Source organism: Melopsittacus undulatus, chromosome 4 (assembly GCF_012275295.1).
Source record: "Melopsittacus undulatus isolate bMelUnd1 chromosome 4, bMelUnd1.mat.Z, whole genome shotgun sequence".
NCBI classification, from domain to species: domain Eukaryota; kingdom Metazoa; phylum Chordata; class Aves; order Psittaciformes; family Psittaculidae; genus Melopsittacus; species Melopsittacus undulatus.
Genome location: NC_047530.1, coordinates 73,387,955 through 73,494,945, shown reverse-complemented (window position 1 = coordinate 73,494,945; position 106,991 = coordinate 73,387,955). Strand labels below are relative to the sequence as shown.

Here is a 106,991-nt window from a genome sequence, read left to right as displayed (position 1 = left end):
GAAATCTGTGCCACCACCAAAAACCAGAGAAACACTAGTTTTATTTGTTTTGCCCCTATAAATCTGTAGCACATCACATACTCTGTATTATACTTCCAGACAAAAAACAGCTTTGGGAAAAATTACTTGGTCTGCAAAAGCTGAGCTGCCTCTCCTTATGGGCTACAAGGAAGAAGGGGGAAAAGAAACCCAGTGGCCAAAACCCAGAGGGACCTTTTGCTTTCAGAAAATCAGAGATAAGGTTTAATTTTAAATCTCAGATTAGCTGAAGCCCAGATATCCTCCAAATGTCTTCCCCTTTTCCTTGCCCCAGCTGCCCTTCATCCTAGACCTTTCACTCCTCTGCTGGGTTCAGCATGAAATAGTGGCTGTTGCTGGCGACTGGCAGCAAAACTCCAGCTAAAAAATGGGATTTGCCCACCTTATCTCATTTAAGAGCTACCTAACTTACCAATACATGCATTTTTTGCATTATCCCAGGATTCTTCTTAAATGCAACAGGACACGTAGGAATTTATGGTCTGAACATGTGATGGAAAAAGTTTCTGCCAGGGCACAGGCTGCTCTTGTCCACAGGATGGCAAAGAAGAGCTTGTTCCTCTCGGCAGAAGTTGGCCTTTATGGAATAGTAGAACGCTGATAAAAACAGTTTAGCTATGGCAGTTTATCAGTGCACAGATCACTAAAGGATTCTTTGTACATGGCATCCAGAGGGTGAGCAACACCAGGATTCGACATCTGCAACTGGACTTGGGCTGCTGCTGCCAGAACCAAAAAAATCCCAAACAGATCTCGTATCAAAATGTCCATATCAGACCACTCAAATGCCACTTTATCACCATGTCTTACCTGCATTATAAAAGGAATACAAAAGGGGTAACTTCAAAAATCAGTTACTCAAAACCTGCACACTGAGAAGTTTCTGTCTGCAGCAGATGACAAGCTTCAGAGCTAGTGGCTAATACATTTTATGTAAAATCAGTTGCTCTAACCACTTTACCTCAGATAAATAAGCACAGTTTTGTATTTTATGTGGGGGGCCAGAGGTGATGAGGGTATGTGCATGCAGGAGGAAGGTGCGTGGACAGTTGAAGTGCTGTCAGAGAGGGTCTCAGTGGTCTTACCAAGTGACGCCACACAGCAGGCAAATGCTTATCAATGAGACACCTCACCCAGCTCAGCAAAGACCCTCCACAACCCATGGGTGGGTGGAGCAACTGTGCTACAGGCTCCTTTGCAGCATCTTGCACACCGCCAGTTCTCAAGTGTAGGCACGATACACGGATCGGTGACAATTTATTAACTTGCAGCAGTTCTAGTTTCTCTTATGCTCCTGGCTGCTACATGCAAGAGCTACTCTGTGAAGAGAGAATATTTACAGTTTAAATGTGTCCTTTGGACAGCAGGTTTCCCTTACTATGTTTCTCGAGATGTGTTTTATGACAGTTTGGATGAAAAATAAGGTATTGGAAGTTCTTATCAAGATTCATGTATCAAGTAAAGTTCAAGACATTCTTTCATTTATCAGCTAGACTGTTCACTGCACTGTAAAAACTACAGCACCTTTGGCAAGAGAAATCTGCACATACTGACAGAAGCATATTGCTTATAGGAACACGCTACCAACAACACCAACCTGTACTCCAGTATGCTGTCAAATATATTTAAAGCCTTTTGAAACAGAATAAACACTTCTCAACCAACAAAGCAACTGGATTATTTGTTGCTCAGTACACTGTATACAACTGAATATTTTCTAGAAGCACAAGAAAATCTGTATTACACCAGTAAGGGAAGACTTAAGGACTTGCAGAACCTCACATGGTGCACGCTGAACTCTCTCGAAGCAACCATTCCCCAAGGATGAGACCAAACACACGCCCAAGTCATCACTACCCATGGGCTTAACACACATGTAGCACTGCAAACAGTGGCAGTTGCACTGGCAGAACCTCTTATGCTAAGCAAATTCGGAATTATTATATATATAACTTTGAAAAACAAGTTGTCAAACTTACTCTGAAAATGGTACAGTGAGTCTGAAACAAAGAAATTATCTGGCCAATTTAATACAAATTGTTAGGTTTATTAGTTGCTTACACAACTCTAATACGCATCCATTAATTCATGTTTCAAAGCTGTACATATTGATAGTAATGGGGTGTCTGATAGGATTCAACAGTACAAGGACCTCAGAAGCAAGTCTTCAACAGTACCACCATTTATACTAAATATTTATGAACAAAAAATTCAGACTATTTTCACTGTTACTATTCCATGATTTGCATCTCTTTGCATGACTCCAGTTGTTTGGCTACAGATATATATACACATATAGATTGTGAGGCGAGGAAAAAAGCCTTCCAATTCTGAAGAATAAGGGGCAAAAAGCAAGACAAAACAAAGTTAGTAACAAGTCAATGAAGACATTGACTATTCTGTAGTTTTGCATCTAATTTGACCATATTCAGAGAAAATGAATCAATGTGCAAGGAAAGAGTCATGACATGACCCGTAATGTTAAAAGCGGCAATAGGATTGAGAAAATATACTGTAATTTTAATTAAACAAAACAAAAAAAAAACAAAGAGAACACAGTAGTCTTTAACTTTCATACAGTCAAGGACAAAAAGACAAAAAGCAACAGCATTTTCTGTCAAAGTCTATTTACAGTTTCATACACCAGATGTAAATGACTGTGCCAAGGCTCATTTCAGCTCTACACAAAATACTCAGATGCTGGATGCAGAAGTGGCTGGAGTTCAGCAGTGGTGAATATTTTTTTTGTGCACAGTTAAAATAAAGGTATTTAATGCTAAAATCATACCAGAATAAGAACCTTCAGAAATACTTTTTTGGCATGTATTTTTAATGGACCAATGTGGTGATACAGACAGCACCAAGGGGATGAGAGGCAGGCAACAGGCACATGGCCCAAGAAACAGAGTTCAGAGGAACCTGGTACTGAAATAGACAAAAATGAGTATGTGATAATGGTGGGGGAATTACAATCACTTTGTATTTAATCAGAATCAAGAAGAAAATAAGATCTTTCAGAAAAGTTGTATCAAACTCAAGGAATAGCTTTGTTAAGAGTAAAAGAAACAGCTCCGTACAGCCCAAGTGGCACAGTGCTGAAGATAGCTCACCCTTCCTTCTCCTCCATACCATTATTGCTGGAGGGTGGAGTACAGCAACATGTGACACGGCCACACCAGCCAGCATCAGGGAGGAGCTGGAGAAAAAGCCCACCCAAAAGGGAAAAGGGAGTCACAAAGGAAGAAGACTTCTGCTAGTCACACAGCTGAAACCAAAGGCCAAAGGACAGAGAAGGCGGAAAAGCTTTTCCATCTCTCGCACCTTCATACCAGAGGGGGGGGGATGTGTTTATTGATTCTTCAGAACTCTGTTAACATCACCTGACTGTGCAATCACGTTACTGCACAAGATTACCACATGGATAACAAATATTGCACAGTTTGAAATCAAGCAAGAAGTTCAAAATTAACACGCGGAACAAGGCTGTGCAGGTTGCAGAGCCGAAGAGCAGCACACCTTTAGTACAGTACTGTAACAATTGTACTTTTTAACCCAGCTTTGGCATCATCTCTTTTGCTTTCTAAGTTACCTGTGATCTCCTATCACTCCCAAGGCTGCAAATACCAGCAGGTCGTATGTGAATATGCAGGAGTGGTACACCACAGGAATTCAGCATTTTTATAGGAAAAGAACATTTCACCATTCATTTTAATTTCCATTCTATGTGAAAACAGCCAATTCGTACTTACTACCCAACTTGTCCCAAATGCTAAACAATCTCCTAATACAAACCCCGCAATGGCAGGTGCGGCAGAGCAGTGCACTTCATCCTCAGAACACCAAGAAAACCCCATATACTATGTCAGAAATTGTCTCTGTTTAAAAAGCTTCACTGCAACACACACAAAAGGTTTAACACAAACAGTAAGATTTTGACAAGTTATTACATCTTAAATTAATAAATACAGGTAGGTTCTCAAGAATTAGCAATTCTGACACTGTCTGTAAATGTGCATATATGCTTGTACACATCTCCCTGCCCCAACAATTCTAGATCAAATTTGCATTTGTTTCACAAAGTATAAGAAGACAAGAACTGAGAAGACATGAAGGAATCAGAAGATGTGAATAAATTCCCTTCAACTAAATTAAAATCATATTTTTAAAGCCAGGAAAGACAGAAAGAAGCAAAGGGGAAACAATTCAAGGCACATTCTGATAAAATTTCAGGAAAAGTCACTTAAGAGAATCATAATTGAACTTTATTATAATAAATAGCTGTATAAAAAGTTTTAGCCAAATTACTTAGATAAACATGTGGAAGTTCCAGACACAGAAGTGCTCAAGCCAGGAAGCGCCAGCCCTCGCAAGTCTTCTATTAATTTGAAGCAATAAATTTGTATGTTCTGGCATGGAATTTTATTGCAGTATCAGTGTTAACCACATACTTTATGCATTTCTTTCAGAAAGAAGACAAACTTTTTAGAAAGAAAAGAACAAAATACAAGTGATCAAAATAAGTATGACTCTGGTGATATGATTCATGAGTGTATATATATGGATGTTATTTTGCATTCATTAAAACCAGACAGATAACATACCATACCATAACTACATCATTAGTATACTAATCTGATAAGTTTATACTCAAAGGATTGTAGGTTTAGTGCTGGAGGTTAGTATTATCATCCAGTTCTTGGCAGAGCATAAAGACAAAGAGGTCAGTTCCCTCTGACGACTCCTGGAGAAAGGCAGACTTGCACTTAGAGCAGCACGTACAGGCCAAGTACAGAACTGGGGCCACAGGATTAAAGGGTTTGGAAAAGCATGTTACAGGAAGGTCAAGGGTATGCTGAAAACATTCCTGAAACCATGATATACACACAGTTTAAACTGGATTGGTTACCATTCCTCTTATCTTATACTACCAATTCTTCAATTTATTACCCATAAAATGCTGAGGCTTTCCAATCTGAGGTGTTTTGGTTTTCAATCTTTGAACGGCTCAGCAGGAGAGTAAGTCTTGGCCACTTCTTCAACCTTCCACAGTGTTTGATGAAGAACATATTTAGACAAGAGTTAACAGCTGATGATTTACAATGATTTATAGCCTTCTATGTAAAGCAGCATGTTCTACCTTAATTCAGTATGAGCTAAGTTCTCTAAATTTACAAATATGAAAAGCTTAAAAAACACCCAGCCTGTGTCCTTATTCACCGAAGGCCTGGCTTAAAAGGCTAAGAGTAGTACATGAGTGTGACCCTGTTATGGATAAAGGCTATCTGATATGAAGAAAGTTTTCAAAAACAATTTCTGTACAATATAAAAATTAACCAGTAAAATCCTAGTAAGGCAAGAATATAATTTCTGCTTATGATTCTAAAGCACATTGTAAAAAAGTTACAGTGGCAACCACTTACAATTTCTCATTTTTGTACATTTAATATATTCACTGCAACAATTATATTCAAGTCACATTTGTATTTATAATACACATCATAACTATATGCAGAGATATTTTGCTTTCTTAGTGCCATTCTTCGTGACATTAAATCATTCCCATCCTGTAATACTCAGTAACGCACCAATTCAAGGCTTAATATTACATTCATTGGAATTAGTGAAAACGGTTTTTCAGACATAGTTAGTCTGACAGTCACAAGAGCCTAATGTTTTCCTCACCAATTAAAAAGGAACTACTTACATTAGGATGCTTACAAGGCCAAGTATTCTTGAAGTAAGTTATTTAAAGAGAGTTCCTTGAAAAAAATTCCAGCTAACAAGTCTGATACAAGGATGCATTTCATATTTCCTTTCATAAAGCAAGCTAACTATGTGAAGCCTGATAAATGGAAAAGTGCTTGGAATGCTCAGGATAGAAAGAACTGTAACAAATTAATTTATCATAAATCATGTTAAAAACAGCATGAAGGGAGGGAAAAAAACCCACTCATTTACAAACATTTAAATGCCTTTATAGAAATATATCTATTTTAGGGGAAATGGAAATTGTAGCATAGGACGAAAAACCCCGACTACTGAATTAGTCTTAGGCACTTGAGCTGCATAGACGGTAGAAGGTGCCTATCAGATACATTTAACATTCACACTGCTACACCTAAGAACATACTATATAATGCATAGGAAAACAGGTATTAAGCCACCTGGAAAAAAAAAGTAAAAAAAATAAATGAAGCCATGGAGATCCCTGTTCACATTTTCCAAGCTCTATATTCTGCATTTCCTCACAATTTAAAACCTACATAATTTGCAGGTCACAGAGGCAGCATATTATAGAGATTATCTACCAAGCTTATTACCTGCTAAACCAAAATAAACATTTTTAGGATTAAGTTGTTGAAATATGACTTAATGGCAAAAAAAAAGAAAAAAAAAGCAGTAAAATGGCATTCTGCAGCGTAAACTTACATAACCTTTTTAAAGACCCTTCCTTTTTTCTTTAGAATACCCTAAGAATGAATTTCATGAAGAACAAAGGCAAACTAAAGTTAAGCTTTAGTTGAAGGCAAAGGCAAAACAACACACAAAAGGGTGAAAATACAAAAGCAATACAAATCAAGGTCATGACTCATGGTAAAACAATCACTTCCAAACAATAATGAGTGAAGCTGAAAGCAGCACTGATGCAAAGTTAACTTGCTTTTCTATGGACACAACTATGAGAAAAATGCAAAAGGTCCTACAGGAAGAAGAAGAGATGTAAACAAAAAGCACATGAAAAAAGGGGTTCTGTGTTCAGAAGTTTGCCAGGTCTTCTCCAGCTCCACTAGGGGATTAAATTTAAAAGCATTGCCAGCTTTACACAAGAGGGGAGGTATGTAGGAGAGGACCATCACAGTACAATGCTACCTGAGGGTACATACTTGTATATTCTTCTAAGGTTCATCTTGTTAGTATCTGAACATACACTTGTTTTCATGAAGAGCCTCCAGGCAGGCAAACTTTCCTACAAAAGCTTCCACTGCAATGCCTGGATAATACCATACCCCTTTCACTCTGCTTTGCTCTCTTTGAAACGCACAATCACACCACCCACACAAGGTGAGGATTTGGAATCCCTCTAGAGACTGCAAATCCAACATTTAAAATGAAGGGGCGTCTTCCTTCAATTCCTAAACCCCTGTCAAGAATGCTGTAAGGCAGGAGATGCGTCAGCAGGCATCAGCCACCACTTAATTCTAACTCCTGAAGAGCACATCTCCACTCTAAGATACTAGGGGATCACAAAACGATAAAGAACTCTTCGTTGTATGTGCTTTTTTGTAGCTGAATTAAGGCTGAATTGTTCACTATCCAACACACAATTTAATTTTTGGATTATAAACTCTTTAGGGCACAAAAGTCATTGTTTTAACAGGTGGTCTTGATGAGTGCAGTTATTCCCAACTCTGCTACGCTCTGTGAAACAAAGATGAAGTGAACCATGCAGTATCTTAGACATTACAGAAAGTGGAAGTGGCCAGGTTACCCAGAGGGAAAAAGAATCACTGTAAGCTTGCCTATGTGTAAACAAAATGTCTGGTTGCAACATAAGCCATACCTGTAAAAGAACACCGTACTTTCACTACATGGACATATTAACACCTACAAATTTAAACGAGGGAGTAAGCAGCAGAATACTGCTTCATGATTTTTCTTCCAGTAACTCATTTTCTTAAAAACAAAAACTCAACACACACAACCTGTGCAGACTGGATGCAGAGGGGATGGGGCTTTGAACGACCTGGTCTAATGGAACATGTCCCTGTCCATGGAAGGGGAGTTGGAACTAGATGGTCTTTAAGGCCCCTTCCAACCCAAACCACTCTGTGATTCTATGATTCAGGCAGAAGTATGCAGTATTTAATACTACTAAAGCAAAGTACTTTAAAGGGATGAAAGGGAAGACATAAGACTCAAAAAACAAACACTCAGGTTTATAAGCAAGTCTGCTTTTTCTTTTTTAAGACTAGAAAAGATACAATTCCATTTCATATGCAAGTGTGCACAGAGCTCATTTCTTGAGGATACTATCAGATAAACTGAGAAAGTCTTTGCATTAAATTGTTACTTCTTCAAACATTTATACATTTTAGCAATACACCAGTTAAATACCAGTATCTATGTGCATGCACTATAAATATATGCATGTACACATTAAAACGTTTACCAAAGACAGCAGATTCCCTAGCCAGTGAGCATCATAAAGAGATAACAAAAATATATTAAAAAGTTAAATTCTTTACCTGCTTTTGTTAAACAGAAACTTTTGAAATGGCCTCCCTTCTTTTCCCCACAAATTCCCCACATAATCTGCAGTGAAGGAGGCAAATGAGAAGGCAGGTGCACTGAGTGTATTATCCCATAACCAAACATAGGCACCTTAAAAAGTTCAAACTAACCTTTTCTTTAAAATGTCTTTTTCATCCTTATCAGATGTGTGAGCAAAGGGAAGGAGATTTTAAACAAAGTTTTATTTCATTTTGCTACATTCCCCAAACATCCATCTCCAACATAAAAAAGCCTATGGTTAAGGCTATGTGCACCTTCACAATAGTGGTAACATTTCAAACCATCCAACTCCCATCCCACTGAAAAGCCTGTATCCTTTAAAAAAGGAATTCTAAACAACTTCATATGGACATCATCCCATCAGGTACTAAAGGAAGAAAAGATAACCACATAGTGCTCTGATGTTTCTTTGTAACTCACCTGGGAACCATGCAAGAGTTTTATTTTCAAGAAGTACTGCCCTGGAAGTTCTGTGGGAACACAATGAATGGGTCACGTACAGCTTTTCAAGTAGTGTCATCTGTTTTGTTCCCCATCCCAGTTCCACCCATTGCATATAGATAGATATATAGATATATAGATATATTTTACACTATAGAAGTGTGCCTTCCTCTGAAAAACACTTGATACAGAATGTGACTTGGTTTATAAGATTCCAGTGGGACTTTTAAACATACTTTTGTGCCTCTTCTTTGGTTAAGAAAAAAAGAGATGACATTTTTCCCTTTACAACAGCTAAAGGTACTCCTACTAGACTTGAAGCATAAATGAACAGTACTGCAAAAAAAAGAGCAGCAGTACCATAGGACAGCAATAGGACAGCCATGACACACACTTTTTGGAATCACCGTATCTAATTATGACTACCACAGGAAAAAAAAAAAACAAACAAAAAAAGAAAAAGACAAACCCCATTTCATTTTAAATTCTTTGGCAAATGTTCACTGTTTGCCGACACTGTAACTCACAGCTCATAGTCTATATGCCCCAATCCATTACAGCAGCCTCCCTAACTGAAAAATTATGTGAAAAACGAGCAACAGTCTTAAGAGAGTTTTCTTTATAAAGTTGTGGTGAGCCAACTGTCTGATGGATGCTACAGCCATACAGGTAACAAAGGAAAAGAACTTGTGACATGTTGGTGATGTCAAATATTAGTATTACTGTCAACATACTGATTCAGCTTTACACACTGGTCTGAACAGATTGCAATTAACCTAAAATTGAGGTATAAATATACACAAATATGTACAGTACACATACAGGAAAATATTTTGCATTTGTAACATCAGTAACCTTAAAAATACTGGAAAGTTGATATCTATGCCATTGATTTGCTTGCTAATTTACTGGAATAATGAAGCCAGCATCTTCAACTCGAGAGGACTACAATGGAATAATAAAACTCAAAATTAAAAGCTCCTTCCTCTCACTTCTTCTTCACCCTACTCAACACTGGACTATTCCAAGTGGCTGTATCTTGAAAAGAAGGTTGATCACAGCTTTTAACTTATCTTCGGAGGAAAACAAACCAGAAATCAAACTGGAGCGATAACAGCATCTCTCTTTTGCCGAATGGTCTTAATTTATATACACATAGGTGTGTGTGCATCTATGTAGAAAATAAAGTTGAAATCAGTTCAGTATAAATACATCTAACCCATTAATTCTGCCACTGTGAAGGTAATCCTGGGTACAGTTCTTTTTAAGCAATGTCTGTGCAAAGAGGTCATTAAAAATCATCTGATCTTAAGTCTTGACATCATCCATTCGAGTCCTTGACACAGTCTGCAAACAAAAGAGAATTTTTAGGGAATACATACATTTCTTGGACTAACTTCAAAGATTAAGTCCACAGCACCAACTTAAATTCTTCCCAAGAACCCTAATTCTCACTGAAGAAATAATTTTCATAAACAATCTACTACGAGTGCAGCATTTCCTAGATTTTACTATGTAATCTATGCTTGTGAGACTTCAGATCCCAGCACTTCAAGACATACATTGAAGTGATCTCTAATTATGATCATTCTTAACACACCAGAACAGATTATAGGTATTTCCCACCCCCACCCTTATTAGGCCCAAATCATAAAAAATGTATCACTGTGAGACGGGACTGTGGACCTGATGTGAAAGTTGGTTTACAGATCATGTTGATCCTAAATCAGTATGTTCTGAGCTCAGAAAAAAATCCAAGATTACTATGTAAGATTATTACTGACAGGGGAGGAATGTGTGTTAAAACCAAACACCACAATAAAATACAAAATGATTCAAGATTCTCCTCCTACAGACAAGAATACCTCTTACCCCTCTCCAGTTAGAGCACAGCATGCCTGAATGTGCCACTGGTGATCCTTAATTGAAGTCAATTTCAGAAACTGAGATATTTCAGCTACTGTCATACACTCTTTGACATCCTGCTTGTTAGCAAAGATCAGCAAACCTGCTTTTTTTAAGTCCTATGGAGAAAGAAGAAAAAAAAATAAATTATTACCAATCCTCTCTCAGGAGGCAAAAGATGTGATCCAAAGTTGAGGACCTTAAGACCTAGCAAAAAAAAACCCTGAACTATAAAATGCTGCAAGCTGAGTGACACGTAACTTCAGAAAATCCATTGATTCAGCAGATCAAACATTCAATTTTGGTCCAGGGTGATCAGAGACATGCTATATTGCTGTATGTGTGCAGCTGCACTAATGCCACACACCAGTCAAGGCCTCCCATTTAACCCTGAGCTTGCAGGTCATTCCTGCCTGTGTATCCATCCCAAGCACCGCATTCTCCTGAGTCAGGCTTTTATGTACATACCACACTTTCATGTATTACCATACTATTATAATTGGGTTTAGTACCAAAATACTAGACTGCAGCAGTTCTTACATGGGGCAAGAGTAGGTTACCACAGCAGAACTTTTTAGGCCCTGGAAAACCCCTGCCCACTGGTTAATCCCACTCATTAAGAAGCAGTAAGACGGCCCCTGACAGCGTAAAGCAAGATGCAGTAATGTTTTATTTAGAGGATAACACAGTATTTGTAGAAAATCATCACTTACACTGCTTTAGAATCAAAGGACAGACATCTACGTGAATGAGTGCACTACAAAAAACTTCTCTATAAGGCAAATGTAATATTTAAAACATCAGTATGAACAATTTAGAGAGTGTGACTGCATGGGCAAGCTTATCTAATCTCAAGGTGCTTGGAATTACACTGGTACAGGCATGTATTATTGAAAATCTGTCCCTCTGAAAGTAGAAAGGTCTTCCCAGAAAGCAAAGTCAAGTCATTCACTTAAATGCCTATGAAGCACACTCATTTTTACAACCAGCAAAATTCCCAAACAATCTACTGGTCCAGAAAATAGTAGGAACTGACCCAGGCAACTCAATTTTGCCTTAACAGAAATTCAGCTGAACTGGTTAGCAGAAATAAAAGCTTTTCAAGGACTGAAAGGAAAAGCTATTCTAAATAAATATTTGACTTTCATCTTATCTTCTATGCATTGTTGTTCTCTTCAAATGACAGAGCATCTGGAGAGTTAGCAGAATATACTTGAAAACATCCTATTGTAAAACAACGGGCACATTTATTGTTTGTTAGATGAGCGCTTTTGGAGCACAGAGACAGACTGCCAGCACAAAGTAAGGGCATTCATGCTGCTTAGAGTTTGACTTCTCATTTCAAATTCAGTTAATTACAAACTTCTGCATCTTCTTATATAGATTACAAAACAGAAGGTGCAGATTTCGTTTAGCAACTGCAGATTGAAGAGTACATCTCAAATTCTGACAGCAGCAGACCCAACGGCAACATTCTCCTCAGGCCACATTTAACACTTCAACACAACCAAGAAAGCCACATCTACTTTATTAGAATTATATTAAACACAACTTTAAACACCAAAAATTAGAAATTCCAGACACTAGGGAAAGCACTTGTTTCTTCTCTTTAGATTATCATAATCACTCAGAAAAAATACATAGACAGTCTTTGCCCTTCCTGAAGTCTACTAAACAGTGGCTGTATTTTAAATATAGATGTACTATTTTGGGATATAATGCCATCAATTTATGCACATCTTTGTATTCTTACACTTGAATTTGGAAACTCCACGTTATCTCATACAAACTGATCCCGTCTGCACTAAACTTGTCGCAGCAATAGTCAAGCTTATATAAACATCTTCAGTAAAACATCAGGGCTCCAGTTCTGCTGCACTGCACAGATTGAAGTTTTCAGGAAACCCAGGTCACACAATGGGTACTCCTTGGCTTACACATTAGTCCAGTATTTATGAATCGGACTTGGACAGCTCAGTTTTAGACATGACACAGGGCTCAATTTTAAAGAGGTTCTTTATCAGAGAGCAAATTATACTCTAAAATTCTGTAATTCCAAATACACATAAAATGATGGCTACAATAGCCATAGGCAGGCTGTTTCTTCAATTTTATAGCTGGTTGCTAAAAGAGGTATTATTAAGGCTGTATCTGCTCCACCGCAAAAACAGAAAACACTTAGCAACCATTAAATTATCAAAAATAGTAAATAAATTGCTGGAGGCAATAATGAGGTTTCTTAAACTACCTCATTCAGATAGTAACGCAGGTTAAAGTATAAAAAACACAAAGGTCATTTATGGGTCCTAACTTCTGTTTCAGAAGCACTCAGGAATTGAAAAGCTACTTTTGTGGGAGCTCTTTTCAGTAATTTGGAATTAATTTATGGCTTTACTGGAAGCTTGACAATAGATGAGCAGGAAGACAACACCTCTGATCCTTCCTCTAGCAGGAAGATGACAGCTATGATCCAGCAGTACATACAGCTGGAAGACCTTACCCACAATAAGTATTAAACCAAAGAAAACACAGGGTCTACTCACCTCATGTGCTAACATTTTATACAGTTCTTCTTTAGTCACAGAAATTCTCTCTCTGTCTGTGCTGTCCACAACAACTATCACAAACTTCAAAAAGTGAAAAGTTATTAGTAAAAGAACAAACTCTATCATTCTGGCCACACACAGCAGAACAGATTAATGTTCCTAACCCATTGTCCAGACAGGCAGATACCATCTGGACCATCACATATCATCCTATATCAGATATGCTTCTTCCAGCACTGGCATAGTTTACAACTTATGCCATGGTTTGTATGCAAATGTAGCTCTGACACATATTTTGACTTTCCATTTTTCATTTCCAAGTGAAAAATTTACACAAAAAGCAAGAGTTTCTCTGTAATCTAAGAGTTCTTTGCTTAGCATAATTGAGGTAGCATCTTAAGATCCCTCAAATAATTTGCTGCAGCCTTTAAAATGTAAGCTGTAACAGTTTTCTCTCTTCTTCAAACACTAACATTCAAATAGACTTTTATTTATAAAACCCCAATAAGCTCCATACTTCAAGAGCATACGTGCACATACACGTCATACATCTTATAGAGAAGCACAGGAAAAATTGATCACTATTAAAAAAGATTAAAACCCCACATTTGATAACACACAGGAAACCCTGACTGAAATCATTACTTGAATCAAGTATGTATGCTGCAACTTCATTGGTAAAGAGTTCTGAAAGTTCTTGGGGGCACTTATGTAAACTGATTATGGAAGTTTTCACAACAGAACTCAGTCTTGGAAGAAAACTTTTGGGCTTTCAGTCTTACTCCTGAGGGGTTAGATGGGCTTTAGAGTACCTGCTACAGAAATAGAGGATTCCCCACACAAGAAGGGACCCATAACCATAGGGATCTGCAATACTGAGCACCTGCCCTAAGGCCACAGATGCCCAGACATAGAATCCCTGCAGACAAATTGTTTTTTATTGCAACTCTGTATTATGAATCTTATGTAAGAAATATAAAAGCAAGTCATGCGACAGCTTGCTAAGGAGGAGACTTAGCAGGACATCAAAACGGGAGGTGCCCTGAGGCAGGTCCGGTAACATTCACTGCACAGTCGTAACAGCCCTCTGGAAGTGTCTCTGGTACCCATTTCAGGTACGGTGTCCTCCCTCCACCAGCAGTGGTGACACTAAGTCTTCTAGTAAGGTGCTCATTCTCACCTCGGTGTTTGTATAGTAGGTGTTCCATGAAGACCGAAGAGACTCCTGCCCTCCGATATCCCACATCAGAAAGCGTGTGTTGTTAACCACTATCTCTTCCACGTTACTCCCTATAGTGGGTGAGGTATGCACCACTTCATTCATGGAGCTGCAGAGGGAAAAGTGCAAGTTGGTGAGAACCTGTGAGAACTGGGAAGTTACCTGCATTATCAAGTAACTCAGGACTCCAAATCAACCTGCTTCTATAAACAATAAACTTGATGGTTATTTCAAGGTAGAAAACTTTGTGGGAAAGCTACACAAAACACTACTTATGCAGCAAACAGGACAAGGTATAAGGGTGAAAGGCAAATAAAAATCAGTAGCAATAAAAAAAGAACTCAGTGAACTATATAATAATCAAATTACGGAGCTGAGAAAGCATTCACAAACAAAATTATAACTAATTAGATCATAAAGCTGAGAAAATATTTGCTTCAGAAGCTGTTTTAAGCAGTCAGCTTTTCTTTTTCCAGGCTGATTTTGGCACACATGGGAGAGAGTGGTTGTTTTGCTTCAAGAGTGCGGTTAAGCCACAAGATTTCCAAGGTTGCAGAAAAACAACCCATCATCCAGCTTCATCAAACACACTACATCTTGCTTTCCTTCCAGTGTAAGCCACTAAGAGCATACTTCTTTCACAATTCAGTTGCTTCATGTCCAAACTTCCTTCTCTTCTTCTTTCAGTGCAGTTCAATAATACTACTTTCTGGAAACAAATGCAGACATTATATATTTCAAATATATTGTTTTATATTGTCATTAAGACCACCAGTTTCATATCACTAGCAATAAACAAATGTGTACTCTGGGCACTCCTAAAGTTCAAATTATTTAAATGTAAAAAACATTAAAATAGCTTCAATGAAAACATCAACTATTTTCAAAGAACTTCATTATTTGTTCCTCTGATAATCCAGATATATTTTTTCATTTTATATGAGCATGTCTTTGAAGTTTTAGCAAAGCTTTTTGCTACAGTGACAGCAATTTGAGACTTGTAATGGTGATGGAATACTTCTTGAAGAGAAAACAGAGAACCAAGGAGAGAAAGGGATGGTTCAGTGTTCTGAAGAGGAATCCCAGTTACCCAGTGCCTTAGGAAGGGTCATAATGCTAAAAATAACAAGAAACTCTCTCACCAAACATATTTGAAGGCAACTATACAAAAGGAAGAGAAGAACAATCTATAGGATAACAGTGGTACAAGATGATAACTATAGATGATTTCATATGTTAAAAAAAGAACAACAAAAAAAAATCCCCAAAACCAAACAAAAAAAATCCCAGGTTTTGGCATAGTTCTTTTAAAGCTTGGAAGAGATGTGTCTTTAATCCCCTTTCCTTGACTGAACCTTCAGCCTTTCTCATTCAACTTGCTGGCATCTTGCAGGGTGCAATATGATAGGCGGATTTTTCCTCCTTTTCCAATTGAAACAAGGTGAACTTGAAGCTTAATGTCATCTGTTGACACCTGATCACAAAATCCTCCTGCTACCTGAGGGAAAGGAGGAGATCCAAGTACAAGAATGGGAAGAAATTAAGCGCCTGTGAAACTGCCATAATCTGTTAGAAGAATCACCACTCCAACATCTGCTGTGACTCTCCACATCATCCAAGGAATGGCCAGTGCACTAACCTACACCAGTTATCCTACTAGTTGTCTTGGTCCATCTCTCACTAAAAGTGTTAAACATATTCATTCATGTTCAGAACACCTATTTACCATGAAGAAAGGGTAAGGAAAAATAATGGGACGTGCAAAGATAGAGGAAGGGTTTCAGGAGGAGTCAAGCAGCAGGAACAGAGGAGTCAAGCAGCAGGAACAGAGGACAGTACTCATACAGAGCTCTGTCAAAGCAGCAAATGGGAAGAGGAATACAAGCAGAGAACGGGAAGTCCTGTGGAGCTAAAACAGACATAAGGGAAAAGAAGACATATAGAAATCCACTGTACAAAAGGGAAAATAAAAACACTGAGACTGCAGAAATAAGTAGATGAGAAAAATCATAAGACATTTGTGGAGGAAGTGGAAAGACACAGGCAGCATTAAAATGCACCAAGGATGGCCCTCAACTGCAGCAGTTACTAGACTTAAAAAATATTCTTCATTCTATTTAAACTTTTTAAAATCTCTCACTCATGGTTTAAATAACTACAACCACCTTCATCTTTTCACTTTCTCTGCAAAGTGTGCTAGGGTATACATGGCTGGAAACGCTGCATAAGCTTCATGTGTCAGCAAACCAAAAGTAGATCATAATTTGTCAAAACATTTTAAGTAAGCATATTTTTAAGCGTAGGATTGGACCAGTATGTCCATAACACTTAAGAGGAATTATTTCCAATACTGACTCAGGAACACTTTTTAATACCACACTACTTCATGCAAGAAATCACAAATCTGTTTCTAATATAAACAGACCTTGAGCTGCCTGTCCCACCTAGAAGCTTCTGAGTCTGTGGACAAATTTGTTCCCTTTTATCAAAATGCAGTCGAGGACCAGAGATAATGAAGCTCATACAAGTTTCACGTAAACCAGTAGCAAGGTTAATGTAAGACAAACACAAGTCAGTGCCACTATTAAAGGCAGAAGCTGCATGACAACATGTGCTGCCACCAGCCACGGAGCTGGGTTGTCTTAGCTTCAGCCAGTGGTCAGACCTCCTCCTTCCCCCTGTAGCACACATGACATCAAAGTACATCTTGGCACAGAGGACGCGGGTCATGGCAGAGAGAAGTCAGGCTTCCCTGGCTTTGCTACTTACAGAAAAATTTGTTGAGTATTTACATGCTACGGCATGGATCAGTTTAGCAGCATTGTCTTGTGGCTAACCCTCAATATAATCATATTTTATGGAGCTGGCAAACAGCTGACATTGTGACAACAAAGGCAGCTGTGATTAAGTGATAATAGCAACGTAATGTGATAAACAAAAGCTCTGAACAAAACCTGATTCATATACCAGACGAACTACAGACCTTTACAAACTCTAAAACACATGCTATGACCCACTGCCTCCTGTAACTGTTCAGTAATCCTCATTGTGATGCTCTCAAAGTAAAACTTAAAAGAAAAGCAGCGACCACAAGCCAGAGTAACATATACAATGCACACCTTGAAATACATGAAAAACCATCAGCAGTTCATACTTACAACTGATAAAGAATGGTCGTTTTTCCTGCATTATCCAGACCAACAATGATTACTTTGTGCTCTGAAATAAAAATATCACCAGTAAGTCACATTGCTATCACAATAACAACTATGCCATGAAACAAAGTGCTGCATTTGAGACTGATTTCCTAAGCAAACACTGCCAAACTTCAGGTGCCACATTTCACAGGCCATATGTAAAAGTTTATTTGTGGAGGTCTACAAACCCATGTATTGCTCCGAGCAGGTAAGTGACTGTCAATTTTTCCCCACCTGCATATCTACAGGAATAATTTCTGAGCAATTACATGTGGATTTTTTTTTCCTCCTCTAATATGCTAAGGCAATCTCACTTTGGAATCCTTTCCCAAGCTTCTACACATCTGTGCAGACTGTTACAGACTGCACTCCCCCAACCACAGCAGCTCTTCAGAACACATCCTTACCAGGACAACATGTTAAATGTTAAATTTCATGTTAAAATTGTAACATGTTAAATGTAAAATGTAACATATTAAATGTTCATTTCCAAATCTAGACCTTTATTATGTCCTGCAGCATCTTAATCTCTTCGCAAAGTGTTGCTTAAGACCACAGCAACACCAATTTGCGCTGTAAGCAGAATGATCCACCTGTCTTCCTTAGTGTCCTCTTCTAGCAGGTTTGGAACCTGGAGAACAGATTTGCCTAGAAATACTTTACAGTATGCATTCACACAGTTTAGTTTTAGATGAACCAACAAGTACAACACAAAACTACTCTGACTTCTGCAGACACAGTTTGGAGCTCAATGCCAGAATCAGTTACTGTTTCTATTTAGCACCTTCTTTCCTATACATCACAAAATTAAATTTGATTTTTACAGCTGGGTGTTGTCAAGCACGAATTTACGGTATCAAGGACAAGTGAGCACTGACAACCCTCAGCTGAATTACACAACCTTTACTTGCACAAATAACTTTGGCTTCAACTGCAGTTCATGCAAGGAAAAGTTTTGTGAGAAGGTGGTTTTTCCCCCAGTGGTCCACAAGGGCAACAAAAAACTCATTACAAATGTGCCCAAGCTTCGGGCAAACAAGAATTCCTTCTGTTAGTGAAGTACACTGACACTGACTCATCACAGAGGGAGAGGACAGGAGTCAGGTAAGTGGGGTTTTCTCAGTTTTTTATTTTATCAATATTGTGTGGTTTTGCAGAGTTGTCTTATATACCATAAGTAAAAATTCCAGTTTTGATAACTTCGCATAACTGCACAATATTGTAAAAATATTTGCTTACCTGACCCCACATAACTAGGAACTTTTGCTTCTGGTGTGATGTTGCCAGCATAGTGGATGTTAGAAAATCAGTTGGAAAAGAAGATCTGAGGTGGGGCAAGACAAAAATACTGTTTTGTATTTGCACTAAGTGTCAATGGGCACATAACTGGGACATTCAATATTCATGTGCAGAGTATTTAATTCACTCATAATCAAATTTAAAAGACCTTATGAACAGGAGTAAGAGTGTCAGCGTGTGTTCTATAGTTAGTTACAACTCTCATTAAAACCTAACTGTAAGGAGACAAACATTACAAATCTGAAGCTATAAATGACGTTAACTCAATAAATGAGCAATTTTGCCAGCTATCGAGGTTTATAATTTAAAAGTGCTAGTAAAGCGTACTCTGCAGACGACAAGATGAAACTACACACTACAATGCAACACAGCTGTATTCTTTTCGGCTCACATTAATAATTTAACGTCCACCTTTCAGGAAATGAGCTTTGCATTGACTTAGAACAGAACGGTTAAACCCCCCGAACTTCTCTGGCTTCACCGCGTCCGCCAGCCACCCCCGACCAGCGCTGGGGAAACGCCGCCAGCTCGCTCTTTACCCTCGGTACCCACAGCTGTGCCAGTTTACAGAGGCGGGCTTCCCCTACCCCCTGCTCCCCACCGCGGCCGCCCCACAGCGAGCCCTGCCCGCCGCCCCACAGCCGGTGCACAGGCAGCCGGGATCCGCCGCGAACGGGCCCGGGCCGGCACCTGCGCGCCCCGACGCGTCCGCAGGCCGCGCCTCGCGCTCACCCTGATGGTTGAACAGCCTCCAGATCCTGGTGAAGAGGATCCCCATCCTCAGCCGGGGCAGCTCCGGGCCTCGCCGGCTCCTCAGCACCTACCGCGGGCTTACCCCGCTCCCGGGCCGCGGGCGGCTCAGGGCCCGGCCCAGAGCACGGTTTGCCGGCGGAAAGGCGGGCTAGGGCCTCGCCGGGCCTGCTCACCCTCGGACATCGCCGCCGCCCCGCTCCTCTCGCCTCACCGCCTATCCGGGCCGGCCGCGGAGCGCTGAGAGAGACGCGACACGACACACTGCCACCGGCCACCCTGCGGCCACCGTAGGCACGGGGGAGGCGGGGGCGGGCGCGTCGCTGCGACGCGACGTACAGGGGCGGAGCAACGGCGCAGGCCGCCATTACGCGACTCCGCCTTAGCGGCGTGTGGTGAGGGTTGGGGTCTGTGTGGAGGGGCCGTTGCTCAGTAGCTGAGGAGCTGAGGGAACGCAGTGTTCGCATCGTTACTTGCGGTCGTTCAAAGCATCCGGCCCACCGAAAAGATAAATCCCTGTGTCCAGACCTGCCGCGGCGTTTAAGCCGCCGGGATGGTGGTGCGCTTGGTTGTGCTGGCGTTTACAGTTGGCCATCTTAAAGGGCTTTTCCAACCCCATCGATTTTATGATTGACTTTTTTTCTAACCCTTTAATGAATAGGTGTTTAGTGCCTGCATGTGATGTGCTAGAGACAAGACATAGAGTGATTGCTGCAATTTCTTTTATCCTTGACCAAAACAGTGCTTTAACGGGAGCACCGTGGTGTTACCCTTATGTGTAAAGGTGCCCCTTAGCCCGTGCGTTTCAGCCCTAAGGCCTTCATGAGCTGTTGTACAAACAATTTTACGTGCGTCAGTTATGTTAGCCTTGTGACACCAGTGATGGGTGTGAATTTGAGCAGCGGGTATTTCTAGCACTAGTATTTGTATACAGTCTAGGGAGCCATGGGTAGGTTGCACAGCTGCTGGGCACATCTTTATTTTAAACACCACTGGTGGGCATGGTAAGGAAAAGCCAGGCCTGCACTTAATGTGAAGGAGCAAATACAACTTTGGGAACAAACAATTGGCGCAAAGCCTGTTTTTATGTTCAAAAGGCATATTCTCTGAAGATCAGGGTTTGGAGACTTCACTTATCACCACAGCAATCAAATGCAGTTCCTTGCTGACAGCCAAGTGGCAACTGGGCTAGCCTTGGAGTTGTGCTCTGTTCCCACCTGGGATGGAGAAGCCTCCGTCTCAACACAGGGAAACTTCTTTTGGGATGGGATGTGTTACCTGGGACAGAGAAGCTTCTTGCCTAAAGTCCTGTGGACATGCTCATGTTCCTCATGAGTTCTGTAACAACTTTCCGTTATTGCTAGTACATGTTAATGACTTTGCTCTTCATTACATACTGACCTTTCACCTGCACCACAGTCTCCCTTTTTCCTGTCCACAGAGGCACTTACCGCTGTCTTTTTCCCCTGCTCCTTTGCAAGCTGGCACACTTCCACCTTCAGTTCCATCTCCACCTTCTTACTGGCTGCCTGGTATGCTGCTTTCATCTTCCCATATGGTTTCTGCCCCACCTCTGATATGATTTACTCCTTTCTCATTTCAGAGTTTTTTGCTTCTTCTACCAGCTTTTATTCTGATTGTGGCTTCTTGCTTTTACTTTCCCTGCTGCAATATTGGCCCATACTCAAAGTAGCAAGGCCAGTAGTAATCTATGAGTTTCTGTCTGTGCCTGCAAGCTTTAATGCTTTCTGTGGCAGTGGAAGAGAATATATGATCCATAACAGTTGAGGAAAAATATCCTGATAATAAACTGGCATGTTGCAACTTTAATAGGACAAAAATAAATAATGCACTGCATTAGTAATGGATCTATAGTCATCCAGGTTTTAAATAACTAGATATAATGTATTATTATCCATGGTGCTCATGCTTTACACCTTCTTCAGCACTGACAACAGTGATGCAGGATCAGCTACCTAATGTGGCAGGGAAAGCACGGTTAGCCCAGACACCCTCTGGCTCCTCTCTGAAGCCACTGTTAGCTAAACAGCCACCAACAGTCTGTGAAGAAAAACAGCATCTTGTTCAATACAAAGGTTCTTTGCCCTGTATGGTTTTGGGCTGCTGTTTTAGAACTACATTGCTAATTTTTAACCTCAAACATGACAATCACCATGATGTTGGAAAAGTAGCAACTTTATCCTGTAAGTGCAATGCATAAATACCCTGCCATACTGTTCAGTTGCTGGAATTATCAAGAGTTGTTTATTCATTCCTCTTCGTAAAAGCAAGGATGTTTGCTGGCTTGATGTGGTGGCTTTGGAGAAGCCGATGGGGGAAGGCAAAATCAGGGTATATAGCAGGAACTGTTCCATACGAGAGCTGCAGTTAGAGGGATGGTGTGTGACTGACAGGTAAATGAAGCAGCTCTTCCAGTGTAATATGCTTTCCACAGGTTCAGCATTCAGCCTGCAACAGAATTAATTATTCATAAGCTGACAATTATCCCCCTTTCTGCCATACCTCAGCTGAGAATTTCAGATGCATTTGATTCATTTCTGTAATCAGTTCTCCTGGTGTAAATACGGATTGAGCCTGAAACCCACGGGTTCATTGCAGGACTAGGCAGGCTGCACAAATACATGAGAAGGTAGCAAAATTCAATTAAATCATTTATGTTGATTCTTCAAATAGAAGAGCTTCTAAGGTTTTTTTTCCTCCATGTAGTTTTGTTAAACCCTGTGTCTTACCAAAGCAACTTCAAAAGTCTGCTGCCAGCACTTATTGGAGTTACATCAGACTGTATTGGACAGGACATTGACTGCAGCCAGCACCCCTTGGTCCTGCCTTTTAACACCCCCTCTAACGACTACCACTGGCTTGCCTGCACACAACAGCTGCAAAACAGTGATGTTTTTACAGAATGAATGAAAGTATGGTGTATTTTAGGGCTAGGAAGCTATTGTTAGGATTTCACCTCTGTTTTCCCTCTGTTAGTTAAATTATTAGTTAGAACATTTGTATGGCAGCCTAGTTTATCCTGTATCGTACTGCTGGTTTTCCACATGCTAACATGGATGTTGGCCTTCCCATTGCTGGTGGCAGCTTTCTAAGAAAACACTTAAATCAGCATGGCTTATCATGAATACAGTCACAGTTTCCTTCTGGAATTCTGAGATCTTTTTCAGGTCATGTACATTTTGTTTCAATGCTCAGTGGGTCATCTGAGCATTTCTACACTGCGGAAGCGCGTTGTCTGCCTACAGCAGACTTTCACCAATGGAGAGGAAAATACTTCTATATGGAAGAAACTAGAACATGTGGGGGAGCCAATGAACTTCTAACTTCCTGGATCACATGAAAACACATAAAAGAATACATTTATGTATACATGCTCAGTTATATTTATTTGGAAGACCTTAAGCTTTTTATTAACAGCTTAGATTACAACTTGTATGTTTATATCTGATTCTGAACACTTTAGACAAGATAATTCAATTAAACAATTTTAAAAGCCGTGCTTCTGCATTAGATATGTAAAAGCCAATGTTAATTCACACATAACATGCAGCTTACCTGGTGAAGTCTTTCTGTTCTTCGAAGGCAGGCTTCTGGCAGAAACACTGAGGTGCAAGCATGCCATGCCACTGGTTACTGTAGGCACCCTGATGGATGACACGTAGCTGGGCCCTGCCAGTGGCCACCACTGCTCTCCTCAGGGCAGTTGTACAGGGGAGCCTAGCAGTACAGTTGGGCACAGAGTCTTTGCTGCTCTGCTGGGGCTCTGCACAGCTCTGGCTTGGTCTCCTGCTGCCATACTGAGTTTATGAGCTTGGTATGTCTACATTTTTTTGGTAATCACAGCACCTCTCTTAGGCTGCTGGCCCCTGTTATTCGCCCTCTGGAAACAGCAGCATTTTTCAGTACTGTTTTTCAAGATACTATAAACAGCATTTGATTTTTTTTTTAATAACCAGTTCTTAATACCTCACATCATTCTGCTTTGTTTCTGTCCAGGAACCCGTTCTACATTAGCATGAGATCATACTGAGGACCATATCCAAAGACCATTAAAGTTCATGAGAATCCTTCAACTGAGCAGTTGGCTGCAAGTATTTTACTTCCTCATGAACAGTGAGATATTATATTTGTGTACTTTGGAGTTGCAGCTATTTAAGAGCAGATGGATTTAAAAATAAACATCATTCATTTCACAGACCAGATGCATCTCTTTCATCAGAATCTCATTAATTTTTACTAAAAATTCTATAACATGGGAAGCTGCTGCCAAAAGCTATCAGCAAACAAAATACCGCAATGCTCTGAACGGTTTCTCAAGTGATGACTCTGAGCTTTTTCCAATCTTGAGTGCAGAATTCAAAGACACCTAAAAGACTTTTAAATGGTTTGTAGTTTTTTTCATTTATTGTAGAAAAGTTATTGTAATGCAGTTCATTTTTGTACATCTAAATTCCATAAAACAAGTCCATAGAAATGAGGATACTATCAGCATGCAGTCTGCATTGTCCTTTTTAAATGATTCTGATCACAAAAATAACACCACTTTTTTTTTTCTTTCTTTGAAAGCCACTAAAAGCAGAGGGATAGCAGAGCATGCAACACTGTACACATTTGCATAGTATATTTTACCCAGCATGCCTTGTAGAATGCTACACATACAGTATCTATAGAAGGAAAACCAGAAAGGGGCAAATCAGCAGAAAACACACATTTGTGGGTATATTTTTAGTTTTGGTTGGGTTTTTTTTTGTAAAGGCAGTAATGTCTTTACCAGCATGACTCTGAACTGGCTCACAGTGAGGCTGGAGGTAATACTGCCAAGCTATCACTGGGAACCAGTTTGGGTGAGAAACTGAGATTTTCTGGGATCTGAAAAGCCCAAGGTCCATAGTTTGCAGTTTGAATGACCGTTTTCATCTTTCTTCACCCCTCTATTTCTCATGTGTACATACAGTTTGCCTTTTGCCTGATTCTCTTTCTGTGCTTTTCCTGTACATTATCACTGACTTTCTGTCTCCACACGAGAAGAGAATCTAGTGTGTTCCCAATGCAAATACACCTTGGCCACACGCACACACATGTTCCTTAAGCTTACTTTCCTCCCATTTTAAATTCCCAGCAGTGTCAGTGGAAGGTTTTGGGTGTACTTATCCACAGCTCTTGCAGTGTAACTTTCTTCTCACTCCATCTCCCTGTCCCTCCCATACATTAAACCAACTAGCTCTACAGCCTCAAGAACTTACTTACTGGGAGTATTTAACTCTTGACCTTGGGTTCTTAGTGTATTCATGGTTTATTCATCAGTCATACATCAAAAATCTATACATTGGCCAAAATCAGAAATTATTAATGCAATTTCAGCATTGAGGAGGAAATTAGCAAGAAATGCAGTGGACTTTCTAATTCAAAAGGTTTGTGGGTTTTTTCCTTAATTAATATGGAAGGATACAGTTATTGAAAAAACAATCACATATGCATAAAATAAACTGCTGAAGTATCAGACAGCAAGTTTAACTGATCAAAAATGCAATAAATCCACTGACGCTGGATCAAAAAGTCTACCCCTTTTTTCAAAAATACACCTCCAAATGCAACAGTGGAATTATTGTAAATTTGTGCTATTACAAATGTGCTTCTTTTTCCTTGTTCTGTTTGTACATCATTGGCAAAATATATTATTCTGTACTGTACAATTGATTTTCTACTGCTTATACAGAGTAGAATGTATATCAAAGGGGACTGTGGCGTTTAATTACATTTTGTTTTTCAGGAGATATTGATAAGGCATCTGATAATCAGTATGTTATATTTGTGGTCAGACCTTGCAAATACTGACTTGCAAAGCAGACAGTTATAAACTGTGTCCAGTTGTAGGTGTCTGCAGGATCTAGTCCAGATAGTAACTCACTGCCAAAGAATCTGAGGGGAAAAGGCAGGTCTAGTAAACCTCACAGAGACCAAGCCAGCGCTACTCCCAGGTTCACCATGTTCAAAGCCATAAAGGAATGGCACACTCTTATTAACATTATAAATCACATCTACCTTCTCCCAAAATTGTCTCTATGGATTCAGTATTTATCTTCTTAAATGCATTCCACAAATTTCAATACTAAGTAGCATTTTCAGCTCTTTCTCCAGGTTAGTTCCTTATATAGATTTCACCTCATTATTAAAATGTCCTTTTATTTTTCTATGTAAAATAAATTGGGTTGAATAACAACCTAACAAAGGTTATTCAAATGCTGACTCTTCAAATAGTACATTTGCTTTTGTCATTATTTTAAAGATAGAGGGAACTTAATTTCCCTGGAGTTAAAATTGGCTGTATTACAGTATCTCACAGTCCTGTTACTCTTTGTAGAGCTATCTGAAGAGAGACAACTGCAACAAAATACATGGTGGCAGAATCCCATTAATCCAAACTTGTATTAATACCAACTGCAGTAATATAACCCAGTTTTAAAATACACAATTTTAGGAACAAAATCAGATTTGTGTAAGTGGTATTTTACAAAACATGCGTCTGATTTTTTAATATGCGGTCTCCAATTACTTGTGCTTAAAAAAAAAAAAGTCAAGGTTAAGCTTCAGAAGCACTGAACCTGTAAAGCAAAATATAGCAGAGGTCACATTAATACGTTCTTAAAGAAAAAAGGAGAAATGATAGCCCTAACTTACTCAAATCAGTATGCTATGAAGTAATAGTACTAGCAGTATTATTTTGAGAATGGCAGTGCCAATAGGGAGATGAGATTCTGGGATGTTTCACAGAAGCCTGTGACACTGAGTCCAAACTGAATGCAGATTTTCAGTCACACTGAACTTGGAATTACAGGCTTATGCACACCCAGAGGAACTACTGTCACCTTATTATTCCTACAGCTCATTTGCTCCTTTTTGCAATTTTCACTCTCTGAAGTGTGTATGAAACATTTTAAAAGCAAAGAGCACAAAAGATTAACCCCCCCAAATATCAACTTCAGAAGCAGCTTTCAAACCTGGAGAAAACACAGTAAACCCTCTATTTGCAGCAAAGCCAGAACTAACTGTGAGTGCTACCACTGGCAAGGCTGTGACTCGTGGAGCCACGTCCCCTCCCAGGCACACAGACTTTATCTGGGCCTATTGGAGTTAAGACAAAACCATATGGACTCAGAAGCAGGCTGAGGGAACAGCAATTGCTTCACAAACTGATCATGCTTATCAAGTCCAAAATCAGGGGTGCCACCTATTTTCATGGCGAGATGGCTTGTCAGGATAAAATCTCGGTCTGGGCCGTACTATGCCATGAAGTCTTGAGCAGAGGGACTGACTTTTGTCAGACTGAACTGTGTACAAAATGATAGTCTGATTTGGCCCACTGTTTATAAACTAAAATTGGATACAGAACAGCTTCAGTTACATTTCTTTAAGCCTAATTTCATAATCTACTCAGAAAACAATCAGTTGCACCTTGCACATCCCATGGAATAAATGTTCATCCGTGGAACAGTAAAAGAACCTGTACGTCTGTTAAATACAATGTGCCAAAGTGCTTTAAATTAAAAGTTTATCAATTAATTGTCTTTATAGTGGCTTCAGGATTTTAAAAACTTTCGTTAATTCATTCACAAACATATGAATGCCCTGACATATAGTGTCTTTAAGATATCAAGATTGTTGTTACCACCTTTATTGGGTAAATTGTCATTAATGCAAAAGCATTCTCATGAAAACTCAGATAACAACAACTTAAAAATGTTTTATCAATATGTATAAAATCCTCTGTATAAGCCAGAGCTTATGAACAGAACTCAGATCTTTAATAATATTATAATAACAAGAAGAAATGGTATGAGGACTGGAAAATTAGTCTTACTCGTGTTCATTCAGGAATACATGAACTTCACAATTGTATATAGCGCCATTGCAGAAGAAATCACAATACAGCTGGCTAGCACTGCTGAAGTTCTAATACAAATACTATGATTTAACATATCCTGATCAACGTTGCAGCTTTTACCAATTACCGCATTTCCTAAAAACGATTAACTTTTTAAAATAGAGTTCCCATAGCTTGTATCTAGAATAAATTAATGATCTATTAGCAAGTTCGGTATATTTGTACTTAAAGATATATCTGTCTTCAAAGAATAAAAACCAGCAAGCAAGGAAACCTGCTGGATCACTGCTAACTGATTTCTTATATTAAAATGGAATGGGCACTGGGAGAAGAGAGGGTAAACTAATTACACACAGTAGTAAACTTAAACTCACGCAGTAAAGGAATATGGTGTGTTCTTTCAAGACAATACGTGACTTCCCTCACAAGCTTGTTTTGATTAGAACAAATGAAGTAGTTTTGGCACTTCAGATGATGCAGGTGATGGAATTTGTGCATATGTGTTTTGTAGACCTTTTCCTTCACTAACATGACATGGAAGACTTAAAAACAAGGCTCCAAAAGGCTCTGGAAGTGAATGATATTTCTGTCTAGGAAATTATAAAGCAGTAACCTTGTTTACTAGAAAATATATGTAGGTGCTTCGCAGCTACCTGCCATTAAAATGCAAATATCTTCAAGCAGTTAAATGATCTGATCCCTAATGCTACTACAGAATAAAGATAAACAGCTAATCTAGGTTTATACATCTCAGTGCATCCTTTGCAATTAATATTTTAATGCACACAAACAAGAAACTTATTAAAGCTTATAGTAAAAATGTTTTGCCTAATGCCTTCTTTCTCATGCAGGTATGTGTGCTGTACATGTAACAGAGATTGGTAGAAATTACTGGAAAATACTCCACTGTGCTAGAGCAGAAAATATTAGAGAAGGCAGCTGAAGCCACCCTTCCCAGGCAAGATCCTGCCATGCTCTCTCAGCCTAACTGCCCTTTTGGAACCTGCAAGCATTTAGGCTGAGAAAACGATACAGGAACAGGCCTGTCACATCAATTCTTAACTCTGCTATTCCAGTGGATGCAGGTATTTTCCTTTTTTGATTTGGTAACTGGCTCGTTCAAATCATCCAGTGGTGCTGAAAACTGCTTTTTAGGCAGTGAAGTTGTTTAAAAAATTAATCATGCATCCGCAATCTTTTAACACTGCTAGAGATGTACATATTTTTTGGTTCTACTGGATATGGGATGAATTACTTTTCTTGTTGCTAACATCAAGAAGATAACCAGACTCAATGGTGGTGGAAGATACCAGTGATCTTTGCTAACTGGTCCAGAAAGTAGAAGAAACAGTAATACAGTAATATTCAGTAAATTAATTTTGTGCTATGTGGTTAAAAGCCTACTTTTAGCAGGCTTTGGAAAGAAAATAAAATATAAAATATATTAGAAAATAAAATATAAAAGTCGATGATCCTCATATTTTGGGGGAAAAAAAGCAAAACAAGTTTTGACAGGAACCTGCATAAAAAATGCATGATCAGTACAGTTCTGTCAATTTTAGAAATGCAGTGGGAAATTCCAGGAGTCTCTGCTTAAAGACATTAGAGGGTTGTACAAAACGGTCTATTATGGTGAATTTTTCAGTCACACTGGATCTAAGGCTTCACCGATCGCGTAAGACATAAGGTCCAATCACATCAACCTATCTATTCAAAGAAACTGAAGACTCAGTAGGTGAAAAGAAGTGATTGTTAGGAAGTAAGGCAGCAACATCTCCAAAGATTTATCATAGTACTTTGAATCAAAAATGTCAGTTCTACCACTTTGCCATGAGCCGATTTTTTTTCCTGATACTTCATTTTTATCGCAATCTCAATCTGACCAATGTGTTATTTTAAATGCTCATAATTTATGAATATTTAACCCCCTCCCTTCCCTCAGATTTCATTACTGATATTTAAACTGATCTTTTGGAGAGTTCTTGTGCGATGCTGGAATTTTCAGACATTTCAGAGATGGATTTTGAAAGATGTAACACATGGGTAGTTACTCAGATGTACCGGAATGTAGTGCTCTACACACTGGGTAAGAGAGTATCATTTTCCATTTAAAAAGGCAGAATACTAAAAAATGGGAAAAAAAGATGTATCTAAACACTAATGTTTGGGACTGCTAGCTAGGGAAAAGAACAGGGAAACAGGAAAAAAAAAAAAGCTATTCTCAACCTCTAACCATACAAACTATTTGTATATTTGTTCATTTTCCCATTTGTATTTCCCCTTCTCCTGACAGTTCATCATTGCTGACTGCAACAAAAATGTCAGCACTGGCTAAACTAAAGAAATTGTTTTGCTGCAACATTCACGCCAGGTCTAAAAAGAATTTCAAACTGGAAAGTATTTTATAACTGCTACAATAATTTGTGATATTTGGCACTCTCAATAGTTTACATTTGGTCTGTCTGAAAAAGCCATTCTGGAAATAAGTAGCTAGAATAAATCCTCTTATTCTAACTTTACATGTAAATTGAGCTTCCAGCAAACAAATAGCTGACTGTCCAGCTTCTAGTGGTTTCTAATTTTCAGATTTTTCATTTGTCTTCTTTTTTTTAACCTGATTGCAACATGCTCAAGTCGACTTTCCAGTCAATTCACCCGAATTCCAACAGGAATTGGTTTATAAATTGGTTCCAACTGGAACTGGTCATTTGGAATTTCCAGCATAGGAAATTATTTTATAAGTGCCTTGATAAGTAACCTAAATTACAAACGGATGTGTTTAATATCTAATGACAAGAAAATATGGCTATAAATGCAAATTCTGTACTAAAAATAAAATAACCCAAAAAACAACCTATATGATCGGGCATAAATGTAAGGGCCTGGTAACTTTTATTTTGCCCCCTACTTAACATCAAGTGACAGCAGAGTGCAACTTCAGTATGACGGTGTTACATCTGCCAAATTAACATGATTGATTTTTAATTTCTTTTCCTAGCTACGTTATGGCAATTATTAACTGATGAATACTATTTTCCCCCAGGTTCTTGAACTCAAAGCCTGTGTCGTGAATCATGGCTGTATCCTCCAGGGGATCCTCGGTTCCTGTGGGGTTTGTATGTGTCCTGGTATGAGTCAGAGTATTCTTCTTCCACTAGAGGATAGTGATCTCGGCTGTGTTGGGAACTGGAAGACAAGCGGTTCCTGCTCTTCCGAGCCCTTTCATTGTGATAATTTTCATCTGAGGTCATTAGACTTCGTCGCTCAATTGGAGAGTTCTCTGCGGAATGGCTGCTGTGCCTCATACGCTGGCTCTACGAGTGCCAAAGAATCCAAGCATTAATACAGACAAAGAGTATTTTACATTTATTAGTTTGTTTTGAGACTTATTCTGAGGTCTTTCAGAATCCATCCACTTTTGTGTTATTCATTTTATATTAAAGCCTGTATGCTACAGGAATGGGTTGCAAAAATAGTCTGGTTCCTAGAGCTGAAAGCAGACCAAAGGCGGTGTTACAGTGCGTACCTCTCATAGGATTCACCTTGGTAAATATTACAGGCCGTTTGGCATGAAAAGTGAGCTGATGTATTCAGCATTTATCACTTTTCTCTGATCATGAACATAACATTTATGCTGCTATTCTGCTTAGGAAATTTGGAGCTCTGATCTAAGTGGTCTTAAAAAACATTTGAAGACATTTGTTGTTGGGTTTTTTAAAAGGTGCAGCTCTGAATCCGAACTAAAAACCTTCACAGGACCAAGCAAACAATGGGCTGCTCAACAGGCAGCTAAGGGGTGCCTATAGATAATAACAGATTCTTTCAACTGAAAGATAATAAATATTTTAAATATGTTGACAGAAAATCCTTTTCTAAGATAATTTATTAATTTAAAGGTTTAGCCTTTGCAATCCTCATCTTCCCCTAATGACAATGTGCTACCTGTTGACCAAAATCAGTCTGAATTTTTGCCAATAAACCAGCACAATGAAGAAGCTGCCTAAAAAAGCATTTGATTTGCTTAAACCTCTGCAGAGAACAGCTGTCTATACTCTCAGAACAAACTTAGCCAATACTTTCCTTTCTCTAGATTACCAGATGTAATTTGCCTGTAACTGCCAAGAGAACATGGACACAATGGTTGTACCTGTTGCAGGGTACAAGGAGGTAACTGTGCATATGGGTATTCATTTACAGCATGGCAGTTACATTTCTTTCTGATGTGACCAAGGTAATACTCACTGAGGTTCCATTTAATGAACAGCACAGAAGAGAGGCCCTTCTGCAAATTCACACACACAGCTACTGACTAGCAGCTTCTACCATGTTATCCCCAAGTTCTCCTTACAGCATCAGGTTTTAGTAGTGATTATATGTCAAAGTCCACATATTTTCTTCACAAATTATGCTTCTTGCATTTATTTGGCATGCAATTTTGATATATAATCACCTGTGCTCGCACCCTCCATCTTCCCTGTAGTAATTTACCTCTGTGGCTGCAACCTGCTCTTTTCTACAAACCTGTCTGTTTCCCTGCCTTGATTGTGTAGTGATTCCAATCCCACTATTTACCTCCCAAGAGGTGTAAGTGTGGCACAAAACTGGTGTGGTTATATGCTGGTCCTATGCCCCCAATAACTTTTGATCCTGCAGCACAACTGGAATGATAAGCTGCATTACCTTTTCTGCAGTAACGGCACCTGAAATGCAAATCCTCTGGAGCCTAAGAAACACTCCCACCCCAAACTCAAAACTATAGGATTTAACTCCATTTCCTGAAATTAGACTGAACTGTGTAGAGCTTTAGAGCTAACCAGGGATTAGATACAAAGGCACATGACGGGTCCATAAAAGTTAGCAATGACAAAATTTACTCTTCCTATTGAGGACTGCCACACACAGAGTTCAACATGGTCATCCTTCCCTTTTAAGTAAGGTCATAACCAAGGAGGACAAAATGACCATCAGCTTTGGTAGGTGTACCAGACAGTGTGATGGGACACAGCTGGAGCACACTGTCACCTACACCTTCTCTTTAAGTCAGACTCTTCTGTACCTATGCCATTTAACTTCACCCTGATAAGTTTAACACCCAGAGAGTTAAGTTAAATCAGAAGTTTTAATTCTTAGTAAACTACATTCCAAGCCATAATGAGTAAAACAGGGATAACTCCCAAGTCCTGATTAGGTGATGTAAGTACAGACTGTCCCAGGAAATCTGGATCGCTCTCAGGTGTGACTGTTACGCAAGGCTCTGGGCTTTTGGTATTCAGTTCCCCCAGCTATCAGACAAGAAGGAGTCACAAGGTCATGAGAGGTATAAATTCTTAATGTATCATAAGCACCCAAGCTAATTTAATTCCTAGGATTCACATGAGTGCTTTTTAATTACCACACCACATTGTTACAGCTAAAACTGATGCAAATCCTTCCAAAGGCTTGAATTAGTATAAAGCATCTTTGTGGATAATCCCTCCAGATGCTGGAAGTCTTTACTATAAGATAACCATGTGAAACATCAGCACTCTTTAAATGGCGTGAGCACCTGAGTGGCACTGAAAGCCAGATCCTGCAGTCTCTAGTTGGGCATCATTCACTCAGGGAGAAATTTACCCCTCTGCAGAGAACTAGCACCATTCAAGTCCCACCTAAGCCTTCACGATTAGGGTGAAGTGGGGATTATGTGATGCATACCTTCAGCCAGCCCACTGCACAGGGGTGATTTTCATCTTCAGTGTGAGTTTTCCCTAAGTAAATGGAGCAACATTTCACAGTTACTGCTGGTGTCCATTGATCAGAGAGAAATAAATGCCTGAAAAAAATTCTGTGGATACACCCAGTTTTCAGAATGAAACTGAAGAAGTGGAAGTTCTGCAGATGGCATTTTATTGTCATGAAGGGATGGAAAAACTGAAATTTTAAGGCAAGTGAAAATGGAAACAACAGTTTACATGTGCACATCATTAGTAACAGAACAGTGCTTGTGCATTCAGCCAGTGAGGAAACAGTGACTTACTGATCCTAATAAAATCAAGCACAGCATTAGAAGTGTGAGTATCAAGTAACATGCACCTCCAGTGAAGTGCAATTCACTCACAGGAAAAACAGCTTTATGTTAATTGAAAACACTGACCAAGGCATCAATTCCTTCAAAATTGTTACCTGCTTCCAGACACACTACAAGCAGAACAAAGGTTAAATTTCTCAGGTGAATTATTCATTACATGTAATTCACTCAGCTCTACTGTTGACATGTTAAAAAACGCACACTCCTAGAAAGTCACACACACACAGAACTCCTGAAATATTCAGAATTAAAAGTTTGCTGCAAGCCTAATGTTCTCAAGCATTCATAACTATTAATCAAAAACATTTTCTGTTTTCAAACTTAGTAAAGCACGTACTTCTCATTAAGGACTATTTACATGCCACGTTTGAAGTTTCAAAGTTCAGCCGTTTTTGAGCTATCCCTGTGGAAAAAAATGGTCAGAATTTTTTTCAACAGGTAAAAAAATGTTATTTTATTCATACTCAAAAAGGTGAAGACATTTTGCTGATACAAGAGACAAGTATGGAAATTTTTCACCCCAAAGTGAATGTTTTGTGAAGTTATGAGAACAGACATAAACAGGATCATCACACACTGTTCTGCAGTCTTACCTACAGCTCAACTGCACTAACATACTACACATGCTTATTATCAACCAGAGAGGGTCACATTTGCAATGACTTTTTTCCAGATTAAAAAACGGGTCAATTTCTAATATGGCTACAGTGCCACTTGATACGAGTGTCATTTAATCTTCCTCAAGAACTCACTCCTTGCCAGAAAATTTATGAACATTTTATTCCCCATTAAAGAGCATTCGCAGTGTTTCAGCACTTGGCTGATTTCACTGCTGCTTCACCAGCTACAGGCGCTAGCTTGACTTCTTACTGCTGGTGGCCAAACAGTGAATAATCATAAAATCACAGAATAGCTTGGGTTGGAAGGGACATTAAAGCTCATCTGGTTCCAACCCCACAGCCATGGGCAGGAACACCTTCCACTAGACCAGGTTGCTCCAAGCACTATCCAAGCCTTGAACACTGCCAAGGATGGGGCAGCCAAAGCTTCTCTGGGCAACCTGTGCCAGTGCCTCACCACCCTCACAGGGAAGAGCTTCTTCCTTAGATCTAATCTAAATCTCCCCTCTTTTTAAAAATTTTTAACTTTTAAAGCTTAAAGCCATTCCCCTTCATCCTATCCCTATGTGCCCTAGATAATAACAATTGATGAAGAAAATATAAGTTATGATATATAAAACACATTATGCTATTTCCCCATTAATTAAAAAAATCCCCATCTAATCTGCACTGGAGTTTGGAGCTGAAATGTATTTACATACCTGTAATCCAGAGATTGCAGCAGGATATGGTGAAAGTGCAGTAGATCCTAAATTTCGCCCAAGGAGAGGAGTCATGGGTGTGCTACTGGTGGTGTGAGTAGCACGCCAATACGCCTCAAGATATTCTGCCAAGTGTTCACAAGCATCTTCAAGCTGATTTTCATCCAAAATTACATCAAACATTTCCTGATCACAACAACAAAGTTTGGTTCATTATGACATCACAGACACACAAGTTAAACAATTCTCATTATGATAATCCTTTAGAATTTAATAAATAAGAATCAGAGCATGGGATTGCAAAGGAAAATCATACAAGTAGGTTTCTGAACAGAAATCACTGTATCCATTCAGCAAGATTCACTACATCTTGTGTGAGCCCCACCACACTCAAAAGGCATGACTCCTTTACTGAATCCATTTTGCTCCAAGGTAGGACCTGAAGCTCAATGTCAGAGTAACATAGAGGTGCTCTGCACTGGTTTTGGACAGAGGACTCACACATACTTCTCTCATCCTCATTGTGAACACATTTCCAGAGTGATGGTGCTAAACCCATTTCCACTTCAGTGAACAGTGCTTGCAATTCTCTTAGCAGCAGAGGCAGTACTGCCGCATCAGAGGCTCCTGTAGGACATCCAGCTGTTCAGACACTTAGAGAGACTCCTTCAACTACCTCAAATTCTGCCTGTCTGGAGAGCCTTACCTATCTGACCTCAAATCTGCACGACCATGCAGGTATGATCTTTCCCCTACTAATCTCTTTACCAGGGGATAGCCCCTGACCATTAGTGCAAGTACCGGTCCCTGCCTCAGACCAGCTCACCATGCAACCCACAGCTCTTTACTAGTGAACGTAGAAGGCATTAAAAGCCACATGGCTTCTGAGCCACCCAAGAAGTCAAATGGCCACTGTTTTTAGATTAGCAGCATGACAAATGCTGGTAACAAAGAGCAGATACTAATCCATCATAAACTGAGTTCCTCAAGAGAAATGTTACCAGCATATTTTCAGCAGTGAAATCTCGTACCTCATCTTTAATCTTAACTCACACCTTACTGGAAAAAAATATTGTGAAAATAGCACAGGAAATGAAAAACAAGCGCAGGTGCTGCAGGTGTTAAAGAGTAACTGATACAAACCACAGACTGCTCTTCCTCTACATGTTTATTGATCTATCCAATGCACGTAGAGCTGACACCTCTAGAATAAGATGTAAAACTGCATGATGAATTTGTCATGTATCTTGATCACACATCTACCTTCTGCCCAAAAGTCTGGCTCAGAAGCTGCTAAGGTGATTTTATTTCTTTTTAAATATATTGTCTCCTATCAGCACAGTAGAGAAACATTCTCTCCTCTGCCAGCAAGTGTGGAGCCTTCTAATAGAACACTCCTAACACTATATCCTTCGGTCTAATTCAGTGTTTATTGATGCGTTTTTGTTCTTCTCTATCTATACCCTTTACACCCTCCTTCACTATATAAACACATGCTGATACATTATGTATCCCATTACATACCTCACATCATCATTTCTGGAAGAAGTTAGTAATTCAAACACAGGAAATAAATGGATGGAAATAAAAGAATGTGGTTTGCTTACATATACTTTGCTTTGGAAAATACCGAAATTAAAATGTTCCACTTGGAATGTAATGGGTGCTTTCTTCAAGAAAGAAAGGAATATTGTAATTTCCTGGTCTGAGACAAGTAAGCAGTTTTCCTGCTCTGCTCATTCTCAGCATAGCTGCCCCACTGATCTGAAGGCCACTCTGGCTGGCTCTACAAAACTCAGCTCAGCAAGGGAGTTGCAATGGAGCTTTAGCAGCAAGCAGGTCAATGAATACTCCAACCAACCTTCTCCTGCTAAACTAGGGGAACTGTTTCTCAAGTTTCTTTTTAACTTGTATCAGCTGATCCAGGAAGCTCACAAAATGCTGCACTGGCATAACTACACATGCTGCAAGGTGTAAGCGAGACAAAAGAGATCAGCGATGGGAACACCAATACAGCTGCCCACAACTTCCTTTCTCAATTTCTAAGACAAGCACAGCTCATACTCTAGCTGACATACCTAAACCAGCCAGTTGTGTGATCGTATGTAGCTTCATGATATTTTGACAGTGAACTCAATTAAAGTGCATTTAGGGAAGAAGAACTTTTAACAGTTGCAGTAGTACTGTCACCTTTTTAACAGTTGACTGTAAAATAAGGCTAGGACTGATAATGGTGAGCCTCTCTGGCTGTCACTTGAAGTTCACCTGGAGAAGCTGCAAAACTGGCAGGATCCTGATTCCAGATCGCTACAGTAAAATGAATTACAGAGAAAGCACCTGGTTTTTTTTTGTTTGTTTGTTTGTTTTCTGGCATTTAACAGTTGTGCTCACAGCTAAACTGTGTTTGTTCTTTGTATTTGGGAGCAAAGAATCTTTTAAGGAGATGCTTACTTCTAAGGGTTGTGCAGTAAAGCAATTTCTTCCTGATTCTCTTTAAAATGCATTTTATTCACCACAGTATGCTCTCTACAACAAGCCTAAGACAGTTATCATATGAGTATTTCCATATACCACTATTTGTGAAATTATATACATGAAAGCAGTGGTCTTTCTGGAAGAGAAGATAAAATAGTTGTCACTGTCCTGCTATTTCTGCTATTTTTGGTTTACTGTATAACCACAGTGAAATACCCTAGGTGCATCATCCCATGTTAGCAATGCAAAATAAAATAGCCAAGACTACAGAAGCATCCTCCTCACCCACAGGAAAGCTTGGGAGAGTGAGGGGAAGAGGGACTAAGCCTCAGGTACAGCCCAGAGTCAGTACAGGTATGGGCAATCCCAGATAGCATTTGAGATCAGGCATGTGAGCTCAGGCCCTGGGGGAACAGATGCCCCAGCCAGAAGTGTACGGATGGAGGTGTACCAGAGAAAGAGGAATTTGAACTTGTAGACATATTTTGTGTACTGCTATTTTTAATTATACAGATGCATTTTAGTTCTGCTAGAGTATAATTTCTAGTATTTCTGAGGTTATATCAAATAGAGCACAGGGATATGTATTCTCTCTTCACACTGGCATGATTCTAAAAGTTAAAAAATAATCATAATGAACTGTATACAACTAATGTACTTAAATCTCTATGGTTAGCACAGCTCACATTTCTTTGAGCCATAAATACTATTCTTGATAACGGAGTCATGCAGCAGTAGGCACAATTAGCACTGGCTTGAGCAGCATCAGTGAAAGATTAGCAAGGAATTAATAATGAAAGCAGTTCCTGAACTTAAACATGCCAAAAAAGACAGCTATTTTTAACATGTCTAGACACTCAGCACCATCTGATTACTTAAGGCTGGCTCTCTACAAATGAAAGAAAAGTGAGGGTTTTACGGTTTTCAAGTATCTTCACTTAAAACAAATACTCTTCTTGCAGGAATTTGAGCTGCAGGACAGATTAAGCAGGTCACAGTGCAGAAGGCAGCAGAATCTTTGGTCTCAGCAGTATACTTTTACTTAATTAAGTCATGGATCAACTTTGTCCTTTAAATTAAACTTAACCAAGATTGTCATCTCCCTTCACGTGCTCTAAGGCAGCAGTAATTTTCTTGAATCAAACAGTGCACAACTGATCAGATGGTTTCTCCATAAGGTTATGCAAGTCAGAGTGGGAGGCAGCCTCTAAGCAAGTATGGTTGCATGTCTGAAATACAGATACTCTGAAATGTTGAGGTATTTTCATACCCAGTGGGGTCTCACTTTGTTGTCTCAGGCAACAAAATACAATCATTAGACTGGGTGTCAAGGCAGAGTTTACTGGATCCTGGGGACGGACAATCTAAGTGCTGTAATGCAATGAACAAGCTACAACATGCATCCTGCTGCTGCATGTGGTTTATTTCCATCAGTACAGCTATTTGCCTCATTTCAACTGATGTGAACAAGCCTAAGTGGAATTAGGGGAGATCACTACAAAGAAGACTGTGAAACATGCACAGGTTTCTCTGTGCAGATGGAAAAATACGTACACCTTTCAAATGTGAAGAATGTGCAGTGCGTTGTTCTGTGTGTAAGCCCGGTGAAAGCTTGGTGTAAATACCACAAGCTATATTCAGACAGGTGTAACTCCATTTAACTTGGCTTACACCCATTAGGAGTTAGGAAGGTATATGCTTTTCCAGAAAATATTCTGTAGAGTTTCGTTAAGGGGACCTGAATGGTTCACAGGAATTCTCAGTCATCATTTTTAGAGAGAACCATTCAGTAGAAGATTACACATAAGAAACATAATACAGCTGAGCTCTCCAGAAGAACTTGAGATGGCTCAAACATCTTTCTGTGCTGCTCAAAGTGGAAAACAAGGATGAAAGAGAGAGCAAAGCAATCTACAGTTACTGTAACCAGAAGCTTACAGGTCAATACAGTAACATGACCAGCTGGATGTATACACAGATGCCATCTACCACTTTGGACAGCTGGACATCTGCAAGTGCTGCTGATGGAGCGAGGGGACATCAAGTGTGGCTACAAAGCCTGCACCCACAAGGGAAACTGCAAGCTGTGTGGGGCAGAGTGGGCACTGCAGGAACTGAAGAAAGCAAAGTATGCCCCCCCATATCTACACCATCAACAGCACTTTCCTGGATTATTTAAATTTGTGCTCTGTATCAGGCATCGGAGGAGTATGAATCAGATTTCTCATTCTAGACGTGTCCTTAAACCATTCCACTTTTAAAGAAGACAGAAATGTCAGTCAGGCTTGACTGACATTTCTGTCCTTACTTTTCTCTGCTTTCTAAGACCTCAGTGTGAATCTAGCCTGAACATACACCAAAACACTACAAAACCCTGCAAAAATTCAGAATTTTCACAGATCCACATTAATTATTCTTCATTTTGTATGTGTCAAACTACTGAGCGAACATAACCTGAACTCACCAGCAGTGCCAGTCAGCTTGAAATGACAATTTTCAGAAGGCAAATCAGCACATGTGGAATTACCCCACTCTCTTGCTAATCCAAGGCAAAATCATTGGGCATACCTGAGGCCACAAAGGCTGTTCCAGACAGGCAAAGGCAGGCACACAGCTGCAGCAGAAACTGGCAGTCCTCATACACTAGCTAGAAATTAGGCAAGTCTGTCTGATGGCAAAAGCTACCTTAAAAAGCCAACCAATGGGCAAGAGAAGAGAGAAAGAGAAAGCTCTCTCCAGGTCTCCATTTCTGCTGGATGGAGTACCACCAGTCCCAGCAACAGCAGCTCTGGAACATCTGAGGTGCATGAGAGCACTGACCTGAAGGAGATGTGGCCCAGCATCAATTCCAAACAACAGAACATCTATTGCTATAATTTAGGAGTGCTCAGAAATACCTGATTTATTTTCTTATGGCCACGGGGGACAAGAGAGAAAGAGGCTGTGAAGTCTGGCATCTTAAAAAGTATAAAAAACCAAGTTTCATGGAAAGAAATCCTTGTGGATCATTGCTCCAGAACAGAAGCTTCATGAACTTTGTTACTTGCATCTGAATTAAGAATAAAAGCCATCTGAAATGAAGGCAGTTGCTTTAACATCTGTGTAACACAACAATAGGTCTTCTAGAAGCATTATCTGGGCATTAGGGTTTGGCATTCATTCTGTTTATCTCAACGCTCAGATTTGTTCCTAGACTGTTCCAAGACATTTCTTTTGTCAGCACTTTGCCTACTTTAAGTCAGAGAGAATGATCGTGGAAACCTTTCCAGTGTCTATGCTGAATTTCTCTGAATTAATCTGATTCCTACTCAGTTCTTTGGAATGAGAAAGTTGGGCAATCACCAAGTCATGATGATGATCATTCCCAGACTGGACTGATCATTCCCTGGTATGAACAGTCATCTCTGTGCTGCCAGACCAATGTTACACACAGCTGTTAATGCTGCAAGAACAAGTCCACATCAAGTTTGCTTCCACTGAGTGGCTTTCTCTGTTACAGAAACCAGGTGTGGTTTTCAAAAATAAAAGCAAGTTTGAGCTGTCCTGTCCAAACACTTGTACAGGTTTTCCCCACAGCACTGCCTGCCTAACCAGCTATCTAGCAGGACCTCTGGTCTTTAAGCAGCAGGTCATTCAGTGTGAGTAATAGGTATCTTTGATAAAATGGTTGGTGAGCAGTGGCTCCGACAGGTACCTGTATGGTGTGTCTGGACTCACTATACAGCTGATGGAAAGTCCTCTGCAGCCTCCTCCCAGGCCAGAAGTCGGAGACTTTGCCCCTTTGGGAACCTCAAGATATCACTGCTCTACAAATGATGTCATTTCTTCACGTGCTAGCAGATCAGTTTTCTACACATCATTTTTGACCTGTGACCTTGCCAAAGATCATCATAAACCCAGCACAGGAGATAATAAGGATGAAAGTATCACACAACTTGTTTCTTAGCAATAAAGTCTGATCAACAATTGCAAATGCAGGGCTGACTGAATCACCATAAAGTGAAGTGATAACATATGAGCTTGGCTATAATCAACAACCAACATAGCAGAAATTGTTAAAACTCCACGTATCACAAGTTCTTTAGCCTTTCTTCTGTACTTACTGGTGGGCATTGTGCAAGTTTATCGGCTGCCACCAACTGAACATTCAAGTGTTTACTTTGTGACTTTCCTCTAGATTTAATCAGCCGCTGCAAGACCTGACAGAGGAAAAGAGGGAAAAGTGAGTTTAAGAATCACGTATCTCCATAGAGCTCAGCCTGCCATCCCATTGGAGCGTTTCCAAGTTTAGAAGCTCTCTTTCCTGGTCAACAAAATTGGTAAAATTTTGTCCTTGAATAGAAGCACAAACCTTGGTGATAACCTCCCTGAAAGCTGTGTACATTTCACTCTGCATCACACTTGATCCCTCGCAAATATGTCAAGTGCAGTGTAAATGGTAATTTTGCTTTCTTCTACTTGAATAGGTTATTTTTGACAAATGTACTCTTCTAGAGGACCATGAAAATCATATGCATACAGAATCATACTGGATTGTTGCAGCATATGACATTGTGTAGCAATAATGCTGTTACTTAATCTATTCTGAGGTGTATTTTGGGTACAGAGGTATTTTACACACACAGTTTATATTACTCTTCTTTTTTCCTTCCACTGTGTTCATTACCAGAATCTGAGGGGTGGAAAACTTAAGAATCCTAAATCATTTCTCTGTAAAGTTTCAAAGAAACTTACAGGATCACAGAACAGGTTTTTAAGTCGGAAGGACCTCTAGAGGTCTGTGTGCCAACCCCTCACTCAAAGCAAGGCCAGGATCAGATTGCTCGGGTCTTCATCCCGCTGAGTTCTGAACACTTCCAAGGAGACCTCACCACCTCTCTGAGCCAGAACTAATTCATCTTTGCTTGTACAGCTCAACATACGGCTGATTCTCTGCTGCAAGGGGATGCTGCTCACTTCTGTCCAAACTGTTACCCACCAAGCTGTCCCAGGGTCCCTGGCTGCAGAGCTGCCCCCCAGCCAGCCAGCCCCAACCTGGCCCAAAGTAGGAGGCTACTCTAGCCCAGGCAAAGGAATTGGTATTTGCCTGTGCTGAACTTCAGGAGGTGCCTGACAGATTGTTTCTCCAGCCTGCCAAGGTCCCTGTAGACGACAGCCCTGCTGTCTGGCACATTAACCTGCCTCAGAATAGGTACTGTCAACAGCCTTGGTCATTAACAAGGTCATTAACAACAATGTTGAACTGTACTGGCCCCAGTACAGATTCCTGAGTGACACCACTGGCAACCAGCTGGACTTTGTACCTCTGACCAGCATGCTGAACCCAACAGGCTCTTGGTGGAATCCAAGACAGTCTTTGATGGGCTCCTGCTGAACAGACCCCTGAATAAGCCATTTCTAGTGCCTAGGTCTGCAGTTCTGTTAATTGTATTGCTCACTTCTCTCAGGATCTTAAATTCCACCATCTCATGCTTTCTGCAGCCAAGTTTGTCCTAGACCTCACAACCCTGTCCAGTTCTTCCTTTTTCCACCCAGAAGCAGGTCCAGCAGAACCTCCCCATCTCTTGCTGGTTATCTGCACCAAGAACCATGTGCAAACATGGCTCTCCAGAGTGCCACAGTGGTCATTCCAGCAGGTGTTGGGCACATCCCACCACTGCTGTGCTATTCCATGGGATCCAGAGTCTCTGTCATGACTCTAGGCCCCCTAGGGTCCATGCTGTGCTCCTGAGCAACAGTCCCATTAGCACTGTATGGCAAGGGCTGGCCCAGTGGCCAATCACTGGTCCAGACCCAGCTGTGGATTGTGTATCAACATGCCCTGGTGGAAGCCACAGACAAAAGCAAACCGGCTTTGTCTGTGATCAACAGACAATCATCATTAACTGCCTGAGGAGTGGGCAAAGGGCCAAGTGCCTTCTCAGAAGCTCAGCTTAAGGGTAGGGCTTGTGGAGAGACAACCCAGAACTACAGCTGTGTTGGGGAAAGGGGGCTGCAAAGGGACTGCCAAGGGGAACTGAGAGTTACAGGAAGAATTTGCTCATCATGAGTATTTTTTGTCTACTTAACTGCTGGGTTCCTCGTCTAAGGCTCAGCCTAAGACTTCATTAATGTTTAGGGCAGAAACAAGAAATTGCATCAGATGCTCACTTGTCAAGCCCTCAATCTAAAAAAAAATAATCTTTTTTTTCTCTTCATCTCATTCTTCATTTCTTCAGGTGCAGATATCACACTGCTCCCTTCCACACTGCCCTCCAGGTCCCACTCAAACGCACATTTTTTACGGATGAGATACATTACCTTTGGAGAAGACACCTTAACATGGACAATAATTGGTGCTAAAGATGTCTTGATAAGTTGTGCAGGGTGATTGATAGTGTCTGCATCTAGGACAACCAGTTGTAAGGATCTTGCCAGCTCAAAGATTCTTTCAATTTCACTCTGTACTTCAGCTAGCAAAGGAAAACAAAACAGGTTAAAGCCATTCAACCCCAGCATTGCTTAAGACAAAAATATCACCACCCATTTATTTTCACGGACTGTATGCATTCATTATGTGAACTCCATATGTGACTTAATGTAATTGCCAAAAACCAGCCTATTACACGAGGCAATTTTTTAAATAAATATCACCTTCGAGACAATTCTGTACAGATAATGTCTGTACTATGTTCCTTTATAATATCAGTGTATTTAAACACTGTATACAATTAAATATGTTTCTATTAACACTAAATAGACATAAATGCATTTTCCAAATCTGCTAAATAGTTGGGGTTTTTTTTAGAGAGAAAGCAATGCTTTAACAAATGGATATTTTTTTTTGTTCTTAGATTTCAATTCTGATTTAACTTAAATAAGAGTCTGTATGAAAAGCAGAACTGTGACTTCCTAATTCTATAATGACAAAAAAAAAGCTTATGTTAAATAATCAGCAGAGCATTATTTAAAAAGACAGTAATGGCAATGGTCATAACAAAGCACATTTGTCTGTAGAAAAAGAGAAATTTATTTCCATGTAAATTGTATTTCTGTTATTCACTATTCTGACCCTTCTTAATCATTCATGTGCACAGGACAAATTTTAAATAGATAAACTCAGCACAAATTGAAGCCTGTAAATTTTACCACCAAAGCACAGAAGATCTGTGTGCCAGCAACTCACATGCATTTAATCTGCCTGAGAGCTGTTCCACAGAGCAACGTGTGTCCACAGGCACAAAATGATGCAGTACTTATCTTTGCAGAACTTAATTTTGGGGTGCTACTCCCGTACTAGAAGGCCAGCTAGAAGAGAAGTGTTCTATGACCTACACCTCTAGATCAAACAGTTACTCGGGATGTCAGAGAACTGGGTTTAAGAGCCTTTTCTTCCTGAGAAGGCTGAAAACCAACTCCTCCTAGGATGGTGCCCCAGAAACCAGTTTACTGGCTGTTGTGGTTTAAGCCATGACACTGGCACACATAATGCTACACACAGATTTCCACCCTTGTGAAAGAAATAAAGATTCACCAGGCCACTGCAACCCAGCAGTCATGACACTGTGAGGAGAGGGTGGGAAGACCCAAAGTCTCATGGCCAAACAGCAAAAATAGGCTGAAGCTGTTCAACGTCAAATACAAAACAAATCCCAGGGTCACGAGCACCATGTTTCCTTGTCTGGACAAAGTGAAAGCTATTTGACACCTTGTGACATGGAATTGAAGCACATAGCTGAGAAGAGGGAGCTGTGGGGCCAGCTCACCTTGGAAGGAAAGAGCAAACCATACTACAGGCCCCTAACTCATCTTTTACAAACAGCACCTATATAACAGTGCTTGCTCTAGCCCAGGTAATTGCTTAACATGTGGCTAACACAGTACCCTGTGCTCTGTTCCCCCTGCTCAGTTAGGAAAAATGTCTCCCATTTGGGTACGTGAAATTGAGAATTGTACACTAGAATGTTGTAGATACATTTCAAATTGCAGAACTGATGACATCCTGAATGCTGAAATCCTGCCACTGTCCTCCAATATGCAACCCTGTTCATAATTACCTATGTGTCAGTGTCTTACCTAAACTGGACCTTGTATTTGACCGCTCGATTATTGCCCTCTTGCTTGGATTATTTAGAACAGACCTCTTAGCAAGAGAAATGTCAGCTGTCACTCTAGTTATTGATATCCTGTGAGTAAGAACACACGACAGAACAAAAACACAGTAGTCAAATTTCCAGTGCACTGTGCATGACTTACAGCTACTTTCCATTCCAAAGTGCAAATACAATAAAATACCATCCAGACATGTTTTGTAGGCGAGTTATGTCATCATTAAAGAACAATTAAAGATACATGATTTCCTAACACTACTGTAGACTCTGGCATATAGTTTCTGCTATTCTTACTTAACACATGAATTAACTTCTTCCCAACTAAGTAATCTCTTACATGATTTTATACAGTAACATAAACACTACAAGTTAAGTGATTCTTCAGGCATACAAAACAACAGAATCATAATAGTAACAGCCCTTCTCTTCCCAGATAGTTAAACCATTGATTAATTCTGATATTGCTGGGATGTAAGGAAGGGCCACATCTGGACCATAGCGGAGTGCCTCTGAGTCACTGAACAGAGCTCCTTGCTTTGGGACATTGGTCCTCCAACAACAGGCACCCTCCTTTTCCAGACAGGGAGCTCTGCTGATTAGCTAAATGCTTGGCTCCTGGTCGAACAGGAGAAAAGTAAGTTGAGCCACAGATCTCTGTACTGCTGGAACCTGCTCTTTAGTTTAAGGAAGGTGATTTTTTTACTTGATCTGTCAGTGAGCTGTCAAGAGACAAAGGGTTATAAAATAAAACCACACAATCACTTCAAGTAACATTCATTTAGGACGACTGTGATGAGCCAAGGAGCCATGAATAATGAAAAGAAAGCAATCTGGAAATGACTAGCAGCTATTCCACAGGATGTAATTTCACTCAGAGCTGCATAAATCTTATCAGATGTAGGGTTAAAAAGAAGTGCAAGTATTTTCCTATATAATGCATAAATAAATTCACTGCCAGAAAATGCAGTAGAGACCAGAAATATAAATGAATTCTAAAAAGAAATGAGAGAAATCAATGGATCATGGGTCTAGAAGTCACCACAACAAAGTGACAATAAAACAAGGTGGTCCAGATGCCATCTCTGGCTCAGGGAGTTCTTAGATCTCTGACTGCTGGAATCAGAGACATGTAACAGATTAATGACTGAAAATGCTCACCTACTGTGCCAGATATAGGAAGCATTTCATTCTTCCTGAGTAAGAAGTAATTCTAAGTATCACTGTTGCTGAAAGATGTTAAGGGAAAAAAAAAGTGCCTTTGCTATGTTTTGTATAGTCAGGCTGCTCTATGCAGCAGTGATTAAATACAATTCATTTAGAAAATGATACTGTTAGAACCTCTGCAGCAGCATTCCCTGAAGGCCTCATGTCAGACAGGGTTTAGCAGATTCCTTCCAGCAGGCTTGCACAGCACAGCCCTCAGGTCCTTTCTTTAGTTCACTGGCTAGAAGAGGATGTTGCAGTTACAAAAGAAGAAGCTGACAGAAAGCAAGTGTATTAAGATGTGGGAAAGGAGTCCTGGTAGTCCATGTCTTACTGGAGTCTTTTGAAAAGCTCATCCTCGGACCGTTAATTCCTTTCTTGGTAACGTGGACCTGTCACAAAATTGTAGAAGAGATGGAAATAAAGAAAAGTGTAGGGAAAAGAAAAACTGAAAAGCCATAAAAGTTGTCAGGAGGATGAAGCAGCAGCATTTTTCTGAAGTTACTCAGAGCTAAGCCACCGGTATCAGCTTGCTTGTGGCATTTTACTTTTTCAGTGATGAAATTTCATACTTCTACCTGATCTAGTTGCCAGTATTACTAATGGCAATAGGATTGCCAAAAAATACCTCTCTCCTGGCAGAATCTCTCCCTTTTACCACTTTGTGCAGACCAAGGGCATGGTGGGAGAAAAGACAGAAGAGCAAGGCATCACATCAGATCAGGCAGCCTAAATGGGTGCATCTAAGTGTGCTTTACATCTCCTCTGTATTTAGGCACTGCTGATGTTCATGGATCAGGCCCCTACTGAGTACATAAGATCTTACCACCATGTTCCAGTATTTAAAGAGTAGCTACAAAGAAGATGGAGACTTGTTTTCACAAGGAGTCACAAGGAAAATGTAAGGGCTAACGTGTACAAATTACTACCGGGGTGATTCTGGTTGGACACAAGAGGAAACAATCAGTCACGGGAATAATCTCCCCAGGGAAGTGGTAGACTCACCAACACTGGACACTTAAGATCCAGCTGGACAGGGTGCTGGTCATGCTTTGCCTAGAACGGTTGGACCAGATGATCCTTGAGGTCCCTTCCAACCTGGGATTCTATCATTCTGTGATTCATATAGGGTATAAAAATATACCTTATAAAGGATAGACTCATAGCAATCACATCGTGGCAACTGGAGATGACTTACCACTTCTAGTTGCCATGGTTTCCTACTGAAAACAATGACTCTCAATGACAGGCATATGTCAACAGCTGGAAGAGAACATAATGCTGTGGGGGTTTGTAGCTATACGTCCTGTGAACGGGCACCGGGGCTCACATGATGACCTGCAGTGGAACCACAGCAGTCACAATGCTTGGGAGTGGGGAGAGGGGGCATTGACAGGGTGCACAAACAGCTCAGAAAAGTGACAAATTTAAAGGCAGGCTGCCACATACAGTGCTTCATCTGTCAGGTTTTAAATCAATCACTACATTTGTAGGAACTGCTAATACCACTTGAGCTGGGCAACAGAAGTAGGGGAGAAGAGGTATTTTGCATGGAAGTTGACCATTAAACATTTCATCTAACCTGTTTGTGGGTTAGTTCAGCACTGCCACCTCCTCACAGCACCTCAAAGGTACCCTTGACCATAAAACCTACTCCACCTTTTCTAAACAATAGACACTATTCATTGTCTTAGTGCTGACGTTTCAGGTATTTTCAAAGCTGACTTACTGTTATGCACAGTATAAGCTCCTTTTCACAGCTAGAATATACTGAACAAACCAGGATGAAGGAAGGGGAGAGCATCCCAAAGATGCAGCAGACACCTATGATTACTGATGAGCTACAGTGGAAAGGAAGAGATGCCATGGACCAAGCCTATGTTCCAAGCAAATAAATCCAAATTATCCTTCTGACAGCTCATCTGTGTTCCAGCTGAACAAGATGAACCCTCCTTACAGCTTTTGAAGTTCTGACATACTTTTTGTCTGTATTTTAAGTTCCTGGCATTTCCTTCTTCAAACTGCCTTTTTAAGTGTTTTTGACTACCAAGAATATTTAAGACTTGATTTTTCTTAGGTGTTGGTCTGAAGCACTGCTCTGCACCTTGTTAAAATCTGCTGTTTCTGGTATTTATTTCACGGCTAGGGTGTGATTAGTTTTATTTAGGGAACATCCTGCTGTATAAGAGCCTGGAACTTCACAACAAGCGCTGGAATGAACCTAGCCCACATTCACACTTCAACAGCTGGCTGAGCTGGGTCCAGCAGCACACAGTTTTGCATCCAATGGTTAAGGAATTTTCACATCCCTGAAGGACTGTGAATAAAACTGTACTTCCACGTGCAATCACTCATGCTTTCTCACCTGTTCCATGGCATGAAAGGAACTGGACAGCTCTTTGAAAAATTAGAAAAAAGGCAATCCTCTCAGTTCAGTTTACCCAATGCAAAGGCAGCTCAGTGGCTTGGGAGCTCCAAGGAGAAGAGGGCCAGCAACAACCTAGGTGCCAGGCTCTGCCAAAAGGGCTCTACCATGGGTGCCACCATTCCCCAGCTCCCACCTGAATGAAGGCCACAGCCCACCTCCACATGTAACATTAAAAACCTGAGCCTAGTAATGCCATCTTTAGAGATATTTTGGCATTTCCCATGTTCCCCAGTCACCTTTCATCTCGATTTCTCCTGTAACTTCAGGCTGGTAAGATAATGAGGCAGAATTATGCTGTTAAACCTAAGAAATCCTACTACAGACACAGCATGCACTTCTAGTAATATATTAGTAGTGCTCCACTCCACAGCTGGCTGCATTTCAGTGTTGATACAGAGCCAGTAAATCAGATTTGAACATGCATCAATCTTTTTACATTGAAAATAATAATAAAAAAGAAAATATCTAAAAATTAGTAATGCATGGGGAGGAAAAAGCATGAAAAGGACAGTATGTCTCACCTCCCATCAAACCTGTGCTTCAGGAAGTCAAAGAGAGCTTTCTGCATCATGTCTGTCACCTTTGCAGAGGTGAGGAAGATTGAACAGGGAGGAATGACAGGGAGAAAAAGTCAAATGTAAGAAAAGAGGTAAGTAGAAGATTAGGATACTTGCAACAATCAATACCATTTATAGGCAGCAATCATTTATTTTTCATGCTCTCAGCAGCACGCTTTGTAATAAACACTTGCAAGCTTTCTGACTCATTCTCCAAAATACAGAACGGAGGACATGAGAGCTGTCACTCTTTCTGCTCTTGTCTTGACTTGCACTGAGGCATTAAGGCACACCTCACCACATTCTATAGCAATACCATATCCCAGCAGGTTTCAGAACATGTCAGAACCATATGGGACTATTTGGGTTGAACAGAACATTTGTTTTTCCCTACAGTAACGTTATTAGAATGGACTTAAAACTCCAGATACAAGATTTATCATGTTGGATGACTGTTGTAACAGAAGAGAAAAACTACTCTCAGAGAAGTGTGCAAGCAGAAAAAACGGATGCTCTCATTCCTGTATATGGTAAAGCAACCAAGAGGTGCTCAGCCCCAAGACCTGAGCCCCAGTAGGTGTCATCTACTTTTCTGAATGAGTTCCTTGTCCTTTTCAGGACAACTCAGGCTGACACCTATTACCTGCCAGTTCTAGACAGGAACTTAATCAAAGCCCCCAGGTCTTTGGCTGTTTAGTTCTCATAGGTTATCTTTCAAAACAGTTCCTTCAGAATTTACTCAGAAAAACAATAGTCAGAATTTTTTCAGAGAGATTGCAAAGTAACATCAATGAGTTTGTTATGTAGACCACTGTTTGTAACTGAAATTAATATCCTATGTTACCATTTACACATCTTTATATGTCCAAAATGTCACATTTAGTATTATTTTTGCAAGCAAAGGTAGGATGGTATATTTATACAGGCGTGTATTAACAAACAGCCTCTCTCCCCTTCAACCTTGAGAGTCCCTAGGCAAATTAACCTGTACTGCAGCACCTTGGAAGTCAATGGTTGAAATTCACTCCTGTCAAGAAACACCATCGTAAAATCAAAAGGTAGAGAGTAGAACACAAATTACCTGCTTTGCTAAACTACACTTCCAATCATTCTTACAACCAAAACTCAATGCAAGAACACAGCATTATGCTAATAATGGTACCATGTTGTAATCTTCCAAAAAGAATCATTCCAGTATGTTTAATAATATCCTGTAAAGTACTAACAACATTAATTAAGCTAAACGAAGCTATCTTTGATTTTATGTTCATGTTTGTTTAGTTCCCAATTCAGCAAAACACTTAACAGATGGTTAAGTTCACTGAAATGCCCTGCTAAAAGCCTATGCTCATTTAGCACGTGTTAAATGCTCATTTGAATCTGCACCAGCCTTGAAAAATGGGTGTCCTGTTTATCTGTGCGTGTTATACCCACTTCTATGCTGAAATAATTTAGAAGGGTTAAAGGTTTACTTATATGTATATGTCAGTATACTAATAATCTTAAAAGTCAAGAAAAGCTGGTAATAATAGTAATAATCTTTAGTTCCCAATTCAGTTTCAAGTGCTGGAGAACAAAACTGAATACACTGCAATGGTCCAGCCATTCATCTGCCACCACTGAATTTCAGGGAAGACTGATGCAAAGCTTCTATAAGTGAAAAAAGAACAACGATGAAGCTTCTTCAAAATTGTTGCTAATTAAGTTCAAAGCAAGTGTTAGGCTGACTAAAATTTGACACGTATACAGAAGTTTAGAGTTAATTTGACTACTCCATCTTCTTGTAGTGAAGACAAATTCTCCTTTTCTCACATGATTTATCAAAATATCTGTACTGAAAATAATGGATGTGCACTGTGCTTAAAGCAGTAAGACTGCAAAGAGAGCACCCTGTTCTTATGTTACCTACCCATTAGCTGAGGTATCAAAAGTAACAGACACTTGTCACAGCAAAAAATACTCAGCTGGTACCTCACCTAAATGGTGCAAAGTGCTGATTATGCTCTTGGTTCTTATACAACATTTTTGACAATTATTTAAGCTAAGATCGCTTTAAATTATATTTAAATTATCATATCAAAACAGTCACACTGAACCACAATACTGTATGTACAAAGGAAGATTAGAGATAAGAGCAATTTCAAGTACCTAGACTACATACCTCATAGCCTTTCAGTGATGGACCCACCAAAACAACAGGCCTCATTGATGGTACTACATCATATGGGGGAATATGCTCTGTCTAGAAGAAGAAAACAACCCTTCAGATCATTGCTCAAAGAAGACCCAATCCTGGGAATTATGTTTTAGAATTAAATAAAGTAAAATGGAAGTAAAAGTACTACTCACCACTTTCTGTTTCTGTTTTGCTAAAAGACCAAATGAGAACTTGGTTAAAAAAAACACACTGTGTATAACAACCAAAACACTTGCAAATAAAAATTCCTTTGTCAGGGCACTCTGGATTTCTCTCCGTGCACCTCCCTTTTGGTCAGCCCTCTTTAAACTGGACATTCATTTCATTCTGGGGCACCTGCCACTTCTCCTGAGATTTTTTCCCAGTCCCTTAGCAACTGCCGGATGTCTAGATATAGATGTCGTTCTCCACCTCCGCACACAAGCAATTTCTGTAAAATGCCTTAATAAGTCAGCAAAGGGGGGAAACCTGCATTTTTCATACATGGTTTTTAAAATAGAAGTATTAGTAAGAGTTTCCTTAAATAAATTTGTCTTACCCGTGGAAGTAGGTGTGGCTCGAAATGTGCCAGAAACCATTTCTCCAAGACTTGAAGAAGAATTTCCACTCGATTTCCTATGGTATCAAAAAGAGCTCCATTAACACTAAGTGGCCAGAGATGCAAATGCATGAGGTTTTAGGCACCAGCTATGAGAAACTGCCCAATAAGAAATCAGACAGTAAAGGAGTCTTCACACACATTCATGCTACAGAAAAAGCTTCCTCTGAAGTGAGAGGTGAAGAGCACCATGCAGGGACATGGGGAACCAGTGTCTGTAATTAAGTAGACCTCCATGTCTGGAAGAGCTGCTGTATACGGGCTACAAGGGGAGAGTGGGTTCCACTACAGACTGAAAAAAGCTTTTCTGTTATCTGCCCTTAGGCTGGGAAACACAGAAGCTCCAGTCATAGGCGTTTGCTAAACTCAGAGAACAGCCCAGCTCTGCATGAGAGCCTCCACCCAACACTTTGCTGCCTTGCTAGGTCTCCCTACCAGCAAACATGACACACCTCTTGAGAGGTTTGGGATCTTAACTGGCAGTTTAAATAGCTTTTGCTGTGTACCAATAGTGGTCCATTCATTGTACCTCCAAGAATCCAGCCCAGCAGTTCTGCCCGTGCTGTGCCAAGCCCTGCCCTCCTCTCCCTGCTTGATGCACCCAGCACAACTGCTTGTGCAGCAAACCCACAGCAGACTGGTGGGAAACTAGTCTGGGGAGGGAAAAGATGTTCAGGTGAACAAGCTTTGTAATTCAGCTCACTGCACACAAGCAGCTGAGGAGGACATGGAAGAAGGGAAGAAGAGCTCAGCACAGAAAGAAAAGGACTGTTTAAGCTGTCTGATTCCTGCAGGTGACAGTTTCATGGTACAATCCATGTCTTTATATACAGACCAGCAAGAAGATACTACTTCCCATCAGTATTTTGCCTTTGCTTTCTTGCCATATGCTCTCCAGAGCAGGGATTGTTTACTCCTGGACTTGACTAATTCTTTGTGAACATATACCAGACTCTAGAAAGTCTCTTTAATAAATGACTTTTCACTGCCTTACTCAGACAAAACTAGAGTTCTTAATCATGTAGAGCCTTAGTATCACAGCCAGTCACAGCTTTTAAAGAAATCTTAAGGTACGAAACCGTATGACTGTATCTAGCAAAGGTGCTCAAATTATTTTATCATTATACATTACTTCCAATTTTACCATACAAATCCAGGAGTGTTAGTGCAGGCTCCTTAAAATCTTAATAGATATCCTTTACAATATTTCTGCTCTCTTTCATACTTGATTTTATTCCTAATATTCTCCATAGGTGAGATTAGAGAAAATCTTTGCAAGAATTGGTGATGTGGTGGAGTCATGCCCTTTCACACAAGCAGAGAATTTTTCTAGTATGCTGTATCTGAGGCAATTATGCTAAATGCTACTAGTGTCCATCTCTGAATTAGATAATCCTCTTTCTGTACACTGAGATACACTAGCTTCCTCTGAAACTATTTCAAATTTATAAAAGCAATTTGGGAAAAGCACAGTTAATGATGTTCAGTCATTCTAAAAACATCTCCCTGGATGATTTATATTTCAGATGATTCCTGACCTTGATTAAGTATATTAGTGTGCAAATTCCCTGACAGTACTATACAGGCTAAATTTATGCTACTCTTACTGATACCTATTAGGTCCAGATGCAGCTGGCTCACATCTCTTTACAGTACTAAAGGTTGTGTTATTTGTATGAACATTTAAATTTGGTTTTCAATTAGTGGGAATAATACATTAGTAGTAATTTTTAAAAAATCTAAAAAAAGAAAAAAAAAAGGGTTTTCAACCAATAGAAGAGTGACTTGAGTGTCTTAACTGAGATTATGAGAAATCAGTTCTACTTCCTAGACCTGTGACCAAGCTTATACTTTTCCAGGGACTTGTAATCTCCAGCTCTAGCAGCATGGAGACACAGAATGGTGAAGCTGGAACATGAAGAATAAAGCAGTTCAAATGACAAAGCTCGTATTACAAAGTTCTAAAAGTCTGGTTTTGGCCAAAATGGAGAGGAAGACAAAACAGAAAGAAAAAAACCACAACCTTAAGAACACAACAGATGGGAAAAAAATATGGCAGCCTTTGAGCACCAACACTGACTTAAAGCCATGGGGATGTGAAACTCCAGCCCTTCAGAAATTTCTGTCGTTACCACTCATACTGTATTACTGATCTTTCCTAAAGTCGATACACACTTTTTTGTTGTTTCTCACTGTCAATATCTAACACGTCTATTCTCTGCAAATATGTATTTTCATTTGGAATCCCAAATCAAACATTCCTCCAAATTCACTGCAATAAAAACAAATCAAGTGACCTTTGAAAATACTGTCTAGTGTCAAAATGATTTTAAATTATTTTAAAAGGTTACAGCATTCTTACCCTCCATGGAAACGTCCTCTCTTCTGCTCCTGCTGAATGCGGATATTCTCCAGTCTAAGCGGGCTTGGAATAAAGCCAATCTCGCAGCCCTCTTTAACCAGCCTTCCTATCCACCAGTCATTATTATATTTCTGGAACATAGAAAGGTTACTGGCTTCAGTTCAAAATGCTCTACGTCTGAAACTCTGTTTTCCACAATCCTTAACTCTGTGCTGATCAATGAAACCAGACTCACACTGACACCTGAATGCTGGACGATATGTGTGAATCTGAGTTAAGTTAAAGGTATTTGGAAGGTTAATGTCTTCTTTGCAGCCAGACAGTGGAAAGCAGCGTTATCTGCAGCAGTGCTGGCTTATCTCTTAACTGCCGCAACACATCCTGTGTGCTGTGACTTTTCCTCTAATGTCACCCACTAAGGTGCTGAGTGTGATGATGATTTAATGAGAAACCAATTTCTGGTGAACAAAGGCCACCAAGCTATGTCACAGCAGCCATACAAACCAGTCAAAGTAACACCTTCAGATCACCATCAAAACAACAGTTAATGGTTCCTTGTAAAATGTACTGGTCTACAGCAAAGATACCATCACCACCACTGCCAGTTTTTCTCCTTCCTTTTCAGATATTTGTAGGGACGTTATTACCACGTTATCCCTTTGCAAAAACCTCATGTGGTGGAAAAGCTCTACAAACACCATCCTAGAAACCAAAATAAAGACAAACTTATCCAAGACAATATAGAAAACTTACCAGCTTCAGCAGTGAACCAAACCCACATCTGCTTAGGCTATGGTAGAGCTCTAACCAAAGTTGTGACACCTCTCTACAAATGAGGCTTTTATAGTGCCACTGCCTAAAAGCAGCTAAACTCTTTGAAGGCATACACTTTTAAATGTATGACAGCTGAAGAAAAATTCACCTTTATGAAGAAATTTAAATATATACCTGAGAGCATAAGATTTAATTTTATCATTAACCTTTAGTAACACATGTTTTTCCTCATTACTGGAAGTCTGCCCTAACTTTAATGATGGAAAGATGAAAAGTGGCATCATATTGGATATCGTAGTGGAAATAGATTTGTTGTAGCTGGCTGCCAGCAGAGCTTTTGAAGAAAAATATCTGAAAACCTTACATTCTGCTATGCTTCATTAGGCAGCTCAGTGTTCAAAAGAAACATTAGTTTTCACAACTGACTGTCAAGTCATCAAGACCAGCATGAGTGTACCAATTTGCTTGCATGCCTTGAGGAAAAAGTTATCACAGAAATCTCATCTTAAAAATGATCTTGGCTCCATATTCTCAAGCCCTACTTCTTGCAGAAACATATAAATATCATATCCTAGTTGTCAAAGATACAATAGTCTCTGAAACATACAGACCCTCAGCATCTTTGAAAAATAAATTAGCCTTTTTATTAACCCATACATACACACCAGTACTACATATATAGCTAAGGGAAACGCAGTCCTTATATCCTCATTTTGAAAACCTGTCCTCTTTATATAGCTGTTATTTATGCAAGATGTTCCATTATTTTGGCACTTCAACTTTTAAAGTCCCTATTCTTCATGCTATTATGACCCCAATTCAGAAAATGTTAGTAAGCAAAACTTAATTTTAAGTATGTAGCTTCTGCTTAAGTTGACAAACTACTTGCATTCTTTAAAACAGACAAATACTTCCATATGTAGCATTCTGCTGCTGTAAATCAGAGAAATCCATTGGATTTCTGTATCCATCTGCAAATTAGATGGATTTAAACCACTGCAAAAGCTGAGTTCCATGAGCACTACCCATTTTGTTTTGGTTCTAAATGTACAGCTTGAACATGGGAATCTTTTTTCCATTAGCAGGTCATGCACCTCTGGGTGATGCCTCTAGACATGACATCAGAACCAGTGTTATGCTGAGAGTATCTGAACAATACAAATTATAACAATGCAGCAAGGAACACAGGGCTATTTGTGTTAGGTCATTACCTCCCATATGTTATTCTTCACATTCAGTATGTGGGAGGACTACAGCTTGTTCCTATCTGTTGCCATGCCCATGATTTCTTCTGCATTGTCAATTATTGTTGCCACTTCATCTTTCAGTAAGCACATAATATATAGTCTTGTAGGAGACAGATGAGACATATAGGACACATTCTCAATACAGCAAATCATTGGTTACTGCTGATGTTTCATCCTGTCAACAGGGTGATGTTACTTCTTACCTAGTTTACTATTATTCTAAAATCTGGTACCATGCTTGTTCTAGTCCAAGCAAGCCTGCCAGATCATCAAAAAACAATTCCTGCAAACCCTTTTTCCATGCAGCTAGACTCCAGCATGGGATTTTTTCCTGAAATTCCTGAAATCCTACTGAGTTACAGCCACAGCTTCAGGCAAGCTGAAGGTTTCAGTATTAACAAAAAAACTGTGCTAAACCCTTAGCAGAGCTGACAAATACCAGTAAGCCATATGGCTTACAGTTTAGTGGCAATGAGATCCTGGCTATTTAGATCTTGGGAGAAACCTCACAGAATGCCAAGACATGGACTTTCAACACTGCTCTGGAAAAATGTTCAGGGCAGCATGGTAAGAGCTTAGTACATTAAATTCAGTCACTGGCCTGAAAATAAAGGTAGCTACATCCTAGGTAAACCAAGATCAAACACTAGTTTTGATGGTGATGCACAGAGTTATATGAACACTGGGCAATGGAGGCTAGAAAGACAGTATTTAGGCAGGGTACATTTCTGGTGTGGGTGGAAAAACATTGGGGAAGGTAGCTGAGAATGTGATCTGAGTGCTGTAATGGATGCAGCTGACTGCATTCAACTTTGAGTGCTAGCAAAGGACCTTTTCCTGATGGGAAGCAGATTATAAAGTGGTGTACATCAAGGGAGTTCAGGTGTGGTGCTAGGCAGAACAGAACACTTTCTTGGGGAAACAGGAAGGGCTGTTCTGCATGCAGCAACAGGCAGGTTCAGATTCAGAGCTCCAGTTCCCCAGCAGGGGTTTAAGCATCATTCCACACAAATAGAAACATGTCAAAGAAACAAAAAAGTCCAAATCGAATTTCCATCTCTTTACAGCAAATTGAGAAAATGGACCTGTCCCTCCTGTGTCCTTCTCAGGAAGAAAGAATTTAAAGCAATGCCCCTGTTCTATCACCAATATCCGCCTCTAGAGGTGCAGAAGCACTTGTTTTCCTCCTAAACGCGCTCAGTCTAAGGGGGATCAGTGCTCTGAAGTGATGACTGACACATATTCAAAGAAAGAGAGAAATGAGTACTCAACACCCTAAAACAAACTCAGAATGCAGGGATGAAAAATGTTCTTGCAAGCTGCAAGCCTATGTACAAATCTACAAAACAACAGGAGTTTATGCAAGTTCAGAGGCCTCCCTTCAGGTTAAGAGTTGCAGAAAATATGCTCAACACGAAAGAAAATGTATTTTTCTCTACCAAGGCCATACTCAGGGCTCATTTATTCCCATTCCTTTTCCCTTACTTTTCTATCTGTCCTCTTCAATATTTTGTTTTCTTACTGTATTATTCTAAGTCTTAATTCCTCCCATACAAGCCCAACCTGTGCTTTATGAAGACCTGGTGTAACCTGGTGCTACTCCACTTTTCTGATCGATAGAATCCCTTTCCATTTATGCAATTTATGATCCATCAAAATTTTCATTTGATGAAAAGAATCTGAATCTACCCTGTTGAAGGGTGTTTAAAATATAACAAGATGTCACCTCCTTCCTGTGACATGAAAATCCAACAACTCAGTAACATCAAGCATTAACAAAGTGCAAGATAATCACACCAGGGTGCTGGAACTCCAAATAGGCTGAAGCACCACCATCACTAATCAGACAGATGTGCTGTGCTCTCCTGCCTCCACTCAGCTCTTGACTCTCTTATTAATCTGGTATGGTTCAGCCCCAACTGTTTAAATTGTAGTACAGTTCTTGGCATGTGAAAAGATTCCCTTTCACATTCCCTTTTACTAGTTCTTGGTTTTACCTCTTTAATGTGTAGGAAGTCCTTGGCATCAAAAGAGATGGCAGTGCTGGGGACAGGAACATCTTCATCCAGAGCTCCACAGTAACTCACGTTAGTCTTAACAGCAAATGCTACTGGTTTGGACTACAAACAGAAACAGACATCACAAACAGTGGAAACTTCTGAATCAAGAATTTTATCAAATCACCAAAAACCTAGAAAAGGACACTTCCCAAATACATCAAAATTCAGACCTAATAATTTCACACATGCCAGCAGAGTTCAGCTTGAAAATATTTACACTGTATACCCCAAACATCTTGTCTGCAGATAACTTGACTCAGTTGCCAAACTGTTTCCAAAGACAGCACCTCATTATAAACCAACAGTGTGAATTTTAACACTAGGCAAAAGATAAATGCCATGTAACTTAGTTATTACTGAAGCTGAAAAGAACACACCTTTGCCCTTTCAAGTTGTATAGCTGCTTGCTGTTCTCTTTCTTGGCGGATTGCTTCCCTATCTTCTTCCAAAGAGACATCAGAGTCTGAAGGTCTGCTTGTGTATGAATCTGCTGAGCCCTGAAATTAAATTCATGTCACTAAGAAAACATATGTTAGAAATTGGAGCCCCCTCCCCAATCAGATTCATATATAATACTTCTAAAATATTTATTTAATTTCTTTGAGTGGGTTTTACAGAAAAAAAAAAAAAGAAATCTGCAGAACCTAGCAGAGAAGTAACCTGGCTTTACTGATCAGGTGCACTAAGCCAAAGACAAAAATCTCAAGGAAAACATCTTTCAAAGCACTTCTTCACCTTCTTACTGACACAGTGAAATATAGCTCAGTTGTAAGCAGTGTCCACAAATCTTTATACTATTTAAATCCTGTTTGACAACTGCAGACTGAAGATTGTCAAGGGCTAGGTCACATCAAATATAATTAAGGTGTTACAAAGCTTGGTTAGAATCACTCCTCCCTTTAGATACAATGCCACTGTGTCTGTACTCCCTTCCCTGCTGCAGCTGCCACTCACATAAAGCTTTGTTCTGTGCTTCAAGAGGGAAAAAGTGGCAAAAGTTGCTTTATCAAAAGCTACTCAACAGGCAACAGAAGAACTATACAGTGATACAAAATGAAAACAACACATACAAGCAGCAGCAGAATGTAACCACCTATAAAGGAGGAAGTAAGGTACTGCCACAGTTAATACTGTTTTTTGTCTGGGATATTCTTCAGGATGCCTGGCAACATCTGAAGTATGCAGTGGCTCCTCTCTTCTTTTTATAAACTAACCTGACTTCAGCATCCTACACAGCCAATATTTATGTTTGTGTGGAGACAAGTGAAATAGATAAGGGAATGTTTACTCCTGATGCACCTGAAATACCAATCCTCTTTTCTCCAACACCTCAGACACGCACTTGACCCAGAGCCTAGCTTTCAAGGAGCACCACTGATGGAGGCGTGTATGACTGGGCATTCACACAAAAGGTGAAGTAAATTTTTACTATAGAAGAAAATTCCTACAAAGACCCAAAATCCTGAAGTCCAGATCTAATTTTCCACTCAAGGTTAATACTGAGTGGGAATCTGTGTCCATTATTGAGCCACTTTCAAAGCAAATGGAATTTTTTGCTGAATTAATTAATATGCCTGGCTAGTGACTGATGACCTTTGCTTAAGCCAGACTCCAGCCTCACAGAATCCTGTTCTGTTCAAGACATCATCTTACTAATTAATGCTTAGGTCGTTAGTCTGCTCCCAGCACAGGAGAGGCCTGCGTTTCACCCTCCCGAGCCCAATGCTCTGCACTGACTGCAGGTGACGTGCAGCAATCACACACTCCCCAGGTTCCACACCCTGGCTGTTAGCTGGGCTGGTAATGGCTGCTAGACAAGTCAGTATATAAAGAGCTGCATACAGTTTGCACTGCAGCCTAACTTTTCAACCTACATATTTTGTATGTCCTAGGAACAAAAACCACACAAAACCACCATCATAAAAAAAAAAAAAAGCTTCAAAAGAATCAGGATAACGCAGAGCTGCAGAAGGACCCAGCCCCAGTACTGTACTCAGCAGGAGGAATACACGGCAATGTCTGACCACTGCTAAGACACACTATTTCTGGTTTTAAATAAGGGAAAGGAGGAATGTGCTGGACTATATATGCTGTGTTGTATTATATAACCAGTGTAACAATTTCTAAGTCACCACTTTCCTAGAAAAAAAAGGAAGGCATAAAAATAATAAAAAATTATTATTTATATTACTACCTAGACATAATAAATATGTACCAATATATTTATATCCCTACAGAGCTCCAAAATCTGTTACTCTATACATGTTAGTGTGAGGTGTCCCTGCCCATGACAGGGGGGTTGGAACTAGATGATCTTAAGGTCCTTTCCCACCCTACGATTCTACGTTCCAAGAGCATGTTCCGTTTTATGGCAAGATGTCTTTTAAACTTTTTTTTTCCTTACATCTTGCAGCACAGGGACACATATTCTAAGTAATTACCACAGAAGTCAATATTCTTATTCTCCATGTAAAATAACATATTCTTAAATATTGATGTGAATACATATCCATTAGAAGACTTCTGGCACTGAACCACTGATGAGCAGATGCTCTCTTTTTGTGACATACTTGTAATTTGGCTGTAAGCATGGTCCTGTCACTAGGCAGGGTGGATTTCCTCTATGGCAAGAACACGATTCACCTCACACACAGCTTTGATTTTAACAGACCCAACAAATTCCTTCCCAGGACAGCTGACCACCCTGCACCCCACACCCCAAGTTGAGCTGCAAAGGACAGAGCGCCTATCAGCATTCAGGCATCTGCAGGCACACACGTTTGAAACCTGAGCTGGAACAGATCTAACATCAACAGGCTGAAAACCAGCATTAGCTGCTGGCAACAGCACAACTTTTTCTAGCTTGGAAGCTAGACATGCTGCTCTTCCTTCTGCTTCCTTTGGGATGTAGCAGAGACCAGGGAACTCACCAGCCACAGAACTTGGCTAGGCATGCACCAAAGACACTTCTCCTGCTGTGCAGTGGCGGCCAGTTATTCCTCTCTTTAATCTTACCTTGGTGATAAGATTAAAACTTCAGCTTCCAAATGCATCATCAGCAGGGGCATAAGAGTATTCCTTCCCTGGTCAAAAGCAAGAGTGCAAAGCATGCCAACCCATCACACCTCGGCAAAATGAGTAGCAGGAGACCTCCTGCCTAGTCTATGTTCCAAACTGCATCTCTGTTCAGCAACTGAAGGGAAAGTCTATCAGTGAGAGGCTGAATTTAGATGGTTAAATATTACAGTCCTAAAATTATAGCACATCCTCCATTCCAGAGCCTGCACTGTTCAAAATCGGGGGGGAGGAGAAAGGGGGAAAGAAAAAGAGAGAAGAAAAAAAAAAAATCAGCAGAAACCCCCCCGAAACAACCCAGAGCAGGGGTTGCAAAGACAGACCAACTATCTGATAGAGAGCAGCTTCTCATGTATTGTCCACTAAACGCTTTGAAGAATGTTTTATAGTTGCTGAACATCACGTTTTTTACTTACAGACAGCAAAGCTTCTATGGCAGCAGAAAGGAAAAAGGGAAAGCAATCACACTCTCCAAATAACAAATCAAAAGGCATAATAATAAATAGAAATAATATACTGCAATAGGAATGGGGTTCTTTCCAAGATTTTAGTCCCACCTGGCATAATACACTGCAACAGGAATGCACCCCACCCTGGCATGCCTGAAGCCTGAGATGAAGCCACTACTTCTGTCACCGAGAGTAGGAGACACTGTTCTTTACCCATGTGCACCCTCACCATGTCATTTCTCCCTTAGTTTTCTGTGTACTGAAAGGTGTATGAGAACAAGGCACAGAACACACCACTGACAGGACTGATATCTGAATCACTGATATCCTTCAGATATCAGCATCACACACGTAGGTGGACTGCAAAAATCATCTGTATGGGGAAACAGCGAACAAGAAGTTCACAGGCTCATATCTATGTATTTATTCAAGTCCTCTGGATATGATTCAGTGTAGCTTTCTAAGGGAATTTAATAGAAATAGATACCTATACTGGATGCACAGTTTCCCATACTGGCCTTTAGTGGTTTATGTTTGAGCACTGACTTATTTAATGTTGTCAGAACAAAGTAGTCTTAACCAAAGTAGCTGATACTGCAAGGCTACCCCAGGCTGCTCTTCAATGCTAATCACTGCCTGTATGCCAAATGATATGGAATGGTATAATCACATCCGCATGATCCCTTCTCTTGCAAGTTATGCCAAACAGCAAGTGGCTTATCTGAAAGATGCAGCCCCAGGACTGTGACTCACATGACGCTGAGCTGCAGCATCACACTAAAAACAAGGCACAATTCCGCAAATAGCAGCAAGACGGACAGAAAAAGCAGTCCAAGGTAAGCAACTAAACCTGGCATTCTGTAACGTACCATCAGCAGGGGCCAAGGAATACCAGTGTCCACATTCAGTCAGAGCAGAAGACCAAGCAAGACGAAGGCTTACTTCTCTCAGCTCAGTCACTGCCCTGCACCAAACAAGACAGCACAGTTCAACCAGGTACACACACTTACCCAGCACGGCCTCTCACCAACTTCCCAGTCACCTTTCAGGCTTTTGGTAGCACCACCCCTCATTTCTGCACCCTGCATTCACCAGCCAAGCTGCTTCTGTGGTTAACACCGGACTCTTGGCAGCAGTGACTTCTACTCACAAACCGGGACTCAGAAGCTGATTAAGGATTCCAGAAACTACTATAACACAAGCAGTGCATAAAGCAAAAATAACCCTTGTCATCCTCAGAAGTTCAGCTTTTGATTATTTTTTAAAACCATGAACAGACAAAAGCACCACTTCTTGTGCTTGATTTTTGGTTCTGTTTACAATTTTTGATTGAAGATCAGAATATTAACAGCAATATTGTGCAACAGGCCAATATGAACACTCTTGCCTGTACAGCACCAAGTGCAGTGAAGTTCTGGATTGACAGCTCATTACTTGTTAAAACTGCAATAGATGCGATGATACTAAACACTTTGATGCATCCATGCTCCTGTTACAGCTGGAGAAGGATAACTGACTGCCTCATCACACAACGAAAACCAGATTATGTTAGAGGTCTTCAGGAAGAGACAGGAGAAGAAAGAAGAAAGAAGGCATTCACCATCTTTTTCTGTATACCAAAACTATATAAAAAAGACACTTTAATTTCTTTATTTTCACACTGCTTAGGGCAGCAAACTGATCATTTGGGGCATATTGCATGTGTCCACAGTTTCACTTTGCACATAATATTCAAGGACCAATTATCACAGAAACTGTTACCCAGCCTCAACCTCACAAACCCTGAGAGACAGGAATTTTGTGAAGTGGGAGCATATGAAATGACTTCAAGTGCACACCAGACCTGACAATCTGAAGGAAAAAGGCTTTGGTAGATAATTGTATTATTCAAGGCAATGAAAGATTTATTTCACAGCCTTTTTACTTTTCTTCTTTACTTGCCTTATGTGAATTAATTTTACCTGCAATTTATTATTTATTTTCCCCCTTATTCATTTTCCTCTCTCATAAATTAGTACAATTCAGCTTTGATAAAAACATTGAAAAGTGAAGCAATCTCAAAAATTCTAGGGGAAAAGGGTAAAGCAGAAAGCACAGTGGGTCTATTTATTCAGCACCTAGAAAATAATGGCAAATCATCAGTCTCGGTTGCTCACTGACTGGTCTGAACACTTGAGACTGATGAAAGATAGGTGCTGAGATGGCTGGATGACTGGAAAGGATAACAGAAAATTCCTAGTTTTCATGGTGTTCCTATGCCCCAGCCTGCTTAGGGAAGAAAAGTTCATATATGTGTCACCTTCCCGGACACTACAAACAGCTGCCAGACAGGTCCAGTCTTCCTGCTTGCTGGAGAAAAGAGCAGAAGAAAATAGCAACTCTTAACTGTTATGGTTTCAGAAATGGCAAGAAAATAAGGACTTCAGCGAGGTTGCAAATAATTTTGTTTTCCAACTGCCATAAATATACAGATCTGAATTGCTCTCTATCCAGCCATAACTTGTAATGCTCTGTCATGCAGCTTGTGCAATTAAAGCATCAATCCATTAGGAGCTCCAATAAGCCAGATGACACACAGTCTCTTTTGAAAAGATTTACGGTTCTGCAGAGTCCATCATAACCCAGAAAGCATTTCTGAAAACATACCCTGCTCAGAGAAAAAAGCCCCTGCCTTATCCATTAAGCAAGAGAACAGGCAGCACTGTCTAACTGCAGGCATCCTTCTGCAGAAGGACTAGCTAAAGGCATTCTGAGTGCAGCTCTCTATCTGGGAGTAACCAGACATTGAGCACACATGGCAATCCACTATGCTTAATCAAGCATATATGGCACTGAAGAGGAAAGCCCTCGTATCTGTGTTCGTATGCACATGTTGTTTTCAAGCTGAGAACATGGAAAATGTCTTTGCAATAATAGAGAGTGCACTTTGAAAATCTGCAACACTTGAAAATGACCAAGTATCAGGACTGGCAGCACACCTCCAGGCAGCCAATTATTATGGATGGTTTGCTAGAGTGTAATACCAGAGCTATAAACAGCATGAAACACTTTGGGAGAAAAAAAGACCCCTTCTGTCCCACTCTGTCCATCTCTCCTCTTGTGTCTTCTCATCTTAGTTCCTTCCCGTAACAGGAATCCTACTTGGTACATTCAAGCTTCCCTACAGTTTTTTTAGATACTCAAGGCAGTTTCACCTGCAAGACCCCAAAATTCCTAAAGATCCTGTCCTGATGCTGAACTCAGAGGTGACACAGCAGACCAAACAGTTGAACTGAGGTTGCTCCAATCTTTTAAAGTGGTCAGGACCTCCACTAAAAACTTCCTAGCAAACACTGGCGTGTGAGCACACATACAGCACAATGGAGGTTTAAGAGAGCAATATTGTGCAAAACAAGATTGCTCATCATTGTTTAGCTATTTTATACTGAAAAACAAACAAACATGGCCTTGTAAAGCACAACATGACTTTCTCCTACATACTGTTTCTTGCACTCAGCCTGCCTTGTCACATTCCTGTCTCTGCGAGGCTGGGGACAGCTAGCAAAATCCCGACTGAGGGCTAGTGCACAGACATCCTGCTGCACGGGAAGCCTGCAGCTTATGTAACAATTAGTAAAAGAAAAAATTACATTTACAGATGGATATACAGATACAGAAACTCATCTTCCATCGCAATTTGTTACACACTGATTGTGCTGCATGATGTTGACACCGTATGGCAGAATCAGAACTGCATAGGCTGGGAGAACTGCAGGCTCCTACCTAGCCCAATGAAGAGAGACAATAGAGTGGATCTGGCTTTCTGCAATGGTTCTGCGGCTGTTTGTTTGTTTTGTTTGGGTTTTTTTTTTAATGAACTACATTATCAAGAACCAAAGCATCAAAAGTAGACTTCTGGGTGCAATCTTGATGTGTTCTTTAATATCCAGTTCATTCAAATGTGCTTTTATAAAGCTGGGCAATGTAACTTGCAGATCTCTACCTCCAATTCCCACAAAAGCAGACAAGTACCACATTTAGGACTGGAGCTGTTACAGTACTGCCAAGAAACAGTCAACTTGCATACAGAGAAGATGAAATTTCATTTATTGGCTAAGAAGTGGAATCATGGAGAGACTGTATTCAAGACTATCATGGGGCTTTAAGTTTTATGATCTTTGCTTTGCAAGCATCAGAATGCATTTCTTCCCACTTAAGAGAGCCATCCATGATTAAGTGTGCGCTTCATGGCCTGTGGCTCCTCAAGCTCCCAAAACCTCTGACTCAAGAGCTGCACATGAAATAGGGTGCTCCAGAAAGGGGCTGGCAGTTTGTTGGGGTGGCACATGGTTATCCCTTACATCCTGGCTACTACCAGACACTGCTGATTTTCCAAGAAAGTCAGTCTTAGGCTGAAACATAGAAAACAGCAAGGTAACCTTTGCTCTCAGACCAAACCATATTCCAACCACCACCAGGCATGATTACTTAGTTTACCTGAGCAGTAAGAGAGGAAAAAGTTCATTCCAAACATGCACTGTTTTTTGTTCTTGCTGCAGTTAGTAAATCTCATGATAATAACTATCTGCATGAGCACTATATCCAACAGTATCTGTCAAAAAAGCAGGCAGGAAACATTCTTCCTGCCTCATAGATGAAATCCCAAGATTCCATCCTCCTAAACCAGCACAGAAACCTGAGATCTCAAAAACCCTGGTGCAGATCACTCTGTGCTGAACTCACTGTTCATGGTGAAAGAGGTCAAAGATCAGTCCAGAACAACATAGACCTTGTGCAAGCCAGGAGTGGTGATCCCTGCCTGTCCACAGACCTCTCTTACCCACAGCAATTACCCACACAGCCAAAACCCATTGCTAGAAACCATGTCTTGTCCACAAGAGTAATGCTTTTTATATGACAGAAATTGCTAGCTATTATTCAAAGTATGTATTTAAGACAGAATTATTTAAGTTACATTGTGACATGGGGCTTTCTGAAATTGGCATGTATGCACATGAAAATGATCACAGAATCATAGAACAATTTAGGTTGGAAGAGACCTTTAAGATCACCTAGTTATAGCTCCCCTGGAACAATCAGGGACACCTTCCACTAGACCAGATTGTTCAAAGCCCTGTCCAGCCTGGCCTTGAGTACTTCAGGGATGGGGCAGTCACAGCTTCTCTGGGCAACCTGCGCCAGTGGCTCACCATCCCCACAGTAAAGAACTTCTTCCTAAAGTCTAATCTAAATCTCCCATCTATTTTTAAAGCCATTACCCTTTGTCCTATGACCACATGTGTCTGCAAAAAGCCCCTCTCCAGCTTTCCTGCAACCCCCATTATTACTGGAAGGATGCTCTAAGGTCTTCTCAGCTTCCAGAGCAGCATATGCGGGTCAGTATAACACCATAAGAGAGGTGGCTCTTTTTGTTTGCCATACACTACAAGGTTTAAGCAACTCAAAATTTGTTTATTGTTACTATTACTATTATTAGATTATTTTCATTTATTGATTTGTCACTTCTTTTCCATTGCAGTTATTGCTCTATGAATTCATTCACTTTAAAAAGAATAACTCCCTGTGTAATCATTTACACTCCCATCTTCAATAATGAGTAAAGATGGCCTGCTCAGACTTCAGCATTACTTGGGATATCAGCACTGCTCAGAAACAAAAGATACAGCTTAAGGTCTATTTCACTCCAGACCATAGTTCATCCCTAGCTGGGGCTGAGGTCTGTTCACTGTGGAAGTAGCCAAAAAACTAGTAGCCACCTGGAAAAGGAAGACTGGTTTAATTAGCAGGAAGGTTACATTAGCCCATCCTCTACCCTTCCCTTCACACAAGATGTATGCTTCAAGAACTAGAGCCTCAACTTGAAAAAAGACCAAATGTCCTCAGTCCTCTGCAACTTTCAGCAAGAATTGAGGTCAATGCACATCTCACATGGAGGCTATATGCCACCTCAACGAGTTCCCAGAATCCCGACAAAGTTCTTGACAAAACAAAGAAGAACAAATAGGCATAGTGATGGCTGCAGGGCCATATGCTGCCATATACCACGTGCATTCACGGAATGATGCTCTTACTTCTTTTTTTAACAGAAAACCTATTCCTTGACGATGCAGTTCTCTCTATAAACCCTGTATAAACCATCTCACTGGTCCATGTGCATCGTGCAGTCCCTCTGCACAAGATGAGCCTCTATGCAAGCTAGAGATAGCATCTCTATTGCTCCCACTGCCTGAAAATGTAGATTTAACTCACAGAGGTTACTACAAAATTATGCTATAAAGACAGTCATTATGGAGTATAAGTACTAACATATTTTTAAATGAAAACAGGAACCAAAACTTGTGCACTTTAAAACACCCCACGTTTTAAGTAACCATGACCACTACTGCTGACCACAGTTGGTGCTCACCTGGTCTCAGCACTCAGGGAGGGCAGCTAAATTTAATTAGTGGGCAGGTGATGTAATTAAGAGGCAAATACAAAACAGTGGGTATCTGTTCATTTGGCATGAAAACATTACTGTGCTGCAATCAAAGTCAGGGCCAGGAAGATCTGCATGTGCCATAAAAACCTCAGTAAAACACTGTAGAGAGGTCCTATCCTAAACACTGGAGTGAGACTTCAGTGGGAGCTGCAAGCAGGAGGAGCAACTCTTTGCACTAATGATACCAAAGGGATTATTCCCACATGTAAAGTCTCTGCAGAATGAGGTGCAAAGGTTAACTGGAAGCACAGGCCCAGTTTTGCCTTTAATATCCTCTAGAATTATTACTATCCCCCTAGAACTGCAGAATCTGTTACAGCTATTGTAATGTTAAATAACAAGGTCCAATAGAGCTACAGCAAATCATTTTAGTGGGATTTTTCCACAAATTCACATCTAAGAGACAATGTGAATGTGCCACTGAAAGTCCAAACAGGACAAGGTTCCATTCCCAGCCAAATCATTTTCTTGCTGAATAACTGACATACACGAGCCAGCTGCATAACCGCTGCATTGAGTTGTGATTTCAGAATTAAATGCTCAGTAATTATTTCCTGCTATATGTTTGGTAAATTTATTTAGGACAACTCATTAGGTGTCTCATCAATTCAGAAATTCCTAGGTAGTTAGAGCACATTTTTTCTTCGTGAATACTAATTATTAGAAAATAGGGCAATTGTTCTAACACCTATTTTCATCATCTCTTTTCTTCCTGAGTTTAAAATACTGCAGTCATCTCCTTTCTCAAACTGCCTTCAGTTCAACACAGATTGTGTTTTTACATCAAAGAGATTTGTTTTAAAAAGAAATTACTAATAACATACACATTTACTGCCAAAATACTGCATTTTTTCTGTAATGTTCAAATGAACATGCAAGACATAAGGTTTTGCCCAACATGCATTACAGGTATGCATTCACCCAGTGTTACACATGTAAAAAGGTCTATAGTTTAAAGATCTATGCAGAATAAAAAAGAAGCCTGAGATAGTGGCCAGTGAATACATTAGTTCTTCTGAACTTTTCCTTCTCACATTTTGACAGATGTAATTTCTTCTGTTATAAATCATCATAAGCTCAAATGTTATTTTGCCTTTCCAGAACCTCAAATGCTAACTGGTCAAGAGAAAGCTTAGATGTTTTTGTAGCAAAAAAGACAGGATAAATTACTTGAAGTACGAAGATGGACAAATTATTTTGCTAGTTAGTCCATCACTGTCTCTATTCTCTTGAGCATAAAAATGTGTTTACACATTAGTAGTAAGCTGTTAAATGTATCGTGGCACTGCTCAAAGTGCACCAGCTATCTCACCTCTACTGGTGACAACTACATAAAACAGCAGAAAGTACCAAAGTTACCCAGTCCCCTTCACAATAACCATTCACAGAATCACGTAACAGTTTGGGTTGAAGGGACCTTAAAGCTCCTCCAGTTTCAACCTCCTGCCACAGGAAGGGACACCTTCCATTAGACCAGGTTTCTCAAAGCTCCATCCAACACTTCCAGCAATGGGGCAGCCACAGCTTTCCTGGACAGCCTGTGCCAGTGCCTCAACATCACCACAGTGAAAAACTTATTCCTTACATCTAATCTGTATTTCCCCTCTGTCAGTTTAAAGCCATTCCCCCCTTCTATCCTTACAGGCACTTGTAAAAAGGTCCTCTCTGGATTTCTTGTTGGTTCTTGGAAGACTGCTCTAAGGTCTCCCCAGAGCCTTCTCTTCTCCAGGCTGAACAATCCCAGCTCTCTCAACCTGTCTTCATAGGAGAGGTGCTCCAGTTCTTAGCTGCTTTATCATTTTCACCTGTTACTCAGCAAAGAAATGAAGAACACACCCACATCCATCCTTTTACTCAGCAAAGCACATCAGTTTCTTTCAATTTCTGCCCTGTAACCTAAATCCCTGCCAAGCACCTGCACAAGGATTTGGGTGAGTTGTGTCTCATCACACATTGATGGGCATTTGATGGGAGTGACAATCTCTCCTGGGAAGCAGCAGTAAGTCCTGGTACAAGTTCCTCCTGCTACAGCCACTTGCTAACCATGATTAAATCTCAGCTCAAGGGCAAAGTCTGACAGGGTCTCCCTTGGCACTAAGCCTTGGAGCATGCTGTCCCAAAGAAAGAAACAAGGATTGTCTCTGTCGCATCTCTAACCTGAAATCTTTGCAAAAGGAGGCTGTCAGAATTTGCAACGTGTCTGCCTATAGTATTCACAGTAGACCTGGACAGTGACAGACATGAATATCTGCTCATCCTTTGTCTATCCCTCCCTCCAAGTTACTACTTTTATTTTGGAGTTTTCTCCCCCTCCAAGAAAGAATTTAAATTCAGATTTTCCCACACAAGGTAACACCCAAAGCATTTTTTCTGGAGTTCCAAGCTAAGTGAAAGGTGAGGATCACAGTCAGATAGATGGCTACAGGCTCAGACTGTTCTCCAAAAATGTGTCCAAACCATGAAATTTGAACAATACACAAACTTTTGAAACTATTTATTTTTTTCAGCCATAAAGGAGCAAAGATCTGTCTGGGAATGCTCTGCTCTGTGCTTTATTTCAATTGCTTGTAGTTAGACTGGTGATTGAATCAATCACTGAACACCTCTAATCTGAATTTTGCTTCAAAATGTGCAGCTGGTCCCTCTTTACCATGAAAGCTATTCAGAAGACCCAGGAGAGAAAAAAGGTGCGTTTTTCAGTGATAAAAGGCGCCAAACTAAAGCTGCAACAGTATAGAGATACTGCTTCATTTTTTCTAATTACTTTGGCTCTTGAAAGTATTAAATGATCTTTCCAAGTCTCTACAGAAGCTACTACTATTGGTCTTTATGACACCTGATAATAACACACTAGGTAATCAAATTGCACCTGTAATTCTAAATGAGCTCTCCTGGAAAGATGATGCTCTGCATCTGTCCCCAGTAACAACTTAGGAAGTCAAGAATGTTCCACAGTGTTCAGAAAAAATAAAGACAAATATTGCCCCCAAACTGAACTTAATCATGCTGCCAACTACACAAGCATCTGTGTTTACCATATGTGGTCTACCACAACGTTTCCTCAGACATACAGCATAAAGTCTTCAGCCAGGAAGTCCTGAAATAATACTGTGTGTTTCTAAGTCATTCCCTAAGTCCCCAGTCTCTCCCCCTGCCTCTCTGCATTACTCACTCCAAGTGCAGTATCCTAGAGCAGAAAGACATGCAGGGCACAGAAGCAGCAGGTCTTAAAATATGCCTGGAGCTTTCCTACGCTGGCTGTGATGAAGTGTTCTTGCTGAAATGGGTGGACCACTGTGGGGTATTTTTTAAATCACACCTACATTTAGTTCCTTTTTACAGCAACATGGACATTTAACTTGGCCATCTGGAAGAGGATTAGCTCCCATCTTTCCTCTGATTTCTCTCTGTTCAAGTTAGAATCATAGTTCATCCCCATTTCTCTTTTGTCTTCATCTAGTTTAGCTTTTTCTCTTCCTGATGCACTTGTATCACCACATTGCCTTTGTGAAAACTGGGCTGCCCTGTGCCAAGTGGTTCCTGCTCGCATCCTGTCCTGGAACTTCTCTCAGATAAGACTGATTTTACCTTTGAAAAAAGGTCACCATTGGGGTTTTGGCACTTCTAAAAATCAGCATTTATTCTTTTGCAGTACTGAAAATGAGTATCTTATTGTTGTCATGGGTTTAGGACTATTTGTGAAGTAATGCACAGGAAACATCACACCAAAATCACACCGTGGGACTTCAAAGTGGAAGGAATCATCTGGTGATAAGGCCACCATTTGCCTGCTTTGGGTTGTTTTTTTTTTATGACGGCAAAAGTTGCCAACAGGCCACTAACAACATTTCTGTAGCAAGGATCTCTAGAGATCATCACTACTGATTTGGCTCTGCAGGGCTTTTGTAATATTTTAGTCTTTGAAACTTTATAAAAAGCCCACAGGGAAGTAACAAGAAAACATACAACTGCTTTAAAAATACTTCACACTAGCCTCTTCTGCCTGAATAAAGTAGCACAAATTTTTGCAGAAGAACACAAGGGCAGCCACACCAACTGTCTGACACAGGGGCCATTAAGAGGACATTCCTTTCAGTGTTCTTGTTGAAGAGTTTTTTCTTTTGCTTTCCTCCATCCTTCTTGGATGCCCCATCCTGAGCAGTGTTCAAGGCCAGGCTGGACAGGGCTTTGAGCAACCTGGTCCAGTGGAAAGTGTCCCTGCCCATGGCAGGAGCCTTGGAACTAGATGGTCCTTAAGGTCCCTCCATCCTAAACCACTCTGATTCTATGACTGAAGGACATATATATGCAATGGGATGAGAGACTTCCCGCCAGGGCCAGAACAAGTGGGTGTTTTTAAAGTAACACAGTTGTTATTACCTACCTTACATATGCCAAGATAGATAAAAATTCAGTTTAAGTAGAGAAACAGGCATGTGGAACATTTAAACATAGTATTTCAGCTGATTCCTTTAGAAAAGAAAAAATTAAGAGCTCATATGTAACAGGTAAGTTTATTTTCCTGGAGGACTGACTGTTCAGCAGCACATGGACCTCTGATATTCATTCTTTTCAGTGTGTGCTGTGACCCCTGCTTTCTATTTCAGTTTACCTGCATAAGAGACCTAAGTTTAGTAAACAGGAACTGAGCGCGTAAGTTCATGGCACAGAAACAAACTAGGCAGGGTGAGCCAGATTGCTGCTGTTTTCTAACTGCTGCTCTCTCAATATGGTTTGCATGGAAGAGACTCACAGAATTAAGTTGCCAAGTGGCTGAGAGGCAACAACCAGAGCAAGGACCCTCGCCACCAACTCCCTCCTTGTCATCTCTTTTGCACAACACATTTATGCTGACTAAGCATTATCGGAAAAGGTAAGAAGTGTCAAATGCAGGATCTCAGCAATTCCCGTCCCATTCATCAGCTAAAATGATTTTTCTCGACATTACAAAAAACAGTACATCTCTCCTTGGGTTGCAAAGACACGGACGAGACTTCAGTCCCCAAAGCAGGCATGCTCAAGATAATAATCTTCAAAGTATCACAAATGTGAGGAAAGAAATGGAATTTTCCTCAAGACCTCATTGGCAAGAAGATCCTAGCCACCTGTCTGTTTTTGCTGCATGCTTTCCTAATTCAAACAGTTAAATTAAAGCACATGTATCTTTTTAAAGACTTTTATGATTACAGTGTCCCAATTTTCTTCTAGCATGGCGTCACCACTTCCCACACCATCAGATTTTATACAACCAAAATAACCCAGAATATTTTCTCCTTATTTTTTAAACAGAAGTGGTTTAGAACATGCTGAACTGTCTCACAATTTGTCCCAGAGCTGATTTGGTAAAACCCCACACAAACCAACGGTGCTCAAGCAGATGGCTGGTTGGCTTTGCAATTTACCCACTACTTGTAAGACACAAGCAAGTCCTGCAGGTCTGTGGAGTTCCAGGTATTCCAGCTCTGTACCAGGCCCTCCATCTCACAGCAGTCAAATCCCAGATAGCACATGCTTTGTAATCCTTTACTGAAGAAACCTGGTGGGCAGCCAAACTCCATTTATGACATAGAGGACTGAAGGTCTCTGCTGTGACAAGCTATATTTAGGTGGTAATGACTTCCTCTGAAGTCATCCATCCACTTTGCTTTTGCCTACCTCTCACAGGTTTCACTAAGGGTCTCACCAGAGCACAAAAAACCCAAACAGACTTACATCTTCAATACAATTATAGGAAAATTACTTTGTTTAAAATATTCACGCTGTGTACTGAACAGGAAAGAATTGTGACATGCTGTTATGGTATTGCTGAAATGAATTTCATGCTGCTTAATTTAAGCCAAGCAACTGATAGGGTTTGGGCTGAGGTTTAGTATGTTTGTTGTACTGTGTTTTTAATTAGCTTCTTCCTTCCAAAAGCTTCCAAACTTGGAAGCTTAAAAACAGCTTTAAACACCAATAAATGAGGTTTACAAACACAGCATTTTACTTGTATTTGCTTTTTACATTTTCCATTCTTTTTTTTTTCTTTTCTCATTTTTTTTCTTCTCAGGGAACCATCTTTCAGCTCCTATGAATTTTCTTGCAACAAGGACCAAATTCTGAAATCACACAACTGCTGAACTCACAATAAGCTATTATGTATTGCTAGAAATATCTCAGGCAGAAAAAGCCTCAATTTCCTAAACCTATGCACTCTGTAAATAGCAGCTTCTTTCCCCAAACCCTTGCAATCTAAAAACTCTACATGCTAAGAGCAAAATACAAGTGAAAGGGCATCTTGCTATGACCTACTGAGGTAATATCCGAGTGACACTTCATAGAACTTAATTGCTATAATCAATCCAGGATTCCACAGAATTTCTAGGACCTTGGGGTTGTTACAATCGGTACTTCGCTGCCCACTGGCTATATGGGACTTCACAGGGATAGCGCTGAAATTCCAGTGTGGCCAGTTACAGCTACTCTGGCTTATTCCTGCAGCCCCACGAGCACTGCTGAGTACCTGGAGCACAGGTACTCTAAATAAACTAGGGTTTTTTTTATCACTACTACATGAAATGTGGAAAAAAATCCCCACCAATAGTATCTGTTGAGTGTTACCACATCTGTTCTGATTTGAATATTAGCTCCCATGTTGAAAACACACCAGTGGTACTTGCTATTGTCACGTATTCTCTGGTGCTTTGTGAAGAAGGAGCAACTGAAACAGAGGCAAACAAACAAACAACAGTTTATTTGGGGGAGATTAGAAGCAGGTACAAATACCAAAGATTTGGTATTTGGGATGCCACTGGCTACTCTATATATTCACTGTTAGGACAATTGAGAAGGTACTAGTTGTGCTAGGCAGAAATGCAAATCCAGGAAGAGGGAACAGCCAAAACCTAAGGCTACCTCTAAACTCCAGACACTGTAAATATTTTTTGCAGTACATAGCGTGGTGTGAAGATATCTTCCCCAAATTTTTATGTTACCATGAGCTTATGACAACCTGTTTCAATTTTGCAGAGGCCAAAAGAATTTGACAAGTTTAGAAAGTTAAAAATTAGAAACTCTAAGGCAGAATCTTGGTTTTGTTTTGTTTTTTTTTTAGTAACTGCCTCCAGTATTATCTCAAAATGGGTCCTTAATTAAATGGCTTAAGAAAAACAATAGTGTAATATTCCTTCTTACTAGCATGCAATAAACATTCAAATCAAGACAAAATCCTTTAGGAATTACTATCATACCCACAACCTCTTTGATTTGGCAAAAGCAATAACTGATAAAGACTCTTGCAATTTCTTTCTGTGCAAAAAGCTCATTCTCCATCAAAACTGTCACATGCATCAGTAACACCAATCAGAAGAAAACAAGGCAACTTTAAGCACCTGGATATTGTTCTTTGCTGAATGACAGAGAAAAAAAGCCTTGTGAGGAGTAGAATCTGCCAAAAGCTTGAGAAGATTTAAACCCATTATTTTTGGTCTAAAACTTTTGCCATTATTTTGGGATATTCTAGAAGAGGTACATCCACTAAAAAAAAAACCCTGTCACTGCTGTCAAGGGTTCAGCTCATGTGCTGTAAGTCTGCCCTGAAATATAACCAAAAAGGCAGGGAATGGGTATGATGCTACAGTGAAGTCAACACTGGTCAAAGGTACGGAAAAACATCCAGCAGAAAGAAGAAAAGCATTCAAAACCCATCAACTAGAATATGAAAGTCCGAAGTAAGGCACTAAAGACAGAAGATGGTTGCTTCCTCACAACCACCTTTACATTGATATTACACCCATTCAGTCCCTGTTGGGTAGGTAAGCATCTCACTGAAGTCAAATGCAAAACCATTCGTTGCAGTACTTCCAAAGAGAAAGATGATGTTAAGGATGTAAACCAAAAGCCAGTCAGCTGAAGGTTAGGCACATCCCAAATTTTTTTTTTTCTGCCCTGGGCTAAACAAGGCAAAACCCCTAGAATTCAATTCTTGTGTAGATAAACTCATGCTGGACAGACAAGCCCTCAACTTACACTGCAGCTGTTATAATAAAATATTTCAATGTCATGATGTTGATCTAAACATATATATAAACAATACCCATATTTAACTCCTATAACAGATGAGATGTGGGGATGGACATACGCTCAGGCAATAACTTACAAATGCATTCACAGCACCCCTTGCAGGAGACCCATCATCCTCCATTTCCATCCTCCAGAATAGTTCACTGCAAGTCCAAGTGCCCTGTGCTACTGGCAGTAAGGAAAGGCTTGTATAATATCATTCCAGCATCAACTAGATGTTTTGTATTTCATTCTTTATGTGCATTTGTTGAGAGTTTTCCATGCCAGGAGCTTGTTCCCTGGAAGCTATAGGGTTGAACACTCTTCTGGTATCAGGTTTGAGTTTAGTCACAGTGGCTGCTGTGTACATCCTACTTTGCACAGCACAAAACCTGCAGGAGATTTTAATTACTAAAGAGTTCTCCTCCGGTCCATTTTGTAAATCCTCTTGTGTCCCACTAGCTTCATGCAGAGGGCACAGCACTGCTGTACATTGTTGTTAACCCAGCACTTCTTCCTGCACCCAGCATCACTCTCACCAGCCTGGCAGCAGGTGGGAAGGCTGCAGAGACAGCAAGCAGTGTGGAGGAGGAGGAAGGAGGCCTCACAATGTGCTCCAGCAACCTCTTCTAACCTGCATAGAACTGATGAGCCCTCCGAGGAGCATAAACAGTCCTCCCTGACAAAGGGACAAGCCAACATAGCCTGTCTCTGGAGAATCACGACCTGGCAGGAACTGGGGGTGGCAGAGGCTGCTTATGCCCCTGTTCTCCCGCAGCCTTACAGAAGCACAAGCGCAAAGCATAGCACAGTCACCCCAGTCCCAGCTGCTGCAGGCTGTACTTTCATGTCTACATAGAGGAGCTGAGCACTTCCACATGGAGTATCCACACTCACCATCCATCCCTAAGGAAAGATTTCTACCCAGCTCTACCAGCAATGAAGACTGAAAATGCCCTCTCCTTCACATACCTCTTTCTCCAGAAACAGCCCTGGGAGTTCTGGGCTCCTCTTAAGTTCCTGCTCCACTGCCTACCTTCTCAGGGCATGCTATGGGCAAGGAACTGTGTAGTAAGCACACTGTCATCACAGGCACAGCCAGGACACAAGCTGTTTCCTGGCATTTCTAACTGTATCGCTCTTCAGTTGCAGTCCTGCTGCCCTAACATGGCCCCTTCTGCATCTCTATACAGCAGCTCTTTAATGTCAGTCTCAAAGTTGGAAAAGAGCTGTGCAAGCAACACTAGTGAAATATGAATAAATTACCAAATTAGTAAGAGATACCAGATATGTGAGAGGGAAAAATGTACTGAGCTTTAGGGAGGAGGAACTCCTCTTCCTCCCCAGGCAGCGACCCATGGAGTGCTGCTCATGCAGCTTGGCCACCTCCCTCCCATCTATCTCACAGGAGGACTGGTAACAGCAGCTGCTGGAAGAGAGAAAGAGAGGAGCTTGTTCCTCCTGGCAGCCAGAGCAGAACCTCTCCCAGCACGCTCTGTGCAGCAGCACCGCTGCAATTCAGAGCAAAGGCAGAGAGGGACTGACTTGCTCTAGAAGAATGCAGCGAAATAAAATTAACACAAAAAGCCTCAACCAACTAAACAGCTGAAATGCCTCTGGGATCTCTAGAGACTGCAGTACATACCAGGCAGTCAGCCACTTGGGAAACCACTTCACTGACTTCAGTCCTGACATGGTTTGATGGGGCAAAAGCTGGTGGTGGCAAAAGCTAATCTTCAGATGCTGGAAAGCAGCTTTTTAGCTTTTTGGGTTTTTTCTTTTAAATAATGCAGCAACTGCAGTTAAGTTAAGAGGCAATACAGCCAAAGGGAGGAACTGTTTAATGGCTGCAAGAAACAAGCACAAATGCAGACTTCTAAGCTATGCATGCCTGAAATACATTAGTCTAGCTCCACTGAAACCTGGGCTCTCAGTCTGGTGTCATCCCTCAGTTCAGTTCTGGCCCAAAATTCCAGAGTTAATGAGCATATGTAATTCCTATTATGCCAGATAGGTTTGGAAATGCTCAGCAAAACCAGCCTGAAAAACAGCCTGTGATGACTTCGGACAGTGCTCTTCACAGATCAGTTTTCAGCAAAACAACACTGCAGTGTTTCTACTTATTTACATCATTGTTGTTTTCTGATTATACAGACTAGGATTTCTTATCCTGTAAGAGAGCAAAGCATCAAGAAAAAACTACAGCTGGAGTTTACTAATTTTGTTGTTGTTGTTGAGGAATATAAAATATTCACATTTTCAGAATAATTCTATTCTGATGCTAAATAGATCTCAGTTATCTTTTGTATATTAAATTCTTGCTTATGAAGAAAGACACAAAATACCTATGTAGAGTTAAGTTCCTCTGCATATATCTTCCCACTTAGCAGCTACCACTTGCATGCAGAGAACCCAAATAAGAAATCTTACAAACAGAAACTTCCTTCTGCAGAGAACAAGAAGTCTATGAAAGTATGACGTTTTTGTGTGTTATATCTTAGAGACAGATTTTAGGACTGAGCATATTACATATTAAAATGACTGTCACAATTATCCGTTAGATGACTCTGATCATGACTGTAGATATCATGACTGTAACTTTAAATTTAGTCAACTCTGGGGACACACTTGGCCTGATGTAGTCAAATATCCAAGACGTTACAGTCTTAAAACACATGAAATCAATGCCCGAGGATCAAACTGAGTATTTTCAACCTGGAACTGTACACACAAGGAAATCTTTGCTGTAATAATCTTTTCCTAGACCACTCTCAACTAGTAACATATTCAACAATGCTCTCATACTGAAACTGTTTTCTTCAGTGGTATGCAAACTTTTTCCCTGTCTCCCAAATATATAGTGTGCAGTCACTGGGAGGCATAACGCCTCTTTTATGAACCACAGCGCTCTACATGTGATGTACACTGAAATATATGTACCTTCGAAGCTGTCAATAGAACACTTCTCCCACGCTGGTAGGTTTTATCTGTAGAGTACATACAGCACCAGCCACAACTTCCCCTTCTCAAAAAAATAAAAACAAACCAGGACTGAAAAAAGGGAGGCTCAGAAGGCTCAAGAAAAATAACCCCAAACCCATCAAGGATGTGTTTGAACAGAGAGACCAAAGTAACAGGGAAATTGCTCTCAAGGGGAAGGGGGCAGCGTTTCATCATTCAAAACCCTGTGTACAAATTCATAGCACCACAGAATCCCAGAACTTGTTTAACTTCCTGAGGTTCACACCAGCCCACTTCTGAAGCCTGTCAGGGTCCCTCTGGATGGCATCCCTTCCCTCCAGTGCGTTATCAGCAAACTCACTGAGGGTGCACTCGATCCCACTGCCCTGCACAACATAAACCTATGGAGTAACTGAATGAGCTGAGGGGTTAGTATGCAACAACTCTTCTTCAGTAGTAAGATGGAAAGGTTTTACAGTGAAATGGAAAGGTGCAAATACAAAAATTTATAATAAAATTTAGAATAAATCTAAGCCAACAGAAAGGAGACATTCATATGTCATATATTCAGAACAAAGTAGCAGAGCTAAAAATTGAACAAGGTTCTTAAATATTATAACAGATAAAACATCTTCAGCATAGGTGTAACAAGTGGCAACATAAGCACTAGAAATGACATTCAATGGCAAGTTTCAAAGCCTAAGTCAACTTCTTGATTCCACTCAACAAAGAAACTTCTAAGTATCCACCACCACTCTATGAATTTTATGTGTAACAGGAAATACTCTAGCCTGCGACTCTTCCTTTTACACTCCCACTCATACTGTATGTTTACATACAGTAAACTTTATTTATTAAAGGGAAATATTACTTAATGCATTCCTGAGATTTATTCACTCTACGGTGCAAGACAACAGCTATTCAACAACATAGTTGTAGGAACCTCATTGTAGCAATGAACTTCCTAACACTACTCCTCAGGACAGAAGTGAAAAATAAGACAACTGTAATCTGCATGAAAAAACATAAAGAAGCAAAGTATAATCCATTTCATTCAGATGCTTTTCCATCTGTCGATATCCTCTTCATTTTCTAGTAAGTGGTCAAAAAAAGGTGCAAAGTTCCAATATGCCTTTTTCATGGTGTACAAAAAGGTCTTGAGAACATTTTAACTAGAACAAGCACTGCAATGCGGATAAAGGTACATCTCATACCTTATCAGAAACCTTGCAAACAAATACACTTTGAAATAATCTTGCCCACTCTTTTTTGAATAAACACTTCAGCAAGTACACTTGATTTATAACTTTGTGTCAGTAAGCTAATTCTGCTTAAAGAACTACTGAGATGGGAGACTGCCATCATCCCAGACCCACCAGGAGTTACACAGGTAAAACAACATCAGGATCACTTTCTTGCAGTTCCAGTTCAATTCCCTTGTCTCTTCATGCTCCATTATGATGGAACAAAGCAGTGATAGGAATTTCTCCCCCAAAATAAAAAAATAAATAAAATTCTGGGATGAACAATTTGTCAAGACATCTGGAGGGTAAAGAAACTACCACACAGTGGGCTCCTTTGGCGCTGACCTACAGCAGCTAGTGTTTGCTTGCTTCTGGCTAGGTCAGACTGTCTTTCATTAGCCCAGAAGGTAGTCCTGGCTAGGAACACATCATGTCCCAGCTCCAAATCTTGGCAGTCTTCGACTGGAAATCCTGAAATACTGTAGAGTCATAGAGTGACAGCATGGGTGCCATTCAGCTGGACAAAAGAGAGATCACCACTTGTAAGCAAACTTACTCATTCTGGTATTCAAACATGAAAACTGGGATGGAGAGGCCTTTTTCCCCAGGGCATATGTGAAGATGAGCATCCCCATTCTCAAAGGCTGAACTGGAACACCATAGGAGAGGGTCTGACCCTCCATGTATAAGTCCCAGTGCTAGACTCGACAGAGCAGCTGACACCTCACCAAGGTGAGGCAAGTGCATGCACAGCAGCACTCACAGGTTTCTGTTCATCAGCAGGGAGAGTGCATCAGGAGGTAGCTGGAAGCAGAACAATTTATTCTAGGTGCAGCACTAGCATTTAAATCAAACCCGATGCTGCAGACCATGCTCATGCTGGTAGCTTGGTTGTGTTCCCACACTGGACAAACCTGTCATGAATCTACCTTGAGCCAACAGCAAGGACCGCCTTGGTGCAATCGCAGCCTCCTGAATCACAGGTACTTCCTTTTCTAGCTTGGTGTCACGTGGAGAGGCATTTCTGTGGTATCTGTCATCCCTGGAGTGCAGCAGGTTTACTCATGAGCGTTCATGATGCCATTCGGACAGTGCCTTCAGTGCTAGGAGCTCATGCAGAAGCAGCCTTTGCTGACACAGACAGGGCTACCTGCCACTGGATTTTTTTCCTTGGTGATGTTTTCTCTGCATTAGTCATAACTGAAACTTCTCTGCCCAAGAATGATGCTGGGGCTTGTTTTGTCAGAACCTGATGAGATCACCACTAATTGTTCAGGAAAATAAAAATTTACCATGGTATCTCATGACCTATATCTCTTAGCAGAGACTAACTGATTGTTTGACAGAATATACCATTTCCCAGGCACGAGAGATCTGTTTTTCAGGGGATACACCAAGCACAGAAGGAATGTAGCTTAAAAAGAGTCATCACAAAATCCCACGTGAAAAGGATAAGTTTGTAAAGCAGAATAGGGGGTGTAACCATTAGAAACATTATTTTATTCATGGGGTTCTTACAATAAGAGATTAAAAGATTAAAGGTTCTGAGGAAGTCAAGTTTGAACAGGCCAGAGGTTTTCAGGTTGTACCTGACTCTGCAAGCAGGAAAGAGGAACAGGGAGGATGCCTTGGCCACCTCACCCTATAGACCATCCCATGGGGGGGAGAGGTGCAAAGTGCTCATTTATGGCCAAAATGGACACAACTACTGGAAAAAAAGAACCCTCCAGCGTCATACACACCAAGAGCACCCAGCACAGCATCTACAGCAACACATTTTCAAAGAAAACACGGCATTTATGATAATGTAATCACTGAGTGTGATGCCGTTGTACCAAGAACAAAAAGCCCACTGGAGGAAGCAGAAAGCACAAATGAGCTGAGCAGCAAGAGTTGATTTGTAGGGAAATGTCCCACCAAGGGTAAAAAAAAACAAGACAGGACTCAGAAAAAATGTATTTGGTATAAGCAGAATTCTCTCAAAATAGAAAGGCTTATGAAGTTTTATATGAAGTGTTAGCAGCTCGTTCAAACACGCACTTCACCACTTCAGTACTTAGCAAGATGATAGGGAGTATTTTTTCCTCATGATTTCTTCCATGTTGCTGTAATCAAATCACTGCCAGGCTGCATTCCCCATGTCAGTGAAACAGCACAATCAAACAACTCCATCTCTGTAACTTATATAGCCTTTGTACTACATTTTTAGGAAAAAAAAAACACAAAACAAACACAAAACCGACCACAAAACATAAGAGCAGCCTCTTTTCCCCCTCCCCCAGGGCTTTACTGCTTTTCTATGCGCTTGTGAAAACTAAAATTCCCACAGCCCTGAGGAGCAGAGTAGACCCTATAGCCCAACACTGCTCCTTCCGAGCCCTTTCCTGAAAACACTCAGAACCCTTTCTGACAAGGCTATCTTCAGAGAAAAACTGAATGCAGATCTACATCCTGAGCAGTGTATGTGCCGAATCAGGTACCACTGGCTTCTTCTAGCTCTCAGTGCTGGGTGGAAAAGCTTGCTCCCTCTGAGCATGCAGGTAATCCTCCAAACCAAAAACTGAGTTTACCTGATCAGCACCTTGGGGTAGGCAAAGATAAGATATGTGTGCACAAGAAAGAGTTAACAGAACTTGCAGTTGGGCAGAAATTCACCCCTTCTTGCCTCCCACTCTGCTCTAAAATTCCTCCTTCAATTTTCAAAGAGCAGTAGAACAGCTGAGGTTGGAAGGGACCTCCTGAGCCCAGCCTCCCATATATAATATGTATATACACATATGTATGTGTATATATAGACACAAACCCATCATCTGTTCAAAAAGAGTATATTAGGAACAGAGCCAAGTTAAAGAAAGCCAGAACCTTAGAGGAAGGGAAGGTAATGAAAGATGCAGGAGCAAGGAGGAGGAGAAGGAGGCCCAAAAGTTATATACATATGCTAAAACTACACTGCCTACCTATGCTTACCTTCTACTCTAGTCCACCCAGCTGTCCACAAATCTTCTCACTGCTCTCCTGTGTCTTTTTCCAGAAGAAAAAATCCCTTCTGATGCACAGTAACAGAGAAAGATGGGGACAATCAAGTGCTCCAGCACAGGAGCCAGTAAGCTTTAATGGGGCAAGGGAGCTCCAATCCAGTCTTTCTTTTCTTTGGTTTATGAAAGAAACAGTTAAAAGTTCCCTCTAAGCCATGCTTCCAAACAGTTTCATACATAGGTAATGCTACATTCTCATGAAAGGCATGCTAGGGCACAGGAAAAACAACAAGGTGCTTGCTGAGAGCCAGCATGGCTTCCACTAAGGGGAAATCCTGCCTGATCAATTTGGTGGCCTTCTATGATGGGGCTACTGAACTGATGGACAGGGGTAGAGCAGCTGATGTCATCTCCCTGGACTTGGGCAAAGCATGCAGCACTGTCCCACATGACATCCTTGTCTCTAAATTGCAGAGACATCAGTTTGATAGGTAGACCACTTGGTGGATAAAGAACTGGCTGGACGGATGCATGCAAAGAGTTGTGGTCAACAGCTCAATGTCCAGCTGGAGACCAGTAATGAGTGGTGTCCCTCAGGGATCGATGTTGGGACCGGTCTTGTTCAACATCTCTGTTGCTGACATGGACAGTGGGATTGAGTGCACCCTCAGCAAGTTTGCCGATGACACCAAGCTGTATGGTTCGGTTGATACGCTGGAGGGAAGGAATGCCATCCAGAGGGACCTTGACACGCTTGTGAGGTGGGCTGATGCCAACCTCATGAAGTTTAACCATGGCAAGTGCAAGGTCCTACACCTGGGTCAGAGCAATCCCAGGCACAGCTACAGGTTGGGCAGAGAAGAGATTCAGAGCAGCCCTGCGGAGAAGGACTTGGGGGTGTTGATTGATGAAAAAATGAACATGAGCTGGCTTCAGTGTGTGCTCGCAGCCCAGAAAGCCAACCGTATCTTGGGCTGCATTGAAAGGAGTGTGACCAGCAGGTCAAAGGAGGTGATCCTGACCCTCTACTCTGCTCTTGTGAGACCTCACTTGGAGTATTGTGTGCAGTTCTGGTATCCTCAACATAAAAAGCACACGGAACTGTTGGAACAAGTCCAGAGGAGGGCCACGAGAATGATCAGGGGACTGGAGCACCTCCTGTATGAAGACAGGCTGAGAAAGTTGGGGCTGTTGAGCCTGAAGAAGAGAAGGCTGCGTGGAGACTGCATAGCAGCCTTCCAGTATCTGAAGGGGGCCTACAGGGATGCTGGAGAGGAACTCTTAATTAGGGACTGTAGTGATAGGACAAGGGGTAACAGGTTAAAACTTAAAACAGCAGAGAAATTCTTTACTGTTAGGGTGGTGAGGTACTGGAATGGGTTGCCCAGGGAGGTTGTGAATGCTCCATCCCTGGCAGTGTTCAAGGCCAGGTTGGATGAAGCCCTGGGTGATATGGTTTAGTGTGAGCTGTCCCTGCCCATGGCAGGGGGTTGGAACTAGGTGATCTTAAGGTCCTTTCCAACCCTAACTATTCTATGATTCTACATCAGGAATGACCAGCAGGCAGCTGCATGCACAGGCCCATGACCTGAAAGATGTCATGAGTGAAGAGAACCAAGATGCCCACGAGCGATGGACCTCTCCTTCTAAAAGAGGAAAACTACCAGAGCAAAGACAAAGACTGTGCCTAGTAACAGACTGTTAACCTTGTCCCTGTGCTCCACACAGAAGCACAAATATATCGCACCTGAATGTATTTACATGTTGAAGGCATAGAAAGAAGGAGCAGACATAGTAAAACAAGACACTCAAGAACTGAAAACGGTTCACTGTTGGCATGAAAATCAGCAGCAAAGCACTGTGGAAAAAGACAAACCAGGATGTAACAGAATTTTGTAAGCAAATCTTGACATTCTGAAATGACATTCAGCTAAATGACATTCTGAAATTAATTACTGGATTCCAGATGACCACGAACAGCTGTCAGGCTTGTCCTGTTCATAAAGTAATTTGCATTAATTAATATGCTGAGCTTTAAAACCAGGCTCTACCATCTCTGTAAATGCTTACTCAACGGAAAAACAGCTAACGGCTCAGCATCTCACAAACAGAACATGTTTTAGGGAGATAGGAAAGCAAGCCATGACACCAACAAATCCTAGGTTAAGCTTCTCCCCTTGTTACTTATCATGCCTGTGATGTGTTCCTTCAGTGCCAAGAGCCACATCCCTCCCTCAGATGCTCTTGAGTGGCTTTTGCAGCATCTTCTTAAGCAGTGGGCAATTTTTAAAGCGCTCTGCAATCCAGGATCAGCACATTTGTGAGAAATCCTTCTCATTTTGGCTGCACTCCATGGTCATTCAAGGGTTCACCAGAAAGAATCCAAAAGCAGGAGTTAATTATACACTTTAGTTCTTCATAGGAGCCAACAATATTACTAAACACACACTATCCCAATCAGACAAGCTCTTACTTGCAGTTGAAGCTGAAAACATACAGAGTTAACTATTCCTTGTTATGTTTCTTTTGTTTAGATGAACTTTTTTTTTGCATTTTAATATATTTTTGTTGAAAAAAGTACTTCTATGGAAACAGCAGGCAGTAATTTACAAAAGCTACTTATGATTCTTACTGAAAGTTTTATTTGACTACCATACTATCAAATCACAGCATTGCCTTTCACAAACCAAAGATGTGAGTCGGACAGAAAACCATTTTTATGTGGGCACAAAAGATTGGACATGGTAAGAATAGCTGATGTTGTAGGAATGAAAGGACTTTGGGAATTTTAGTAGGAAAAACCTAAGCAAAAACACCCAAGCAAACCCCAAAACAGAAAACAAACTAACTTTCCAACAGCCCTTTACATAAAAGAAAAATGTTAGGCAGATGATGATTCATTAGCTGAAGCATTCTATTAAGAACTAATGGAAATGAAAACAGATTTGGAATTCTCAAAAACACACAAACGCTTTGACTGTGCAAAAGCCAAATCTCAATGAGAATTCAGAAGACATAATGAGCAGAGGATTATCTCTCTTTATCAGAAATTACTGACTGTGTTCCCAGTCAAGACAGACTTCAGTGCACACTTGAAACTACAAATCCTACATAAGCAAACAGCAACTAGATAACTGGTAGCAATTAGGCAAATGATCCTGGAATGACTAGGTCCTGACATTACTCATCCTTTTTGGATTAAACATCAGAAAACTTAACTAATTGAAATGGAAAAACAACAGCTATGCGTGACAAGAAGCCCAATGTCATCAACAAACCAACAGCACTGCAAACACTGTCCTCTTGGTTCACATATGCATCTACAGTCTCTCTGAAGAGTAACAAAAAGAAAATCCAATTGCCTCCTACTATCAGCCCCACAACACAGGGTCTTACGAGACCACCCATGCGCTGTTTTATGAAAGCAGACCTCCCAAAGAAGGACAACATCAGCAGCCTTCATCTCACTTCCCTTCATGTCACCCACCACAAGGAAAGCTCAACATCTCACAGGCAGTCTGTACGGCTGGGTACGCAGCACACTGCTGTGCAGTCTTACCCTACAATTAATTTTACCTATAAACCAAGCAAAAATTTTCCAAGTATGAAAACTCCTCTGTGCGCTGTAAAGCGGATCTGTATCACCAGGCTTTCCACCACCAGATAATCCAAGCATGCTGGAAAGAAGAAACTGCATTGATTCTCACTAGCAGCCTTCCCTCCTACCTGCAAAATTCACCAAGTCAGATAAAATGACAATCACATCTCAGCTACCAACTTTCAGTCTTCAGCTTGAAAATTTCAGAAGGGACCAGTAGAAATGATGCATCAAATAATCACTGAAATCCTTCAAACCCCACTGAAAGCCCCAGGTTTTATTTGACTGCTATGTGAAGCTACCTGCTTGGTCTCAGCTGCCCGTTGTACATGGACATTCTATAAAAGGAACAGGGCATTACAAACCTCACTCCAGCAGCTGGCTCTGGGATAGCAGAAAGAGCTGACAAACTCTACAGGCACAGAGAATTAATTTCACAAGAGAGTGTAAGCAAGTGCCTATGACAGCAGCACCCATGTATGAGCCCTGCAGGCATCACCCCTTCCCAGGACAGCTCATCTGGCACTGCACCTTTGAAAGGGGCATGAAACCAGAATACATCAGCTGCTGCTTCAAACATATTTGCTGTGTAAACAGTGGGCTGATGTTTTGGGCTGCAACTTCTGCATCGACCAGCACTTACCGCAAGCAATACTGAGGAACAGTTTACAAGTAAACAGAATGTAAAGCACAGGTCTTAAAAATTACACTAACTGGAAGAGCTTAGCAGAATAATCACCAAAGAGACAGGATGAAAAACACTTCTAAAGATACATTCTGTTTATTTCTTATTCTCAACCTACAACTACTAAGAAGATGTATAAAGCAAGCAGAGACCACCTTTCTTTCTCCTTTAAAGATCAGATACACACCTTACATAAATCAATATTTGAGCATGAACTTCCCTATCAAGGTCTGCTTTATTATAATCACATTTTTCTACTTGAGCAGCACACAAAGATCTCATCTCAGCTGCCATGAGAAAAAGTGTACACTAGAACAACAGAAGGAGTGACTGGTATGTGCAGAAATGTCACCAAACCAAAGTAAGGGAGGGGAGTACACTGTCCTCAAAATGTTGACACTGATCATCTGCATGGTGAATGAAATATGTTTACTTACTATTACCTCTTTCCTAAAAATTCTCAGCAATGCTCTCTCAAGAACTGTACACAGTAACTGGAGACAAAACCTACAAATGAGCATGTTTTTTTACACACACGTCACACCAAGCTTTTGTAGAGTGGAAGGAATGGCCAGTGCTATTGCCCTGTGACACAGTAGGCTCCTCTCTGGTTCCTCACATACATGTCAGGTTGTGCTAATACCACAGTCTGTATCACTGAGTACCAGTACACTGGACTCCAAGCAGTTTTCTACCCTCATGTATGACCTAAAGCCATTAACACTGCAGATGAAATTAAAACCTAGCACCACAAAGATCGCCAGTATGATAACACCATGTGCTGTAACGATATGCTATATACTGCATCACCAGCCACAGTTTCCCAACTCCCTGATACAGCCCTGATGTGCCCATGCAGAAACTGGCTACAGAGTCTAAGCAGGTTTATGCATATACAGTCCTCCTTACTGTCCTTTTTACAGTGAACTCTGAGCATGAGCCACCAAGGTCAGTTTCACTGGTGTTTAGCTCCTACAAACACCAAAGAACTTTCCGAATCTAAAATGCTTTTGTGGATCTGGGCATGAATCTAATTCTTCAAACACATTTATCTAATTCTTGGTGATAAAGAGTTTGAACTTGCACAGTAACTTTCACTGAAGCACATCATTCTGGCTTACAAACCAGCAAGGTCCTGCTTCTATGGTGTACTGAGAGCCCCCTCTAGCATCAGCAGTAGGAGGCAGGCTGCACATGCAGGGAAGAGAAGAGCCTTAGGGAAACCAGAGCAGGGTTAAATGCAGGCCAAATGGCTAAGAGAAGTCTAGAAAAGAAGGTGCATGTAAAGCTTAGGAGAAGGAGACTGCTGGAGAAAAAGCAAATAGGTAAAAGCAGTTAACAAAAAGACCTACTACAACAGAGAGGTAAGAAAAGACCACCTTTACCCCTCAATTTAGAGATCAGAGAGGTACCACACAGAGATCCAACCGATATTTAATCTCCCTACCAAAAAGACAGGCAGAAGACAAAGGCACAAATTAAATGCCATTTAAATTTCTTGAACACAAGGAGGAAGATGAACAGAATGGGAAACACTGGCATTAAGCACAAAGCCCTGCTGCACGGGTGCTGCAGGCTGTCACCAGTGACTGCTGAGTGGTGACATTGCACCCTTACTTCCATGCAGCCACCACGACGGCTGTGCAATTGTAGCTTCTTGCCTAGTTGGCTCCCCAGCCCTGCCCACAGCAGGCCCCTGCTGACCCCATGCCAGACCATCCCTCACTCTTGCTCCGCTCTCCTGCTTGACACACAGCCAAGCTAAACTTTGAAGCACCTATCCAAAGGCAGTTGTTCCCAACAGCCCTGATAATCAGTTCAAGTACAGAAGATAAAGCCTCTCACATGCTGACAACCATTAAACTTACACCTTGTGAGAAGTGAGGACAGCCATTTCACATGCTCAGTTGTTGCTCTCAAACAAGTGCTTTGGAGGTATAAATATAAACAATCTAATAGGAACAGTTCTGATAGTTTTGCAGGTGCAAAAAGGGTGACACTTACTTGCCACAAGTATCATTCCCAATCATTTGCTGGGGCTGAGAAGGACTCCTGCATTAGAGGTATTTGTTGCTACCTCCTGGTGACAAATTTTATCACCAAAATGCAGCTTTAATGGAAAAAGTAATTTTACAGAAAATGCAATTCGTTATGGGAAAGTTTCATGGAAGTTTGTTTCTGAAAAAGATGGCATCTTCACTGAAAACATAGAGCACTGGGAAATTCTGCACTGACATACGGAGCAGCATTCAGATCCTCCCCTGCCATAAACAGACACACACTAGATCCCAAGCATGTAGGTAAATCAATATTACTTGTTTACCCAATAGACCTCACTATCTTAAGCTTCCTGTGCTAAAGAGGTTTTATGGCCTCTTATATCGAGAATGTAAAACATACTTTCCTAAAGGGCAAACAAGCTTTCATTCCCAAAAGGGTGACCCTGTTTAGAACAAAGCACTAAAAACCCCTCCCCAAATCCCCAAATCACAGGGCAGGGCAACAAGCGAGACAAAAATCTTCATTGGGAAGATGTTTCTCTATATAGTCTTCCATCACCTGAAAGCCAGCATCTTCTGTGTTCACTACAAGGGTGCCTGTGCCTGCAAGAGTTGTTTTCTCCCGTATCTCTGAACCTCTTTTCTTCAACATTGCAACTACTTTTCATCTACAATCACTGGCAGTGTTTTTCAGCTTCAACAGTGTAATTTCCTTCCTCCAAAAAGCCTCACACTACCTAGTGCATCATCTACTTCATTAATCATCACTGCTGGTAATGGATTATAATACCCATGCACACACTCATTTCTTTACATATACATAGATCAAAATACACATTTTTGCATACATTTCGTACAAATGCACACATACAAACCCACTATAACAGCAGCCTCTATTACAAAAATCGCCTATATATATCTTCATTGTTAAAAAAATGTCATGCTTGTTCCCGGTTTTAACAGGAAAATCTCACCTGTGCACTTCTAGGGTATTCTCTGATCAGTTATCTGTACATTAACAGAAGAGATTAGGTATAAACTCAGTACATACAGCTTCCTTATCTTTAAATGTTGTGATTTCATACTGCCTTTCCAAAAGTAAGCACGTTTACTCTGTGTGCCATACACTAATCATTCACTTTTACCTTCAAAACAAATTCAAATTTGATACATACACATGGGTACAGGTTTAAAACACTTCACACGGATATTTGCAGTCACTGTGCCATTCAGCTGACTTCTAACTGTAATACTACCTAGGTTAGCTTAAAGCAGTTCAGAGACAGTACAGACACATCTATTTCAGTTCAGTGGAGGCTGCCAGGGGCTAACCCTTCATCACAACTGCTGCTCTTCTCCCTCCTTTCATCGATAAGACAGAGATTCACGGTGTTAACCTCAGCCCTCTACCTAGCCTCTTTACACTGCAAGAAAGGAGGGTGAATGGATTTTCATTTCAGCCCTATCATGATAGCTAGGCACAGCTTTATAAGATGCTACTGTACTAGAATGACTCTTTTTGATATAGTTTATTTTATGCTAGAAGCACTGCAAACAGCACAAGTCCTCGATCGCCTTTCCCTGTGGTTCAGGGAAGGAACAGGCACAGACTACACAAGCTTGTAGCTCCTTCAGTTCACTAGCTGCATGACATCTGGGTTAAGCCTTCCAGGTCCTAAGCCCCAGAACAGAGGCCTTTTCTTTAATCTTCACACACTCACAGTTACCTTCACTTAACCACAGGGAACCAGTATTCTAGCCTCAATTTGTTTTTCACTGTATTAATTCTGTTGGCTCTCTTTGGCTTTAAAGTAATACTCATGTGACCCATCACACTACCTGTTTGCCAGAATATTGTCTCAGCAGGCATATTCAATTAATGAGTCAGAATCCAAAATAATAAGGTGTAATGTTTTAAGCAAGTGATTCAGGAGCATAAAGTGAACACACTTGGGAATTTTGCCTACTTTGTGTCCGAGGCCTTGGGTTTACAGCCTCTAGCTCTTCCATGTGACTATGGGATCTAGATTGCTTTTAAGGTTTGATGGTTTGGGGTTTGTTTTTTTTAATTTTTTTTGTTAATGAAAGTTGTGATTCTCACATATTCCCACAATTCTGGAAGTTAGATCTATCAGAAACTATCTCAAGTAATGACTGTAAAATTACAAGAGCTGTAAACAGCATTGACATGAACTAGTTAAGAGGGTGTTAAGGAACCTGGAAATGACTTCCTCATCCCAGCCCTTCAAAGTAGACGGATAAAGACCTAGGTCTTTTCTCTGTTATTAACATGATTCTTAAAGTAAAAACCTTAACACAGAAGTTTGTTTAACAGGAAGGTTTCTGTTCTCCTTCTGTCATTAAAACTCTTTTTCCCAAATAATCTTCTTGAAAGAAATCAGTGGGCTTCACCAAAACACATGGAGTTAAGCATCTCAGAAGCACCCTTGAATCCCACTAGACATTTACCTGCATTTTCTAGTAAACTTTAAAATCTGGCTTGTACAGATAAAACATTTCTTCTGCAATAACCCCTACACAGCAAGTTAGCCTTCTCAGCCATGCTACAATACTTCTAAGTTGTCTTTTTAAAAGCTTATTTATACTCCATGGAAAGACCAGCACAAGACAGCCTCAGGACTATGAACAGTTCCCAAGAATTCACACTTTGCCTTAAAAATACCTGGTTTACATACAGACAGATCCAGCTTGATCATAAAGCACATCCCTAAAGGAACCAACACGTTCATATGCACTTGGCATGGCAGCTTGTAAGCAGCAGTGAAATAAAACACACAACAAATTAAAATACACATGCAAAAAAGGCAGGAATTTCTAAATTGACCCAAAGAAGCAGACTTTTGAAATAACCCAAACACGTAGTACTGAAGGATTCAAATACATAGGGATTCCTCTCAGCACGGTGCAACTGCATTAATTCATTTCAATTCTGCAGAGTTGTGATTCCTCTCCCTCCAAAATCAACGGATGCCAAAACAACTTGCTAGTACGTGAGGCAACACATTGACAGATTACACTTCCCAGTCCCAGACTGGTATGACCTTAGTGTTAGGCAAGGAAAAAAGCCTCATCTGAAGAGACATGGGAGCTTGTCCATCCTGCTGGGGATACCATATCATACAATACATACGTCTGCACTGACGCACACTCTGTTTTATGTTATAATCTGTGTATTTTACGAGCTGGCCACACCACCTTATGTAACAGACCCCTGTTTAATATGGAACAGCATGTTTCTCGCCGCGGCAATCCCAGCAGTTTCCCTTGCCCCCAGCAATTCTGCCCCGCCGGGCTCCTGCACAGCTACCGCTGCGAAGAGCCCACTTGGACAACCGCCGCCAGCCGTTCTGATTTGGGGCGTCGCGCCCCGACCGCGGTAACGGGGCCTCCGCGCTGCAAAAGAACCATTTTGTGAGGGATGTCACAGGCTCCCCAGCGAGGCTGGAGCGGGGAGCGGGGGGAAATGGTGGGGAAATAATTTCCCAACGATCGACGCGAGCCTGTCCCGGCTTCTTTTGGGAGACACCGGCACTGCCGCGCCGGTGGTGCCCCGGAGGCTCCTCCGCTTCATGACTCCACTCGGAAGGCGCCCGCGGTGACCGGCTGTCCAGGACCCGCGCCATGCAGATGGCAGCCGAGCAACTTCGTATGCTGTTGTGCCGCACATGCACCCAGCGCGGGGTTCACCAGCGGCTCTCCGCGCAGCGCTCACAAACCTCCCTCCGCCGGGCAAGAGCCGGCGCTGTCCGTGGCTGCGGAAGCTTAACCACGGTGACCGGCTACAAGCTTCCCCAGGACCCCGAAACACGGCTGCACCCCCACAAATTACGTAACAGAGGAGCATTTCGGGTGGCTCCGACAGGCACCTCCGGTTGCAAACCCGGGATGGGGTGTGTGGGTTTGCCCCCTCAGGATCCCAGCCCCGGCGGCGGCACTCACCGCCTCCGAGTCTTCAAATCCATGCAGGTACAAATTGTCGTACATGGAGGTCCGCTAAACGCCGGGCGCCTCTCCGGGTGCAGAACCGGCGCTGCGAGCGCCGCGGGGGGTGCCGAGCGGCAGAGGCCTGTGCGGCGGCGGCGGGGCCAAGCCTGCCCTCAGCGCTGCGGACACCCCAGCCGCGCGGCACCGCCTCCCGCGCCCACCGCCGCCGCAGGTGCCCCTGCCGGCGCCGCGCCACCCGCAGCCCCCCCACCGGCTTCCCGCCCGACGCAGCCCCCTCGCCGCGCCGCCGCGCACCATTGGCTGCGACGTTCCGCCGCCGCGCCACCATTGGCTGCGACGCGCGTCTGCGGCCGCCGCGCGGGGCTGCCCCCTGCCGGCCCCCTCACGGTGTTGAGGAACTACCTGCGGCCAGGCAGCCCGAGGAGGAGCCGAGGGGGCGCAAGGAACGGCCGCATGTTTCCTTTTTCCTTTCTTTCCTCCCTTCTTTCCAGCTCTCGCTTCACCACGAGGGTGCTGTTCTCACCCAGAGAACAGCAGTTCATTTTTGAGGAGAACCCCCCACACAACCCCTCCCCATCCCCAAGGGCTGGAAATGAGCAAACTAAAGACTGAAAATGAAAAGACTGTAAGTTCGAACCTTATTTACAGGTAAATTAAAAAGCAAATTTCTAAAATGCATCCTACTCAAGCTTTAAGACTGAGGTTTCTGGTTCCACACAGTGCTGACAGACAGGCAAACCTCGTTCTACAGGTGGAGAAACCGTGTCCAGAGAAACTGACTAACAGAGGCAGTCACACGGTGAGGAAACTGCAAAGCTGGCTCTCCACATCTATGTCTCTTGACTTCCTATCTTATACACTTAAACACTGAATGTTTCTCCTTGCAGTAAGCAAGTGTAACACTATAGATCTACATGATAAAAAAGTAAATAAATGAGAACTACAGAGAAATAATTTACAATTCCTATTTTAAATCTCATCTTCAATGCAATCTGACACAGCATCTCAGTGTTCACAAACACTTCTATTTGTCTTTTCCACTTGCTTCATCTACTATTCCTTCCAAAGGCTTAATTTAGTTCTGCGAAGTTACCGCTAATCACTTGGGAAGCATCCAACAAACGTGTAACAAAGCCAAAGGTGTTATATTCTCCCCAAATTCACAATTTCTTACAAATGTAAGCTCTATGAAAGATTCATAGAGCTGTGGTAAGTCTTATTCCCAGTTTACTACTTCTATGCTGTCGATGAACTCCTTGCTTCTATACATATAACGTCCTGTCTTGCAAGAGCTTATGTAACTACATACAGAGGAAGCACAGCCCTACTGATGAGCAAGAGACCAGCTGGCCAAGGGAGGTGATTCTGCCCCTCTGCTCCACTCTTGTGAGACTCCACCTGCCGTGCTGTGTTCAGCTCTTGAGCCCCCAACATAAGAAGGACATGGACCTGTCAGAGCAAGTCAAGAGGAAGCCAAGAAAGATGCTCAGGAAGGGCTGGAGTACCTCTCCTGTGGTTACAGGCTGAGAGACCTGAGCTTGTTCAGCCTGGAGAAAGCTCCAGGGAGACCTTAGAACAGCATCCAGTGCCTAAAGGGGCTGAAAAGGGGCTTTTTACAAGGGTGAGTAGGGATAGGATAAGGGGCAATGGCTTTAAACAGACAGGGGAGATTTATATTAGACGTTAGGAAGTTTTTCCCTGTGAGAGTGGTGAGGCACTGGCACAGGTTGCCCAGAGAAGCTGTGGCTGCCCCATCCTTGGCAGTGTTCAAGGCCAGGCTGGACAGGGCTTGGAGCAACCTGGTCTAGTGGAAGGTGTCCCTGCCTGTGGCAGGGGGATTGGAACTGGATGATCTTAAGGTCCTTTCCAACCCTAACTATTCTATGATTCTGTGATTCTATGATCTTTAAGGACCCTTCCAACCCAAACCATTATGTGATTCAGTGAAAGTTTGGGTCAATATTCTTCAGTGTTGAAGTGTTTTGGTTGGTTCTGGTTTTCATAACTGAGTACTCAGTCTATGAGATCTTCCAAGGAACAGCAAGATTGTCTCTGGCCCCATGCAGTGAGCTCATTGCCAGTGTTAAACCAACAAACAAAACACAAGTAGTTAATTAATCATAAACTTCTGATGGCTTTCAAGTAGTCTGTTTCAAACAGGACAGCACTTCTGTCAAACTGCTCCTGGTAGAATAGTTGTTCAGATGACAGAAACTATTTCAATGACTGATACTAACTTGCTCCTTCCTGGCCACCTCCACCAGGTGTGGAACAGCCCCAGAGACTGAGCAGCAGCTCCTTCTCCTGAGGGTTATCCTTCCAGTTACTACAGGGCTAGAAAACACAGCCAGCACAATTTTGGACACATCGTGGTGGTTTGAGAAGATGGTTCAGATGGAGGAGATTTCAGCTTCTAAGATTGTCTTTAAACTCTGTATACATGAGTTAACAGATCCATTTTTAGGGCCTGTGCTATGGAGCAGTTCTCCTCCCCAACTTGAAGATCCGTGATGTTACAAATTTAAAGAACTAAACACATTGTTGGTGGGAGACTATTCAAATTTAAAAAGAAGGAATTTCTAAGTGCAACATCAGAATCATTTGTTGATTCAAAATGAAAAAAGGGCATGAAATTGCAAGAAATAAAAGAAGTGTCTCAACCTCACATAAATTTGTAATGAAATAATTTAATTCATAAGTCAGGGGAATCGCTATTTGATTTCCAGTACTTCCATTTCACACTGTCTTTTTAAGACCTGGAGGTTATTAAAAATACGTATTTAATGACTCAACTTGAAAGGCTCCTAAAAGATGCTATAAAAATACACACAGTTCATTACACAGGGATTGTACTTGAAAAAGATATAAATGTAAGGGACAGTCACACAACAAGCATTTAGCTTAAGTTCCTAAAATGCAGTGCTCGGGGTGGTCAGTATGGCAGTGCTGCTCCCCAACACCTCCACAGGGCCACCAGTGCTGGGTCCTGTCCCTGTCCTTCCTGCCCACCAGTGACAGACATGGGGAGACTCAAAATGCATCCCCCTACAACAGAGCTAACCTCCGTGAGCCAAAATTTACACATCCAATGCCTTTTTTCATGATCTAAGTTGAAGAAAATTATTAGAAGAACCAAAAAATACCAAGGAGCCCCTGTAATATTGAATTTTCTCCAGCCATGCACCTAAAATGCAAATATACAAATACCTGCAATTTTGAGGAACCCTACATCAAAGACTATTTCAAATATTATGAAGTAATTTATCCAGGAAACATGCAACAGAAACCAACAGAGGGAGCACACCAAAGCAAGAGAGGAAGACATCCGTCTCTTTGGAATTTGTCTGAAAAATAATCAGGCTCCCCAAATATACTGAAGGAACAGGAGGCTTAGATGGAGCTCAGAAACAGGGAGCAAGGAAGGTTTGGTAGGGGAGGATATACAGGCGAAGGAAAATACCTCAAAATTCATCTTAGTACCAAGCCATTGCTATTCCAGTGTTACCTGTAACACAGGCATTTCTATATATGACTACCAGGCATTATGCAGTGAAAGCATTTTATGCTTTTACAGTGAGGGATACTGCGTTACCACAGATACACAGATGGTCATCTGTTGGCTTCCAGAAAGTCAAATCTCTTCGGTTTGCACTTACAGGATAGCTTAGCACAGTCCACATGGAGAGAGTACGATATGAGAAAGAGTAAAAAACTTAATCTTTTTTTGGTGAGCTTCCTGAGAAGTGGTTCAAAAGAACAAAAAACAACCCCACTGCAATGAAAGATAAGGGTCACACATTAACTGAAGGTTTTGAGAGATCAAAATCATCCCCAGCCTGCTTCCAAAAGAGAATACAGATGACCTGATACTGCTAGACAGGGAGTTCTACTGTTTCAGGCCACAGAGAAACATTCTAGTACCTGTCACCTTCAGTGGGTATGTGGCTAACACCAAAGCAACCAGCATCCAAAACCCCATTGGTTTGTGTGTGTATCATGCACAGCTGTGAGAGACCTGGTGAAAACATGAATGGGGAAATCAGACAGATTGAGTCTTTTTAAGTTCTAAACCTTTAAAAAATGTGGCAGTTTGTGGGGTTTTGTTTGTTTGGGGTTTTTTTGTGGGTTTTTTTTGTTTGTTTGGTTGGTTTGGTTTTGTTTTTTAATGGTGTCCGTTGGTGCAATATACATTTTGTTTGTATTATTCATTTACAATATGATTCTATCATTTAGAATTACCTTAAAGGATATGAAATACATTAGAAGCCTCCTCCTTCTCAAGACTTTTTATAGGCTTCATAAGAAGTCTGAAGCTTAAAGGAAAGGCTTGCCAAAACAGTGTGCTGGACCCAGAGCAGAATGGGAAACAACAGCTAGCAGATAAGTCAGTCTTGTTCCCTTCCCACACTCAAGTATCAGCCAAGGTGAAAGTGATCTCATTAAGAGAAACTCAATTTCTCCATTCCCTATTAATGGCAACCCCTGCTTTGAAAGCAAGGTTAATCAGGGAACCCAAATATTGCCTGTGCACTGAGCATCCCTGTGCAGGCAAATATATTTGGTAGCATTATCACAGCTGCCTGAAAATCTTTGGTCTCAGACCTGTTACATGGAGGAAGCTGGTTTCCTGTGCTTCCTTTTTAATTTGAGCGTTGGCAAATGATCCTGCAAGCACTTACCTTAAGATAGCACTACCCATGGCTGCCGTTTCCACATGGCTACCAACAATAATAATCAACATTTGGAAAGAGTCTTCTAAGACTTCCAACAACTGATAAGTCACTGGGGATGTAACTCAGACTAACTAATTTCTTCCGGCCTCAAATAAATGCTTTACTGCACCCTTTTAGGTTAGGGGTGAGAGGAAGAGAAGGGTTTGGAAATCAGAATGCTTTGAGGATCCCAGAGACCTCTGAAGTACTTAGCTTCTTCCAAATAGTTCAATCCTGCTAGAGATTATCCAAGTTCTTATTTTTTTTAGAACCAACCCTCTCTGAAGTATAAAGGAAGTCTCTTTAAGACATGCATCCCTATATTCTAGAATATCAAATATTTAGTCATTTCTGACCTGTCCAAATGTGGGAATGATGTTTTTCAAGGGGCATAAATTTTGTACAGAATCATAGGAAATTTTATTTAAAGCCCAATCTAAACATTACACAATCAAATGACAGCACTTGTATGGTTCTTTTAGGAGATGTAGCAATGATCTATTTGCATATACACACTAAAGTGCTATTTGAATAAATGCACAGTAACTAGATTGCCAAGTCAAGTAAATGCCTCAGCACTGCAGTGCGCAAAGCCAGAATGTAAGTCAGCAAGTTCTCTCTTTTTTGCACTTTTAACAAATTTCACTTTCACCTGGGATTTCGCTGTTACTAACTCAGTGCAAGTCATGCAGCAGGACTGCAGGCCTCAGTGCCTCTTCTGCTACTGTGGAGGAGAGAAGGATCAACAGGAATATTAACACTGAAGCAACAAAATCCCAACAGCAACCCAGTGAAGGTGGTCAGAAGTTCTTTCTGGGCTCTCTGCTAACAGGAAGGTTAAGATCCTGGACTGTAACATTACTTCAGGGAATGAGACAGCCTCCCTGCAGCAGGCAAGGGCATCTTAACACAGCGCATTAGTGGTTACACTAATAGCACATTTGGATATGAACCCACTCTTTCTAGCACTTTTACTCACACAGAAGACTCCCAAACCCACAGTCTTCATCAGCATGCTTCATATGAAACATAAGCATTGGTTTTGATCTTCCATTGCCGTAATTCTGGGACCTGTTGAAGAAAATTGTTCTCCCCCATATAATGCTGCTCTTGTTGAAATCAGCAAAACAGCCCAAGTTTGTATTTCATTAGAATAAAGGAAAAGGACTGTCAGCATTCTCCAGCAATCCACCTAAGGCAGAACTTGTTTCCACCAGTTGGAAGGAGTCCAGTTCCTCACTTTTCTAAGTTATTTGGCACAGCCCAGTTGCTTACCCCTTCTCCCTCTAAAGCAATTTCTTTCTCTTTCCTCTTCTGTTTTATAACAGAGATTAGATAAGCATCTGGTTCAGTAACAACAGCTTCTGCCTTGTGGTGGAGGTATGAATAAGATAACCTCTTGAGATCCATACTAACCCTGTTTTCCAGCACCTCAGAAGCAATGATAACTGGATGACATTTGTAGTACTTGGCAGTCCTTGAAGCTATCAGATGAATAAGGATGTATTTACATTTCAAAACAAAGAAGTGTTGTGCTGTTTGGGGTATGTCGCGGCACAGAGGATTCTGTACATTTAAAGGTTTTATTAAAAACCCCTATTGGATGGCATGTTTTAATTCTTTGAATTGCAAGTAATAAATTAGTCTGGTAGGGTCTAATTTGACAGTTCTTCTGGAGGAAGTGAGGTGCCACCTATCCTAAAACACATTTATCTGACACTGTTATATAAAGGCTGCTATAATTAAAGAGAGTGTGAAGACTTCATTGTCACTTTCCCTTGGTTTCAGGCACCTACAATAAGAGAGGTAACTGGGCTACATTTGTAGGTATCCTCTATATTTAACCAGTTGTGAAATTTCTCCTTTCCTACAAGCACTACAGAGATTTGCAAGGAGCTGAGCTGTGGGGAACTCAGGAACCATAGCTATGGCCTTCCAGAGTAGTTTTGATAAAGAGGAGTAGATTATCTCCACCTCCTGAGGCAGGTATGAATGTGTTCTGAGGTTTTAATAACTCAAGCCAGCTTTAATTGTGGCTTCCACTTTTGCACAGCATCAAGCGAAGCAAATCCAAAATTACCTGCAAAGTGTTGCAAGACACAGCCCAGAGCCATATCACTGTATTAACACAGGTCTCCCTTTTAAAGACTTGGAACTTCAAGTAAAGTACCTACACCAACATGTGGGCAGTTGAGCAGTCATGGTGATATTCACAGGCACTGAATGCACAGAGATCTCACTCCAGCAAAACTTCCATTGATCAGCAGCTCTCAGCATCCACCAGGCTGCTACCAGCTGAAGGTCCAAAACACCAAGTCATGCTAGAGGTACTAACCAAAAAGACAAAGTGGTCTTATGGCTGGAACTGCATCATATTTCTTTGTTGGAGTGAATATAGGGATTTCTGGTTTTAGAGAACATTTTTATCTTCATGCCAAAAACCATCTAGGCCAAAGGATTAAGCATTTGTTTCATTTCTTATTTTCAGCTCCTATTCTTTTCTTATGAACGTTAATCAATCTCCTTAACTGCCAAAAGTGCTGATGTGGAGTGCTTCTGTATATCACTTTAGACTGCAACTGATGAAATGATGGGAAAGTATCACCAACAGCCAATTACAAAGCTTATGGGAAGCTGGTGCTATTTTACCCAGGCAGTGAAAGTCACCACTGCATTCTGGAAAGCCTCATCAATTCTGAAACACACACAGACACACACATCAGAGCAACAATACCCACCTGGGGCTGATCAGAGCAAAGCTGCAAGGAGCCTGCAATGGGGGAAGGAGCTCTGCAAGCATAAGGCCATGGTGGCCAGGAATGCCAGGTACATCAAATCGAACCACAGCTGTTTGTTTAATGTTATGCACTCTGCATGTGGATCATCTCCAGATCTTCAGCATCATCTGATACCCATTATAACAAAAGAGCATATAAGCTGGTGGCACTAATACACTGCTATCCTAAATGTGTTCATCAAAATCCCAAACTCACAAGATGGAGGATGTCCCAGGAGTAGACAGCCATAAGCAGAAAGGTTTTCCAATCTCATAAAAGCCATAGAGCCCAGAAAGCTCCTGGTCAGTGTTAGCTTCCCAGATGCATTCAAATATTTGTAGCTTTATAAGTAAACATTCATAAAAAGGTTACTCAAAATATATTTTTGATAAATGACAACTATCAGGTTGTAAAGAGAACTGTTAGTTCTTTAGAGAAAACAGAGCCTTGACTGAGCAGTCAGAGCTGGGCAAAGACGACACTGCTAGCTAAAACAAAATGCCAGCATCTCTTAAAAACATGATCTCACTGGTGACTTTTTCCTTTAGATAAACTAGTAGCACTACAATTTCTATTTTGTATTTAGGGTTTCTTAGAGTGTCTTAAAAAGACAAAGGGTGTCTTAAAAGGAATCAGGCAATTTTTAAGTTTTTAAGTCCTAGTGCTAAGAAGAATTTGTTGTTAAGAGACTGAAGGAAGAAATAAATAAAATTAGGCAAATGTGACACAAACATCTGTAGTCTGCTGCTTCTCCTCCTTGGGATTTTACAGGGATTGATGGATTAGAATGTCGATTTTACTGCATTTTTGTATGATTTATAATCCAATTACCATATACTGCAACACAGAACTTCCAAGTTCATGGCAATGGACTATAGGAAAGTTCATTTCAGTAGATTTCTATGACACCCATCCAAGTGGAGAAACTGATCCAGAAACAACAGATGAATGAATGAGGAACCACTTATCCAACCTGATTTCTTTAAATATTTAGTCATAAGAAAAACAAAGATTCAAGCATTTGGCTCTGTATACTTATGCAAGTTGAGTTCTTGCCTGTAAACCCTCTGGGAGACTTTTTCTTATCTGATGAAACCATGACTTCATGCTATTCTCACTGTCCAGAAGCAGAACACAAAATCTGTGTAAAAAATTCTGAAGATGATCGTTGCTCATCATCGTTATGAGACTCTCCTAAACCATATTTCTAATGCATCTCCATTTGAGAGGTTTGCTCTCTTCCACTGGTAATTCTTCCTCCTTCTTCAAGGAAACAAACAGTAACATTTCCAGCAGGAGGACTTATTCAAGCTTGCAAGAGCCACTTTGTGCTAGGTAGGATGGCTCAAAACAGACACCAAGCAGCCAAAATGTTGTTCTTCTTCCTTCCACAGTACACTCTCACTGCACAAGGACTTCATGCCACGTGTGGTCTGCACCAGCAGATCCAGGTTCGGCCGTGACTTGGCACAGGACAAGATTTCAGGGATCCCTGGGCACCACCAACCCCCAGCAAAGTCAGGTGGGAATCTGGGATGAAGTCAGTCATCTGTGGTTGGCTCAGGGTGATAAACACCTGCAAATCTCACTTAATTCATTCAGCATCTCAAAATACTCCACACGCCAGCAGCACTGTATGAGTTCTTTCACAAATCTGAGGCAGTTAAGAAACGACTAAAAATACCTTCTGCCTTTTCCTTACAAGAGAGAACAATCATAATTATGAAAATCCTTGCAGCAGCAGAGCTCATCTTCATGTTGCAGGTATAAAAAGCCCTATGTGTTTTATATATGGGGTTTGATGCATGAAGAGCTATTAAAATAACATCGAATGGAATCTGTTCCTCACCTTTTAGGCAACGATGTTTGAACCCATCAGTAAACTTTTAAAATTCAGTTTGAAATGATGCACCACTGCACATGATTGTTAGGATGTAGTTCTGTGAAAGCTCAGGTATAGTTCAGAAGCTTGATGGTATCAGGTAATTTCACACAAATACTGATTTTTTTCCCCTATTTCATGCAGACATGTATTTTCCCTAATCTCTCAAACCCAAATCATGCATAAAAACCCAAACAGAATGATTAGTTTATTCCAGCCTTTGACAGCATCCTTACAGAGACTACTTTAAAAAAAAACCAAAATCAAACTCTAAACAGACTGCTGAGAGGAAAGTTCTGTCCCAGAACTAAAACTGTCTATGAGACAGGGAAAAAAGTAGAAATAAATGGAAAAAGGATCAATATTTAGGCTCTAATATTTTCTATGGTCCAAAAAAAAGTCTTCATTACAATAATGATGTTCTCACATGGAATGAAGTTAATCGAGAGTATCAAAAAATTCAGCTTCAACAGCTAAGCTTGACAGAGTTACAAGCAGAAAACAGAATATTGTAATTGGAAGTGTTGAGAGTAATAACGGCAGCTCTGCCATCCCTGCCTATAATCATTATGAGCAATAGAGAAGCAGATTGGAACCTCATGTTCTCGGAATTTAATTCAATATCCAGATGAGGGAGCAGAGAATTAAAAGGTGATAAAAATCAATATTCATAAAAGGACATATTTATCCCAACTGTAGAAGAATTCCAGACTCTATTAAAATAAATGATAGAACCAAAAACCTGGGAGCTTATCCTTAAAAAAAAGGATTGGACATTTATTTGAATTAGTACTGTAGCTCTACACATTCTGCTTAGCAAAATTTGAAGGGATATAGTCAAGTTTTGCTTCCAGCCTTGATCCCTTGGCAGGGACAGGCTTAGGAAGAGACCTAATACTGTTGACAGCTTATTGTATATGTGTTTTCCACTGCATTTTATTCTCCAAAAATATCTGCCATTAGCTGCTGTGATGGATTAGACTTACATTCACTCTATTCAACTATGGTAATTATTACATTCTACAACACTGACTCCTGTGCAACTAAAGGTAACCACACTTTTAGGTCTAGACCAGAAACTTATAAGGTTTATTTTCAGACACACTGGTTTGCAATAATGAAAAATTGGTTTTACTCCAGTTCAGACTGGAAATAAAATGATGACTCAAACACTCACTACTGCTATTAAAACTCATACTAAAGAAAAACACATCAAATGTCTTAGTAGGGAATATTGCTGCTATCTCTTGGTTCAGCTGAATAAAAATAGCAGAATAAAATTACTGAGTAGTGTTCTGCAGATGGAGCGCATGTATGAGGAGCTTTCATTAATATCCAACATGACTTGTACAGTCAGAAACTGGGTCCTCGCAAACCTGTGGTTCTAGGATGGCTTTCTAAACCCAGCTGGTACTGGGATACTCTGAAGTCTGCTGATCTTGACTAAAGTAGATTGGCTGGACATGGAGCAAATTTGGACAGGAAAACCCCATGCTTTGGTTTTAGTATTTTATCATTCAAATTTTCCTTGGAACTGCATCACTGAACATAGCTCCTTCACATTTGGAGTGTGGATCTGGAAACATGGGCATGCTACAAACCTTAGTGGTACAATGCTATACCCAAGGGTTGTTTCATCCAGAAGAAGGACTCATTCACAAGTTCAGAGTAGGCAGTGATCGAGTTTTACCTCTGGTAAGTCATAGACCAGAGTTTCACCTGCATACCCCAGCCCCTAACTGAGACCTACAAATGTGTGTTACGAAAAATAATTTATAGTGGATGAACATGACTTCCCAGGAAAGAATTTGCTCTCAGCTTGAAGACACCAAGCAAAGAACAGTCTATAGATGCCCTTTGCTCCAGAGGTTAATCATCAAGAAACAGAACAGCCTACCAGTTTTACTGGATGCAGGTCTGGACTCCCATGGTCTCTGGTTCCCACAGGCAGTACTCCTGGACCTGAGGTCCACCCAGGGTAGACATGGTGTCGTTCAATACCTGGTGCCTGACCTGCTGAGCCTCCACATTTGCTTGGCTTGGGTCAAAACAGGAGCATGGTGGAAAGGAACAGCTAGCCCCATGAAGGGACCATGGCAGCACCAAGACCCTAGCCTAGATCCTCCTGAGGAAGCTTTAGGACTGTGGCTGTTCTGCAGGACAAGAAAGCACTTCCCAGTTCCTGGTCCCAGCTGTGTTTCCTACCCTCAGGTCAAATTCACATCAAAATGAAATCCACCCAGACATCACCAGTCTCTTTGTCCCTTCCTCCCCAGCTGCTCTGCTTCCTGGACCCAGCAGCCATCACTCACTCTGATCGCTTTTCATCTGGACATCCGGGGACCATGATGCAATACAGGCTACAGTGATCACTACAAGTCTACACATGGCCTGAAATTATCAGATACCTGTGTCAGGAGTAGCCCACCCAAAAGCTACCCTGTCTTGCACCCAGCAAACCCCACTGGTCTTTCTGATCATCCATTTCAGACTGACTATTTCTCAGAAAACTGTTCTGCTGGAAGATTCAGAATCTTTAGCTATGACTCATCTCCATCAACTCCTGACAGCTTGATCTTGCATCACATGTTAAAGTGGGCAGTCCAGGTGAAAGGACCCCTGTGCTCACCCCAGTTCCACACCACTCTACACATTGCTTCGCCCCCTTCTCAACAATACAGCATCCCTCCCCAGTGCAAACTGAACTCCTTTTCCTTCCCACTCAGCCTGGATTGAAATTCAGCAATAGGTTCCAGCCTAGATCTGAGTGGTGTGGAAGCCAGGCACTGTGGAAGTAACAGGCAGGGGGAAGTGGTAGGGAGGGATGCAGCTATCATCCCTAACCAAACCTAAAGCAGAAAGCACTGAATTCTTGCAGAGTAACTGGAATCAAAGACATTCCATCATATGCATTATAAGGAAAAGAAGCAGGGAAAGACCACCATGAAAAATAAATAAATAGCATTAATCCAGCCTAATGAAAAGATGTAGAAGATCCCACTGCTTACTCCTGTGACTGATCAGACTAATCAACTGAAACAAAAACTGAAGAACTGCATGGCTTTCAGCACAAAAGCAACCAATATATGATGAGAGAACACTGAATCAGCATTTTCCTGCTTCTTCAGCTGCCTTTGTGTGTGATGTTCCCTGTACTTCTGTATTGGTATTCCAAC

The 106,991-nt window shown here is 41.0% G+C and overlaps 2 protein-coding genes across 5 annotated transcripts; both read right to left on the bottom strand.

Moving 5' to 3' along the window:
• Positions 1-2,065: 2,065 nt before the first annotated feature.
• On the bottom strand, positions 2,066-19,988 carry ARL5A (ARF like GTPase 5A). The gene is made up of 6 exons (XM_034061753.1): positions 19,671-19,988; positions 17,601-17,661; positions 14,404-14,551; positions 13,221-13,304; positions 10,645-10,796; positions 2,066-10,119 (listed from the first exon to the last, which is right to left on the bottom strand). Exons 1-6 carry the CDS (start codon positions 19,714-19,716, stop codon positions 10,071-10,073), a joined length of 540 nt encoding a protein of 179 aa, XP_033917644.1. The 5' UTR covers positions 19,717-19,988; the 3' UTR covers positions 2,066-10,070.
• A 4,103-nt stretch (positions 19,989-24,091) lies between these two features.
• On the bottom strand, positions 24,092-94,691 carry CACNB4 (calcium voltage-gated channel auxiliary subunit beta 4). 4 transcript variants are annotated; one of them, XR_004549548.1, is made up of 15 exons: positions 94,439-94,691; positions 59,348-59,467; positions 58,908-59,030; positions 54,890-55,020; positions 52,468-52,544; positions 52,082-52,101; positions 51,894-51,974; positions 49,697-49,755; positions 45,510-45,619; positions 43,755-43,906; positions 41,558-41,653; positions 34,980-35,165; positions 33,996-34,061; positions 33,286-33,338; positions 30,843-30,905 (listed from the first exon to the last, which is right to left on the bottom strand). XR_004549548.1 is itself a non-coding variant. In XM_034061743.1 (13 exons), the coding sequence occupies exons 1-13, from the start codon at positions 94,481-94,483 to the stop codon at positions 30,645-30,647; spliced, it is 1,461 nt and encodes a 486-aa protein (XP_033917634.1). In that variant the 5' UTR covers positions 94,484-94,560; the 3' UTR covers positions 24,092-30,644. The 4 variants fall into 4 exon arrangements, 2 of the variants coding, with proteins under 2 accessions (XP_033917634.1, XP_033917635.1); XR_004549549.1 differs by lacking the exon at positions 33,286-33,338 and having other exon boundaries at positions 30,815-30,905; XM_034061743.1 differs by lacking the exons at positions 33,286-33,338; positions 33,996-34,061 and having other exon boundaries at positions 24,092-30,905; positions 94,439-94,560.
• Between the last annotated feature and the right edge of the window lie 12,300 nt (positions 94,692-106,991).

What these genes read in the sequence shown, in the direction of transcription:
- CACNB4 (XM_034061743.1), bottom strand. Translation starts at nt 94,483, where the DNA reads ATGTACGACAATTTGTACCTGCATGGATTTGAAGACTCGGAGGCG. An exon ending in AGAGGACGTTTCCATGGAGG is followed by an intron (nt 52,545 to 54,889) that starts GTAAGAATGCTG and finishes TTGATACCATAG; the next exon opens with GAAATCGAGTGGAAATTCTT. An exon ending in CAAAACAGAAACAGAAAGTG is followed by an intron (nt 51,975 to 52,081) that starts GTGAGTAGTACT and finishes TTCTTCTTCTAG; the next exon opens with ACAGAGCATATTCCCCCATA.
- ARL5A (XM_034061753.1), bottom strand. Translation starts at nt 19,716, where the DNA reads ATGGGGATCCTCTTCACCAGGATCTGGAGGCTGTTCAACCATCAGG. An exon ending in ATAAAATGTTAGCACATGAG is followed by an intron (nt 10,797 to 13,220) that starts GTGAGTAGACCC and finishes CTTTCTCCATAG; the next exon opens with GACTTAAAAAAAGCAGGTTT. An exon ending in TGTGCTCTAACTGGAGAGGG is followed by an intron (nt 10,120 to 10,644) that starts GTAAGAGGTATT and finishes TTTTGTTTGCAG; the next exon opens with ACTGTGTCAAGGACTCGAAT.